We start from the raw sequence: 133,489 nt of genomic DNA on the forward strand, positions 1-133,489 counted from the left end.
TTACAAATTGTAACAACTACTTCACAGTTTACAGACAGCATGCAGGATTAATAAGCCACAATGCATTGCACTATGTTGTTCCTTTCCTTAATGAAATCATGTGTGCAGGGAATTGTGGGGTTTGGAGGATGCAGGCTGAGGACAGATGGCTGTTGATATAAAGTAACAGTAGTCAGCCAGCTCAGCAAAGTAGTCAGACAGATCAGCAGAAGAGAGGGGGCTAGGCTTAGGGAACTGTTCCAAACCATTAAAAATCATGAAAATTCTGCATAAAGTTGCTTGAAATTATATTTACTTTTTAAAAAGCTAAACTCTGGGATTCTGCTCAGCAAATGTATCAAATGTATTTCTAGTGGTCTATCTGAAATCAAGTGAGCTTAAAGTGGTTGTTCACCTTTAGGGTAAGGCCATAAGAGGAGATTCAGGGAGATTTTGTCGCCTGGCGACTAATCACCTCATCTTCTGAGCAACAATCTCCCCGAACTGCCTCAGCGTGTTTTCCCATAGGCTACAATGAAAAGTCGCCTGCGCTAAAGCAGAGATGCATTTTCAAAAGTTGCCTCTAAACTTTGGGCGACTGTTGAAAACGCATCGCCGCGTGGGATCAGACAAACATCATAACCCTTATGATGTAGAGAGTGATATTCTGAGACAATTTGCAATTGGTTTTCATTTTTTATTTGTGTTTTTTTGAGTTATTTAGCTTTTTATTGAGCAGCTCTCAAGTTTGCAATTTCAGCAATCTAGATGCTAGGGTCCCAATTACCCTAGCAACCATACACTTATTTGAATAAGAGACTGGAATATGAATAGAAGAGGGCCCGAATAGAAAGATGAGTAGTAAAAAGTAGCAATAACTATAAATGTGAAGCTTTACAGAGCATTTGTTTTAGATGGTGTCGGTGACCCCATATCTGAAAGCTGGAGAGAGTCAGACGAAGAAGGCAAATAATATAAAAACTATAAAAAATAAATAATGACAACCAATTGAAAAGTTGCTTAAAAGTCGCCCCTCAAAAGTGTTTGAAGGTGAACAGCCCCTTTCAGTTTGTTATAAAACAACTCTTTTTTTTTGCTTTTCCTGAGTAGGACTCGTATACAGGCAGGGAAAGTGGACATTGGTGACTTAACATGGGAGAAAAAGGAGAAGGTTCTCAGGTTGTTGTTTGCAAAGATGAATGGCTTCCTGAATAGGTGACTCTCTTTTTTTAACAAGCAAGAAAAAATGGGGAAACTAAAAGAAATTCAGCACATGTCATTTTACAATATCAGTGACTTACCAGGTGTCTTCAATTATAAAGACATTGGGGTACCCTGGAGCTACCATCAACCTTGGACTTGGTTTATCACAGCAGGTTGCATTAATAGGCGCACCAGACTTGTGTCTAGTGATGGGCGGATTTATTCACGAAACGGGTGCTAAAATTCACCAGTGTCAAAAAAAGATGGACGCCGGTGTCCGTTTTTGGATGCCGGTGTCCGTTTTTGGATGCCGGCGCATTTTCGGCAGCGAATGTGCGCCAGCATTCAAAAAAACGGACGCCGGCATCAAAAACAGATGCCAGCGTAAAAAATGAGACACAGGCGCTGTTTCAAGATTTATTTCGCCGTTTCGCAAATTTTTCGTCTTTTTCGGCGCAAATTCGCCCATCACTACTTGTGTCCAGTGAATCAGACGCTGCTTTGAATACATTCTTTGGAAATGACAAACCCCCCCTATCTGAAAATGCAAGATGCAATTTGAGTCTAAACAAAGGAGGAATTACAGCTACATTGTGGTTAAAAAAATATGGCAATTTTTTTTATGAATGACCCTAGTATGTTTCTGTTATTCAGGAAGAGCCCTGGGCTGAGGCCTTCATCTCCTGCAGCTGTCTCATCACTCGCAGAAAAAGAAAGTAATACCAGGTAAGGGTGGCATAGAACTGTTATGGCCATAATGAACTAAAAAAAATATATAAGGGTATCATATAATAAACTCTCTAATGCTTACATCACCTGACCGATTATAATTAGGAAGTAAGAAGGCAGATGTTAAACTGACTTTTTGGTAGATCACAGTAACTGAACTTTGGCAGCCAGGCTCTAAGCATTCCCTTTAATTGATTATTCCAGATCATGAGATGTTCTGGGGTGATTTATTTGACACATATTTTTATATTTTAAAGTGAGTTCATGAAAACACTTTCCTGACTGCTGATAAATGTGAATAAGTGGAGAGAAAAAATAAGCTTGTAAATCCACAGATTTGGAAGAGAATTTTCTCTTCCATCTCATTGTAAAAACTCACAGCAATGTCATATTGTTGGCCTTTAACTTAGCGCAAAGATGGAGAAAATGCTGCTTTAAATCACCAGGGTATTGTGACCCTTCAGTTTGTTTGTGTTTTCTTCTTTTCAGCACTGTAATACCCTCTCACTGCCTTTATTCTGTAATAAATTTCACTCCATTTCGTTGTGGAAATCATTTAATTCTTTTTTCCCCATACATTTAAAATTCTTATTTCTTCCATATCCTTTTACGCTATAGCTGACTTTTTAAACTGATAACTATCACGTGTTTATGATAGCCTAACTGAAAACAAGTGTGTTATTTTTATCCCAGTCAGCTTCCCAACTCTCCCCCCCCTCACTGTAATTCTTGCTCTCAGCTTCTATATTTGAGCAACACGTTACAAGAAGTTGTTTGGCCTGCTATGCTTCCCTTACTTTTGGATTAAGTTATACGGGTACCGGTGCCCTTGTGAGAAGTCATAGAGAGGACAGCAGGGACAGAGTGTGATCGAAGAGCCGACATCATGAGAAATTATAGGGTAGTACTATGCTTGAGAGCCTGATGCACATAATCCTAGCATTAATATATGCTACAAAGCTTTATTTTGTATTTCTTGCAGCTTGCAAACTGTTGTATGTGGAGAAGACTGAATGTAGCTTGTAGGTGCTGACTTCATATTATGAATATAATTTATACTACGGATGCACCGAATCCAGGATTTGGTTTTCAGCAGGATTCAGATGTGGCTGAATCCTTCTTCCTGTCCGAATCCCAATTTGCATATGCAAATTGGGGGTGGGGAGGGAAATTGTATGACTTTTTATAACAAAACAAGGAAGTAAAAAATTTCGTCCCCTGCCCATCTCTAATTTGCATATGCAAATTAGGATTCCGTTTCGGTTCGATATTTGGCCGAATCCTTCGCCAAGGATTCGGGGGTTCGGCCGAATCCAAAATAGTTAATTCGGTGCATCCCTAGTTTAAACTGCTAAGAACTTGTCCTGTGTTCCCTGTTATACTTTAACACTGTTACTGTGCCTAGAATGACCCTAGTCTCCATTAAACTGACCTAGACTAGCACTGCATGCAGCACAATGCTAAGGGATCAGCACTGTGCACCCACCTGTTCAGTAACAGCTGGATGTGGGCAAAGCTGTGTTGATAAATGAGTTCTGTAAGAACATATAGCTTGCAACGTGATCATTATTTTTTTAGCAGACTGAATTAAAGGGTGGTTTACCTTTGCAGTAACTTTTAATACATTATAAAATGGTAGATTCTTAACAACTTTTCAGTTGGTCTGCATTATTTATTTTGCATAATTTTTTTAATTCTTCCTCTTCTGACTCTACTTACAAACAGTGCCCAATGATGTAAACAATAATAATTGGTGCTTAGTGATGCAATTTCTGTCCCATAACTCATCAAAACTTGTTTATTATAATTAATCATGTGACCCATATTGTTAACAAAGAGGCTATTAGAAGTCACCTTGTGATCTGTATATATCAGTGACATCCTTATACAATAGGTTTACAATACGTTTACAATAGGGGGTACATTAGTCATTCTTCCTTGTACATATAATAGCACTACATCATATTGCAGGTTGGCAGCATTTTTCCTGGAGTGAAAGTGCACAACTAAGCTGTGATGTATTTTATGGCATAAGGACTGATGCGTCGATCTACTTTCTGACCTCTATTATCACTGCAGGTTCTGGGGCAACAATTGCTGAGAACCTTTTCCAGCTCCAGTCGGAATCAGATTCAGAATCGTGTGCTTGAAAAACAGAAGATATTTCAGGTTAGACAGTATCATTATTTACTTTGTGGAATGGAAAAAGGAAAATTTCCTATCATGCTTACAGTAAATCTATTTTCCTGGCCACTTATCATGTCAGCGATACTATGGGGTATGGGGGCGGGGCAAATTCTATTTCTTTAATATGCTATTGGTTTTGGGTTTACTGCAAGCAAAATATTATAACTTCCTAATGCAGGAGATTGAACAACCAGTGAATAAGTTCAGAATGGTGGTTGTCAAAACTGTGAAACTTCACGTTCACCTTTATAGGTCTGGATATTAGTTTGCATCATGCCAGATCTTGAAGCACAAAGTTAAGTAACCTGGCTGAGGATTGGATTGACTAAGGGCCAGTTTAGGCATTGTGACACCACTCCCATCTTTTTTTTATTTTTTTTTATAAAAGTTATAAAAGTTCTGTGTGTAAATAGTGTCTTAGGTGGGGCAGTTTGGGTAACAAGAACAGAGACTTAGGGGCATATTTATCAAGGGTCGAATTTTGAATCTGAAAAACTTCAAGACCAACCAAAATGAAGCTTTTTTTTTTTTTTTTTTTTTGGCCAAATAGGTCAGTTTTTAATCAAATAGGTCCGTATTCTGCCAAATTTGAATCGTACAAATCAAAGTCATGGTGCATTTGAATCAAAATTTTCAGAAAAAAAAAAAAAACCTTTGATAAATCTGCCTCTTAGACACTGGTTTAAATTGCATAAAAGTCATTCAATCCTAAACATTTTAATAGACTTATATTGGATGAAATTATTCTGTTGTGGTAACAACTTACTGCATGAATTTACCACTTCAAGCATTGTAAATGTTGGGGGTTCACAGTCTAATAAAGTGCCATTTTCTCCACCAGTGTTTTTGCAAAGCAAATGCCTTATACATGTTTGTTTCATGTACTTGTTTTCAGGGCCGATTTACATAGCCGGCACCCCTAGGCCTGCTGCTGTTTATCGCCCCCATACCCTCCCTTTTATTCACTCAATTTTTCATTGTCGGGACTGGAGCAATGGGGATTGGCTCACAGGAAATGTAAAAAAACTATTGCACATCCCCATTGTTTTTCAACCAATATGGGTGTGGCTGGGCAGCATGCCGCCTCCTAAAATCCTGCCGTCCTAGGCCTGGGCCTTGGTGACCTTTCCACAAATCCGGGCCTGCTTGGTTTCATTGAACGCACAGAGGGCCCCCAAAATTGTTCATGTGTGCACTCGAGTGCACACCTTGTAGAACATTGTGTCAAAAACTTGCCTAAATCTTCTCGGATAATTTATCTAATTATATATAGTGTTACATTTCTGCAGCAGTCACTACTGCATTAGCCAATAAATGGAAAAACTTTCCACATATTGCTTCGACCTTAAGAAAGGGAACAAAAAACTGGATTTGCTGCAATGTGCTGCCACAATACTGAGCATAATTATTAATTAATATTTAACAATGAGCATTTTTTCTGTCTTTTTTATTAAAAAAAAAAAAAAAAAATATATATATATCAAGGACCCACACTCCTATATTTAGTGCAAAAAAATCAGTATTTATTCATCAGTGGCAGAACTACCGGGGGAGCAGGGGGTGCGAGCGGGCCACCCCCTCAGGGCCCCCCCGGCAGTCCGTTCCCCCGCTGAAAATGCGGCCAAATGCGGCGGTACGGAGGGGGGCGGGGCCCGGCTGCACGTCACACACCACTCTACTGTTATTCATATTTGTGCATCCAACATTTTGGCCCATATTCAGGCCTTTATCAAGGATAGAATACAAGTGTTTCAGTACATACTTATACACAAAGCCCTTCACATTTCAAAAAATGGCGCCAAGCATTACGTCATACATGTTAAACCAAACCTCATTAAGTTAATTGATAAGCAACCATTCTTTAGACATTTAGTTATGCAATTTGCATTCTCACTACAAGGTGCCACTATCGAGTGGAATAAGTGAATGTTCATAAAAAAAGTCCATTTGATAAGGCTTTACTTCAAAGGGAGGCCTACTAGACCTGTGAGTTGGACTGTGTGGCACCAAATGGGTTAAATGGCTGCTTTTTGAACTGAGAAACAAGTAATCAAGAAGTGTGGCCAGAAATAGACAGAAAAGGAAATATTGAACCATAAGTTGAAACAAAATGAAACATGACACATTGATCATAACAATATTTAATTGCTTTATTGTTTATCTGTCGCTTCTGGTAACAAAATATATACTTTGTATCAATTTCCAGGGTATACATGGAAGGAATCTCTACAAATGGATATATATATATATATATATATATATATATATATATATATATATATATATATATATACACAACGGGATCCGTTATCCAGAAAGTTCTGATTTACAGAAAGGCCGTCTCCCATAGACTCCGTTTTATCCAAATAATCTAATTTTTGAAAATGATTCCCTTTATCTCTGTAATAATAAAACAGTACCTTGTACTTGATTCAAACTAAGATAAAATTAATCCTTATTGGAAGCAGAACCAGCCTATTTGGTTTATTTAATGTTTACATGATTTATTAGTAGACTTGAAGCATGAAGATGAAGAATTTATGGAAAGATCCGTTACCCGGAAAGCCCCAGGTCCCTAGCATTCTGGATAACAGGTCCCATACCTGTATTTAGTATCTGTAATACAAAAATAAATGTTAAAGCTCAATTTACAGCAATTGTTTTAACTTAAACCACAGGTTTATAACTGGATATGCTTTGTGCCAAATAATGAACATTTGAACCAAAAATTATTGTGCTGTTTAGTCGTTAATAGCAACTATTATTTATTGTTAGTGTTGCCTCTGTCTATTCAGTTGGTTTTATTGTTGCTTTTTTTTAATGTCACAACTGCAGTATGCAATGTGTTAAATATTAATTAATCATTCCTACCTTAGGCAAATAATGACCTACCTGTTCACCTAAAAGGAGGATCAGGAGATGCCATTTTGTACAGAATAACAATGGGAATCAGCATTGCAGGTACAGCCCTATGGAATATAGAGTATCATGCTTTCTACATATCACATGTGAAACACAACACAAGGGCAATAATTATACACCAATTCTTAGGTGCTAAAAAAATGAATGGCATTTAAAAATCTGCTGCACATAGAATACAAACCACTATCCACTATATTGGCCACTTGAAAGCTGGTGATCATTATACTGTAATAAACTAATACAATGGGCACAACTCTGTTTATGAAATGTTACATTTCCTGAATTTCTATGTTTTTAATCATCATCATCATCATCATCATTTATTTATATAGCGCTGTCAAGATACGCAGTGCTTAATTTAAATTCATTTAAATTCATTGTATGACATCACTGTGACTCTTCTCATTTAGAGTACTGGGGAGAAGATAATTATATTGGGGTTGGTTCAATCACTAACCTAGTTAAGAAATAAAGGTCATAAATCCTGTAAAAGAGCCTACCTAAGCCACCTCTCCCTGTCAGTGGGGTGTCATTTTTGAAGGGCACAAACCTTTTTTAGCTACGATAAGCCAATAAACATGACATATAAAATGTTATTTTTATGCACAGTCACTATTTGTTGTACAGTACAGTACACATCCTAATTTAAGATTGTTCAGTATAGATTTTTTTCTCTAGATCCATGTTATATCAATATAAACGGTAAGTATTTCGATTTCTTGTAATTTGTATGCATCATGCCTTTTTACAGGGACCTGCCTTTCAGTCTTCCAGCTGTTCAAAGCAGCTCAGCCAAAGAAGGTGAAATGACTGTATTTTCCTGGTTAATGAATTAAAGCAGGACTAAAGCTCAGAAGAAGACAATTTAGATTAAAATGGTCTTTTTCAGTGTCTGTGTGGTCTATCATTACCGACAGCAAATATTTTACCACTAAATGGGTATGCTCTAGTACAGTAGCTAAGTATACTAAGCCGCATTTTAGCACACATACTATGTCTTGCCATTACATGTATCATTGCCTAAGGAAGCTGTGCTCCTTGTGGCAGTAGGCAAAAGCACCACTCTTAGGGGGTTATTTATCAAAGTCCGAATTTATTTCAATATCTTCTGCTACAAACTCAGATCAAATCCACTTGGGTTTTTTACGCTTATTTATTAAAACGTTTTAACCCCAAAATTTGCTTTACGGGAAAAAACAATTAGATTTTCACGAGTCGGATTTTTTCATCCGATTTTCACAATTTTTTTGGAATTTTCACCCGAAAACTTAGGGGCACATTAAAAAATCATTGGGACTTCTCCCATTGACTTATATGCAACCTCAACAGATATGAGATGCCGGATTTTTCGATTCAGACTTTTCCATTCTTTAATAAATTCCAAAAAATTCGTAATTTTTTTAAAAGTCCGATTTTATAAAAATAAAAACAGGAATTTTTCGTGATTTTTTGATGATTAGTTCTCACTTACCTAACACTGGATTAAAAATCTGGCACTTGAAAAAGTCCAGAAGACTATCAAAGTTGGAGAATACTAGGGGGCACATTTACTAAGGGTCGAATATCGAGGGTTAATAAATCCTCGAATTCGACCCTCGAAGTAAAATCCTTCGAATTCGAATATCGAATTCAAAGGATTTTGCGCAAATACTACGATCGTAAAAATCTAACGATTCACAGGATTTTAATCGAATGATCAAAGGATTTTTCTTCGATCAAAAAACCTTAGAAAACTGATGGGGAAGTTCCCCATAGGCTAACATTGTATCTCGGTAGGTTTAAACTGCAGAATTATGTAGTCAAAGTTTTTTTTAAAGAGACAGTACTTCGACTATCCAATGGTCAAATAGTCGAACGATTTTTACTTCGAATCGTTCGAAACAAAGTCGAAGGCTGCAGTAGCCTATTCGATGGTCGAAGTTCCCAAAATAATACTTCGAAATTCGAAGTTTTTTTACTTCGAATCCTTCACTCGAGCTTTGTAAATGTGCCCCTAGGTGTAGTATTGACAGTTAGGGACTCTTTTTTACATAGAAAAAACAAAGAGCCTCTTTAGAACTGAGTGCAGAGTTTGAAGCAATGCAAATGCTTCTTCACTGTGAAGGCAGTGAGGTTGTGGAATGCCCTACTGGATGAACACTCAACACTACCTGAAAAATACTGAACAGTTCAGGACAACATGGGATTTATTAAAATGCTCTTAGGTAAGTGCAAGGGAAAGTATCAGTAATACCCTTGATACACATAAAAGAACAGACACTTGCTCCTCTGTGCTGGGCATTGCAATGATATTTCAAGTTATGTAAATTGACGAAGCTGTAGCTTATGTATACTCTATAAAGATAATATAAGGAAAGTGAAAGTGTGAGCTTGCTGCAGTTTAGTGCATATCTATACCTGCTGCTCTCAGCATGCTTACAACTGAGAGTGCTTATGAGTAGCATGTTTGATTGTAATTGGATTGTAAGCAAAATTGATTGTAAGCAAAAGAGATTGTAAGCAAATCCCATAGGATGGTAAGGATTGCGATCAATTTAAAACAGTGGGGTGGTAAATGCATGTGAATACTCTGTGGATAACTCATGGATAGATGATCTATAACAGCTTTCTTTTATGTTGTATGGATGCAAAAAATAAACAAGTGGAGGATTCCAAGTAAGAGATAATCAGAACAGCAGAAAATTAGAATGATGTACTGAGTCCATGAGAACTCACAGTGGAATAGGAGCTATTTTTGTTACAGGAGGATCCAATCAGAAAATAAAAGTAGAGCTGGGTACAGAGAGGTTCATGCATGAATGAGTTTAAATGACAAATGGCTACAGAAGCAGAAGTGTGACAGCAGAATGGCTATGGCAGCAGGGGCTGGAGTGTGAGAGAAGAATAGATAATTAAGCATGGTAGCACAATGGATAGCATGGGAACGCAGGGAAATTTGTTCCTGATAAATTTGGCAATAGTGTGTGAATGTACTAGGAACCTAAGGAATAATAAAACAGTGTGATAGAGCAGAAAAGTTTTGGAAATAGATGTGTCAGAGATGGTTGGCTATGGAAGCTTGAATGTCAGGGCAGAATGACTATGAGAATCAGAGTATCAGATCAGAAGGTTATAACTTTTGGAACATTCTGCAGTTAATGGATAATAGTGCACTCATTTTCTGTCATTTGTGCCTTTCCCTTCCTAGAGTTTGTTCATTTTCTAAAAGGAGCTTATTTATCTCACCTCCCTGCTCATCCAGCATCACTAAAGTCCTAATTCCAGCATCTTTGCTCTGTGATACAAAGAAAAACACATTTTATATTAATATTTTTTATGTAAAGTAACTCTAACAGAAAGCATGCAAAAAGGTTAAAGAGGCTGAAAAAGGATAGATCACCACTCTTTTTAAAGAAAAAAAAACTTTTTTTATTAAAGGATAAGTAAATCTTGAAAAAAATGTAATATAAAATTGCTTAGTTCTAAGCACTTTTGCAATTTACATTATTATTTTTTTTCAGTTTCAGAGCTATTTAAGCTTTATATAATGAATTTATGTAACAATAGCACCAGTTTGTGTAACTGTTCGTCTGTCTTTTGACTGCACAGTTACACGAACAAACCAGCAGGTGGTGTTGTTACAAAATTTATTTTGCCAGTTAAAAACTATAAAGGGGTTGTTCACGTTTAAACACTAATTTCAGTTCAGTTGGTTTCAGATTGTTCACCAGAAATAAAGACTTTTTCCAATTACTTTCTATTTTCTATATGTGACCCTTTTTCTAATATTGAAGTATAAAGATTCATTTTTCACCTTCTAAAGCAGCTCTGATTGGGGATCACCAACTTTTTAATTGTTCTAAATTGATACATTTAGTTGCTACATTTGTTATCTTTGTCCCTGCTGAGCAGAATCCCTGAATTTCATTAAAGGCAACTGTTAGAATTGATACAATAGTTGCTAATATTCCAAAGATATTGCTGAGAAATGTATCAACTAAGTGTATGGACTAAATTAATAGTTCAGATGCTCCTGGATCACTGAGCTCCCAGACTGAAACCCCAGAGACAGGGACATTAAACTTAAATTTTGGGAAAACGATAAAAAAAATAAAAGATGGGAAGCAATTGGAAAAAGTTGTTATTTTTGGTAAACAATCTGAAACCAACTCAACTTAAAAAAGTTTTGGAAGATGAACAATCCCTTTAATAGCTCTGAAACTGAAAAAAATAAACAATTATTATAAGTTTTGCTGATCACACTTCAATTAGCAGCTCTTCTAGCTGGGTTTATTAGACATGTCTAGTCACCTTCCTTAACATTGGCCTATAATGAGTAGATACCATAAAATATACTTTTAGTATAGCAAAAGAGAGGTACAACGTGCTGTACAGACAGGGGTGCTTCGCCTCTACGCCCCACTAGGTACCAGGGGCAGCAAAAATGCTGCTCCTGGTACTTTAAGAGCGAATTTCCGGGGGAGGGGGGGGCAGCAGCTACTGCTGCTGCCTCAGGCGGCGGAGGGGCCAGGATCGCCCCTGTGTACAGATAAGCACTGGGTTGCCCTACAATCTTTAGTTTGTTTGTCAAAATGATAGTTAAGCTATAGGTTGTTCCAGGGGACATATGGTGCCACCCACCATACAGAGCAAGGTGCTAGGGTTTGTTCACCATTCTAAAGTCTTTCCTTAAAGGGATCATGTTTTTTTCAAAACGCATCAGTTAATAGTGCTACTCCAGCAGAAATCTGCACTGAAATCCATTTCTCAAAAGAGCAAACAGTTTTTTTTTATATTCAATTTTGAAATCTGACATGGGGCTAGACATTTTGTCAATTTCCCAGCTGCCCCTGGTCATGTTTCCCATGTATCCCTTTAGATAAGGTGCAAAGTCAAAAACCTTGCCCCAACTCCATAAATGAGGCCCAGAAAGTTGTTTAAAGGTAACCTTTTTTAAAAAAAATATATAAGCTTCATATAGGGATGTTGTTCCATCTTTCTTATCATATTCTATTTTTGTCCCACACAATCTCAGGCTGAGAAAATTAAATCTCTACAAAAGACTTTTGCCTTCTGCCTTTAAAGTACATATTTGAATATAAATAGATTCAACCATTATTTTACTGAGGCTGGCAATTGATCACACAAATATGCAATATTCCAAATGTTATTGACTACCAAGACCATTGTTTCTTAATCTCTGAAACCTAATTTAACTCCTACAATGTTGGTTTGACCAGAAATGCAAGTTATACCTATCTTTAATGTGTCTTCTGTGTAGCTCTCACCTCTTCCACAAGTTGCACCATCCTCCTTGTGACATCCAGAGACTGGAAAACAAAGAGCTTTAGTTAATACCAGTGTTGTATATTTTTTTTTTTTTATAAAAAACACCTACTCTCTCTGCTCTCTCTATGGGACACATTTACTAAAGGGCCAATTGTGGTTTTTTTTGGTGAAAATTCAGCAAAATCACAATTTTCAGCAAATTCTGCAATTTACTAGGAGTTAAAGAAAACAATTCCCTAGCGAAAAAGCCCAGCACTAGAGAAGTTTCGCGCCATTTTGCCAGGTGAATTTTCATTCAGGTGAACGATCGTTAATCTGCAAAAGAACTTTCCAATACGTTACCCTTTTCATCAGTCTATTTTGCCAGTAACGGCAGAGAAAATTTGCAAAGAAACTTTTGCAATGACAAATATTCGCTAGCGAATGTACGCCAGCGTTCATTTGGCGAGACAAATCTTTGCATTTTGATGAATACACGTTCTCAATGATTTTTGTATATTTTATTTTGAAATCTGACATGGGGCTAGACATATTGCCAGTTTCCCAGCTGCCCCAATGATGTAACTTGTGTTCTGCTGTACTAAAAGTTGGAATGATATCACCCCCTCCCTTCCCCCCCCTCCCCCAGCAGCCTAACAACAGAACAATGGGAAGGTGTAAGACGCCCGTTTCACTTCCCCGCCGCCGATGCGGCTAGGCCTCAGGCGCCGGCTCCTATGGAGCGCGCGGCGCACATGCGCCGGAATTAAAGGGATAGTCACGCTGGCGCGATTGCGCAGGCGCTGGCGCTGATTCGCCAGCGTCCAATGGCACCAAATTCAAATCTTTAAATGGCCAGCAGTCCTTTTGTGCCTTGCCCAACGTAGGTTCTGTATACTGTTCCTGGGTGCGATTATTCTGTGATTCCTGTTGTGACCTTTGGCTATTCCTGATTCCTGTTTTGACTTCCGTCTGCCCTGACCCTTTGGCTTGTTCCTGACTACTCTTTGGATTCCGTTTTGTGCTTCGACCCTGTTTATTGCTGACCTGGCCTGTGACCTCGACTACTCTTTTGCATACCGATTTTGTACTGCATTCCCGATTGGTTTCTACTCGGCCCGTTCCTGGACTTTGTTAACCTTAACGTTAAGTTCCCTTGCTCGTCCAGAGTTCTTCCCTCAGTCTCCTCACTATTAAGTCCTGGCGGCATCCGAGTAGCGGAGGGCCCCACCCGACGTGAAAGGCGGCGGTTATAGGCCGAAGCGTGAGCCGAGCCCGGGACATTGGGGTTTACTCTGGGTTGTGGGATACTGAACGTTACATTACGTTGGGCCATAAACTAAGAAGATGGAGCCAGCTGAAGCTACTGCTTCCACCACTCCTTCGGAAGCGATTCTGGCGAATCTTCTGCAGAGGCTTGGTGAACAAGAGGACAAGCAAGACTATATTGTGCAATGTCTTCACGGTCTTTCTTCCAGACTTGACATGATGCAGCAACAGCCTGTTCCTGGTCCGAGCAATACTACTCCTCAGGCAAGCACCTCTCTACCTCCACCTATGGGTAGTACCTTCCATGAGCCCAAGGTTCCTTTCCCCGAAAAGTTTGCTGGGGATCAAAGTAAGTTTTTTACTTTTCAAGAGGCATGTAAACTACATTTCAGTTTTTTACCCTATTCTTTCCCTACCGAAGAATCTAGGGTGAATTTTGTAGTTACGCTCTTACAGGGTGATGCCCAGCTCTGGGCATTTAGTTTGTCTCGAAGGGATCCAGCAGGGCACTCTTTGGAGGCTTTCTTTAATGCTATGGCTATAATTTATGATGATCCTGATCGTGCCGCTTCTGCCGACGCAGCCATACGTGCTCTTAAACAAGGCAAGCGGCGGGCAGAGGATTATTGTACTGAATTCTGCCGTTGGGCGGTAGAGACGGGCTGGAATGATACGGCTCTGATGAGTCAATTCAGGGTTGGTCTGGCTCCGGCCATTAAAGATAGTCTTGTAAATTTTCCCACACAGTCTTCTCTGGATTCTCTCATGCATCTGGCCATCCAGATTGATCGAAGGCATAGAGAGAGACTCCAGGAGGAGCAGGTTATCTATGTTACACCTCCTTCTGTAAATGTCTTTAACACCCCACAAGTCTTTCCTAGATCTTTAGAAGAACCTACCTATGCAGATTGGTTCGACCCGTCTCTCTTCCGAGGAGAGGGTTCGTAGAAGGAATAATGGGTTATGTATGTACTGTGGGGATAGGGGCACTTTCGCAACACCTGTCACAAAAGGCCGGGAAACGACAGAACCTAAGCAGGTCTGGGGAGTCTTGCTTGGGTAATGTCGTTTCTACTCCCCAATCTTCTCAAATTTTAATTCCGGTTCTTTTGAGTTGGGACAGTGGTTGTGTGCAGAGCTCTGCTTTTTTGGATTCTGGGGCAGCGGGTAATTTTTTGGATTTTGGGTTTATTCAGAAACATGGTATTCCCTGGGAACCACAGGTTCCATCTTTCAGATTATCCGCCATTGATGGTAGATCTTTGGGTTCCGGACTAGTATCTACCCGATCTAAGGTTATTCACATGTCCATTTCCGATAATTTTGAATCCCTTTCATTTTTCATTACCGAGTGCCCACAGACTCCAGTCATTTTAGGCCTTCCCTGGTTACAAGGTCATAATCCCCAGGTTGATTGGCCCTCTGGTACAATTTTGAAATGGAGTCCTGAATGTATGTATTCTTGTGTTAAGTCTGTCCAGACCCTGGCCGCTACTTCTTTAAAGAGTCTTCCTCCTTGTTATGCCGCTTTTCCCGATGTTTTCTGTAAAAAAGCAGCTGAATCCTTACCCCCCCATAGACCCTATGACTGTGCCATTGAATTATTGTCTGGGTCTTCTCCTCCCAAGGGTAGGACATATCCTCTTTCTCTCCCTGAGTCTTTAGCCATGGAAGAATATATTAAAGAGAATTTGGAGCGGGGGTTCATTAGACCTTCTTCTTCCCCTGCGGGTACTGGGTTTTTTTTTGTCAAGAAGAAGGATGGGACTCTTAGACCCTGTATCGATTATAGAGGGTTAAATAAGATCACGGTCAAGAATCGTTACCCTCTCCCTTTAATCTCTGAACTCTTTGATAGAGTGAAGGGGGCTGTTATTTTTTCCAAATTGGATCTAAGGGGTGCCTATAATCTAATCAGGATAAGGGAGGGGGACGAGTGGAAGACCGCTTTTAATACCCGAGATGGGCATTATGAATACTTGGTAATGCCATTTGGTCTGTGTAATGCTCCCGCTGTTTTTCAAGAACTGGTTAACGATATCTTCCGTGACCTTTTGGGTCGGTTTGTCGTTGTGTATTTAGACGACATTCTAATTTTTTCTTCGAATTTGTTTTCCCATCGTGCCCATGTTCAGGAGGTTCTATCCAGGTTAAGGCAGAATCATTTGTATGCTAAGCTTGAGAAATGTCTCTTCGAAGTCTCTGCTGTACCTTTCCTTGGATATATTATTTCCCAAACTGGTCTTGAGATGGAGCCCACTAAAGTCCAAGCAATTCAGCAGTGGGCACAACCTCTTTCTTTGAAAGCGATCCAGAGATTTCTAGGGTTCGCTAATTATTATAGGCAATTCATTCTGAATTTTTCTAAATTGGTGGCCCCAATTACTGCCTTAACTAAGAAAGGGGTTGACCCTAGTATTTGGTCTGCTGAGGCTGTTGAGGCCTTTGGTCTCTTAAAAGAGGCCTTCATTTCTGCTCCAGTTCTCCGGCATCCAGACTCGTCTTTGCCTTTTATTGTTGAGGTTGATGCGTCTGAGATCGGTGCCAGAGCAGTATTATCTCAATGACATCCTGTCTCCGGTAAAATTCACCCATGTGCCTTTTTCTCAAAAAAATTTTCCTCTGCTGAGGTCAACTACGATATTGGCAATAGGGAATTATTGGCCATTAAATTAACATTTGAGGAATGGAGACATCTCCTTGAGGGTGCCAAGCATACGGTTTCTGTGTTCACAGATCATAAAAATCTGTTGTACATAGAATCCGCTAAACGGTTAAATCCTTGTCAAGCCAGGTGGTCATTGTTTTTCTCACGTTTTAATTTTCTCATCACCTACAGGCCTGCTGAAAGGAATCTGAAAGCAGATGCCCTTTCTAGAAGCTTTGTCTCCAAGCCTAGGGAGGATTTGGAACCTCTCCCTATTGTTCCTAAGGAGGTGATTGTGGCAGCCTTGAGTCCGGATCTCTCTACCTCCTTGTCGAATGCCCAGGTAGATTCCCCTCCTGATATTCCAGTGGGCAAGTTATTTGTTCCTAGTAATTTACGTGAAGCAGTCTTTCACGAGACTCATGATTCTAAAGTGGCTGGTCATCCGGGTTGTGCGAAGACTTGCGATTTGTTGTCTCGTACTCTCTGGTGGCCGACTTTAAGACAAGACGTTGCCAAATATATTGAGTCATGCCCAGTCTGCCAACGATCTAAGCCATCTATATCTTTACCTCAAGGGTTGCTGCAGTCACTTCCTATTCCTGAGAGACCTTGGACTCATATATCCATGGATTTCATTGTAGAATTACCTCCATCGAATGGGCATACTGTTATCTGGGCAGTGGTGGACCGTTTTAGTAAAATGTCTCATTTTATTCCTCTTTCTACCCTTCCCTCTGCCAAGACTCTAGCGGAACTTTTCATTGTCCATATATTTAAGTTTCACGGGGCTCCTCTCAATATTGTGTCTGATAGGGGGGTTCAATTTGTGTCCAAATTCTGGCGGGCATTTTGTTCATTAATGGGTACTGATTTGTCTTTCTCTTCTGCATATCATCCCCAGACCAATGGTCAGACTGAGAGGATAAATCAGACTCTGGAACAATATCTTAGATGTTATGTCTCCTGCAATCAGGCACTTTGGGTTAATTTTCTTCCGTGGGCTGAATTTGCCTATAACAATGCCATTCATTCCTCCACTGGAAAATCCCCTTTTTTCACTGTGTTTGGTCTTCATCCCAGAGTTTTTTCATTCTCAGGTTCATGTGATCTTCCTGCTGTTAATTCCTTTGTGGAAGATTTTTCTAAAACTTGGCAGGAGGTTCAGAAGTCCTTATCTTCTGCAGTAGCTGCTCAGAAGAAGGCTTCAGACAAACATCGGAGAGATTCTCCTGTGTATCAGGTTGGTGACAAGGTTTGGCTGTCCTCCAAAAATATTTCTCTGAAAGTCCCTTCAGCCAAACTGGGTCCCAAATTTATTGGTCCTTTTTCTATATCTGGTGTTATCAAACCATGTACTTTCAGGTTAAATCTTCCTCCCGAACTCAAGATTTTTAATTCTTTCCATGTATCTCTGTTGAGATCTGCTAGAGTGGTATGTCAGAATTCTCCTCCTCCTCCTATTTCTGTTGAGGGTCAATCTGAATTCTTGGTTCACAGGTTGATTGACTCTCGTATCTCTAGGGGTAAACTCCAATATCTGGTTCATTGGAAGGGTTATGGTCCTGAGGAGAGATCCTGGGTTTTCGCCTCTGATGTTAAGGCGGATAGGTTGGTGAGACAGTTTCATTCTAAATTTCCCAACAAACCTAAGGGTCCAGTGGCCCCCTCTGGAGGGGGGGGTAATGTAAGATGCTTACCTAGGGGACGGCAGGTTTCACTTCCCCGCCGCCGATGCGGCTAGGCCTCAGGCGCCGGCTCCTATGGAGCGCGCGGCGCGCATGCGCCGGAATTAAAGGGATAGTCATGCTGGCGCGATTGCGCAGGCGCTGGCGCTGATTCGCCAGCGTCCAATGGCGCCAAATTCAAATCTTTAAATGGCCAGCAGTCCTTTTGTGCCTTGCCCAACGTAGGTTCTGTATACTGTTCCTGGGTGCGATTATTCTGTGATTCCTGTGACCTTTGGCTATTCCTGATTCCTGTTTTGACTTCCGCCTGCCCTGACCCTTTGGCTTGTTCCTGACTACTCTTTGGATTCCGTTTTGTGCTTCGACCCTGTTTATTGCTGACCTGGCCTGTGACCTCGACTACTCTTTTGCTTACCGATTTTGTACTGCATTCCCGATTGGTTTCTACTCGGCCCGTTCCTGGACTTTGTTAACCTTTACGTTAAGTTCCCTTGCTCGCCCAGAGTTCTTCCCTCAGTCTCCTCACTATTAAGTCCTGGCGGCATCCGAGTAGCGGAGGGCCCCACCCGACGTGAAAGGCGCGGTTATAGGCCGAAGCGTGAGCCGAGCCCGGGACATTGGGGTTTACTCTGGGTTGTGGGATACTGAACGTTACAGAAGGTAACCAGATAGCAACTCCCTAACACAAGATAACAGCTGACTGGCAGATCTAAGAACAGCACTCAATAGTAAAATCCAGGTCCTACTGCAACACATTCAGTTACATTGAGTAGGAGAAACAACAGCCTGCCAGAAAGCAGTTCCATCCTAAAGTGCTGGCTCTTTCTGAAAGCACATGACCAGGCAAAATGACCTGAGATGGTGCCTACACACCAATATTACAACTAAAGTGTAAACAGTGTAATTTAGATATAACAACATCATAAAAATCATGACAGAATCACATTAAGCCCCTGATACAAGCCTTTCAAATGGTATGTCAAATGCCCCTTTATGGCAAGATGCCAGCCACCCAATTGTCATTTGAAGTAATCTTTTGGCTGCCTTTCTGACCTTTGTGCAGCAAATCTACACATCTTTTAAAGACAGCTAGCAACAGTCAACCCCAAATGCCAGGGGGCTGCTGTAAGATGCCATAGACAGTTACTATTTACTTGGCTGGTGGGTGGCTGTTTGTGCATTGAATTTTTGACTCTCAGTCCAGACCTGTCAACCCACATATTTTACATCTCCTGCCAGCTCTTACCTCATCAGTCACCTTGTCCAGGCGCTTCTTGAGTTGCTGTTCATACTCGGATTTTCTTGTATTCTCCATCGAGGCTAAAATGGTCACATAATGGTAGGGATATTAATAAATGTATTACTAAATGTATACAGGGGAAAACAACAAACCTTTTCTGTATTTTGGGTCTGACTCCTGAAACTATGTAGCAGGATCAGTTCTCCTCCACGTTAATGAGCTACTTCTGCTACATTGTGTCAGAATTGAGAGCCAGAGGTGCAGAAATTAAATAACTATACAGAATATACTGTCAATAGTAATAACCTTTACAAATCAAGCCACTGTAAATGGTTGATTACTGCATATTGGAAAGTTTTTATTTTCATTATCCAAGACAGCGTTTATGGGTGGAGAACCCCTTTAAATGACAGGTCGAGGGAGACATAATTGTAATAACACTAGGTCCTGGGTATTTGAGGCCTAACTGTAATGAGAGATTAGTAGTTTTAGATTGCAAAACATAGTATAAGGAACTGGATTGCTAGGGCCGTCTATTATAATAATGTAAATGAAGTAAATGAAATAAACGTCAGGGCTACTTCTGTAAGAGAATAAAGACCTAAAAGATTACCTACAACACTTTATTAACATTTAAGAAACTTAAAGGAGAACAAAAGCCTAAAAATGACTATGGCTAGAAATGCCATCTTTTATAAACTGAACTTACTGCCTCTACCTGAAGGTTCAGCATCTCTATAGTAATAATGATCTAGGCTTTCACAGGGGCTCTCCATTCTAGATATTGTTAGGAGTGTCAGTGACCCTGTGCATGCTCAGTGTGTTCTGGGCAGCCATTTGGAAACTAAGCTTAGGGGATGTCACAAATTATCAAGCAGAAAATGAGGCTGCCCTTTCATATACGCTGATGCTACAGGGATCATTAATAATTCTAATTGCTTTATTTACTATTCAGCCTTATTTCGTGACATTTTTAGTCTATAAAGTACATTATGAGTCAGTCCCTAAGCTCAGATATCTGACATTGGCACAGAGCATGAGCAGTGAATCATTATAAAATGGTAGCTCCTGGAGGCATATTGGAACGCTCAGATCTTTATTGCTAAATTGCCATGGGCTGATACAGAAGCCCCCAAAAAAATGTGCAACCTTTGTGCGTACTTCATTACAGGGACCCTGTCATGATTTTTATGTTGTAGTTTTTATTTCTGAATTGCACTGTTTATGTTACAAACGATTCACTCTACCATATAAAATTGTATTCCTGAACCAACAAGTGTATTTTGTTGTTGTAGTAATACTGGTGTGTAAGCAGTCATCTTGGGTCATTGTACCTGATCCTGTGCTTTCAGAAAGCACTGCTCTTTACAATGGAACCGGTTTCAGATAAGCTATTGTTTCTTTTCCTCAACTGGAGAGTCACAATGGGACTTGGATTTTTGCTATTGAAAGGATTCATTGGACATGATCCTTTGTTAAATGGAAATGTGTTCCCAGGTGTTCTGGTGTAGAGTCCAGTACTACTTTAATTTCTATGATTAGTCATCATTGTGCCTGAATATGGGTAGATCAGATTGTGGCTGGAAATATACATTAATGTAAAGCTGACCATAAATAGTTTAGGATCAATTGTTTGTATATGTATGCTAGTTCAATGATCCCAACTGGTATCTATGCACTACTGATATGTCGGCCAGTGCATAATGCATTAGCAGATAATGGAGCAAAGAGGAGCAACAGCTCCTCTTCACTTCCCGCTGTTTCAATCAATTGTGTTGTTGCCCTTAAAAATCAAAAAGATGGCCGTACAGTGAATGCCACCTTGTAAAATATCTGTTTGAGCCGTGGTCAAATACACTGTGGGATTAAAAAAAAAACTGCTCTTCAAAATACTCATGTACGTTATAAGCTCCCTATAGGTCATGTTGATGGTTTTTCACTAAGTTTGATTTGGTGAATAATTGTTACTTGAATTTCCTAAACTGACCTGTATTTCTAACACTAACAGACTACTGCAGCATAAATATGGCAGCACTCTCATGGGGGATTGGAGAGTTAATGTAAAAGCATCAAGCAAAATATCACGAGTGCAATGACAAATTAATGATAGTTGTATAAATTAATGATAGTTGTATAAAATGGTTACTGGGCTTTTTAAGAATCCAGAGTCTAATGTTTTATGAAGAAACACTGAGGGAACTAGTCATATATGTACAAGGAGAAAGAACAGTGAGTGACAAGTTAGACATAGATGTTAGTGGCTATTCAGGGGCGATTGAAGTGTTATTGGTTGGGATGGGAAATAGAGGCCAGTAGCCAGCGAGGGGGCTGGTGGAAAGAAGAGAGTGGTTCACCTGTGCATTAGGGCCAATTACTCGGTCTACAATAAAAAAACTGGTTTCATTATAACAATACAAAACAACCTGAAAATAAGAGCATTAGAAATAACCAGAATTGTAATCTATAACAATGCCTCAGAAAGTGATACACTTTAACTACACTCTTTTTTTACTGTTCTTCCTTTTTTTAGCTGGTATCTACTTCAATAATAATTTCTCTCATACTCTGCCTCATATTATGTCATTCAGCTTGTTCAGCTGTATAAAAGTAAGGACAGACAAGACAGGTACAACAGGTGCATTCTGCCATTATTTTACTGGTTGCACCATGCTGAAAATGCAAAGGTAAAAAAGTTTTTATACATGTATTTATTTAGAAAACAATTACTCGCTTCAGAGTGAAAGGGTGGATGGAGAGAGAAACTTTGGAATGACATGGATGTAGAGGTCAGAAACACAACTGGAAATGCAGGATGATGAGTTCCTAACACACAACATTAAAAATGAATTTGATTCTTTAGACAACATTCGTTCACATCATGATATATTCAATCACACTTTGACATTCAACAATATTGGGACGAAGACTTCCCACAGCCCAACACTCCCACCTGTGTCTTCTATCAGGATCGGCTGCCTGCACTGACTCAGGAACGTTTCCCGGGTGATTTGGGTTTTGCCTTTTCTCTTCTCCTATTGGCCAGAGCAAATACTATCAAAATATATATGTTTTTATTAGTTTATATGAGTGCAACTGGGAAACAAAACTAGCAGTTAACATGGCAACGTCAGAGATGACAAAACCGTGGAAACAGAATCATGTACTGGCTAGAATTGGAATGGGCGGGTAAGGGAGTTTTTATTGAAAAGATTGCAGAGTTACTAGGGTAATGTATTATCTGTTCTGAAATGTGCAGTGTCTGTGTGGGCAGCTGGGTTATTCATATGAGCAGAAGATACATGCAATTAAATCTGCAAAATATAGAATTAGAATAACAATGAGGGGCATTAAAACAGAACATTTATCAATTCATACTAATCTAGGCTTTATTAACTCAAGCAATGCATGCTGTTTTGCACTTATATTTTCATTTTACAAACCTGGTTATGTACTCATTTATATTGGTTAATATGGCAACTGTTGAACGGTTTGGTTTATTACTGTATTTGATATTACAGAATGTGTCAAAGGGAGAGAAGTCTTTACAACTGTATTTCTGTGAAGTCCATCTACTATTTATATCCCTTTTAATGCTGTGCCCCTGTTCCCCCAAACGAAAAGGGCCTCTGGATTCCACCTGAAGTTACAAGAAAAATTATAAATAAAAAACATATAAACCCCATTTGAAGCCTCTCCGATTTGCCTCAGATGGGGAAAAAATTTCCTTCTTGGCTCCAAAATGGCAATCGGACTAGTCTCTGGATCAACTTGTACTATGAGCTATCTCCCATAACCCTGTATTCCTTCACTTGCTAAAAAGCCATTCAATCCATTCTTAAAGCTATCTAATGTATCAGCAGTACAACTGGTTCAGAGAGAGAATTCCACATCTTCACAGCTCTCACTGTAAAAAAAACCCCTGAATATTTAGGGGGAACCTCTTTTCTTCTAATCGGAATGGGTGACCTCATGTCAGCTGGAAAGACCTACTGGTAAATTAAACATTAGAGAGATTATAATATGATCCCCTTATATATTTATACATAGTCATCATATCACCCTTTAGCCGCCTCTTCTCCAGCATGAACATCCCCAATTTGGCCAGTCTTTCCTCATAGCTAAGATTTTCCATACCTTTTACCAGCTTAGTTGCTCTTCTCTGCACCCTCTCTGATACAATAATGTCTTGTTTGAGTGATGGGGACCAAAACTGTACGGCATATTCTAGATGGGGCCTTACAAGTGCTCTATACAGTGGAAGAATGACCGCCTCCTCCCGTGACTCTATGCCCCTTTTAATACAGCTCAAGACCTTATTTGTTCTTGATACTGCTGACTAGTATTGCTTGCTACAGCCAAGTTTATCATCTACAAGGTCTCCAAGGTCCTTTTCTATAATGGATTTGCCTAGTGCAGTCCCATTAAGGGTATAAGTGGCTTGGATATTTTTACATCCCAGGTGCATGACTTTACATTTATCAACATTGAATCTCATTTGCCACTTAGCTGCCCAGATTGCCAGTTTGTCAAGATCGTGTTGCAAGGATGCCACATCCTGGATGGAATTTATTGGGCTGGATAGTTTTGTGTCATCTGCAAACACTGATACATTACTTATATATCAGTAAAAAGGCACACACCTGGCCAGGCCAGGCATATCAGATCTTTGCTTTCTTTCAGGATCAGTGCTGTAAAGGCCCAAAATGGAAATGCTGCATCAAAAGCACCCACTGCCAACCAAATGCAACAACTTTGCTGCAAACTTGGCTTCAAATAATAACCAGCTACATGCTCCCATGCAACCTGCCAAGCTGGTAACACCAAAGGTGATTGAACTGGATTACATATCTGCCGCAATTCTTTAACCACAGTGGAACAGAATGATGCCATTTGTCCCAAAGCACCTAGTGTGGTGTAAATTAGATGATGAGTATAAAAGAAGGTGCCTCACAGGGGCAGAGGCAACTCAGTAGAGAAAGCTGGTGAAAATGAATGGGAATATCTTCCAGTGTACTGGTGCCAACCATCTAAAACAAAAGAGCCATGGTGATAGAATAGAAGAGCTTCTTTTAATAAACCTTACTGATCACCCGTTACCAGTACAACAGCATTCATTGGCCAACTTTAATTCTTTGTGGTCTCCATAAATTGCCACAACAAATCCTTTGGGCGAGTTTGACAGAACTCGCATTACTTTGTGTAGTTCAGATTTAGAAACATCAGATTAGCTAACAGAAAGAACTACACTGTTGTCTCTTATTTAGATAATATTGTAAAATCAAACAGGAAAGGAAGGATCCAGTAAGCACCAAAATGAAGTATGTAAACAAACAGTTAAACCAGTAGGTGCTGAAGACATGTACACTTGCACCCTGTTCCCTAGAGGTGCGTATATTACTAACAAGATGTTAAAGTCAAGTACATATGTGGAAGTGTATGAGTGGACAAAGGAGGCAAAAGCCTATTTTTGTTTACAGCTTTTAATTGCATTCATTTTGCATTACAAAGAGCTGGGAGAAAGGAACTCCTTCAAATAAAGTTTCATAAAGAAAATAAATTTTTGTTTATTTATTGATGGAATAAATGTGTAGATGTATGCATACAGAGTATAAAAATATTTCGTCCATACATTTGCATACACATGCATACACGCAAGCCTCTGGTGCGTCAATTCAAAATTCTGTAACTTAATAGCAGTCTCTTCCCATTACAATACATAGGATAGGTATATATTTATCACTTATAAAACATGTCTTGTATACATAAACAGTAATTTAGTACAGGAAAAAAGTAACTTCAGAGCTCCACATGTTCAGACCACACAAGCGACTCCTCATGAATACATAGTCAGTTGCAGCCACTGAAAAAGATAAGAAGCAATAAGTCATTAATTACACAAATAAGCAAAGAATAATACACTCACAACAACTGCTAAATATAGGATAAAAATTCCCATATTTGCATTTTTCAAGGACAAGGAAAGTCCAATGTACAGGGGTGTGTAAATATGCACCCCACAGTGGTTATAAATGCTAGGTTTCTCTGGGCTTGTACACCTTTTAGGGAAAAAAATGCACTGCTGCACCATCTTGTCTTTACAGGTGGCTGTAATGTTAATTTAGCTCAATAGCATAAAATGTGAAAATTAGACCTGCACATGTGCAAAAAAAGTAAGAAGTCTGCCAAATTATGCCTGGGAAAGGCAATATAGAGGAGCACCAGCATGGGGTATAAAAAATATACACCGTTAACAAATTTCCACCTCCTCCTAAACTGGACTTTCCTTTAAATATTTTTATATACATTTCTTCTTACAATACAGTTTAAAAAAATTCCTTTTTCTCTGTCTTAATAAAACAGTACTTTGTACTTGATCCAAACGAAGATATAATAAATCCTTACTGGGGACAAAGCAAGCCTGTTGGGTTTATTTAGGGGCTGATTCATGAAGCTCGAGTGAAGGATTCGAATGAAAAAAATTCGAATTTCGAAGTATTTTTTTGGTACTTCGACCATCGAATTGGTTAAATTCGTTCGAATTCGAACGAAATCGAACGAATCGAACGAAAAATCGTTCGACTATTCGACCATTCGATAGTCGAAGTACTTCCCCTTTAAAAAAAACTTCGACCCTCTACTTCGGCAGGTAAAACCTACCGAAGTCAATGTTAGCCTATGGGGAAGGTCCCCATAGGCTTGCCTGTGATTTTTTGATCGAAGGATTTTCCTTCGATCGTTGGATTAAAATCCTTCGAATCGTTCGATTAGAAGGATTTAATCGTTCGATCGAACGAAAAATCCTTCGATCGATCGATCGCAGGATTAGCGCTAAATCCTTCGACTTCGATATTCGAAGTCGAAGGATTTCAATTCGAGGGTCGAATTTCGAAGTATTTTTAACTTCGAAATTCGACCCTTAATGAATCTGCCCCTTAATGTTTAAATGATTTTCTAGTAGACTTACGGTATGGAGATTAAAATTATGGTAAGATATGTTATCCAGAAAACACCAGGTTCCAAGCATTCTGAATAAGAGGTCCCATACCTGAAATTCCAAGACTATCTGGATGCTAGAGTTTAAAGGAGGTTGTTCACCGCTAGTTTGTAACACATGATCTTGCTCTTAGTAACATTTCAATAAGACTTACGTTTAATCATTTACTTTCTTCCTCTACATCTTCATAGTTTGCAATTTAAAATGCCTGGAGTCACTGACCGTGGCACCACAATTCTATTTATCCATCACAACTCTTTTTATTACTACTTATATTACAGTTAAGGCCCTCTCAATTTTCAATTCCATAATTTAAACCACTTCCTAGCTGCTAGGTTAAACTGAACCCTAGCAACCAGGTACCTGCTGAAAGCTGAGAGGTACAGTACCAAACAAGCAAAATGAAAGAAAACTTGTTTTTAACCCCATCTTTTCTGGACTGGTATTGTAGTTAACAATGACAATTAAACCAATATAAAAGAGATATAATTTGCGAGATACTGACCTCCTCAATTGTAACTTTAATCTGGCCATCTCCATCTTTATCCAAAGTTTTAAAAGCACCTAGAAGCAAAAGGAGAAAACAAAAGTTGTTGTTACACAGATATTTTGTGAACATATTACGTTATGCACTTATACAAATAAACAATTCACATACAAACAGTTACATGAAAACCAGAAGATAAAATTCCTAAATACAACTATAAAAGTAAAATATTTTCCACTAATTATGTGAAAAGCCAAATTAAATGCAGTGGTAAGATATGAAGTTTCATTCATGGAAGGAGATGATATTTTTTTTGTATAGAAGAGTGGACCAGGCTTCCATAAGAAGATTGCAACAGACTGCCACAAAACGTAACTATAACAGAGTTTGTAGAACCAGAAATATTATAACAGTAGAGGTAATAAAATGTTACAATTATACTTACGGAACATGGCATCAAGTCGCACCAAACAGCAGATATAGTTGTCAAAATCCATTTCTCCATTTTCATCAGAATAACGACGGACAATCATCTCATAGAGTTGGCCATTTAACTGAAACCCTGAGGGGGAAAAAAAATGAATAGAGCAACTGGTTAAATTAAGGTTGGCCTGGAAAATAGTATTTGGACCTGGATAGAGAACTGGTTAAAATATAGACTACAAAGAGTGGTGGTAAATGGAACATTTTCTAATTGGGCCATTGTTAGTGGAGTACCACAGGGCTCTGTATTTGGTCCTTTGCTTTTCAACTTGTTTATTTTTGCAGATGATACTAAATTGTGCAGAACTATAGTTCCATGCAGGATGCTACTACTTTGCAATGATTTGACTAAATTGGAAAACTGGGCAGCAAACTGGAAAATGAGGTTCAATGTTGATAAATGCAAGGTTATGCACTTGGAGGAAATATAACTGCAAATTATACACTAAGGGGCAGATTTATTCAGGGGCAGATGTATCAATGGTCGAATTTCGAGGGGTTAAATCCCTCGAAATTCGACTGGGGAATAGAATCGAATAGGCAATTCGGGCGAATTTACGCGCTGGCGAATAGTCGAATTGGCGAATATTAGCCAGGCGAAAAGGCGCCCGATCGAATATTCGCTCGAAGGATTTTCGTTCGATCGAATGCCTTTTTATTCGATCAAAAACTTGGAAAACAAGTCTATGGGACTTTCCCATAGGCTTTTAAAGCAATTCGGTAGGTTTTAGGTGCCGAAGTAGGCAGTCGAAGTATTTTTAAAAGAGACAGTACTTCGATTATCGAATGGGCGAATATTCGCCAGCATTTTTTGCGCTCGATCCAGTACTTCGACTATCGAATGGCGAATAGTCGCAGCGTTTTTGCGCTCGATCTATTCGAATCATTCTACTCAGGCGAATTTACGCCAATACGATAGTCGAGGAGCACAAAAAAACACTCGAAATTCAAAGTTTTTTAATTCGAATCCTTCACTCGAGCTTGATGAATCGGGCCCCTAAGTGTCAAAATGAAGATTCAAATTTTTCAATTTTTTTGGTCAAAACGCTCAAATTCGAATTGTGAATTATCCACACTCAATTCAAGTTTTAATTTGAATTTCAAGCTTTATCATACTCTGTCCCTTTAAGAACTCAAATTCTACTATGTGCCACCTAAAACTTACCAAATTGCTGTATAAGTCAATAGGAAAGGTCCAGGGATAAATTTAGTGATGTTTGCAGCCTTCCTGACCATGGAATCTAGTTTTTGAAATTTGAGTCGAGTTTTTCTAATTCAAATCAAAGTTGTTATTATTAAATTAATTAAAGCAATTATTAAAGCAAATAAAAGTATTGTCTTGCATAAACTCAAGGGATGAAAACATAATTATGCCTCTTTATAGGTCCCTGATAAGGTCTCACCTTGAGTATGCAGTGCAGTTTTGGACTCCAGTCCTTAAGAGGGATATAAATGAGCTGGAGAGAGTACAAAGACGTGCTAAGCTAAAGGTTAAAGGAATGGAAGATTTAAATTATGAGGGTAGACTGTCAAGGTTGGGGTTGTTTTCTCTGGAAAAAAGGCGCTTGCGAGGGGACATGATTACACTTTACAAGTACATTAGAGGACATTATAGACAAATAGCGGGGGACCTTTTTACCCATATAGTGGATCACCGTACCAGAGACCACCCCTTTAGACTAAAAGAAAAGAACTTTCATTTGAAGCAACGTAGGGGGTTCTTCACAGTGAGGACAGTGAGGTTGTGGAATGCACTGCCGGGTGATGTTGTGATGCTGATTCAGTTAATGCCTTTAAGAAGGGCTTGGATGATTTCTTGGACAGACATGATATCAATAGCTATTGTGATACCAAAATCTATAGTTAGTGTATGGAGGAGTCAGTGTGTTTGGATGCCGGGTTTTATTTGGAGGGGTTGAACTTGATGGACTTTGGTCTTTTTTCAATACGATGTAACTATGTAAAAAGAGAAGTGCTACCTTTAAGACAAAAGGTAAAGAAAACTCAATGACAAGAAAAGATTTTTTAATAAGAATCTTGCTCCAAAGCAGTACACTCATTTACCAGGGGCTTAATTAGGGTCTCTGTGCACCCTTGGTGGAAGTAGAGGTCAGTAGTTTTCTTTCACACTATTATAGGAAATGTCTTAAAGGGGTGGTTCGCCTTTTAAATTAACTCTTAGTATTTTATAGATTGGAAAAATTTGAAGCCACTTTTCAAATGGTCGTCATTATTTATTTTTTACCGTTTATTCATTATTTGTGTTTTTCTTCTTCTGATTCTTTCCAACTTCCAAATGAGGGTCACTGACCCCATCTAAAAAGCAAATGCTACACATGTATGGATATTACTACTTTTTTATGACTGATCTTTCTATTTGGTCCCTCTCCTATTCATATCACAGTCTCTCATTCAAATCAGTGAATGATTGCTAGGTTAATTTGGACCCTAGCAAACAGATGGCTGAAATTGCAAACTGGAAAGCTGCTGAATAAAAAGCTAAATAACTGAAAACCCACAAATAAAGAATGAAAACCAATTGCAAAGGGTCTCAGAATTAGGGATGCACTGAATCCTCTATTTTTGATTTAGCCGAACCCTTTGCGAAAGATTCGGCCGTATACCAAACCAAATCCTAATTTGCATATGCAAATTAGGGGTGGGAATGGGGAAACATTTTTTATTTCCTTGTTTTGTGACAAAAAGTCACACAATTTCCCTCCCTGACCCTAATTTGCATATGCAAATTAGGATTCAGGCTGTTTAATAAATTCATTGAAGTATACATGTATGGCATGCTGTTTGTGGAATTATTTTTCCAGTTTTGTTTTGCCCTGCACATCACTATTTTTGCACTTTTATTTCCATTAATAGTTTGTCCACATCTTGCCTAATTCTCTCCAGTACCTGCTGAGCTGAATGCTCCAGGAAGCTCATTTCTTCCAATAGTGCCAGAACGATCAGTGTCATATCTCTTATATACACCCTGAAAAGATATGAAGGACATAGTTAAGACTAAAGGCTTTCTATAAAAACTATTGGCACTCAGAGCATTATTCAACCATCTCTTGCCAAATGTAATAGTACCACTTAAATACAGAGGATTTTGAGTATAATTAATAAACCAGATATGCATGCTTTTTCATTTTATACAAAAAGCAATGGAAATGATTCAGAAGGTTTGCCTAAGGAAACAAATTATAATACCTATGCATAGATTTGTCACAAATTTTCATTGCATTTTTTTTATTGTACACAGAAATAATGCCAGTGTCTAGTAGAAAAAAGTCCAACTGGTAATTTATCCAAAATATAATTGTTTGGATTACAGCTCACTCCTAATAAGTCCACCTTGCAGGACCTTCACGGAAACGTGTAGAGGAATTCTCATTCTGAATTGGACCCGAAGTGTTTATTTGTACAATGTTTTTTTTATTTGTTAGGCTTGCGAGTATACCCAGTTGGGATTTTTTATTTTGCATTAAATCAAAGCTTTCAAAGGTTTTGAAGATTTTATGCATCGTGTCTGGCTCGTATACCTCATATTCACTTGTCTGGAAATTCTACACCAGGAACTTTTTTGCCCTTTCCCACAGAATTTATTTGATAAAGCCATCTCATAATGACACTGGGCCACCAAGGTCCACGAACCTTCAAAATTCTCTTGGAGGGATGTTATCACCCACGTTTAAATTTTTTTTAAACTTTTTGCTTTTGCTGGTACAACAGTCAGTCGAAGGCACCAATACAAAATCTAGAGTAATAACATTGTATTCATTGGAATTAGGGGCTGAGTGGACCTAAATTAAATACTTTAACACTTAAACAACTTCTTTAAAAAAAAAAAAAAAAGTGGGTTGCATTTTTAAGTAATTAAAAAGCAGCTTATGTATTGCAGCCTTTCATCACCCAACTTGTGATGTCTTTGCCTCATACCAACTTGTGATGTCTTAAGGTGGCCATACCTGATCAGATCCGCTCGTTTGGCGAGGTCTCCAAACAACAGAATCTTTCCCCGATATGCCCACCAACGGCAGGGTGATATCGGGTTAATCTGAACTTTCAGCCCTACGGCCAAATGATTGGATTATACTAAAGAAATGGGTGCCAATGGGTTAAACGACTAGCCAATGTAGTCCTCCATCGCAAGAAAAAATCAAACATACCTGTTCAATATCTGTCCAGTTTTTGGCCTGATATCAATCAGGAAGACCCGTCGGATGCCCAACCACACAGGCAATTAAGCTGCCGAATCTGTCTAAAGGACTCATAGCAGCTTTAATCTGCCCGTGTATGGCCACCTGTGATGTCTTAACTTTATACCTCTATACAAGTATAAGATCTGTTATGCAGAATGCTTGGAACCTTGGTTTTCTGGATAATTGATCTTTCAGTAATTTGGATCACCATACCTTAACTTTAAATGTGGATAAAGTGAATAGTATAACTATTCCTCTTCACACCATCTCTCATAAGGAGGTGGGCTCCACATCCTGAAAGCAATTTTAAAAGATTTTTGATGGTTTTGTATAATTAGTTACAACATAAAACAAAACATGTCTCAAATTATAAAGAACTTCAGAGGCTTACCTGCCATTTTTTTATGTTGTCCCATAAGTATTTGAATTCTTCAAACCCAAGCTTCCCTGTGCTGTCACTCTAAGTAATCATTGTTAAGGACAAAAAAAAACACGCAAAAAAAAAAAAACGAACAAACAAAACACCCATTGCTTTCTCACACTCTATAGAACTTTTTACATTTGAAACATGCACTCCTATAGATGCAGCTATTCAAATTCCTACATATTAAGGTAAACTTCAGGTATCAATCCACCCCCCACCTAACTATGTAACAAATGAAAGCCGCAGAGGCAGATACTCTACAGAATCCTGCCTATTCTGGTGAGAAATTGACTACATTTAACAGGTGATGGTAGGGTTCTATTTGCCATATTTATTCTCCCATAGTCCTGAGCAGGTCTCTCTTGGATTTGAACAAATACTTACTCAAATCGAGCTTGGCCCTGAAGTTCCCCCTATGCCTGACTTGAACCATTAAGATTCACTCAGGATATTAACCAGACAGCTTTATTTGGGGTATACATGAATACAGAATATCACAATACAGAGTATTAAACAATAGCTCATATGCCCTGAAAGCTTGTGAGTATGTGAGGGGGGAAAATTAGCAATACACTGGCATACATGTTATGTAATCACTTCTTCCATGGGGCTGATCCTGTGGCATCCAAACATTTTCCTTGTTTTAGCATAACTGCATCTCTCTGTCCATCTTAAAAAATATTTGACTTACTGTCTCAGCACAATAGCCCAGCACAGTGTCAATAATAGTATCTGTGCAGTTGGTGTTTCTGAGACTATTTGTGACTTCATTAGCCTTGCACTAGGTATACTTGTGAGAGGAGACAGATACATTCCTTATTCTGTCAAAACATTCTAAGATCCTAGCGAATATGATGTCCTGTAACCTTGATCTTCTTCTATAACACAGCAGTTCTGTACCAGTGTCCTGTTCTTTGTTCATGGATAACCAATATAAAAAAAAGGCATAAAACTTAAACCATAATATCTACAAACTTTTAATTTGTTCACTATCCCCCAAATTATAAACAGAAACCATAGCCATAATATCTATCTATCTATCTATATATATATCTATATACTTCCACTTATTTGGTTCCAGCTCCCATAGTTTGTGCTTTGTTTTACCATGCACAAGGATACATCCATCACAGCCACCATACTGCGACATGAGTCAACACTAAATCCATCTGTCTTCAGATCCTGATCTGATGTAAAAACAGAAAGTATAAGGCTTACAAATAATACAGCAAAAATATTTTTTCAATTAGAGTGACATAATACTAACAAAGCTTTAAAAAGAAAAAAAAAGTCCATAAATATACAAATATGAAAAAGGATAAGATACAGTACTAGTCCATTTATGTATATGAATGTTTAAATTTGGCCTTTAAACTTGAGTGAAGACACCCCCAGATACCTTGCCACATGCAGGGAGTACAGAGATGCAGGCAGAAACACCCTAACACAATGCTTTCATGTGGCTGGTACATATATTTAAACTGGTACTTACAATTTCCTCTAATTGACAAAAAAATGTCAGTATCACTAGTAAAGACGGATAGCAAAGTTTTTTTGATGATTTGGGTTCTTCTTGTGATAACAAAACTTTAAAACAATACTTTAAAACAATAATACAAAGGAGGCACAGATCTATCAATATTTAATCTCTTATGTCTTCTCATTTATGTCTACAAAATCACTTTATAAAAAAAGTTGCTGCTAAACTCCCACAGTCTTTATTAAATGGCCACAGGACAACTATGCAACTTTTTAGAAAACAGAAATCCTTTATCAAGTTTGTACTTGTCAGTCTTTACAATCACAAAACTAGAAAAGAACAAAGAAACCCCAACATGATAGATAAGTCATATGTGAAGGACACAGCCCTCCTGAGTGTACAGACCCTTAGCATAACACCTCCTTAGCATCCACACCTCACAATATCTATAGGATACATGGGTGTTGACCAAGGTTTCCTCAAAGAATCCTCTAAGGTGCACATCACCAAAGTAAAATGCCAGCCCTATATACACCAAATTGATCAATGTGTGTGTGCCAATGGGAATCCCAGCTTTAAAGGAACAGTTCAGTGTGAAAATAAAAACTGAATTAATAAGTAGGCTGTACAAAATAAAAAATGTTTCTAATATAGTTAGTTAGCCAAAAATGTAATGTATAAAGGCTGGAGTGAACAGATGTCTAATAAAACAGCCAGAATCCAACTTCCTGCTTTTCAGCTCTATAACTCTGAGTTAGTCAGCGACTTGAAGGGGGGCCACATGGTACAATTCTGTTCAGTGAGTTTGCAATTGATCCTCAGCATTCAGCTCAGATTCAAAAGCAACAGATATGACCCATGTGGCCCCTTCTCAAGTCTCTGATTGGTTACTGCCTGGTAACCAGGGTAACCAGTCAGTGTAAACCAAGAGAGCTGAAAAGCAGGAAGTAGTGTTCTGACTGATATGTTACACATCAGCTCCAGCCTTTATAGATTACATTTTTGGCTAACTAACTATATTAGAAACATTATTTATTTAGCACAGACTATCTATTTACCCAGTTTTTATTTTTACACTGAACAGTTCCTGTAAGCTATGACTGACATACGTTGGTAAAGGATTTGTTCACATACACATTTAAGTAAATTTTTGGTGAAAGTGTTACATTAAAGGGGTTGTTTACCTTCAAACACTATTTTCAATTCAGTTGGTTTCAGATAGCTCACCAGAAATGAAGACTTTCTTCCAATTACGCTCTATTTGTGACTGTTTTTTCTAATATTGAAGTTTAAAGTTGAATTTTTCACCTTCTAAAGCAGCTCTTGGAGGGGGGGGTCTAGACTCTTTAACTGTTCTAAATTGATACATTTGTTGTCTTTGTCCTTGCGGAGCAGAATCCACGAGTTTCATTAAAGGCAGTGGTTAGAATTAATGCAATAGTTGCTAATATTCCACAGCTACTGATGAAATGTATCAACTAAATGTAGCAATTAAATGTAGCAAATTGTAATAGTTCAGAATGCTCCTGGATCACTGAGTTGCCAGGCTAAAACCCCAGAGAGAGGGATTTAAACTTAAAAAAATACAGTTGAAAAAGTGTTTGTTTATGGTGAACAAACTGAAAAAAGGAGGGTGAACAACCCCTTTAAGATCTGTACAGTCAGGATGGCTGGTGCTTCATATATGACTAATATATCTTGTGGTTTTTTTGTAGTCAATATAGGAATTTTATTTTCCAAAATGTTGCATAACTGTCATATGGTCATTTAATGAAGACAGCTGCAATTTTTATTTTTTGTATTCTACAGATTTCATTAAATGTTAGCACCAGTGATGAACAATACAAACAGAGTTAGCAACTTGGGAACTTTTTAGGTCTATCGTAACCTTCCATAGCTATGGTCTGTCAAACACTCCAATTAACTGAACAGTATTGATTCCTTTCGTAAGATTTCAAACACAAACCAAAGGCAAAGACCACACACACACAATCTTCTCTGAAGAACTTACGTCTTGCTACAACTTTGTTAAGGATTCCCATGAGCTCTGCAGCACTGACTTCCATATCCTACAGAAAAGAAGGGAGATAAAAAGAAAAAAACATATTTCTGAACAATATACCCAATTAGCAATATTCTGGATTCCACAGCAATGATCACTAATTACAGACTTTTGAAACAAAGTCTGTGAGCCATTACAGCAAAGAATAAAAAGGGACAGACAAACACTACTTTCAATAAGAATACATATACAAAGAACGTAAAACCATAGAAAATGTGTAATGAATGTATATTGAAAGGTTGCTTAGAATTAAGTTTTCTTTTATTAGGCAAAAACATTTTTTTTTGTGGGTTGACATTCCCTTTAATTAAGGGAAATGCAAACGCCTGGCCTCTTTAAGGACCTTCAGATTAGTAGTCACAGGGGGTATCTACTTGCATTTCCCCAACACAGTAATAAGCAATAGGGATCACAGATTGCAAGACTCTACTTTACAGTAATAGGTAAAACATGCATAAGAGTAACTTACATCTCCTGCAAGTTGACTAAACAGACGTCGGAACTGTCTGACCTCTTCAGATTCATTTGATTGAATAACAGAGGGATGACTCCGTGGAGGCTGAAAACATGAAGGAACATAAACTCTTAAAAAAAGGCATGGAGAGAATTTAAAGATGGGAGACAGGTGTAGCAGTGTAGCGGGGGTTGGAAAGGAAGAAAACTGAAGATATGTTTAAAGACTGTAATTAACTATTTTCTTGGCAAAAATGTTAACAAAAAATGTGACTGCCTCCTGACAACAAAGAATTGAAGTTTACAGATTAAAGGTGGGAAAAAATTTCCAAATTCCCCAATGCCTTATTCTAATAGAGCTTGTAAACCCTCCTAAAACACTGGCAAGAAAAGTGGTAAAGCAGGGGCTGGGACTGAGGTAGGCATTCCCTGTAATATCCCTTATAATTTAGGATATTTCTTTGTTAATTGAGCACTCTTGTGATCTGGTGCTATGTGATATGATGAGCTAGGAAGCACAGACATATCACTGCTAGGAGAGGATCAAGTCAAAATGAGAGTTTAAATGTAGTTAGTATCCATAGATGCAGTAACAAGACTGAAAGCTGGCAAGGCTCTGCAAGAGTGTGTTAGAAATGCTGAGCAGTGGAGACGAGTTCATTCCCTTACCGGGGGCTGTGGATTGTAGTTTGAGGCAGCGTCACTGCAAAAAAAAGAGAAAAAAAAACACGTTAATAGTACCAGAAAGCTGTGTAAGAGAGATAATTAGAGGATGACCTGAATACTTTTGCAAAGCCCATATTTAAAGAAAAGCTAAATCATAAGGGGCAAGCGGTTAATGATAAATGGGAAGAAAAGGATTGTTCCTTTCTCAGAGATCTGACACTTTCCAACTCCTTTACTAGCTTGAGAATTTTGGGGATTGTGAATTAAAACATTACCCAAAAAAGGTTTGGAAACAAGCATATATGGTAGCAGTGTAAAAGAGACCTTTAAAGGAATTGTTGTGACTGGATGTCTAACATAATATCCAGAACACTACTTCCTTGTTTGCAGCTCTCTTGTTTTCCACTGACTGGTTACTAGGCAGTAACCAATCAGTGACTTGAGGGGGGGGGCACATAGGTCATAACTGTTGCTTTTGAATCTGAGCTGAATGCTGAGGATCAATTGCAACCTCACTGAACAGTTATGTCCTATGTGGCTAACTCAGGGAGAGCTGAAAAGCAGGAAGTAGTGTTCTGGCTATTATGTTACACATCCAGTCTTTATACATTACATTTTTGGCTAACTAGAAACATTTTTTTTATTTTGTACAAACTATTTACCCAGTTTTTATTTTTACACTGAACTGTTCATTTAACAACAGGACATTTTTAGAAACACTGATCCACTTTTTCTTAGTTCACTGTTGTAATGGATCTGCTCTTTCTCTATGAACACATTTTATTAATATGTATGGATTGCCATACTTACCCTCTAAAATATTTATTGCATAAATGACCTACCTGATGGAACTTAAAATTCCTCCTATAAGACCACCTCCAAAACCTCCGCCTCCAAATCCACCAAAACCTCCACCGCCTCTTCCACCACCACCCATGTATTGGTTTATGAGAAACATGGTTTTGTAAAACCTAAAACTAGAGCCAAAACAGACTTAATTAGAATAACATGGCATGATAATACATTTTGCAAGCAATATGTGAAAACCTATGGATATGCTTGATGACAATCACGTCAACTGTTAGTAAGGCAAATCTAATTTTAATCAGTAAACATTAATGATGATTCTTCTCCTAGTACAGGAGCCATCCAGAAATATATATATACTATACTATCACTGTACTGTGATGACTTGAAGATGATGTGTCAAGAAAAGTAGCTGCAATATAATATCCTTGTGATTTAAGCCTAGATGGCACAATATAAAACACATGGAGAATCAATATTCCTATGCGAAAAGGACTGTCTCACTACACCCTCAGTCAATATGGTAAAGAGCAAACGTGTTTTACATAAAGAAAAAAAAAAAAGAAATAATCTCCCTGATTTTCCAAGCAAATCTTTGAATTATATAAACAAATAATGTATTAGTATAACATTTTTCTACCAAATGATTTCCACATAGTGGGCCAATATTCATTACCATGAACAAGGAGATCTGTCCCTCCAGTTGGACAGCTCACAACAAATAAAAAAAAAAAAGGACCATTTGCAAATTGTCTCTGATTATCAGTCTAAATTACACTAAAAGTAAATGGCCGCTGTAAATAACAAATTCTACAAAACTCAGAGGACCACAAGAAAACAATATAGAGCTTGAAGAAACAGCTAGACCATGATGTAAGAGAGATTGTGGTGTAGTTAACCAGTTATAAAGTAAAACTGCAGTGAAAGCTGAACAGAGAAACAAAGGAACTAGCTTCAGATTCCACCTACCTGTGCACAGTTTAACTCCCTGCTATAATCACTGATTATTTTCCTTATGCTATTTAGAGACACTTTTACATATTTAATACATTTTTAGCCTATCCCATCTTATAAATAGAATATGGGGCAGGCTAAAATATATTTTTAAGAGATCCAACTCTCTGCTAAAAACACTTGACAATGCTGCAAATGCAAATGCTTCAAACAAGGCTAGCCCTCATATTCGTATTAATCACTCACATTTATATAAGCAACTATTCCTTAAAGGGAAACTATACCCCCAAAATGAATACTTAAGCAACAGATAGTTTATATCAAATTGAATGACATATTAAAGAATCTTACCAAACTGGAATATATATTTACATAAATATTGCCCTTTTACATCTCTTGCCTTGAACCACCATTTTGTGACTCTATCTGTGCTGCCTCAGAGATCACCTGACCAGAAATACTACAACACTAACTGTAACAGGAAGAAGTGAGGAAGCAAAAGGCAGAACTCTGTCTGTTAATTGGCTCATGTGACCTTACATGTGGTTTGTATGTGTGCACAGTGAATCTTACAATCTCAGGGGGAGGCCCTTATTTTTTAAAATGGCAATTTTCTATTTATGATTACCCAATGGCACATACTACTAAAAAAGTATATTATTATGATAATGGTACATGAAGCAGGGTTTTACACATGAGCTGTTTTACTCAGTATCTTTTAATAGAGACCTACATTGTTTGGGGGGTATAGTTTTCCTTTAAGGGTATGTCACACATGGTGTTTTTATGCAGCATTTTCACAAAATTTCAATGTGGTGTAAAAATGGCATATGTGCATTACTTTAGAAATGCTGTAGTATTGTCAATGTTAAACACACACATTTTACATGCTGATGTCTGCCATAAATCCACAAGATTATGCATTTTCATGCCTAGGAGCGGATATGCCAGGAAAAATAAAAATTTATTAAAACAAACAAATATGACTTGGATTGCAGACATGTGGCATATAAACATAGCATGTGTGAAAATGTTCTGCATAATTATATGCCGTCATTACCTAATATTACTAGACAGTGTTTTTAGGGAATATCTGCAATACCAATATTTAATGCCCTTTGTTACGGTCCCTCTTTTCATTGTAGGTGTTAAATTGTTACGGATATAAACATAAAGTGCTTAATTATACATTGCTGTACACAGTTTGTCATCCTCACACATTAAAGGAGACATATAGGATAAATTAAAAAAAACTTAATTTTGTAGGCAATTATGAGTAATATATGGTGTTGCTTTTACATGGTGCTAAAAATTTATATTATCTTTAAAAATTACTTTATTAGAGCTCCCTATAGATGTTCACTGGTGCCTGTTTCAAATGAGGGGTGGGCGTGTCCTAACGGTCCCTGCCAGAAGCACAGTCGGAGGGGGACAGCCAATCACAGCTCTGCAGTCACACAAGCGAATACAGGCTTCAGTTCCCTATCAGGTCCTGCAAGCTGATTGGTTCCTGTCCTACAGTGCAGTCAGCTGAGTGCCGCTGGCTCCTCTCCGCAGTCTGGGAATTCAGGGAGCAGGAATTGGAAGAGAAGGGAGGGATTATTAGGGTTTTTGCAGAAATGTTCAATAAACCAGCCTGAAACACTACTTTTTTTTCAGCACAATTCTTCTATATCTAAATGAGTATAACACACTGGTACGTGTTTTTTTTTTTTTTTTTTTTTTTTTTTTACACAAAATGTCTCCTTTAAAGGGGAAGGAAACCTAGTTGACGCAAAAACCCTCCCCCCCCTCCCGTGGGTTGCCCACCCTCCCCTGGCCTACCCGTCCCGCTGGGCAAATGCCCCTAACTTGTTACTTACCCTTCTGCGCAGGTCCAGTCCAGGGAGTTCACAGACAACATCTTCTTCCACGCGATCTTCTTCCTGCTTTGACCGGCGCATGCGCAGTAGGAGCATTTCGCCCGTACGATCTACTGCGCATGCGCCAAAAGTATTTTGTGACTTTTGGCGCATGCGCAGTAGATCGGTACCAGCGAAATGCTCCTACTGCGCAAGCGCCAAAACGCCGTTCAAAGCAGGAAGAAGATGTCGTCTGTGAACTCCCTGGACTGGACCTGCGCAGAAGGGTAAGTAACAAGTTAGGGGCATTTGCCCAGCGGGACAGGTAGGCCAGGGGGAGGAGGGAGGGTGGGCAACACACGGGAGGGGGGGGGAGGGTTTTTGCGCCAACTAGGTTTCCTTCCCCTTTAAGTTAAGTGAGGCAATGCACACGACAAAGCTCGGATTGACAATGTTGTGGTAGTTTGTGGGAAATGTGAATTAGTGCAAAGGCCAAGCAGATATTCTTCACAAGTATTTTTATGCCACATTAAAATTTCATAAGTACACAGTGTAAATATACCAATGTGACAAAGCCCTAAAGGGAAACTATTCATTGACCATTTCAGCCTATGGCACACATGGCATTTGCAGGGAACCTGTCCCTGCTCCCCACACAGGCAGCGACATGTAGACATGGTCACTATTAATTCTTGAAAGCTATAACCACAAACACTAACCCCCAAACGTAATAAAAGGCACTAAGTTTACCCAGGAGCAGTAACACATAGCAACCAATAAGATGGTTGCTTTTAAACAGGTGACCGGTAAATGCTACTTTCTTATTGGTTACTATTGGTTACTGCCCATGAGCAAACGTAGTGCCTTTTATTACATAACCCCTTTGGTGCTTTAAAAAAAAAAAAAACAACATAAAACCCTGTTAATGGGTTAAGCATTAAATCATGTTTGTGCGCAAGATTTTATTGCATGCGCATTTCATATGTGCAGTGCACAACAGTAATAATAGAGTTGTAATATAAGCACTGGCTTGATTGCCACATAACATACGGTCTCTGGTGATTATTCTTATTGAGTTATTGCCAGCAAAATAAAGAAATATGTATATATATATATATATATATATATATATATATATATACATACATACATACATACACACACACACACACACACACACACACACGAAACAGTGGAGCATACAGACTATGAAGATTTTCATTCATCCAGGTATAAGAAGTCTAGTTGTTTTAGAATTACTTATACTAGATATACCAATCATACTATGTAATATTGTATATTGTTGATGGGTTTTCAGGCATAGCTAGATGAAATCATTTACAGTAGCAAACATTTTCTGTGTATAAAGACAAACAAAGGCAAAATAAAGGTTATCAGCATACAGTTTCATACCTGTTCGGCAAGCTTGGGGAGGACAAGGATATAGTCAAAAATGCACACCCAGTAACAAAGTATTAACTCAAGTCCTAAAGGCATTACCACTCCCAACAACCGTATAAGACCCTTTAACCATAAATATATGCCTAACTGGTTAGTCAAGATTAGTGCAGCATGAAGAAGGAACCATTAACAACTAATAAGGATAGGAGATATTCACAGGATTCAAGTGGAAAAGCTCAAAGTTAGGGATGGGCTGGCTGCCTTTGACATGAAATAATTAAAGTAAGGTCATTTGGATAAGGAAAGGATTAAAGAGAGAAGAATGGCAAAAAAAACTAAGACTTTGGTTTTGTACATCTGAAAATTTTGTCCCTCGTATTGCCTACATTATATCCGGTCGTTGGGCCCTAGGGCCGACGATCGGATAATCATGTTATCGCCCACCTAAATCGGGGAGGAGGGGGGAGAGATCCGCTCGTTTGGCGACATTTAAGTGTTAAATGAGCACCAGTGATGTATCCTTCAGTCACAGGCCTTTTGATCAGTCAGCTGTCAATTGATTTGTGGCTGGGCTCCTGAAAGACTAGAGCATTTATGCAGAAATCTGCTATAAGCCCTGGCCTGCTTATCTACATCTCTCTAAATAAATGTGCAAGGCTGAATGCAGGCTGGGTGTCTCAAATTTCTGGACTAGGACATAGAGGGATCTTTTTTGTTCCCCGAATAAAGGCAGTGAAGCGAGTTGTGCCCTGACAGAGGAAAGTGAAAGAGAGAACAGGGTGCGGACTAACCTCTGAAAATTCACCAGCGATGGTTTCGCTCACAGCGCAACACTTCGCCAGGCGTAGATTTGCCAGGACAATGCTTATTCACTAAATCCGAAGTTGCGTCCACAGCGCCAGCGAAGTTGCGCTAGCGTTACTGCAAAAGCGAAGCAAAGTTGCGCTAGCGTTGGCTAATTTGCATATGGTGGGAAGTTAAAGTTCAATGGATGTATATGTTGCAGCAAATACATTAAACTACATAAGCCTGGGAAACATTAATAAAATAAAGTTATTATATTGCATGAGCCCAGTGTTTAGTTATGTGCCATATGTAAGGAAATGTATGGGGGAAGCCGGTTACCCCAAAAAAAGTACTATCTTTTGCAGCCTATCACCCTGAAAAAAGAAAAAGACGCTAGCGTTTTTTTTCAACTATTTTTTGAGGAAGTCCTATCTACTCTATTGCATTTCACCTGGTCTGAGGTGGCGAAGGCAAGTCTTTCGCAAGAGGTAACGTTCAGTAAAATCTGCATCTTAGTGAATTTGCGTAGGTACGTCCCTTCGTCAGAGCGCAAATTCGCCAGGCGCTAGAGTCTATCTCCTTCGCTACCGGAGTTACTCCAGCGACCGTTAGTAAATCGAATAAAGCAAATTTTCACCCACGTTAGTCACTTCGCCCTTTAGTAAATTTGCCCCTGAGAATGAAGGAGTAAAAGAAGCAGTGAAAACAGTGTGAGGAGAGAAAGCAGCGCCCAGCCCAGATGACTCAGCAGTCCAGCAACCTGGGATTGTACAGGAGCACAGAATTCATTTACACAGCACTTGTCTTTCTTCCTTTATTGTCATATACGCTTAAATGCAACAGAACATCTCAAAACATAAATCAGTAGTAATTATTGGAACAAAGTGCAGCGCAACCATAATAATATAAACTCATGAGCGAAGTCATTTGTTCTGCTTACTTTCTGTTGTTGGGATGTAGACACGGGCTCTTCTCTGCTCCCTGACAGCTGCCTGCTTCGTCGACTTCCCAACTTCAGGCTACTTCCGGGTTTGTATAACTCAAGCAGCAGCATATCCGTACAGGGCGGCGGCCGCAGGAAGAAAGGCTCAGAGTAATGGGCGGAGCTCGAATCCTAACCATCACGCCCATTGCAGTAACTCGGGAAACCCCTTATTTTATCGTTTGATGGCTCCTGTCACAATAATCCCGCCCCTGAAGCTGACGTTTCACTGTGAAGAAGCACAATCCATAGCAATTATTCTGGTTTCAGTGGTCTATTGTTTAGTATTGCGTTTTATTTTCTTCCACAACAGCAGAACGTTTGAAAATCATAGTCAAATAGATAGAATTCTGCCACACAGGGATTGGCTATGATCGGAGGAAGGAATTTGAAACTTCCCCCAGCCTAGCCAATCCCCTAGTGGCAGGACCGGGATTTACACTCGAAGGGGAAAAGCTGAAGTAGTTTTGCAGTTCTCATGTTGTTTGTGGCAGAACCAGGTTATCACGAAGGTACATTATTTTCTTTACTCCTGTATTTTTGATTTTCCCACAAGAACCCAGAAATAATGGCGGTGTCTGTGCTGTAGCTGTTTATCTGCAGTGAATATGTTTTCCTTGAAGCAAAACAGGTGCCACATAATGTGCCAGAGATACAACAAATGCACATTTCAGGTTTATACCACTGCCTAATACAACATTCTCCCCTTTATTATTTTCATAACTAGCGATTCTGTTTTTCCCCAAGTGTTAAATCCACCTCCCCTGTACGTTAAAGGGGCGAATCGTCGTTAAATTAACTTTTATTAGAATTCTAAGCAACTTTTCAATTGGTTTTCATTATTTTTTATAGTTATTTGCCCTTTTCTTCTGACTCTTTGCAGCTTTCAAATGGGCGTCGCTGACTCCCTTGTTAAAAACAAATGCTCTGTAAGGCTACAAATATATTTGTTATGGTTACTTTTTATTACTGATCCTTCTATTCAGGCCTCTCCTATTCATATTCCAGTCTCTTATTCAACTCAATGCATGGTTGCTAGGGTTTTTTGGACCCTAGTTACCTGGTTAAGATGCAAACTGAAGAGCTGCTAAATAACTCAAAAAACCTTAAATAATAAAAAATGAAAAATTGCAAATTGTCTCAGAATATCAATCTCTACATCATGCTAAAAGTTATCTCAAATGTGAACAACCCCTTTAAACACTATCATTTATTGTGTATAATGTCCCTGGAGTGTCTGTAGCCATGGCCTTTCTCTGGTTATTGGGTGCCTGTGGTGCCGCCAGCGTCGGAGTGGGACACTGGGAAAAAAACCCCCTGGGCCCCACCAGCCCAGACCCATGCCACTCAGTGTGACCCCCTCCACACGGTTGCCGGCCCAAACCGCTAAACATCAGCCCCACCCGAGCTTCCCACTTGTCCCGGCCGAACCGCCCACTTGCCCTGCCCACTCCACCCACTGGCCATGCCCACTCCACCCACTGGCCATGCCCACAACTGAACGTGAATTAGGTAAGCTCTGTGAAGGTGGGGTTGCAGAGGAGGGGGGCCCTTGAGGAGGTGTGGGGGGCCTTGATGTAGCAGCCCCGGTGGGCCCTGACCACCCCCCCATTCCGACCCTGGGTGCCGCACACAATGTCTGTCAGTATATGATGCGTTTGGCCAGTTACTGCCCACTCTGTGCTTGTGGTGCCTCTATCCAGTGCTTTTTGTTATATAATGTACTATATGCTCATTGATGCCTTTACCCATTACCCTCAGTGGGGGTCATTTTTATCAACACTGGGCAAATTTGCCCATGGGCAGTAACCCATGGCAACCAATCAGATTGCTGCATTCATTGTTCTACTTGCACCTGGCTTTAAAAAGCTAATGACTGATTGGTTGCTATAGCTTACTGCCCATGGGCAAATTTGCCCAGTGTTGATTAATGAGCCCCAGTGTGCGCTGGATCCCTTCCACAGCTATTTCCAGGATTCATTCTGCAGCCCCAGGCTAGTGTTTAACTACACCTCTCAAAATCCTTGGAAAGGATACTTGGAAAGGCAAAAGTCATATAGTGGGTTTTATTTATAAAAAATGTAAGTTAAAAGGGAAAATTTAAGCTACTCCATGTCCAGGAGGACATGAGAAACTGGGACATAAGTAGAGAAATACGATCTGGTTAGTAAGGTGTTTAGTAGCCTCACCAAACACAAAAATCACCCTCCGCCCATGACTATAAAATGAAAACCTGCTGTATGGTAATCACCCCACTGAAAACCTCTCTCATACAGTATATGATAGGCCATTTTTTGCCAAGAAATTGTTTAAATTGTAGGCTCTTGATTAACGTATACAAACCTGAAATTGGCTCACTTTTTGAAGTCACTGGTCCTTGAAACTCGGTAGGCTCTTGTTTAATTTGTAGGCTCTTGTCAAGTTTAAGTGTAGGCTCTTGATTAACATATACAAACATGAAATTGACTCACTTTTTGATGTCACTGGTCCTTGGAACTCGATAAGGGACTACGGTATGTGGTTATAGCAAGGGGAGGGCAGGAAGGGCAAAAGACTAGGAGAGGGACACACAGGTTGCAGAGAGCTTTTTTTTGCGTTTTTGTTTGTTTTTAAAGGAAAGGTTAACAACAATATGTATATATATGCGTTGAATACAATTGCTTCAATCTTCCAATGTCAAGAAAATGAACTCTGTATGAACTTTGCTTCATTTTTTTTAGTGTCTCCTGCTATGCAATTCTGTGTACACGCATGTACTGTATATTATCAATCACTGCTTGAGAAGAGGTGACAAAATGCGACCTAATGATGGTAACTGCAATCTACACAGAAATATAGAGCTTCAATCAGCACGAAGCATGTAGGGTCTAAAAACAAGCAATAAAATGCATAGCACAAAAAAAACAACTCTGAACACTCATGAGTACAAAATGGCAGAATGTTACTGGATCAGTTAGCTGATGTGATTAGGTGTGCTCAAACCTGAGCGTCAAATGCATAAAGAAAGTCTGTGTGTAAGAGCACTTTGAGCAAATCATGCACTGGCAAGGTAGACTTTTAACTTCACCTTTTACTTCTAATATGCACAATATGTAAATCAGATATATTATGCATCATCTGCATTGTTCTCTTTATATTCATTGTGCCTTCTTTATCTCTGCAGGGGTGATTTATGTATTTTTTATACAGGTTCGAGTGCAAATAAATGCACGCGCTAATTGATTCCATTATATTCTGCCTGGTTGTACTCATGAGTTGCGGTTTACTCCATTTGAGTTTCAGTGTATTTGCTTTGACGCAGCATGTTGCATTTACTTGCACTTGATGCGTATTCAGCTGTCAATAGAACAGAGGCTTGGGGAAAAACGCATTAAGCTGGGTAAATAAAAAAAGGTGCTTATAAGCAATTAAGCGTTTTCTCATTCTCAGCATGCATTTAAAAACGCCTGTGTGTGTAAGAGCACTTAGAGCCGATCGGGAGGGGGGCACATTGCTAGTGCAGAGAGCACCTGTTTGGGTTATCTCTTTGCTCTCCACCTACTGACAATTAGTAATATCAACTGGTGTTGTATACAGAGGAATAATATGTTAATTAGGAGAAAGTTAAATCTGTTACACATAGGGTGATTTGAGAAAGAAGATTAGTGAGAGGGCACTAGAAAGGGGGAGCAAACGGTTATAAGTTGGAATTTTTTTGCCAAAATGTAATGTTCGCCGTAACATGTGAAACTTGTTTAAAAAAGAAAAAAACAGGTTTTGGCAAATCAGCTTTGCCTTGGCAAACATTAACATCTTTGCCTGGTGAAATTTCACAGAGAGGAAGTTTTGCCAGGTTGGTACTGCAGTCCTTCCTCACCATGCCCACAAATCTTCAACTCATTTGCAGTGGGTGGCAAAAATTAACCAGCAGAAAGGGCTGAGAAAAATGACAATTATACAGCAGACTCTGTTGTGTGGGGTCCCCTTATAGGTTCTGTTGTACCTGACTGGTACAAATGCTGGAGTCACAGAGTGCTAAATAAGATAAATAGCACATCTGAGATAGAGGCGATACATTAAGCACTTACACATTACCCAAAGGAAGTTGCAAGTTACCTGGGCACAGAGCAGGTAATCAGATCCATCAAGTATCATGGTGCTTACAGTATGTGGAACTCCAGCAATAACTGGTCATTAGGACTATGTATCAGCCAGTTTATGGGAAATACTCAAAGCAATGCTTTAGGTTTCGATCTATACACTTGTTCAAAGTTGGACTGGAAAGGTGGGACACCGGGAATACACCCACTGGGCCCAGCCAACCTAGACATGAACCCCCCTGCTTGTGACATTGCTCTCCCACAGCCCTCACTCCCCAAATTGTAGCAATAAAATTGAATGGCTAGGTGCATGGGGGGGGGGTTGGTCGTGGGGGGGATTGGGCACACAGGGTGGGGTCCCCTGGGGTAGTAGACCTGGGGTGCCTGACACACCTCAGTCTGACCTGAAATGTTAGGCAAAAATGCCAAATGATAACACCATAAAGTCCCATTCATAGTTCTGAACAAACAAGAAAATGGCCATCGTAAATTGGCTTTTCTTGCATTACTGGTCATACAAGTTTTTTGTGTACACCCACCCCCAATGGTAGCTTCACAAATAATTAGATCTTTTTAACCAAGTTAAAAGTTATACTCAATTTTTCACTTACATTGAATACTCTTGGGATTGAGCCTCAGCTACTGGGTTTTAAAACACAGACAGGACATAATGCTGATTGGATTCTCAACTGAAGACCAGTTTCACATTAATTGGGACCCATCCATACAAGGTAGGATTTTGCAATTAGCATATGACAAGCCAGGGGCGTAGAACCACTAGAAATAATTTTTAGTAGTTGCACTCCCCTGTCTCTACATTTGCTTATTGGAAAATCCTGCCTTGCTATGATAACAGTGAAACTGCTTTGCAGTTGGTAATTCAATCAGCATACTACACTGGCTGTGCTTTAAAACCTAGTGGCTGAGGCTCAGTCTCAAGGGTTTTCCATGTAAATGGAAGCTTTAGGAGCAGTCCTGGAATTCCTTAACTGAATTCTTTCTTGGTTGCAGTTGAAAGAGAAATGTCTCTTCTCAACAAAAATCAAACAAAAACACAAAATTTGCATTTATTCATTAAAAGTGCGCACACAAGTTTAAAATGTGCACACCAAAGAGAGAACATTGATCCCAGCAAACCAAAAGTGTGTTCATGCATATCTGTGTTTATTTAGTTTCACTGTTACAAATAAACTATTTTCTTTTTATATCCTGTTATGGGCTGTAGCAACCCACAATATCTAACACATCAGCCGCTAGGTCACCATTATGTTTGCGTAGCTCCGCTAGTTCCCACAATACCGATCCCGCTGTCCTCCAGACTCCAGAGCAGATTATCGTTGCCTGTGTCCACTGCGTATACTTTTGCGTTGCTAGGCCCTGTAGTGTACTGTCATATGACTAAATTTTTGCACCTTATCTTCTGTGTAGCGCGAGTGTCATGTGGTTAGTTTTGGATTATGTCCCTTTTACAGGTTCTTTCAGTAAGCTGGGAGTGTCTCCTGTTTATTTTTCAGGTGTGAACAATACTGAGATCATCCTAGTGCACTTTACACGTCAAATATGAGTATATTATGTGATGAACCTAACTGCATAAGTTCAGGCTACGTGAGAGTCTAGCTAGTTCTTAAAGCCAAAGTGATAGTAACAAAACACTGGTCATACAAATTAAGTAATTGCCAGGGGTTGCTGCCTGGCAAGTACTTTACAGGCCTGGCATATATAAATGAGTTAATGATCCTTTTATCAATTGCAAATATAAGTAGTAGGGGATCTTTTTCAGAGAAACAATCTTATACCTGTATTGGAATCCGAGAAAAGGAATCTACTGGGAAAATTAAAATTTAAAGGGCACTTATCTGCAAATAATTATCCTAATGGAAGTGTGGGTTAATAGAGCCCAGTAGTGAGCGCTTTGATATCCGCATCAGAGGGAGAGCCTAGTGTGGGCAACCATGTTTGGTGACATCAGCATTTCTCCTGGCTCACTCATTAGGTTCATCTGCCATCCTACATCACATTTATTTGCATAATGACCGGCTGGGGCACTCGCTCATTATACATGTGCCACAATATGAGGGAGCTCACACAAAAATGTATCTGACCTAACTGTAAATCAGAATCTCCTGCATGAAAAGACAGATTAAAGGAATTGTTCAGTGTAAAAACAAAAACTGGGTAAATAGGCTGTGCAAAATAAAACATGTTTCTAATATAGTTAGTTAGCAAAAATGTAATGTATAAAGGCTGGAGTGATTTGATGTATAACATGTCAGTCAGAACACTACTTCCTGCTTTTCAGCTCTCTTGGCTTCCACTGGCTGGTTACCCTGGTAACCAGGCAGTAACCAATCAGTGACTTGAGGGGGGGCCACATGGGTCATATCTGTTGCTTTTGAATCTGAGCTGAATGCTGAGGATCAATTGCAAACTCACTGAACAGAAATGTACCATGTGGCCCCCCCTTCAAATCGCTGACTAACTCAGAGTTATAGAGCTGAAAAGCAGGAAGTTGGATTCTGGCTGTTTTATTAGACATCTGTTCACTCCAGCCTTTATATATTACATTTTTGGCTAACTAACTATATTAGAAACATTTTTTATTTTGCACAGCCTATCTATTTACCCAGTTTTTATTTTCACACTGAACTATTCCTTTAAGACTAAAACTTAATTATATCATAAATGGTACAGAACTTTTAATTGGTTGCATTGAGAATGGAACGAAGCTCATTATATATATATATAATGTTCAAGAGGGACCAGTATATGCTATATTAAACACTTGGGGGCAGATTCATTAAGGGTCGAATTTCGAAGTTAAAAATACTTCGAAATTCGACCCTCGAATTGAAATCCTTCGACTTCGAATATCGAAGTCGAAGGATTTAGCGCTAATCCTGCGATCGATCGATCGAAGGATTTTTCGTTCGATCGAACGATTAAATCCTTCGAATCGAACGATTCGAAGGATTTTAATCCAACGATCGAAGGAAAATCCTTCGATCAAAAAATCACAGGCAAGCCTATGGGGACCTTCCCCATAGGCTAACATTGACTTCGGTAGGTTTTACCTGCCGAAGTAGAGGGTCGAAGTTTTTTTTAAAGGGGAAGTACTTCGACTATCGAATGGTCGAATAGTCGAACGATTTTTCGTTCGATTCGTTCGATTTCGTTCGAATTCGAACGAATTTAACCAATTCGATGGTCGAAGTACCAAAAAAATACTTCGAAATTCGAATTTTTTTCATTCGAATCCTTCACTCGAGCTTCATGAATCGGCCCCTTGGTGATTTAAAAATATGGCGTGCTGGTCCCTCTATGAACAATTTTATATATATATATATATATATATATATATATATATATATATATATATATATATATATATATATATATATATATATATATACTGAACCAGGACGGCTAGAGTTTTGTAGCCGAAACATGATATTTGGGTTCAGTATATCATAATTGTTTACCAGCACCCAGGCATTTACGATTTGGGAAGGTGTGCACCATTTTGGACTTTGACATCCAGCCTTTATGAAAACTTAGGCACTTCAGCTAGGGTAGCCACCTTTTAACACTCCAGCCAGGGTGGGGTGCAGGTCCATGAGGGGGTTGGCAGTGATTATAAATGGGTGGGGCAGTGATGTCACAGGGCAGATTTTAATGTCAAGGGAGAGGAGACAGTCCATCAATTGTTGAATCAGGACAGGACAATGATTTGGTAAGTGTGGTCAATAGAAAGGGTTGGATCGGATGCAGGTTAGGGGCAGATTAATTAGTTATTACACGTTCATTGCCAGTAAATTTGCAATAGTGGCCTTGGCCTTGGCTGGTATTTTACTGGCTTAGAGTGAAGTGTCCTGTCTGTCATTGTCCTTAAAGTAAATATGAAATTTATCCCCATCATCCACTTGCTAAAGGAGTTTGTTTCCCCACGACAGTATCCCTTTAAAGGGGTCGTTCAACTTTGAATTAAATTTCAGTATGATGTAGAGAGCAATATTCTGAGACAATTTGCAATTAGTTTTCTTTTTTTATTATTTTTGGTTTTCCATTTATTTAGATTTTTATTCAAAATCTCTCCAATTTGCAATTTTTGCAATCTGGTTGCTAGGGTCCAAATTACCCTAGCAACCATGCATTGAGTTGAATAAGAGACAGTAATAAGAATAGGAGAGGCCTGAATAGCAAGACGAGTAATAAAAAGTAACAATAACAATACATTCTTTAGCCTTACAGAATGTTTGTTTTTTTAGATGGGGTCAGGGACCCCCATTTAAGAGCTGTAAAGAGTCAGAAGAAGAAATAATTCAAAAACTATAAAAAAAAAAAATGAAGACCATTTGAAAAGTTGCTTAGAATTAGCCATACTAAAAGATAACTTAAAAGTGAACCATATTTATATCATATTGATAATATTTATCTTAAAGGAAAACTATATCCAAACAATCTAGCACATATGTAAAACCCTGCTTCATTGAAATAAACAATTTTCATAATAATTTACTTTTTAGTAGTATGTGCCATTGGTTAATCCTTTATAGAAAACTGCTATTTTAAGAAATAAGGGCCGTCCCCTGGGAACCTATAATTCACGGTGCACATAAACAAACCAAAATACTGTGTAAAATACATGTTAGGTCACATTAAAGTCTTTGGCCTCCACACGTCTTCTTGTTACAGTTAGAGCTGCAGTATTTCTGGTTAGGTAATCTCTGCGGCAGCACAGCGAATATCATAATATGGGGGCTCAAGGGAATAAGATGTAAAAGGGCAATATTAAATATATATATATATATATATATATTCAATTTTTGTGAGAGTCTTTAATAATGCAGTTAACATAATGTAAACTATCTGTTGCGTAAGTATTCATTTTTGGGGTATAGTATTTCTTTAATTCTTATATAGCACTTATAACTGCTCTACGCTGTGCTGTTCACTCAAGGCTAATCAGCCCTTTCTACAATCCTATGGCTGGTTTTTTAATGCCTTAGGCTTCTAGCTTGTGTGGGGTTTCTGGTGTTTGGTGCAATATAAGCAGAGTGACATTTTTTATAAATGGATCCTCCAAACAGACATTTGTTGTGATATGAAATCAAAGATAGAATGCAAAAAGAAGCAAGCACAAAGTACTGTCTTAATTAATAAAAATTTGTAGTAAAGCCCATCGAGCCACAAAGCATTTAAAGAGCTGCCTGGGGAAGTATGTTGCAGAACATCCACCACTGTTACACTCTTCAGGATTCCCCCTTTCGGATATATATAGATTTCTTGGAGTTTTGATGGATATAGTAGTGTCAATCCTTTGCCTTATAGTTTTCCTCCAGCCATCCAGCAAGTAATGAAATGAAAATATAAAGCAAAATAAAGTATAGGTATGGGACCTGTTATCCAGAATGCTCAGGTCCTGGGTTTTGCCAGATAACGGATATTTCCGTAATTTAAATCTTCATACCTTAAGTCTACTAGAAAATAGTTTTAATGTAAATAAACCCAAAAGGATTGTTTCGCTTCTCATAAGGATTAATTATACCTTCGTCTGGATCAAGTACAAGGTACTGTTTTGTTATTACATATAAAAAGGAAATATTTTTTAAATATTTTGATTCTTTGGATAAAATTAGTCTATTGGAGATAGCCCAGATTAGGGGGTTTCCGAATATTGGATACCATACCTGGATGATAGCCAGATCGTAAAGCACATAGTACCCAATGTAAAGAAAAAGTCAGTACTTCTTTGGGACCAGGAAGGTTTCTCCAGTTGAGTCTGTAATTGGCAAATAAATCAAACTACTAAGGGTTGGTGTGGTGATCGCACAGGTTCTTGTCTTTTTGTTATTTCTTGTGATATGCCTACCCTTTTATTGATCAAAATGCTTTGCCATTTCAGAGTTCGACAAGGAACCAATAAAAAAACGCAGACAGCTACAGCAGGCAGCTATTCTCCCACTCCAGAGCCAACAAGAATTAGTTATTCCAGCGTTCGAAGAAATGATTGAGGAAGAGACTATAACACCAAGTGAAGACGGTCCAGGTAAAAATGCAAAAATTTTGTAAGACAACCCTTACCATTTGTAACAAATAACACTAATAACAGAGGAACATAATCTTCATTTTTTATGATGGATAATTAAAAGAATGCTAATGAAAGTGTGATAATTATTATGTGGCAGTTAACTCTGCAGTGGCAGACAGAAGCTGTTGCATGCTAATATGCAAATACAAAGTCCTGCTACTGATCTTTTTTATCTCTTAAATAGTGATGAGCAAAATTTGTCGCCACATTTCTGTGCGAAAAAGACACAAATGGACTCCAATGGGAAAAAAAACTGTTGCACGTCAAAAACATTTGTTGCCCATACATGTCAATGCACTTGGCAATTTTTTTGCAGTTTTGCACGTCAAAAAAGAAATTTTCACCCATAGACTTCAATGCATTTGAAGAATTTTTAGCTGTTTCGTAAATATTGGCTGAAACGAGTCACATTCGCCCATCACTTCTCTTAAAGGGAAATTCAACCCTTAACTAAAAAAAGCCCTACCTAATGTAGACCCCCCCCCAGCCTAGCTGCTAAGCCGGGGAAATGCCCCTTACTTTTTACTTACCCCTCGGTGCAGATTCAGGGATCTCATTTCACAGCAGCCATCTTCCGGGTCTTCGTGTCTTCCTCCGGCGCTTTCGTAAATTTTTCCTCCGGTGTTTTCGTAAATTTTCCCGTCGTGGACCGGAAAATTACTCCAACTGCGCATGCGCCGGTCGCAGTCTCAGATTACCGAAAACCTGGAAGATGGATGCCGTGAACTACGATCCCTGAATCTGCACCGAGTGGTAAGTAAAAAAGTTAGGGGCATTTCCCCGGGTCAGCAACTAGGCTGGGGGGAGGAGGGAGGGGGGGTCTAAGTAGGGTAGGGGGTTGAGGTTTTTTAGTTAAGGGTTGAATTCTCCTTTAAACATGCAATTTGAAAACAAAGTTCACAGCAGATCAAAGGTCAACCTGTTCCATATTATACTATGCACAAGGGCATAGTATATCCATGTCCTAGACTTTCTACTTGCTTTCTTTCCTGAATTGAAAATATTTTTTCTGATTAAAGACTAGATTAAAATGCTGGGTTTTTGAAGCTTGTTTAGTTCCTGCTGTGTCTATAGACTGCACCATAACTTGTTATTAACAACCTCATATATGTTTTTGCTGCTATTAAAGGGCATTTCTGTCCTAATTTTTTTTAAATAATAATAAAAGTAATATTTTAAGCATATTTCTCATATACACTAATTAAAGATCTTTATTGGGTTTAAACGTATTTGTTATATATCTGTCCTTTAGTTATGATTCCTGAAGCTACATATGTAGAATAAGTCAGTTCTTCTCCAGATCTGATAATCAGCTGGTTCCTGTTAGTGTTTCAAGAGTGAGAATCAGTAGACCGATACTTCCAATAGCAATTACATTTACATGTACTGTAACTGAAACCACTGAAAATCTTTCATTAATGTGTATTAAACTTTGTAGATATAATCAAATAAATATTCTGCATAGTTTCTGGAGTAATCAAGTTTATCTTCACTTTCCCTCTCACAGCAACTGTTTCTCTTCATTCTCTCTTCATGCAGCAGTTGGGTGTCAAGATTTTCATTGTCGTTTAGATCCAATATATCTTATGGGGGGGGGGGGCTTCCTTTCCTAACAGATGAATTCGAGCTCACTCAAATAACTGATTCCAGTACAAACAAAAGCTAACAAAATAACTGCCTTTTTTCACAAATCCTGCATGTAGAAAGACATGTCTGTTGTTTTTAAAGGAAAACTATACCCCCCAAACAATGTAGGTCTCTATTAAAAGATACTGAGTAAAACAGCTCATGTGTAAAACCCTGCTTCATGTAAATGAACCATTATCATAATAATATACTTTTTTAGTAGTATGTGCCATTGGGTAATCATAAATAGAAAATTGCCATTTTAAAAAATAAGGGCCGCCCCCTGAGATCGTAGGATTCACTGTGCACACATATAAACCACATGTAAGGTCACATGAGCCAATTAACAGACAGAGTTCTGCCTTTTGCTTCATCACTTCTTCCTGTTACAGTTAGAGTTGTAGTATTTCTGGTCAGGTGATCTCTGAGGCAGCACAGATAGAGTCACGAAATGGTGGTTCAAGGCAAGAGATGTAAAAGGGCAATATTTATGTAAATATATATTCCAGTTTGGTAAGATTCTTTAATATGTTATTCAATTTGATATAAACTATCTGTTGCTTAAGTATTCATTTTGGGGGTATAGTTTTCCTTTAATAGAGGGAGTGCTAATACATATTCTAGGCAAAGAGAGGAATAGTGAAGATGAACTTGGTTATTTCGAAACAGTGCATTATATTTAATTGATTGTATTTAGAAAGTTTCTTATTTCAGTATGCTGAATCATATATTACATTTTCATTTTTGCGATAGTTCCCTTTTAGGTTCCTTTGAACTCAGTTTGCTCTTAAAACATAATCCGTGTACAGGCATTTATATCGATCTGTGTGAGGTCAGCTGTGCGGGATAACATGGTAAATGTTGCCAGTCTGTGACAAACTGCATATTCTTCTTATAAATGTCTGTCCCTTTTTATCACATGCACAAATGTATTTGTGCAGTATTTGCAAAGATGTCTCTGTGAGATACCTTTATTTTTATACTGCAGACACGCTTCCGCATTGGCAGAGATGTGCAGTCCTAGTAAGTGATATCCTTCACAGATATCTGAGAGACACTGAATACTACAGTCAAGGGAGTTTTGTGGCTGCATTTATATTGGAGAAAGGTGAGCACAATGTCAAGCATATACACAAGTATTGTGATCTGTATGAAGAATCCCATAAAACAACATTTCCCCTTGTTGTCTCTGCAGAAGTTAGGGTTGACAAAGTAAAAGCTGATATGTGTGAGGTTGTGGCTTTTGGAACTGGAGACTCATGCTACCAAGGATGGCAGGATTACAGTGGACGTTTAGTTCATGACAGTCATGCATTAGTGGTAGCAAGAAGGGCATTATTAAGGTAAGCTAAAGTAGACTCTAGTGTCTTTATAAACAGCTGAATCTTTATATTATCCCTTATCTCATGAAATGGCTTGCGCCCACACAATGGGCATAGCTGCCAACTTACTAGACACCAGTGCAGTCTGAAGCTGATAAAGCTTTGGACAGAACTATGATTAAATACATCTGTAACACTTACATATGCAACACTTTAGAGCCGTGACAGACAGACACTTTGTCACCCACAGGAGATCTCCTCTCCCGCAGGCCACAAATAGGGTTGCCATCTGGCCGGTAAAAATGATGGTTGATCCCAATGTTATTAATAGGAAAAAAGATAAATATATAGAAAAGCCAGTATACATGCAGCGATCCCAGGTTATCATGCAAAAAATGTGGAATAAGGCATTTTTATACAATTACATGAAAATGTCACATGTACAGTGTTTTACATGCAGTGAATCCAGAGGGGCCAGTATTTCAATAGAATTTCTTGGTCTGTCAGGGCCCCTAAGGAGAGTGTGTGTTTGTTATCTACAACTATTGCAGAAGTGTGTGGGAGTTAAATTGATTGCACCATAGTAAGAACCAAATGCAGTCTACTGATTCGTGTGCAGTAGTTATATTGTCAATATTAGGCACTACATATACATTAAAATACATTTGTCCAAGCCTGAGCTTATTGTATTTGTAAGCTAAACATGCAATAATGCACCTCATGTGTACTGCACATAAACAACTATGTTTAGATCATAATGAGCTTGTCTGTCCTTTGGTATTTTTTTTCACTTTTTAATATTTACCTGGTAACATATTGTCCTGGTGCTGCTTGGCATCAAGAGATATGAGAGCTTTGGTTGTACTGATACTTTCATGTAGCCCCTAAAGCTGGCCATAGACGCAAAGATCTGATCGTAAGAATCGAGGATTCATGCGATTTTCTGACCATGTGTGGAGAGTCCCGTCATTTTGGTCCGGCGGAGATCGGTCGTTTGGTCGATCGGACAGGTTAAATATTTCTGTCGGCTGCGGGTAATATCTCTGCATGTATTGCCGATCAAAACGATTTTCAGAGGGAGACTGTCACTAGCTTTGGTCGGACATAACTTTGGTTGCTTTGGTACGATTGCTATTAGGGGCAGAACATCGGCTGATCTGTTCTTTTGTACTTAATTTGATCAGAATGGTTAGTGGCAGGTCGGGAGATGGGGAAGAACAATCGTACGTTGATTCGTACGATCGGATCTTTGCGTCTGTGGCCAGCTTAACACTTAGGGATGAATGTCCAATGTCCATGGGATAGTAGCAAAGAGGAAACCACTGCTATCCAAGAGTAATTTCTATGGTCTTCTCACATTTATTAAAACTTGAATCTTTGCATATCTGCAAGTTTAAAACAGAGCAGAGCTTCCCTTGTATCTAGCTTAAAGCAGATACAGCATTCTATAATAAGAACATCATACAAACATTAAAATGTTGTTGTGTTGGGGATACTTTAATGCTTTAGGAGCTGAATAACTTGATGTTATTGAAGGAATCATGAATTCTGCTCATCTGTCTGTAAGGTGAAATGTAATGTGGTTATGCAATAAGACAATGCTGCATATATGTTTCCTGTCTTGAAAAATACTTTCTTAAAGGGGTGGTTCACCTTAAAGTTAACTTTTAGTATGTTATGGAATAGCCAATTTTATTTTGTTTTTCGTTTTTGAATTATTTGCCTTCTTCTTCAGACTCTTTCCAGCTTTCAAATAGGGGTCTAAAAACAAATGCTCGCAAAGGTTACAAATCGATTGTTATTGCTAGGTTTTATTACTCATCGTTCTAATCAGGCCCTCTCCTATTCATATTCCAGTCTCTTATTCAAATCAATGCATGGTTGCTAGGTTAATTTGGACCCTAACTGCTGAAGAGCTGTTGAATAAAAAGCCAACTAACTCAAAAACCACAAATAATTACAAATGAAAACCAATTGAAAATTGTCCCAGAATATCATTCTCTACATCATACTCGAAGTTAACTCAAAAGTGAATAACCCCTTTATTGATCTGATTGAATTCATGCCACTTATAAGCATTTGGTTCCAGAGTTGCCACGGTTCATAACAGTGAGCTCTTTTTTTTTACAGGTACCTGTACAAGCAGTTGCTCATGTATCAGAGCGATCTGACGCTTGCCAAAGACAAATGCATTTTCTGCCCTTCTCAGCAAAGTCAGATGCTGGTCCTGAAACCTGATATCTTCCTGCATCTCTATATAAACTTTACCCCTGAAGGTTTTGTCCAGGCCAGCCAGTAAGTAATTTGGGAAAGTTGCAGGTGAGTGCTGTAGGAGAAATAATAAAAGCAGTAGGGAGCAAACTTGGAAGAAAAGGGAAGAAGAACAATGGTGGTTGTCAAGAAAGAAGGAGATCATATGCCACATGTGACTGTACCCCTAAGAAGTACCAGAAATTAGCATGAATCTTTACTGATGGCATTTAACCAGCTGCAGTCAGGGTCATGGTAACTCCTACAGATGTATGATGAGTACCTTATTTAGCAATGGCCTTCGGTATTAGCACTGCACGAGTATATTGAACCATCTACACAGCCAGAGTTGTTTGTGAACCATGGAGCAAAATGCTGACTGTGCTTCGGATTTGTGTCTTCAGGAGAATCTTTAACAGAATGAAGCAGGGTGGCAGAGTTTCATTTTAAAATGAAAAATAGATACAATTTCATTTTATTTTATTATGAAAGCTGGTCCTTTTATGAAAGAGAAATTGATGTTTTAATCCTCAGTAGTGAATGATAGAAGATGGCTATCCATGACTGTGATATTTTATTTAATGTTAGTAGAATATAGATGAAATGTGACACTTGACATATTCTGTCTTTTTGTCCTATAGTCCATGGGTAGATATATCTCCATGTGTTTCACTTCATGTTCATGCAAAAGGCGAGCTGCTTCCAGTGTCAGAGTGTCCCCTGAGTGTTCTGGCTTCACGCGTGTGCTGCATGTCAGCTTTCGACAAGCTGATGAAATGGAATGTTCTGGGAATTCAGGGAGCTTTGCTGAGCCAGTATATTGATCCATTATATATTACCAGCATAGTAACAGGTATGTCCATTGTGCAAATTTGCATCATAAGGAAGAAGTATTTATTGTCGTACAATGCACAAGGCCTTACCTTGAGTATTCTGTATAATTACCCTTAAGAAGGATATTTGTAATGGTTTTTGTGGCCTCACCAATATATATGATGTATAATGCATATCCTTGATTTTACATCTCCCTAAATATTACACAATGTTTTTCTGGCCTCCTGAAAACGTAAAATGGGGGTTGCATCGAATCCAGGATTTGGTTCGGGATTCGGCCTTTTTCAGCAGGATACAGATTTGGCCGAATCCTTCTGCCCGGCATATGCAAATTAGGGGTTGGGAGGGAAATTACGTGACTTTTTGTCACAAAACAAGGAAGTAAAAAATGTTTTCCCCTTCCCACCCCTAATTTACATAAGCAAATTAGGGTTCAGATTTGGTTCGGTATTCAGCTGAATCTGTCCTGAAGGATTCGGGGGTTTGGCCGAATCCAAAATAGTGGATTTGGTGCATCCCTAGTTCTACTGTACATTAGAGGGCAGATAGCAGGGGATCCTAAAGCCATCCCTTTAAACTTGAGGAACTAAACTTTCATTTGAAGCAGTGGATCGCTTTTCGTGGTGAGAGCAACGAGATTGGGAAGTACCCTCCCAGCTGATGATGTGATGAATATTTCATAAAGGCTTCTATTACAGGAAAATTATTTTCCCCACTGTAGGTGGGTTAATAGTTCTCTAGGGAGAGCAATGGCACCCACGCCAGGAGGTAGCTCCCAGTTCAGGCAGCCATTGTGGTCACATCAGCTCACTCACATGCGCATAAAAAGAGAGCTGGGACTGTTCTCATCATTCTTGGGGTCCCATAATGGCATAGCACTTGCTAGGGACATTATAGTTTCAGTTTCAGATTTTGCTGTGTTTAGTGCAAAAAAAGGAAAACTACAACATATGCAAAAAAAAGAGCTCAGGACAAAGCCCTATATTTTAGAGTAATTTTAAAAAAAAGAGGGTATACTGTCCTTTAACTATAGCTTTGTTGTTCCTTTAATTACGCTTAATTTTAGGTACTTCCACTGAGCTGGAGCAGGATTTTCTATGCAACGCTGTTAATGACCGCATGAAACTTTCCTTGGACCTGAGCCTGTTTCCTTCATATTCTGTACACACTCCCTATATCTTCTCTGGTCCTTACATATCCAGCAGCAAACCCTCGACACTCTACAGCAAGCACAGCTTAAACTGGTCCAAAGGAGATGAAATTGAACTTGTGGATGGAGAAACAGGGAGACCAGTAGAATGGTAAGTGGTATGTAAATCATAGAGAACTGTAATTGCTTTGTTGTTTAAGACCAAACACACTAGAATATAATTTTCTAATGGACTTTTAATAGAGGTTAAAAATGTAGGTAGTTGCAATTGCTATTTAAAACAGTCTCCAGCTTGGGATGCAGTATTCAATGGCGATCAATGAACATCTTAGGTCCCTAGGGAGTCTACCACCTCAAAGAAGCTACTTCAGTCTGAGATTATAGCAAATATTGATCTTGTGCAACGTGCTTGTAAATTTCAGTGTTTTCATCAAAGATTTTTTTTGCATCTTTCTATTCTTTCATCTAATTGAGTAACTTAGTCTCCAAACAAATGATTAGGATTCTTATCCTTTGATTATCATTGTTTTTATAAAATGCCAACATATTCCATAGCACTGTATATGGATGTATATACTAAACATCAAGATTGCATGCAAATATTGACTGATACAGGAGGTAAAAAGGGCCCCTGTTTAATAGAGCTTACAACCTAGAATACTGGTTGTGAAAAAGAGGCACTGCATGTGGATGAAAATGAGCAGATTTGGGCACAGTGTGTAGTTTCTAGGGCAAATTGGGAGAATTATTAAGCATTTGATTTAGATGTACATGCTGCCAGCACAGAACCAGTTATTATATTGTGATACTAGAGCAGGGGTCCTCAGGGCCAGTTCACGGTCCCTCAGACTATTGGGGAGCTGGACTATTGTTTGAAAAAAATGAATTCCCACGATCCTGAGGCAGCAGCCCAGATGCCGCCCCCTTCTCTTCCGTTCCACGCTTAAAAATCAGTTGGAGCAGGTCAAAGGGGGGCAGCTCTCTGCACTAGTGGAGCTGAATTTCCGGGTTAAAACCCGGAAGTTCGTCCCTTGTAACTGCCCGTTTGCTGCTGCCTGAGGCAAGGCTCTCACCTTGTCTTATGGCAGGAGCGGCCCTGCTGCTCATATCTTATTTGTAGTGCAAAAAAACACGAAAGAACCTGTGTTTCTGGGAACTGAATGACAGGTGATGCTGCTGGCCTGTGTTTGTGGGTTCTGGATTGCAGGTGATGCTGCTGGCCTGTGTTTCTGAATACTGGGTGGCAGGTGGTGCTGCTGGCTTTCTTGGTACTGGGTGGCAGGTGATGCTGCTGGCCAGTGTTTCTGGGTACTGGGTGGTAGGAGTTGCTGCTGGCTGTCTGGGTTCTGGGTGGCAGGCGTTGCTGCCTTTCTGGGTACTGGTTGGCAGGTGATACTGCTGGGTTCTGGGTGGCAGGAGTTGCTGCTGGGTACTGGGTGGCAGGAGTTGCTGCTGGCTTTGTGGGTACTAGGCGGCAGGTGGTAATGAATCCACACACTTTGTGAAGCTGTATGCATCTGCGCGTCCCCATAGCAGCAGGCTATGGCTGCTAATAATTCACGCCGGTAAGGGCGCCAGACGCACTGTAGCCCGCGTCTGCAGTGGGGGCCTTAATTAATTAATTAACTTGTAGGGCACTAGCTGCGGCATCACCCACGGCTGCAGTGTGGGCCGGGTTAATTGACTTGGAGGGCCGTAGTTTGAGAACCCCTGTTCTAAAGTTTTCATGTATTTAGCATCCTGCGGTTGTGGTAAACAATATGTGGATAGAACTTAAAGTTCCCTTAAAGGGGTTGTTTACCTTCCAACACTTTCAGTTGTTTTCAGAGATTTTTTTAAAATTACTTTCTATTTTTATTTGTTTTATACAGTTTTTCTAATGTTGAAGATTAAAGTTTTTTTTTCCACTTTTCACCGACTCTGAGGTTGTTCACCTTTGAGTTAACTTTTCATGTGATGTTCTGAGACAATTTGCTATTGGTTTTCATTTTTTATTATTTGTGGTTTTTGAGTTATTTAACTTTTTATTCAGCAGCTCTCCATCTTGCAAGTTCAGCTATCTGGTTGCTAGGAGCCAAATAACCCTAGCATCCATGCATTGATTTGAATAAGAGACTGGAATATGAATAGGAGAGGGCCTGAATAGAAAGTGGAGTAATAGTAATAAAAAGTAGCAATAACAATACATTTGTAGCCCTACAGAGCATTTGTTTTTTAAATGGGGTCAGAAGAAATATATGAAGACCAATTTAAAAGTTGTTTGGAATTAGCCATTCGATAACATACTAAAAGTTAGCTTAAAAGTAAGCCACCCCTTTAAAGGCAGTTGTTATAACTGATACAATAGTTGCTAAAATTCCACAGATGCTGCTGGGAAATGTCTCAACTAATGTAGCAAATTGTAACAGTTCAGAATCTGCACCAGGAGCATTAGATTTAAAACTTTGATTTTGGAAAAATGGTAAAAAATAAAACATTGAAAGCAATTTTTTTTGTTCTTTTAAGTAAACAATATCAGCTGTGCTCAGATATATTATGCAAGATCACGGGGGTGACTTTAACCAAGTTAAATTTCAGGGTATTGAAACTGTGAAATTGGGATTCAGAGGAGAAGACACTGTCAGGCTCATAGACCAGAGGGAGGTTTATTGACTATACACTTTAAGAACACGTTCACCACATGGGCTTAATAGTGATTGGGAGGCATCATTTATGTTTCTGAGAAGTCCATATATGCTTTTTAATAATGCTCAATATTATATACAGAGCCTTTAATATTATTACTTTTCTGTATATGAAGATTACCTATAGAGAACCATGATATAAGTTCAATAGAAAACAATGCAGTGAATTTGCATGCTGTTTTTTAATGCTGGGCTATATAAGGTAGAAGAAAAGTAGCCAATTTCTGACAAGGTGAGACAAAATAGTAATAAACTATATTATTATTATTATTAACATGTATTTATATAGCGCCAACATATTGCGTAGCACTGTAAAGTAAATGTGATTATACAACTACATCACATGAATTACATACATAGAATATATGGAGTAACAAACATCACAATCAATACAGGTACAAAAAGGTGAGGAAGGCCCTATGCATAGGCATACAGTCTAAAGGGAAGGGAGTAATACACAAGGTGTGGGAGTGGGCAAGATCGAATTAAGTGGGTGAGAAATGTGGTATTGTATGTGGTGTTGCGTTTGGTAGTTAAGCAGAGTGAGGGTAGGCTTCTCGAAAGAAGTGCGTTTTCAGAGATTTCTTGAAAGCAGAAAGGTTGGGAGAAAGTCAGACTGTGGGAGAACGTTCCAGAGGAGGGGTGCAGCCCTTGCAAAGTCTTGAATGCGAGCATGTGAGGAGGTAATGAGAGAAGAGTTGAGTAGTAGGTCAGTAGAGGAGCGTAGTAAGCGAGTGGGTGAGTATATAGAGATGAGTTCAGAGATGTAGGGTGGAGCATAGTTATGAAGTGCTTTGAAAGTCAGTGTCATTAATTTGAATTTGATTCTGAAAGGTAACGGAAGCCAGTGCAGGGATTGACAGAATGGCGAGGCAGAGGAGGAGCGGTTGCTGAGGTGTATGAGCCTCGCAGCAGTGTTCATTATGGACTGGAGAGGTGACAGTCTCTGGAGGGGGAGGCCAATTAAAAGAGAGTTACAGTAGTCTAGACGCGATATGATGAGAGAGTGAATAAGAATTTTGGCAGCATCTTGGGTGATAAATGATCGTATTTTGGATATGTTCCTTAGGTGAAAGTGACATGATTTAATAAGTGACTGGATATGAGGAGTGAATGACAGGGCAGAATCTAGGATAACCCCAAGGCACCGGGCCTGGGGAGAGGGGGTGATAGTGGAATTGTTAACTATGATGGATACTTCGGGGATGCTAGTGGTGTTAGTTGGAGGAAAGAGAACCATTTCAGTTTTAGAGAGGTTTAATTTAAGGTAGCGTTGCGACATCCAGGTAGAGATAGCGGACAGACAGGAGGAGACGCGAGTTAGGAGTTCTGGGTTGAGATCAGGAGATGAGAGATAGATCTGTGTATCGTCAGCATAGAGGTGGTAGTGGAAACCATACGAATTTATTAATTTGCCAAGGGAGGAAGTATAGAGGGAGAATAGTAATGGTCCCAGGACAGAGCCTTGAGGAACTCCAACAGAAAGAGGTAGGGGAGAAGATGATACTCCATTGTAGGAGACACTGAAGGAACGATTGGTGATGTAAGAAGAGAACCAGGACAGGGCTGTGTCACGAAGGCCAAGTGACTGGAGGGACTGGAGGAGGAGAGGGTGATCTACAGTGTCAAATGCGGCTGAGAGATCAAGCAGTATTAGTAGTGAGAAATGATTGTTGGCTTTAGCGGTTAAAAGGTCATTAGTTAGTCGAGTCAGGGCAGTTTCCGTGGAGTGTTGTGGCTTAAAACCAGATTGTAGGGGGTCCAGCAGGTTATTGTCAGAGAGGAATGAGGTTAGTCGGTTGTAGACTAAGCGCTCAAGTAGTTTAGAGATGAAAGGTAGCAGAGAGATAGGTTGTCAAGATTGGAGGGATCAAGAGAGGGTTTTTTTCAGAATGGGGGTGACGAGCATGTTTTAGTTGAGAAGGAAACAGTCCAGTTGAGAGCGAAAGATTAAATAGGTGAGTTAAGGCTTTGATTAGACAAGGATTGGTATTGCGGAGAAGTTTTGAGGGAATTGGATCAAGCGGGCAGGTGGTAAGGTGAGAAGAGGCCAGAAGCTTTGAGACTTCCTCATCAGTGACAGGGGTGAAGGAGCACAGGAGAGACTGGGGAGTGTGGAGGGAGGGTGGTGGAAGTCTAGGGGGGTTGAGTAGTGTAATGTCCCTTCTGATAGTGTCAATTTTGTTTTTGAAGTGCTCAGCAATATTTTGAGCAGAGACAGATGTGCATGGAGGGTGTGGAGAAGGGGAAAGGAAAGTGTTAAAGGTGGAGAAAAGTTGTGCTGGTTTTTTAGAAAGGGAGTTAATGAGTGAAGTAAAGTATGTTTGTTTGGCTTGGAAGAGACTGGTGTTAAAGGAGCGCAGGGCAGATTTGTAGCTCCAAAAGTCTGATTCTGAACGGGATTTGCGCCAGCGACGCTCAAGTGCACGTGAATGTCTTTGGAGCGCTTTTGTATGAGCAGTATGCCAAGGTTGAAGTAGTTTGGGTCTAGAACGTTTAATTTTTATAGGAGCAAGCTCATTTAGGGCAGTGGTGAGAGTACTATAGTAGACAGAGGTAGCCACATTAGGACATGAGATAAACAATCCCAAATCAATGTTTTTAAAGGGATCCTGTCATGATTTTTATGATGTCGTTTTTATTTATAAATTAGACTGTTTAAACTGAAAATAATTCACTCTAATTTAATTCCTGAACCAGCAAGTGTATTTTTTTTAGTTGTAATATTGGTGTGTAGGCAGCCATCTCAGGTCATTTTGCCTGGTCATGTGCTTTCAGAAAGAGACAGCACTTAAAGATGGAACTGCTTTCTGGCAGGCTGTTGTTTCTCCTACTCAATGTAACTGAATGTGTCATAGTGGGACCTGGATTTTACTATTCAGTGCTTATATCTACCAGGCAGCTGTTATCTGCTATCTGGTTATCTTCCCATTGTTTTTTGTTAAGCTGCTGGGGTGGGGGGGGGAGGGGGGGGTGATATCACTCCAACTTGTAGTAAAAAGTGACTGAAGTTTATCAGAGCACAAGTCACATGACTCTAGCAGCTGGGTAACTGACAATATGTCTAGCCCCATGTCAGATTTCAAAATTAAATATTGAAAAAATCAGTTTGCTCTTTTGAGAAATGGATTTCAGTGCAGAATTCTGCTGGAGCAGCACTATTAACTGATGCGTTTTGAAAAGCATGGATTGAAGAGGGATTGTTCACATTTTGGACACCCTCGGTGAACTCCCAGACAGATTCAAGCATTTTGGAGCCCAATTCTGAACTCTCAGTGTTAGAATGTTTGGATGTCTTCTAGCAGGACAGTGACCTTAAACAAACTTCAGAAAGCACCAAAAAATGATTAAAGACAAAATGCCAGACTATACTAAAAATGGCAACAATTAGTCAAATCACTCCACTTGAGCAGAGAACTGAAAGCTACAGTAAGTGAAAGCGTCCTTTAAATCTGGGAAAACTACCATATATTTCTAGCAACTAGACAAACTGTAGCAAAATGTTGGAAGTCCCCAGGGCATAAACTACATTATGTTTAAAAACAAAATCGACTGGATCTATATTAATGAGAGGTTAACGGGGTTAGCTACAGACAGGATCCAAACAGTCAAAAAAAATATGGCAGTCATGGGTTGATTATAGATTTAATGGTACTCACCCTACATAACTCTTACCAATAGATTTTAGGCGACATCAGTTTACTCCTGACCCAATAATGCTTGAATGACGACAAATAAAGAGCATTAATCTCCAAGTGATTTTTTATAGAAAATTTTTTTTTATTTTTTGTTGTTTCTCAAGTTTTTTTTAAATTGTTAAGGTATCAATGATATTAAACAGGAAACTTATTGTACATTTCAATTTATAACATGCAAATAACATTCACAGTTCTACATATCTTGGAACCTCAATAGGATATATGTATAAAGTCTGAACTTAAGATGTGTTATCTGATCTAAGGATATAACGTTACGTTTATGTGACCAGGTACTGGGATTATTTCCCATTAGATTTAAGTCTAATATACACATGGACAGTTTTTAATTATCTGTAATTTGTAAAATGTACTGCTGTAAATCATCTTGGATACTTGTACAAATAAAATAATTTAAAAAAATCTGATAAAATTAGAGCGGTTTGCAGAAGTGGTCCAAATTGTCATAGAGAGATGTAGAAAGCACATTCATGGCTATAGGAAGTGCTTGATTGTAATTATTTGATTGTAACCAGAGTTAAAGTATAAGGTGTCTATTTTTCTCCGTCATTTTTTTAACTGTAATTACCTAAATAATTTAAAATACTATAAATATTGGATGCAAGTGAAATACAGTAGAATCCCCATTTTATGTTTTTCAGGGGCCAGAAAAAAATTGGTGTAAAATTCAGGAAAATGTAAAATCAGGGAAATGTTTTATATGTTCTATATTTGTGGGACCAAAAAAAAACAATTTAAAATGCTGGAACTTTTTTCCACCAGATCAAAGTTAAGGGTCTGCTGTTTCAGGTAATGCTTTTTTCAGTTTGTCACACCTGTCTGACCGGAGGTAGTGGTAGCTTCATGGTTCCTCTGTGTTAATAGGCGCAGCGGTGTTCCATTTGGAACAGAAGGCAGGAGGGACGGACCGCAACTATAGGGATGTGTGAGAAGTCTATTTATTGGATCCAGAACACTTTTTAAGATAAAGCACTTGCCCTGTATGAATGTTAAATTACATTTTGTTTTTTACAGCTCCTCAACTCTCAGCCATTTTGCCGTTAGTCGTCTGTGCAAAGCAGCCATGCTGAAATATTATTGGAAACTGCAAAATGAGTATGGAAGATCACAAGAACACATTTCTTACATCCAGTCCAAGGTACAAGAATATTCAATATGCATTCCACTTGCATGGAACCCCCCCGCCTCAAAAAAATTAATAACTATATTTTTTCTCTTAGGAGAAAATCCAGCTGCACACTGCAATATGTCAAAAAGTGTTTTGTATTTTGTTTAGCCCACGTACAAACAAAAAAGGGCAACGTTTTGGGCACCCCCTGGGCCCTTTATGCCCAGGGGGGGTCCAGAAACGTTGCCATTTTTTTAATGTACATGGGCTGAATAAAATACAAAACACTTTTTTTTACAAATTGCAGTGTGCAACTGGATTTTTTCTTATGTATACGTTAAAGCAGGTGAATGTCTTCCAGTATTAGCACCTGATACCAGTATTAGCACCTGCCACCTTCACAAGTGAAAATCAAAGGGGTTTGAGCTCTTCCCATTGCAAGCATTATGATTTTTCTCTTATGTCAGAACTACGTTTTTTCATGTATAAAAAATATCTTACTTATTGTTTCAACTTGCATTTATGCTTTAAGGTGAGGGAGTAAACATTTGATAACCTTACTTTTCCCAGGACTAGCATTTGGTTACGCAACCTGGGCACCTCTAAGTACAGGCGTGAGCTTAGGGTATTATATAGCCTCAAAATTAAAAAGGTACTTTTAAAGAGACTTTGAAATGCATATTGGTGTAACTCATTTATAATGGGGAACTACACTACAATGAATACACATATTCAGTACAAATCAAAAATGTCTTTCTGGTATGCCTTTGTTTTTTGTGTAAAGCATTTCTTTGCAGTGCATGTGCTTTTTTACAACTTTGTATTGCTAACCTAGTGCTGATTACATGATAACAAAAAATCTGACATTTACTCTTTGTCTTCACAAAGCCGACCAAGTGCCTTAGGCAACCCGGCCGACCGCCATGCTCCCCACGCTCCTAAACCCCCTCCATGTGTACGCACACGCAACCACAAATCTGTATATGCATGCACTGAAGAGAGGAGGGAGGAAAGAGAGGGGCAGAGGGGAGGGGGAAGTGGCAGAGGGCGCATAGCATGGACCATGGGTGGGCAGAAAACCCTTTAATAGGTACCTGCCCAGTGCCCCCCCCATCACCTAGGTAGTGTATCTTCTGACTACCCATAGTTCCGGCCCTGCTTTACAATCATGAATGTAGGAAAGCTAGCACTGGAACCATACCCCAGTGTGACATGCTCCATATAGCATTTCTAGCATTTTTTATCCAGCAACAAACCCTTCTCAATTTTGAATGAGTTCAGTTTACTCCCAGAAAAGTCATAGGGGCAAATTCACTAAGCGCCGAACGCTAGCGTTAATTCGCTAGCATTTGGCATTTTCGTTACTGCGCAAATTCCCTAACGAACGCTGGCGTAGTTTCGCTAGTGTTACTTCGCACCCTTACGCCAGGCGAATTTTCGCTAGCGATGTAACTACGCAAATTCACTAACTTGCGCAGTGTACTGAACGCTACCTTTTACGCTAGACTTCCTTCGCCACCTCAGACCTGGCGAAGCGCAATAGAGTAGATAGGGATTGTTTCAAAAAAAGTCAAAATTTTTTCTAAGTCCCAAAAAACGCTGGCGTGTTTTCTACATTATGGGTGATAGGCTGAAAAAGATTGAAAAAATTTTTGGGGCTCCCCTCCTTCCCCCCTACATTTCCTGACTCATGGCAACTTACCTAGACAGTGGGCACATGTGTAGGGCAAAAGAAAATTTTTATTTGATGATTTGAAGGTTTTCTTGGCATTTGTAGTGCTGATACGTATTCCTCCATTGAAATTTGAATTTGGCGCCATATGCAAATTAGCCTTCGCTAGCGTAACTTCGCTTTACATAGCGAATCAACGCTAGCGCAACTTCGCAACCTTACGCTACCCCTGAGCGCAACTTCGGATTTTAGTGAATTTGCAGAGCGCTGGCGAAACTACGCCTGGCGAAGTGCGGCGAAGTTGCGCCTGGCGCAACTTCGCATCTTAGTGAATTTGCCAAATAATCTCTTGTCCCACACAGCAGGCACGTTTTGCATTAGGTAATTAAAACTGATGGTCATTTGTTTCTATTGAAAGTGACCAAACTGGACTCTCCATATGTGGCCATCTTTAAAGGAGCAGTAACACCAAAAATGAAAGTGTTTTAAATGGCAATATAATGCATTGTTTGCTTCACTGGTAAAACTGGTGTGTTTGCTACAGAAATACAGCTATAGTTTATATAAACAAGCCAAAGGGAAGCCATTCAAGCACAGAATTCACAGTAGATAACAGATAATGTGTGGAGAATGACATTGTATACTACAGAGCTTATCTATAATCTGCTTTGTATCCTGTGACTTTTCAGCTTTGAATGGCTGCCCCTTGGCTACACAGCAGCTTGTTTATATACAGTATACACTATAGTAGAGTTTCTGAAGTAAACCAGTTGTACCAGTGCAGCACAACAATACATTATATTTTCATTCTTTAAAACACTTAAATTTTTTGGTGTTATTGTTCATTTAAAGACCAATGTGCACATGCATTACTACCTGTACAGTAATGATGACATCACTTGGAAATACTTACCTTCAAGTTTCTTCTCTATCTAGATTTTCTCTAATCAGTATCAGCGGGTGAAGTCACTGTTCCACTCTCATTTCTGTGCACGTACTCAAGGATCATGGCCTCGCAAACTGTGTGTGGATAGGTTTGAGATAATACACCAAGATTTTCAAGATGGAGAAACAGGTTGGCTATACCAAAGTGATCTTCAATGATAAAACCTTAACACAGAAAGCCTTGACCGACTTTTACTTGGTATTTTGAAGTTTCAAACGGCTACATTTTATTTAAATTTGAATTCTGAATAATGTTGAAAGGCTTAAAACATGTATGAAGAAAGCATACAGTATATGCAAAAAGCATACAGTATAACTGGACTGTTTCTGTTTGAGTTTTCCTTGTTTTTTTCTTGAAAACTATAATTTTTGTTATTTAAGGTACAAAGTTCAAAGAACACTAAGTAAACAATTGTAGTTGTGTAGCAATAATTATGAATCATGTTTTCTTTACACACTAGTGTAATGGTTCCCAAAACAGGTGAGTCCTGCAGCGGGTCGGGTACCTGCAGGTTACCCCCAAAACACAAGCTACTCACAGCCATGGATCAACCGCAGTTAAAGTTAAAATATTCCATCTTTATTTTCATCCATTAAAAAGAGCTGACAAAGCTGCTGACGCTTTTCGTAACCTCAAAGGGTCACTTCCTCAGAGCATTACGAAACGCGTCAGCAGCTTGTTCATCTAAGCACTCACTGCCATACCGTAATGGTCTTTTAATGAGGGTAGGATGGGATGAGGGTAGGATTTTCAAGTGCAGGTCTGTGGATTGTACGTCTTGTTGCGGGTCTTATATATATCTTATCTAATGTTATATTGTCTATATATCTCCTACTACTTCTGATGATATCACTTCCAGTTTGCAGCAACAGCACTTCCTGTTTAATGGTGGTCGGCAGGTTGCGCGGTAGCAGATCCAAGCGGGTAATTATTCGGGTCGCGGTTCGGGTCTCAAAAATTGGTTTCGCTCGGGACTCAAGCATTGGGGAGATGGGGAATCAGCCTAATTGAAGGTCAGGTAGTGTGAAATTTAAATAGTTATATAATATTTATTTACTATTATTTACCTAGGTTCTCAATGGCTGATACATCATTGTTATTATGAAGTTATTTATAAAGTGTCAGTATATATCACAGTGCTGTACAATAAATAGATATATACATGGAACATACAAATTTACAGCACATACAAAAGCAACCGATAACTGATACAAGAGGTGAATAGGGTGCTGACCAAATAAGCTTACAATAAAAAAGGAGAAAGGGTATAACACATAAGGTTTGGGATTTTTCCTATATTTGTAACTTTGTTATGAGCTAAAGGGGCTCTAACCAGTAGTTGAAAAAGTCCATCATCTACTGTACTAGAAAAAAAGAGGGTAGAAGAGAATAGGTAAGAAAGGGAACTATAAAGGGAAACATTTCTGGAAGACAAGTAAGAACAGTTAGGGAGTTGTATTATCTGCTGCTATAGTCACAGGACTGTCAAGGAACCAACAAACAGAACTTGGTTGTTTCACAACAAATCAGGGAGCGCTCTACCTCAAATTAAGGCCAAAAAGTCAGTGACAAACACATGCTCACAAATCATCAAGAAGGAAATTATGTTGATGCTACAGGGTTGCATATTAAAGGGGTTGTTCAACTTCTAAGACACTCTTTTCAGTTCAGTTGTTTTCACAATGTTCTGCAGATATAAAGGCTTTTTTTTTTCAAATTTATTCCATATTTTATTTTTTTAGTGTTTTTCCAGAATTGAAGGTTAAAGTTTAACGTTTCTGGTGATTCAGTCTGGCAGCTCAGTAACACAAATATAATTTACATTAGTTGCTACATTTCTCAGTGGCATCTGTGGAAGATTAGCAACTAGTGATAAGTAAATCTGTTCTGTTTTGCTTCCCTGAAAAATTTGTGAAACTGCAAGAAAATTTGTGAAATGGCGGAAATTTCACAAAGCGCATCATTTTTGTAGCAAACTACATAAGAGTCTATGGGTGTTTTTTTTTATTGGCACCTTGATTATTGCTTGAGGCTACCAAAAATTTGGAGGGCAAAATCACGTGCATTTTTCACTTCTACACACCCCTACATTGTTAGAGAATCTCATATCCACTAGGCTCCCGTGTAGCCAATTTATTAAAAACATGTCTGTGATTATGTCTGGTTTACTGGTATCTACTACTAGACTATGTTGCTGTTTAAGCAAAAAGTACCATCTATAGATTATATATTTCTACTAGCTTACTAACACAGGCACAGCTAATAATAAATCTGACCACCAACAGATAATACCCAGGTGCTTTGTATCCCACATTAAAATGAATAAACCATATAGTTATGTGTATGTCCTTATATAGACAGTGGGATAGCTCAGGTACCTTTGGTTGATGTGAAAGGAGAGGGGAAGGATAAAATGACATGCTTTTGGCGTGCATCAATTTTTTGTAACGCAAATCGAAACAAGACGAGTGGCAAATTTTTAACGCAGTTTTGCTGTTTATGCATATTCTGAAATAGTGATGTGCATGTTGACCCGTGGTGACCAGCAGGTTAATCTTCGGTTGGGCAGGTTTGGGTTGAAATTTGGCCAACCATTGCAGATTAGGGTTGGGTGGGGGCTCAGACTGGGGAAGTACACTCCTTTGCTCCTTCTCACTCCCTGTCTTTTAACCAGATGCACTCACAGAAGTAGTGCAGAGAGCAAGAAGATGGGGGTATGGGTTGGGCGCGGGTCTTACAATAGCAAAATTTTGCAGGTTTGGGTTTTTCCTGACTCACACATCATTTTTCTGAAAGGATGGGTGAATTAACTTACTATCTAAATTAACATTATATTACAAAAATGGTCATTAACACTTGTAATCTATAAATCAATGGATACACTTAAATGGATACAAAATGCAAAAAGATACAGTAAAAGCTATCCATAACACTAGTGTTGTGGCCTCCCCCCAGACCCCTGTGCAGGAAAGGTAAGCAGACGGGAGAAGCGGCATCGCCCCTGAATATTATTTTATAAAGAAAGTAAGTAGACTGAGGTTTACAACCAGCATTAGAATCACTTATGTGAAAGTATTAAGTAGTAGTAGAGATTTGCTGGGGAATGATACAGGAGCCAATGCAATAAAGGAGAACTAAACCCTAAAAATGAATATGGCTAAAAATGCCATATTTTATATACTGTATTTATTGCACCAGCCTAATGTTTCAGCTTCTCAATAGCAGCAATGTTCCAGGACTTCAAACTTGTCACAGGGGGTCACCATCTTGGGAAGTGTCTGTGACACTCACATGCTCAGTGGGCTCTGAGCAGCTGTTGAGAAGCTAAGCTTAGGGGTCGTCACAAATTATCCATCAGAAAATGAGGTTGGCCTGTAATATAAGCTGATGCTACAGGGCTGATTATTAAATTCTGATGCTAATTGCACTGGTTTCTGTGCTGCCATGTAGTAATTATCTGGATTAATTACTAATCATCCTTATATTGGGACATTTCTATTCTATGTGTACTGTATATTCTGAGTGGGTCCCTAAACTCAGTAAGTGACAGCAGCACAGAGCATGTGCAGTGAATCAGCAAAAAAGAAGATGGGGAGCTACTGGGGCATCTTTGGAGAAATGGATCTTTACTGCTAAAGGGCTGTGGTTGTCTTGGGCTGGTACAGAAGCACAAAACATAATGTACAACATTTCTAGCCTACTTCTTTAGTTAGGCTTTAGATCTCCTTTAAGGCAAACCTGATCCAATTTTGCAGTTGGGCCGATATTCCTGTGCACAATGGCTAAATCATATCTGCGACAGATGATGGACATATTAACATGTTACTGCAGACTTATGCATGTTGTGTTCCACTCAGTTCGATCGATTACATTACATATGCCCACACATTTTTATTTTAGTTTCAACACACACACACACATCTAAATAAACATCAGTTTATTAAAATATATATTTTATAAAACTCTTTAAACAATAACATATACATATTTATAAATACAATATAAATATTCTATGTACAGAGTGTATGTATGTGTATATATATATATATATATATATATATATATATATATATATATATATATATATATATATATATATATATATATAATATATAAGTGGAGTGTTTTATGTAGAAATAGTGACTTAAAAGGCTTACAGATCACAAAGGCAGAATTCTAAGGGTTATATCAAAGATTGAAGAGAGAAATCACCAAAAGAACACTCCAAAATCATACTCTATGTATAGGCCTTTGGAGTTCTTAGAATTAACTCTCAACAGTGGTAAATCTCTTAAGTGTTCTCCCTCCATTGGGTACAATTCACAGAAGAGACTATGAACAAAGTCCTATAATTGTATGGGCAGGTGCCAGCTTTAGGATAAATGCCTGTAATTTTAAATGCCACTTAGTCATATCTCAACCATTTAACATTCTTACTTGGAACTCTACTCCTTTGTACAGAAGAATGAAAAACAAAGCAGTAAGAATATTTAGATGTGATATGCTAATACACCATGAAGGGAAATTCACACATAGTAACGAATGAATTTTTATCTGTCCGTATAGTAGCCATAAATAGCAGCAGCAATATATATAGATTTTTTAAAAAAGTGTTAAATATAAGATAAATATGTCAATAAATAAGAGGGAGGGTGATTTTAAATAATAAAAGGGGAAAATGTCTGCTTTACAGTTTTTAGGACTGCAGTGATGCGAGTCTGAAGTCTTCTTGGGATGATTAGACCTGAGGAAGAAGAGAAGAAGTAAGTATAGGTGTTGTTAGTACAGCTTGGACCTGCAATTGTTTCATATTGCTACACACATACTCAGGACCGCCATCAGAAATCACAGGGCCCCATACGACAAAATTTCCTGGGCCCCCGGGCTGCACCCACTGCAAGCCCCACCTACAGGTCCGCCCCCCACCACACAGTAAAAAAACAAAAAAAATATTGGTGGCTAGGGTTCCCACATGTTAATAAAAAATAAAAAGATATTGGTGGTCAGGGCCCCCCATAAAAAAACATTTGTGGCCAGGGCCCCCAATGAGAAAAAAAATATTGGTGCCCAAAATTGGTGGCCAGGACCCCTTATACGTCCATGCCTTCCCAAAGTCAGCAGCTCTCAGAAAGATGGGGGGCCCGGCTAATCAAGTAAGTGTGGCGTGGCAGGGCCCCCCTTACCCTCGGGCCCCCTACAACTCTCCCCCCTGTCCCCCCCTGATGGCTGCCCTGCACATACTTATACAGGTTAATTGCTCCAGAAGTGTTTCATTAAGTAAAGGTAGCCATACCCACATAGAGGCTGTAAGCAGAGGCTAATTTAGCAGATATCTTACTGTACAACTATCGGTGCATGTATGTGTGCCTTGGCAGACTGTTTTTAGTAGCTCTGGCTGAAATCTCATCTACCCATGCCATTCTATGTGCTAGTATAAGGGACTGTCAGATTCAAAGTGGGAAGCAACAGTTCCCTCTCACTTCCATTCCATCTAGTCTTATTGTGTGACTGCTCAGTGCATTGTAGCTAAATGGTATTAAAGGGATACTGTCATGGGAAACTTTTTTTTTTCAAAATTAATCAGTTAATAGTGCTGCTCCAGCAGAATTCTGCACTGAAATCCATTTCTCAAAAGAGCAAACAGATTTTTTTTATATTCAATTTTGAAATCTGAAATGGGGCTAGACATATTGTCAATTTCCCAGCTGGCCCAAGTCATGTGACTTGTGCTCTGATAAACTTCAGTAACTCTTTACTGCTGTACTGCAAGTTGGACTGATATCACCCCCCCCCCAGCAGCCACACAAAAGAACAATGGGAAGGTAACCAGATAGAAGCTCCCTAACACTCCCTGGTAGATCTAAGAACAACACTCAATAGTAAAAACCCATGTCCCACTGAGACACATTCAGTTACATTGAAATGGAAAAACAGCAGCCTGCCAGAAAGCATTTCTCTCCTAAAGTGCAGGCACAAGTCACATGACCAGGAGCAGCTGGGAAATTGACAAAATATCTAGCCCCATGTCAGATTTCAAAATTGAATGTAAAAAAATCTGTTTGCTCTTTTGAGAAATGGATTTCAGTGCAGAATTCTACTGGAGTAGCACTATTAACTGATGCGTTTTGAAAAAAACATGTTTTCCCATGACAGGATCCCTTTAATACAGTACTGGTGCAGCATGACAACCAGATACAGCAATGTTATGCTTTTTTCTTTCCCCTCTGTGTGATGTAGGTATTCCATTCACCATTTTACTAATATATTTATTTAGAGCTGCGTTCTAATCGCCGATGCTTAAATGATTATGAAGAAGCTGTGTCTTCCGTTGCTCTAATTATTTTTAAGGATCATTTTATTTCTGCTAATTGGGACTTTCTGATTGGACACTTACCTCAGTAGCAAATATACACTGTTCAGGTACCGGGAGAATATATATTGGGTGATAAGCGCCATCCTCTGGATACCTTGATGTGGGGTTACTATTTCTGATATCTGGCTTTCTGTTGTAAAAAAAAATCCATCATTTTAGTTTTGGATGGTAAAAGCAAGTTTTCAAATGTATAAGAAATAAAATAAATGCAATGAATAAAATGTGCAACTTCTGCACGCAATGTCAGGAATAGGACATGTGTGCAAAATCAGTTTTACCAGTGCAGGGCAATGGTACATGATATTTTTATTACTTTGACACTAATTTTTTGTTGTTACTGTTCCTTTAAAGGAATTGTTCAGTATAAAAATAAAAACTGGGTAAATAGGCTGTGCAAAATAAAAAAAAATTCTAATATAGTTAGGCAAAATTGTAATGTATAAAGGCTTTTCAGCTCTCTTGGTTTCCAATGACTGGTTACCCTGGTGACCAAGCAGTAACCAATCAGTGACTTCAGGGGGCACATTGGCCATAACTGTGGCTTTGCATCTGAGCTCAATGCTGAGGATCAATTGCAGACTCACTGAACAGTTATGTCCCATGTGGTCCCCCTTCAAGTCGCTGACTAACTCGGAGTTAGAGAGCTGAAAAGCAGGAAGTAGTTTTCTAGCTATTATGTTACACATTCAGTCACTCCAGCTTTTATACATTACATTTTGGCTTAACTAACTATATTAAAACAATTTTTTATTTTGCACAGCCTATCTATTTATGAAGTTTTTATTTTTACACTGAACTGTTCCTTTAAATTTAAGGACAGCTAATGTCACCAGATTATTACAGCTGTTGCCTTTGAGCTTCATTTTTCAGGCTTCATTTTACATACCAAAATGTTGGTCCTATCACAGTTAAGACAATATTTTAGCATACTGTATATGGCCAACCTTAGTGCTGGTGTGGGGGGGAGACAGAGCTATTTAGTGGCCAGGTAATTAAAGCCTCACACAGGGAGTGCTGCGCAACTCTCTCACTCTGTGCTCCAGGCATAAAATGTAAATTGTTTAAAATGCCACTGTCGGTATCTGCTCATGATTCTACAGAGTAGAAAATTCTGTGCCTGTAAATTTCTCTGTACATAGACAAACCATTGGGTTGTTATTTACACTTGTATATAGTATTGTTCACTGAGCCGTTCTTATGCTGATTATACGATTATTGACACAAATACACTTAGCATATTAGATCCAAGGGGAATTATATACACACCGGTCACTTCTGCGTCCACTTCGCTCCTCCTCACTTTCAGATCCTTGTAGAAGCTTCTGTTTGCTACTTGATTTTTCTCTTAGATAATCTGGATTAGGCATTTTGAAATGTGGTTCCTTTTCTAAGAGGTTATTCTTTGGTTCCAGGTTATTATTGACTCGTCCCTTTTCATTGAAATGTCCCCTCCTCTTACCTCTCATAACCAAGAACACTCCACAGCCCAGCAAAAAGAATGTTAGCAGTCCAAGACAAACCACCATAGTAAGAGTATTTGAGGATTCAGCACGTTGGGAAGCTGGGGTGGGATTTTGTACTCTAAATTCACAACTGGATCCCATGAAGCCTGTGGGGCACTGGCATACACGGCCACTAAAGTGGGTGAAGCAGGTTCCACCATTATTGCAGGGTTGGGAACTGCAGGCATCTACCCGCAGGGTACAGTCTTTGCCTCCATACCCAAGAGTGCAGGAGCATGTATAGCTGTTCACTGCATCCACACAAGTACCTCCATTTGCACATGGGTTAATAGCACAGTCGTCAATGTTTATCTGACATCTAGGACCAGAAAATCCAGGGCGGCACTTGCACAATACATTTCGACCCATATCTAGACACTGACCTCCTGCATGGAATGAGAGAAGACAGTCTTTAGGAGGGGCAAATGGGCTTGGAAAGGAAAAAAGGACACAATTGTTACACATTATGCTATATATACAAAATTAATTCTTAGCCTTAGTTAGGGGCCCAAAAATGGGTCCCCATTTTTTCCTAGCAGAAAATAGTTAATTCAAATGAGGTGTATATCTGCTTCTAAACCAATTCTTGTGTCACAAAGCTAACTCCTAGATGTTAGCCAATAGTCCCCCGAGAAAAAAAAGCACAACCAGTTCACTGAAAGCTAATTTATTAATCCATAAATCTGGTCATTTCATTAATGTGTTACAGTGCACTGGCAGAAAATATGAATGATTCCAAAATGGCTGTTTTGTCATTGGCACTATGGTTATTACTTGATCGTTACATACACTCTGCAATTTCAAAACAGGCTTGGGATTTTGGAGGATTTACCGTTCAGACAGGGACTGTTGGTACAGCGATCAATCTTCTTTTCACAGTTAGAGCCATGGTAATTGAGGGGGCAGCGGCAGACATACCCTACTCCACTGCTCTTCTCGATACAGGTGCCCCCATTAAAACAGGGGCCATCTTCACATGTCATAGCGCTGATATCACAGTTCTTGCCATAGAAACCCCGTGGGCAAACACATTCATAGTCATTTTCCAGGTCCTAAGAGGGATAGGGTGGGCAGGCAGAGAGAAAATGTACAAAAGGGTGAAAAAAAATAGTAAAAGGAAAGAAAGAAAATGATAGGAGTATAGGGTGACCCAGAATGTGCAAAGAAAATTGATGAAGAATGGAGAATTAAGTTGAGTTGATATTTAGAAGGACAATGGATATCGAGGGAGAGAATTTGGTGACAGAAATATGGTTTTAATGTGGTGGAAGTGAAAAGAAGCACATATGATGGAATAAAGGGAAGGGAGGAAAGTGTAATAAACAGAGAGAAAGGAGAATGGGTATATAAAGGCATGGAGAGAAATGCAGATATTGCAAATATTATTATCTGTAAAAAAGAATGTCTATACACATAAATACTGGACATTTGTTGTTTATAGGCAGAGAAATATATGGTTAAAGTATGCTTTCCATTATATTGGAAAGAGTGATGAATTAGTTGCACATATTATTAAATCAATGATAGTATAACTCCCTGTTGCTTCTCTGAATTATTGGAAACCTTTGTGATTACCAGATGTAGAAAAGCTTTGTGGGTGGCAACGATGGAGGTTTAACCATCAGATACTTCCCATCTTTTTCAATACTAAACCCATAGATTAACAGGGTTAGGGATAAAATCTCATCTTTAAACAGAATACGTGCAATTTTTGCCACATTATACACACTATAGCACAAAATGCTATAATGGCTAACTAAAGGTCTGATCACTTTCTTTCTGAATTTAAAGTCTGCCACATCTGGGTGACCTTAAATACTGCTCCCTTTCAGCTTGCCAGAAGTATATATGTATTTTTTCTGTTTTTAGGCACATTTCAGCTGTGAATGATAGAACCTGCTATCGTCAACATAATTTCAATAGGTAGTTGTACTTTGGATTTGAAATACACAAATTGGGCCATACTGAAAATACTGACTGATAAAATAACCAGCAATAGAGAAAACGGATTTGGGTAACATATGAGTTGTTCACTTACATTACAACTGCCTCCATTCTTGCATGGATTACTCGCACATTCGTTGATGTCTATTTCACAATTGGTTCCTGTGAAGCCAGCATGACAGTTGCAAGAGTAGCTCCCTTGACCAGTATTGATGCAGCTTGCTCCATTAAGGCATGGCCGGTGGTTGGTACAGTAGTTCAAGTCCTGGTTACAAAACAGCCCTCCCCAGCCTTCTTGACAAATGCATTCCCATGGTTGGGAGCAGGATCCATGCTGGCACCCAGGGTAACGTAAACATTCGTCACACAGTTGCCCTTGCCATCCCATGCGACATTTACATTCTCCGGGTATCTCACAAAACCCATGAGCCTCACTGCAACCAGGTAGACAAATAGCTGAAACAGAAGAAAAACCAGCCATGCTAAGATACAGAACTCTTCCACTGGAAGTAAATGTAAACATGATTGTACTCCTCCATCTTACCACAACTATACTAATTGAAATTACTGTAAGAACAGGCTTAGCCATTAGCTAGTTTTTCCAAACTTTCATTGTAATATGAAAACTTTTAAGAACACAGTTGTATATTATGGGGCGTTGGTTAATAGTAGGATTTTTGCTTGGAAAGCTGTATAATTTTAGGGGAAGAAACATAGGGAAATGCTAATAGATTACAAATATTCTGTAACCAACAGACGGCATTTTTACAGAGACAAAGGAACTGAAATTGTATTTATACTAACCATTCATGGGATTTAACCAGTAGTAGGCAATAACGAGCCAATGTAAAAAGCTACAGCTCTTCCTCTCTCTGTAACTAATCCGCGTTGTCCCATTGTCAGTGCGCACCTTGATATGAACCCATGGGCGTGTGTTTTAAATATGTATTTTTGTGTGTAACTTCTTGAAATGCATTTGTTCTGCTTGAATGTTACTCTTACTCCTACTCTTGATTTCTTCAAAAGTGTGGAAAGAATAAATTGAGTGATACAATTTCAGTTACTTAAGGTACACATGACAACTAAATCTCTTAGCTTGGCTCTGTGTAGCAGGCTCCAGAGAAGAGAGCAACAAATTTTTATGCACAACAATTTTTTTTCACCCCTTTGAGTCTATTGGCGTCATTTTCTCTCCAAAACTTGGCTCATCGCTATATATATATTTATATATATTTTTTTAATTAAAGGTTAATTTTTATTGAATTTTAACAACATAAAATCAGAAAGAAGAAAAGCAAGTAAGAAGAAAAGAAAAGAAGGGGAAAGTGGGGAGAAGAGGTATGGCTGAAAAAGCAACTATCAATGGTTGGTCAAGGTTGCTGGCGAGTCGAGCCAAGGGTTCCAAATATTCTCAAACTTCTTTGGGCATCCTCGTGCCAAGTACGTAAGCTTGTACAGTTCCAGTTGCGAATTAACCAGTCCAATCCATCTACTCAGAGATGGTGGCGATGGGCCCATCCAGTGCAGGGCAACGACTTTCTTTGCGTAAAAGAAAAGCAACCGCATCAGGCATCTAGTGTTTACTCTGGGTATCACGGAGTCAAGGAGACCCAGAAGACATGTAGCAGGGTTAAGTATCTGGGGAAGGTCCAGTTCGGTAGCCATGAAGCTCAAAATTGCCTTCCAATATCGGAGTATAACTGGGCAATCCCACATTAGATGTATGAAATTAGCTACAGGAGCACCACATCTCGGACAGCTGGGTGAAGCTACTTTTCCCATAGTAAATAGTTTCTGAGGGGTGAGGTAAGTTTGATGAACTATCTTAAACTGTATAAGCCTGTCTCTTACACTTACTAAAGGGATATATAGATTGATATTTATATATATTTAAAATACGGTTATACTTTGCTCAGTGTAGTTGGACTTAATATTATTCTTTATCATCTCTGATCTTTCCATGCTTCACTGCTCTGTCACCAGCTGAGATTACTGACTTTCATTATTGTTTGCCTGAGATTCTCTCCTTTCACTGATCCATACCCAAGATTCTCCTCCTTTATTGTTCTGTGCTGTAGCGTTGTCTTTCCTTTCTAGCACTGACATTCTATACATGAAGTGATTACACATACAGCACCTGCTGGACAGCATAGTGGATGGGGGTGGGCACGGTAAGTTATTCAGACAGCTTGTCCCTTTTGTGTTGGGAACAATAAGAAAGAGGGATTTGTGAGAAGGGTGTTTGCCCTTAACCATTACATTTATTAATCTGTCCCGGCTCCAAACAATCAAATCTGGTTAATGCCATATGCATGCCCTTCCTCCCCTATTCATCCTCGCAGACCTTCTGCCAGGAGTAGTGGGACACTGAGAATCTGTTGCCTAATAATCAAGCACCATATGCTTCCTGTAGACTCTGTGAGCAGACTCTGTAACCCCCTCTTTATTAAGAGAGAGTTGTGTATTTATCAGGGTTTGACAATAACAATGTGAGCATAGGCCTTGTTTACTTTCTTTGGAAATTTTGTATAATGGATATATTATTTCACTCATAGGTAAAGAGAAAATAAGTGTTTGTGCCTCATTACAATACAAGCAGTGGATATTACAGCAAAATTCAATATAATGGGCTATTGGAAGTGTGTGGTACTATTAAAATATAATATATTTTGTATGCTAACCTGGGGTGAGGCATGTGATTTTTAGTTATATGAAATTAAAGTGTATGATGTTCATTCTTAGGAAAGTATAAATATCAATCAATAGGGTGAGAACCTCACAAGAGTAAAATGGTAAGAACTGGACAGTAGTGAGGATAATGCAATGTGCTACGGTCATGCAATGGACAAAAAAACTAATTTTGAAGGGAGGAGCACAGCAGGCTTTGGGGTGGCTTTAATAATGGGTCCCTGAAATGTAACTCCCCAGTGCAAATGTAATTCCTGATGGCAGAGAAGACAGAGCATGAAACAAAAAAACTGGGAATGGAAGTTGGCCAATATCATGGCTGACCAATACATGACGTTGTGGGACTGTGCTGGACAGACTGAATCACTAAAGGACAATGGCTTAAGATCAATCGCAAAACAAAGATAGTGACAATAGTAACAGAAGGCAATTGGTTAGTACAACAGGACAGGCAGGGTCAGTGGAAAAAAACCAGACACCAAAAAAAAAAGGGAATGCAACACAGATCAGGTTATTACAATATGTGCAAATATACTCACGTTCAGCACAATATTCTCCTTTCCAGCCAGACAGGCATAAGCGGTTCCCTTGCTCATCACAGGTGTAATGTCCAAAGTTGTCATCCCTCGGTCTGCAGTAATCGGAGCAGCTGTCCCCATAATAATGCTCATCACAAGAGACATGGTAGGAGTAACGCAGCTCACTCTGCTGTCCAAGGTGTATGTCTTGGGACCAGTCCTCCCCAATAGACAAACGCCTACGTGTAGCCAATCGACTAAGAAGGTTCTCAGTGTTCTCTGTACGAAGCGGACATTACAGTTATTACCAAGGTAGGGGCATGAAAAGGCACAGGAGTGCACAGGGTAGTAGTAACAGAGCAGAAGAGTGGGAAGATGGCCTAAGGAGCATTAGGAATATTAGCCCCCAGAATATAGCAGAGATACAGGAATTGAAGTGCACAAAAAGATAAAGGCAGATAACTGGGGCTCATTTATAAACACTGGGCACATTTGCACCTGGGCATTAACCCATAGCAATCATTCAGTGATTTTCTTTATTCAGCTAGTTGAGCATAGAACAATGAAAGTAAAACCTGATTGGTTGTCATGGGTTACTGCCCAGGTGCCATTTTGCCCAGTGTTTATAAATAACACTCAGGGGCAGATGTATGAAGGGTCGAATATCGAGGGTTAATTAACCCTCGATATTCGACTAGGAACTAAAATCCATCGACTTCGAATATCGAAGTTGAAGGATTTAGCGCAAATGCTGCGATCGAACGATCGAAGGATTATTCCTTCGATCGAATGATTAATTCCTTCGAATCGAACGATTCGAAGGATTTTAATACAACGATCGAAGGAATATCCTTCGATCAAAAAAACTTAGGCAAGCCTATGGGGACCTTCCCCATAGGCTAACATTGACTTCGGTAGCTTTTAGCTGCCGAAGTAGGGGGTCGGAGTTTTTTTTAAAGAGACAGTACTTCGACTATCGAATGGTCGAATAGTCGAACGATTTTTAGTTCGAATCGTTCGATTCGTAGTCGAAGTAGCCCATTCGATGGTCGAAGTAGCCCAAAAAACACTTCGAAATTCGAAGTTTTTTTACTTCGAATCCTTCACTCGAGTTTCATGAATCGGCCCCTCAGTGTGAACACAGGGAAGAGTTGAATAAAGATATATTATTGCACAGGAAAGAATAGGTAATAGTGTGACCACGCATGCTGTGGTACAAAAGAGAAAGGGCAGAGACACACGCTGCGATTTGGGGAGATTAGTCGCCCGGCAACAAATCTCTTCTTCGGGGTGACTAATCTCCTGCCGGCTACAATGAAAATCACCAGCGGGAAGGCACTAGGAGCGATTTGTTTTCCGAAGTTGCCTGAAGTTGCGACTTCAGAAAACAAAGTGCCCCAAGTGCCATCCCACCAGCGATTTACATTCTAGCTGGCGGGAAGGCAGTTCGGGGAGAAGAAGAGATTTGTCACTGCGCGACTAACCTGCCCGAATCACAGTGTGTGTCTCTGCCTTAAATGTGTATCTGTCATTCTAAATCGAGGTTGTTTTGATTCTGTCAGACTTGGATTAAAATCTCAGCTAAAATCCTCTGTTTTTCACAAAAGTAATACATAAAAAATAAGACAGGTCAAACTACAATCTGTTACAAAGCTATGGTTGCCATAAACAAATATTTTTAGTGAGCAATAACAATGCTTGTTACTCATACATATGTTGTTAGAGGTACCAAATCTATCATTCCAGCACAGAAATAAACTATTCTGGGCTGTCAATGTCCCCATTAATTTGAACAGTGTTACAATACTTGTAAACACTTTTCTATGAGCAAAACGTTTATTTTAGTGTCAGAAACAATTAATGAGATCTAGAGCTTGGCCAGCCTAAATGTGCAATGCAGAAGCATAATTTTATTAAACATGTTTATGGAATGAGATAGATAGCAGGGCAGAACTAGGACATTTCTTTTACCCTTATAAAGAGCATTGTACAGACACAAGTCCAACATAGATGGCTGCCATCTATTCCAATAAGTTGTAGAAACCATGAGTATTACCTGTAGATTGTTCAGCTGAGTTTGTGGTCCAGGATTCAATAATGAGGGAAAAAATACCCTGTAATAAATAACAGATACATATCAGCAATGAATACATAAGAACGAGAGCTTTTTTTTTTAAAAGAGGAGAAATGAACACAGCCACTGTTTTTGTTTCCATTGCATAAATAAGAGTTATACATGGAATATGGCAGTATATGTAAGTCAAGGTCTTTGATATTAGAAGCTTTTTACCCCCCAAAAAGTGGTAATACCAAGCATTCAATGAAAATGAGCAAAGAAGTATATTGAATTACTAATAATACATGGAAATCCATATACTATCAGACTAGTAAAGGGGATGTATTCCCATCTCTCATCAATATGTTACTGAACTGTTCAGCTAGCCAAAAAGAAGGGCCTCTAATTCCTTCTAAAATGTTTTGGCAGATAAAATTGAATGAAACATAGGTTTAAAAAATATACGTTGTAGGGCCATTTTTCTCCAGGTTTAGCCACCACAGACTTTCATTGAGCTGCAATGGATTACTGATTTGTGCAGCAGGTAAGTCGTAGCAGGTCTGTCTACAGTAGACACAGGTAGGGGCACAAAGCATTCAAGGATTTCTGAGAGGGTCCTGTCTGTCACCACCAGCATCTACTACAGTCAAAGTGTTTCCTATGCTTTTCTATGTGAAGACAGCGACAGGCGATTTGACCCTCAGCGTGTGTGGGGTCAAAATACAATGTGTGTGTGACTTGTGCCATTGGCCGTATGCTGTATTGTATTTCTAGTCACTATAGAACATCTATTATGAGGTTTTTCAAGTCAGTGATATATGCTCCTAGATAAATGAGATCATCAGAAAAGCCCAGATGGCAATGACTGATGATTTCTGTCTCCATCAAAAGGGAGGAGCAGATGGTGTGTATGTGGCAGGATGGGCAATTAACAAAGGGTTGAGGGTCCTCTTTCTACATAAAACAAAAAGAAAGTCAAACAGGCCAATAGATCTATTCGGTTAGGGCCTCAGGTGGATAGATTTTCCTGTCTAATGGAAATTGCATGGTGGACCTAAAAGCTCCTGTACAGTATATGAATCTGCCTTTTTTTAAAAATTGCCAGTGTGTGAAATGTTATTTTATAATGTGCACATGTTCTATGAGGCAATTTATCAAGGGCTTGTGAATGAGCCCACAACACTGTGCAACTGTTAAACCATTTCATTAAGGGAATATTTTAGAATTGTAGTGATGGAAGGCTAGTATTTTGCATATAAACTTGATTCACACCGGCTGACACTGATATGCACACACCACATTCACAGAATGTATAAACATAGACTAGATATTGCCAAACAAGGACATTTACTTACCGGCCACTTGAAATGAAAGGGGACTCGAATTGGACTGCTGTCTGAGATGGCTTTAGAATCGTAGGGAAGGTTGTCACTCACAGCCGAGCCAAACGTACAAGGCGGGTCTGGGGACACTACAGGCTGAGCGTGCTTGAGGCACACACGGAAGAAAATGCTGCAGGGTCGCCCAGTGACACACGCAGGACGGGGAGTGCTGTATGAGTGGATTTTTAGCTCAAAAACTCCTGCTGGCTGTACCTAGAAACATAATGACGTGATTAAATGCTGGAAACAACTGTATCACTTGCTCAGGGTTACCAGGTTGGCGGTTTTCCAGCCAAAGTGGGCTACTAATTTATAGCTCAGGCGGTTTTTAAAAGTACAAACTAGCCAAGGTACGGATTTTGGGCTACTTTTGGGGCCTTTGGCTGGTTTGTACTTTGGAAACCAGCCAAAGATTTTTCTTACCCTAATGGGCCAAATCTGCGTCTCCCAATGCATGTTGGGTAATGTAGTTTTTGTTTAACAATTTGCCAACTGTCAAGCTTAATGTAAGACTACAATACCCAGCATGCAATGGGACTGACTTGTGTAGAAGTCGGGATTTACCAGATTTTGGAATCTGTACCCTAGTCTCCATTCACCCTTTTCACCCATTTTCTGGTGACTTTCCTCAATTTCAGACAATTTTGGGGCAAAAATCTAAAAAAAAAATGTCTAGAGGTTGACCTGTTTTACCAATATTTATTGATATTGTATGTGTATTAGGGCTTTATGGGCCCCTATACCTCCTGGGCCCCCTCTGTAGTTTGACTTTGGCTGGTTTTGAAAATAAAACTTGGCAACCCTGATACCCATTCACATATAGGGCTAATTAAACTGCAGCAGCAGCACACACACACACACACACACACAGAGACCACACAGATACACGTACCCCCTGGCCAAGGTTTGCTCCATTGCTACTGATATCACTACTGATATTGCTACAGAATTCTAGTGAATACCGGTAAATGCTATAGGATCATGTGTCACACAGCTCACTACACACACAACCGAGCAGCATCAGCAGCCGCTAGGCACACACTGTATGAAATAAAATGCCCGGGAGGAGGGCACGAGTTTGTACTCACCAGTGGGAGGCAAAGAGTCGCAGCTACGTAGACAAGCAACAGAGTTGAAGCCATTGCACCCTCCTGCACCTGGCGAAAATCCAGCAAAATAAGAGACTTGTAGCAGGAGAGAGTGATGGAGTGGGGTGATTATGAGGCACAGGCCACTTGCATGTCTGAAGTATTGATGCACAGAGCTCAGTAAGAATGGCACCAAACTGGGCAGAGCTGGCTATGGAAACTGGAATAGATCAGATAGTCCTTGGTATGGCTAAAGTAGGTAGAGGTGGTTAAGGATGAGAATTTTGGTTGAAAAGTTGGATCTTTGGTTGAAAAGTTGAATTTGGATACAAAGAGTTTAAGGCAGATAGAGAAGTGAATTTTTGGTTCCAGGAGCTGGGTCTTTGGTTGCAGAGCTTGCTTTCCTTTGTGTCAGAGTCAAGCTGTCTCACTGTGGAAATGAAAGGATTGATTCACTGGTAGATTTTATACTCGGGATCCTGTTCTCACCACCCTGGGACCTCCTCTGTCATTCCCACCTCCCAGCCTTTGATCTATAACGGCACAACTCCTATATTAGCATCAGCCATTCTCGGGCAACATGCTGCTTTAACCCTTTGTTTCCTGAAGGGGGTTATATCAAGATGGGCAGTGAGCAGTGGTGGATTAATGAGATATGAGGCCCCTAGGCTACACTTTACACAGCCCCCCCTACTAGACTGCTCACACTCCAAAAAGTTTAGTAATATACAACAATTAATCAGGATCACGGGTGCACCTAGAGACACAAGGGGCTCATGATCTATCTTTTTCCAGTTATATGTATTTTGTTTTCTTTTATATATATTTTTATCTGCACTGCTAAGCCTGCATCTTAGAAAGATTGCCTTGTATGACTGCCTATTCTTCTTCCAGCAGGTACCGTGCACCCGTTCCAGGCCAAGCAGCGCAGATTAAAATAATTTTGTAAATAAAATTAATATAAATAATATAAAAAATAATTGAAAAGGCTATATGGGCCCCTAACCACTTAGGGCCCCCAGGCTATAGCCTAAGATAGCCTATTGCAGTGAGCAAACAAAAGATTTGTGTTTCATTTTTAAAAAAACATGATTCTCTAAAAAGTAACATTACCACTTACCTACCAGAATTTGCTATCTTGTTTGCACACGCAAAGTGCAACGCAAGCCAGAAACCAAACTCTGTAGGATTCTATCTTTTATTGGCTGGAAAATGGCAAGATCTTATTCTAAAGAGTGATCAGAGTGTTTGTTCTGTTCTATCACTAGTGTATATTGCACACTGCTGTTATAGGGCAAGTGGGAAAGTCTGTGGCAGAGGAATATTTACAACTCGATAACCAGCTGAGTCCTCTGGATCCAGTGATTTGATTATAATGAATTTGTCCGAGAATAAAAAGTGATACCTAATGCAATGTCCCAAGCAGTGGGCAGCAGTCTTTGTTAGGGCTGGGGGAAGAGACACATTCAGCTGTATGCTAATGATTGGCACCTGCCTCCCTCGCCCCAGCACACTCCCTTCTCACCTCACTTTACCAGTTATTATGTTGCCTTCCTCTTAGCCCAACATTGTATTATATTATACCCCTCCTCCCTAGAACTGAAAAACACACTCATTTAGAATAGATGGAATTTTCCTCTCACCCCCACCTACCCATCTGGACTTGGTTTGCCTGTCATGTGAAGTCAAACTGAAAGAAGGATTCTTTGTGTAAGGAAAAAGAGTAACTGCCATCTGCCTGCATCGGCTGCTGTCCCAAAACCAGCACGCCCTGACCCCTACATCTGTACTCCCAATACCTGTAATATGTGTCCTCCAGCCTTCCCTACCTACAGTGTGTTCCATCTGGGTGTTATTTTACCCCTATTCTGTACCACCAAAATGCTCACCATTCACCCATTTTACAGCCCACACCTCCCTGCATTCCATTTTCTATACCTAAAACCTACCTATCTCCCATGTTCTGTTCCCCTCATCTGTTTTCTACCTTCCTTATTGTGTACCCATACCTGCTCCCCACTTTCTATAAACCACACTTTCACAACCACTTTCCAAACTGAGCTGTTTAACCTGCTCCATAACTTTCCTATTCTTTACCCCAAACCTGCTCACCCTATTCCCAACCTTCCCTTATTCCGTGCCTTACTGCTGCTCCTTGGCTCACCTTTTCTATCCTTTATACATGATCATTCATGCCCTGCTACCTATTCTGTACATTACGTTTGCTTGTGCCCTTTAATTCCGCATCCCATATATGCTACTGTTCTCCCCTATTTTGTACCCCATATATGCTTCCGTCTGCTATTCTGGTCCCAAACCTATTTCCTATACTCCTTATTCCAAATGCCATACCTTAAACCTGCCCTCTACCACCCACTATTCTATGCTCCAAACCTGCTAACCCAATCCAACTCCCAGTTCATGTAACCCAAATCTACTACCATGCATGGCTTATCATGTATCCCAAACATGCTCCCTTCCTGCTCCACCTATTCTGTACCCCAAACCAGCTGATCCACCTCCCCTAGTTTTTGCTCCAAACCTTCTGCCTATTCTCTACCCCAAACTTACTCACTTATCTCTTCTATGCCTCAATGCTGCTTACCTACACCCCATGATCTAAGCAGGTAGTAATGTGAATGATGTAAAGCACCGCAGAATATGTTGGCACTGTGAAAACATAGAGTAATAATTGTACTTATAGTCGTTCAGTTAAATCCATTTTTCTCTCAGTGGAATGCAATGAAGTTATACTTTCCATGGCATTGAAACTTGAACTTGAAGAGGTAGAACTGAAGGTACTAAAGCTGGCTATACACTTTGATATCTTCTTTTTTGGTGAGATTGCCAAATGATCTTTAAAAAACTTTCTGATATGATCTGGACAACTTTCTAACACATATCAGTTGGGAAGGCAATAGGGAGTCCTTTTTCATGGACCAATAAGCTGCTTATATATCAGGACATGTGTAAAAAAAAGTGTTTAACCAACCATTGGTACAGCTTGAGTATCCCAAAATCTATTTTTCCACTGAGTACTAAAAATAGACAATATCACTGAGAGTGGCAAGTTGTTGGAAAGTGATATATTTGTGTCAATGCTTTCTGGGGATTTTTCGTGGATCACCCCCACAATAACAAAGATGCAACATCCCTACCCCCCCTCACCGAGTTTAGAAGAAAGCTTTAATTTGCCCCTCCACCTCCCTCAGAGCTTTGAGTGAGGAGTGCATTGAGGGGGATGGGGGAGTTTAAGTCTTTTGTGTGCAGGGGTTGGCGGGCTATTGATTTCTTACGAGCCACATGTCTGCTGTTTAGGGTCTGACACATGGTGGGTGGGGGCACATTTCCAAACTGTTGCTTTCTCTTGTTCCCATTGTGATTGTAATAAGGAGACGCGTGTCTCAGCTGGGCACACTCCATCCGGCCCAGAGCACAACAAAGGGCGGCAGCTCGGCATCAGCACGTGTGTAATCCCCTCACATTCATAGCGCGTGTCCGTCTTCTGTCCGACCACACAATATCGCCTGGGGCAACGGGGGAGTGGGACAAACTGCTGAAACATAAATGTACAGATATATTAAGATATGATATCTGTGGGGAGGCTGTCGCACATATAATGGCGGCAATGGGATTAGGGTTGCCACCTTTTCTGGAAAAAAATACCGGCCTTTCTATATATTTATCTTTTTTCCCTATAAATAACATTGAGATCAGCCATCATTTTTACTGGCCAGGCCAGTAAAATACCAGCCAGGTGGCAACCCTAAATGGGATAGATCTGAGGAGGGGACATTGCCAGTGGAAATTGATTGGCAGTACAGTGGGGCAGCACAACTAGAGTTGCCACCCGGTCGGTATTTTACCGGCCTAGCCGTATGCAGTTGCCGGTAATTTGTAATACCCTTTAAAAAAAGCACCTGGCCTACCCCCAATTCGCACAGAACTTACCGTTTTTCCAGAGCTGTGGACATCTCTGCGATTTTGCCCCGCCCCTTTTGCGGCAAACCACATAGCTCCACCCCTTTTGCATCATGGACCGCCCCCTTTTGGTGCCTGTCCCCCACTGGCCAGTAATATTTTTCAGTAAAGGTGGCAACACTAAGCACAAGAAGGAGATATCATACACAGAGCAAAGTAATCTGACTGGTTTTATTTGCTGTGAGAAGTATCTGCTTCCTTCCCTTGCTTGTGTATCCCTAGATTCCCTACCACAGCATGGGGGAAGGTTCAACCATGCAATGAGAACCGAGTGGTGGCAAGACGGGAACAGGGGTCGGTACCTGGCCAGGGAAAGGACACAGTGAATGGAAGGAATGTAGGGGTCTCACTGCCCCATTTGGCAGCCGTATGTTAAGGTGGGAGCCCCTCTGGGAAGGTGTGACAAATGTCACTGTGCATTATGGAGGCTGCAGAGTGTTACACCTCTTGTCACACTGACACACACTTCACACTTGAACACACTGTGTATTTGGTAGTTAATTGCAGGAGGAGCTTTGTGTGAGCTGGGAATAAAGCTGGCCATAGACGCAAAAATGGTAAAAACTTTATAAAAAGCCATTGATGGTCAGGGCCCCCCTAAAAGTAAAAAAAAAAAAACTGTGGCTACAGGACTCTCCATAAAAGGTTTTAAAAAAAAAAAAAAAAAAAAAAATTGGTGGTCGAGGCCTCCCTACAAGTTAATACAAAATAATTGGTGAACAGGGCCCCCTATAAGTTTATAAAAAAACATTGGCGCCAGGACCTCCCATAAAAGTTTTTTTTTTTTTTAAAATCATTGGTGATCAGGGTCCCCCATAAGTTAAAAAAAAATGTTGGTGCCAGGGCTCCCCTTACAAGTTAAAAAAACATTTGGTCCCCAGTGAATATTTTTTTAAAAAAGCATTGGTGGCAGGGGCCTATAGAATATTAAAACAATACATTGGTGGCTAGGGTTTTTTCGCGGCTTCGAGATTTCAAGTTCGGCTCTTTTTGTGACTTCAGGTCTTTTCGCTGCTTCAGGTCTTCGGCTTTTCGGCTCTTCGGGACTTTGGCGGTTCAGGACTTTGGAAGAGGCGGCACAGCTTCGGTGTTGTCAAGGGGGACTCGTCTGTGCTGCACTTTTCAAAATATCCGGGCCCCCTTTGACAGCCCGGGCCTAGTACAGGAGTACTGTGCTCCCTTGATGGTGGAACTAGGGTTGCCACCCGGCCGGTATTTTACCGGCCTAGCCGGTAAAACACCGGCCAAGGCCGGGGCCGGTATTACAAATTTGCCGGCAATGTAGCTGCCGGTAAATTTGTAATACCCTTAACAAGAGCCCTTGGCCCGCCCCCAATTCCCATGAAACTTAACTTTTGTCCTCCTTCTGGCGAACTCCATGATGTGGCCCTGCCCCTTTTATGCCACTGCCCACCCCCTTTTACATCACGGTCCTTCCCCTTTTGTTCCCACCCCCACCAGCCGGCAAAAATTTTAGGAAAAGGTGGCAACCCTAGGCGGAACAGATATCCAAATGCTGCTTTTCATTGAGAGCTTTGTATAATAATTATACAACTATCTGGCTGATTGCACAAGAGACATTGTGATTCCTTCTACATATGATTCTCTAAGTGCCATCTTCCACTCACAAAACTGCTTTTAATGTTTCAAGTGGGAACAAACAAAACGCATCTCCAAAACCCTTGACAATTTCAGGTGTGTCACAAAGGCCTGCAAATGAATCTATACATTATTGGTACCAGTCTGTATTACTGTAAGTACTCAGGGATCATTACTTACAGCCACGCCCACCCTCCCCCAGGGAAGACACATCTGCAAGGGCTCCCAGGGCACTGTTAAAATCTGCACCCATCCGTGCTTTACAAGTCCCCTTCTGCCAACATCTCCCACGCCAGCAGCCTAAAAGGGACATCCGCTGCCTAATGGAGGAAAAACTGGCTTTCTAGCACACACAGAGCGGGAGAACAAAATGGGGCCTACCTCCTCGACAGAACTCGAGTAGTAGAGGTACCTGGGACCAAGCTGGGGCCTGAACTGCAGGGCAGACTGCTGGCCTGGTGACATGGGGCACCTCGAGGGAGACTGCGGGCCTAGTGGCGGACAAGATGGCGGCGCGACAGTAGATTGCAGCGGCCGCTCCGGATCACAAGGTGCTTTATTTTTTTTTGTGTTTTTTTTACTTTGTTTTTGTGAAGCTATGGACGTCGGAACAACTAAGGTCCAGGTCTATAATCGCCAGACACTCCTTCGGTACAACAATCATGCATATCTTACGATAAAGTATGGCTTATTACACATACTACGAGATCTCGGCCTACTTCGAGAGCCGGATCTTCTGACCGCAGACTCGTCTGGGGCCAATGGTGGGAGGAGAAGCACTTGGAAACTGTGTATGAGGACGCGGAAGCGCGGAAAGCGAGCAGGAGTCCGTGCTAGGACCAACCGCAACCAACCCGCTCTCCCGTCCATACTACTATCTAACGTCTGCTCCATAGAAAATAAAATGGACTACATTAGACTCTAGCAAACTACCCAGCGTGAATTCAGAGACTGCTGCATGTTCGTATTCACGAAGACATGACTCAGCGAAAGAGTCCCAGATGCCGCCATTCAGCTGGATGGGCTAGTTCGAGCTGACAGAGTCGCTGCTCTGAGCGGTAAGAATCGCGTTTGTGGTCTGTGTATTTACATCAACACGAAATGGTGCAGGAACTCTGTGCTTGTGTCCAGCCACTGCTCACCGCTGGTGGAGTTTGTTGTTGTGAAGTGCAGACCCTTTTATTTACCCCGTGAGATTGGCTCCATTCATATTATTGGAGTTTACATCCCTCCCAGCACAAACACCAAAGATGCGCTCTGGGAGCTGTACAGCGATATCACGGACATACAAAACCCAGATGGACTGATTATCATCACTGGAGATTTTAACCATGTGAATCTCAGGTCAGTGCTCCCTAAATTCCATCAGCATGTGGAATTTGCTATGAGAGGGCCAAACATGCTGGATCAGGTTTACACAAACATTTCCAGTGCGTACAGAGCAGAGCCCCGCCCACACTTCGGAGCATACAGACCACTCGTCGGGCACTCTAAACCGATTCTGAAGCAGGTGAAAACATGGCCAGCAGGAGCCATTACTGCTCTTCAGGAATATTTTAAATGCACTGACTGGAACATGTTTAGGGAGGCTGCAACCTACAGCGACTACATCAACTTGGATGAGTATACGTCATCTGTAATCAGCTACATCACAAAGTGCATTGGTGATGTCACTGTCTCCAAGTGCATCACTACACGCCTCAACCAGAAGCCGTGGTTCACTGGAGAGGTACGTGTGTTACTTAGGCCCCTGCTTTCAGGGAAGGTGACGAAGTCGCCCTGAGAACAACGAGAGCCAAACTTTCCCGTGCCATCAGAGTAGCTAAGCGTGAATACACTCAGAGAATACACAGCTTCTTCCAGGAGAATGGCGACACATGACATATGTGGCAGGGCATCCAGGCTATCACAAACTACAGGTCAACACCATCTGCCTGTGACAGTGACACCTCCATTGCAGATGCACTGAACGACTTCTATGCACGGTTTGAAGCACAGAACAACACAGGAATGAGGAAGACCATCACTCTGCCTAGTGACCAGGCACCGCGTCTGACAGTGGCTGACATGAGGATGACTCTGGAAAGAGTAAACCCAAGGAAGGCTGCCAGGACCGGGAACCAATATCCCTGGCAGCAGTGCTAGAGGAATGTGAAGATCAAGCTGGCAGATGGTTTTTCACTGACATCTTTAAACAATCCCTGAACACCTCCATGTCCGCGGAAAGTGCTTTAAAACCACCACCCATTGGTCCCCGTGATCCGGAATCGAGAAGATTCCATCCTAGTTCGTCCTGCCCTCAAAGACTACCGTCCTGTGGCACTCAACCCCATCATCATGAAGTGTTTTGAGAAGCTTGACAAGGAAGAAAGGCAGTCCTTTAGGTTTAAATGTTACCTTGTGGAGGATAGGAGGCGTGAATTACTGTTGCCAATTATTCAAAGAAAAGAAAAGATCAGTAAGAGGCCCCCGTACTCTCAAGTATGAATTAAACTAACTTATCTTAAATTATATAGTGAACCAATGAGTTGATAATTATAAAAGTCTTGTGCTAAATAAAAAAGATTTGCTTGATTGATTAAAGCCTTTTGATAGGCTATATAAATAACAAACAACAACAAGTTAGAGAGAAGCATAAAAGTTGTTTTCTTCTGATCGATATTGAAAAATCAGCCAGTGCCAGACCTTGTTTGATTTATACATTAATCTATAAGCTGAATAGGGATTCAGAGTACCAATAATTATAAACGTGGGCAAGTGCTCAACCGTTACTTCAGTTTGGCTGACTGGGTGCTGGTTCAAATAATTAATTTATGCAAGTGCTAGTGCATTATAAAATCACAAGGTAATTCATTAATAATATAGTTAACAAAAAGGAACCAGGACCAACATTCAAGGAAATTTGAGTAGGAAAAGGAAAATAGTGTAGAGGTGGAGAAGTCCCAAAGAAACTGCTGCCTATTATTTCTAAGCCCTGGGACCCCACACGGGGAGAAAGTAGTACACTGAGGACTGTGGTCTCGTATATTACATGCCCTATCTCTTAAAGAGCTAAAATCTAAAAAACCATAAATCCGCCAGTGCCATATGAACAACAGAGAATGAAGAAAATTGAATGTGGTTTCCTGGACCAGACTATGAGTACCCAAATTCAGTTAAAAAAGATTATTTTTAAAAAAAAAATTTCAAGGTGATCGAAATGGTAGTTAGAATCTAAGCAACCATTAAATAAAATAAAATATTATTATGAAGAGAGGCTCTGCCAACGCGTTTCGCTAAAAAGCTTTGTCAAGGCAAAGCCTTTGCCTGACAAAGCTTTTTAGCGAACACGTTGACAGAGCCTCTCTTCATAATAATATTTTTATTTTATTTAATTAAGCCTTTGCCTTGACAAGCTTTTTAGCGAAACACGTTGACAGAGCCTCTCTTCATAATAATATTTTTATTTTATTTAATGGTATATATATCTGTACAAAAATAGAGTGGAGCACTTAACCCGTCCATGACTTAGTCCACTTACATGGAAAAATTATATATATAACAAAAAAATCCAGACCAATTCAAGGTGAAGAAAAAATGAATTTTTACCAGTATACAGGTAATCATGCAAACATGCAACGTTTCGGAGCTCCCGCCCCTTTGTCAAGCATTGATTCTCACAGTGACATCATATCCTATTTAACATGTCCCAAAACATAGACACACCTACTTCTTACACAGTATCAGTTATTTTACATACACAAATATCAATATTAGTTCCATAGTTTCACTCCTATCGTATTATATCCATACTAAATAGGTATCACATAATATTAGTCATTACGTATAATGTGTCTAATTCTCATAGATTGATTCTGTCTTACTCCTAAACCACGTATATCAATTTTTTTTCCTGAGTGTGGGTGTGTGAAAACATTAGTGCGTATCACGCTCAAACACTGATTACATCTCCCACACGGATACATACCATCTTTAAGTGGAGCTAACACTCTCTGTGGGGTAATGCGTGAAGTGCCTAAATCGGCTTTCACTAATCTGTCCCTCAAGTTTTGTCAGGCAGTGTTAGAGGTTTCTGAATATGATGAGTTACAGAGAAGGTTTTTCATGGAACTGTTAGCGCTGATATTACATAAGAACTATTTTCTGTTTCAGGACACCTTCTTCCTCCAATTACAGGGTACAGTGATGGGATCGAACGTCGCACTAATGTTTTCACACACCCACACTCAGGAAAAAAATTTGATATACGTGGTCACTACACATGTGATTCAGGATACGTGGTATATATGATCAAATGCCCGTGTGGGCTAGCGTATATAGGAGAAACAATACAGCCGATCAGAGACAGAATAAGTCAACATAAGTCAACAATCAGAAAGGAAGTGGTTAAATTACCAGTTCCAGCTCATTTCAAATTGGCAAGACATACCGCTGCATCCCTCAGATTTCTTGTGTTGGAGTCTGTTGCCCCCCCCCCACGACGGGGGGGCAACAGACTCCTTCAACTCCAAAAGAGGGAGAAATTTTGGATACATACTCTACAGACGCTGCATCCAAAAGGACTCAACAGAGAATATGATCTTTATGCGTTTATTTAAATGGTTTAGGAGTAAGACAGAATCAATCTATGAGAATTAGACACATTATACGTAATGACTAATATTATGTGATACCTATATAGTATGGATATAATACGATAGGAGTGAAACTATGGAACTAATATTGATATTTGTGTATGTTAAATAACTGATACTGTGTAAGAAGTAGGTGTGTCTATGTTTTGGGACATTTTAAATAGGATATGATGTCACTGTGAGAATCAATGCTTGACAAAGGGGCGGGAGCTCCGAAACTTGCATGTTTGCATGATTACCTGTATACTGGTAAAAATTCATTTTTTCTTCACCTTGAATGACGGATACTGACACTTGTGCACTATTAAATATGAATCCCTTAAAGGGGATCTATGGTCAAAAATATTAATGCCCCTTTGCCTTTGGGGAATGAATATAAGCATTTTTCAAATTGGAAAGCATTTTTTTTTTGAGCCAGTTTTGTGTTGCTCGCATCACAAACAATTCCCCCACATATCCACTCATTTCAGCAGCACTCAAAACCTTCACGGCCCCTGGCCGTCTCTTCTGGCCCACCTGCCTCTTCTGATAGTCCCGCTCACCTACCAATGAAAAAACAATCCCCTTTAATACACTTTCAGTCTATACTTTTTGAACTTATTGAGAAATTTTGTAATCTCAGTGTAATAAGCACTCAAGTTAGGGATTTTCTGAAAATCTAGAACCCTTTGGTAGCCACCTTCCACCACTTTCCAAAAGTACATACACAAACCTGACAAGCCCCCAAAAGGGAAACCTATAGTGGCAGGAATAGAATCACTCAGTGAACCTCTCTCCGAACATATTGACTTTTACCTTCAACCGCTTGTTCTTCACTTACCGGGCTATATTAAAGATAGTGGACAGGTTCTATGTACTATGAATAATATGAGTTGGCATCAGGATTTTAAATGGGCTACGATAGATGTCTGTTCAGTATACGCTTGCATTCCACATACTCTGGGACTGAAATATCATTCCACCTTGACGGTATAGCAATTATGAATGCCCCTTAAAAGACTTCATACTTGAAGCAATACAGTTTCTCTTGACACACAATTTTTTTCTCTTCAATAATAAATATTTGTTTTACAAAAATAGTGTACAGAAATGGGGCAGAATTTTATGCAAACCTGTATATGACTTAATGGGAATACATATATATCTATGGAGACTACAACCCTTTTAAAAAATCTATTCACTATTATGGACGCTACATAGATGACCTCCTTCTCATCTGGAAAGGAGACTAAACATCATATAACAAATTTGTAGAACTCCTTAATACCAACTACCTTAATTTACATTTCACCTCCGAATTCCATGACACTAAAATCAGCTTTTTAGACATCTGCCTGCCAGGTATAGAAATAATGTGATCACATTATTGTTTTGTAACAGAAGCATGTTATCTGAGAGATAGACTATTACACAGGGGATATAACATTCATTTGCTAAAATAAGCTTTTAAAAAGGCCCTTATCACTCCAAGGGAATCCCTTCTTCAGAAATACATCTCTAATCCCTGTGGTCGTACTAAATTGTCACTAACTGTTGATAAACCACTGTGTATTGTAAATTATTGTCCACAATTTCCATGGATTAAACCTATAATAGAGAAAAATATCCCTATTTTGCAGACTGATGACAAACTAAAAGAGATCTTGGGTTCAGGCAGTAAATTTGTCACAAGAAAGGGGGATTACTCTGGGTAATATGTTGTTACCCAGCTTGATTTGAACTAAAAAAAGAGAGTAACTCCACCTGGTTATTGACCAAAGGAAACTTTAGATGCGGTGACAAGCGGTGTCATTTGCCCCCACATGACTAAAAGTGACACTTTTGTGGCCTCAACAGATGGTTTGACTCCCTCCAGTTGGTGTTCCCTCACAAACTTTGAAAAATCCAGTTAAAACCAAGGGGTGTTCCAGTTGTAAGGGTAGGAGCTGTCCCATTTGTCCCACCCTACCATACGCATCCTACAGGAAAAAGCGGGACATGGAACTTTCAGAAGAGTCCTTATCTTTGCATGAAATTGTCTGGCGGATGTAGTTGCAGATAAAGAAGCTCCTCAGCAGGGTGGGGATATTCAGAACACCCTTCCCACCTTTGCGGGGCTCCTTGTACATAACTGGCTGCTTTACTCTGTCCATCTTGGAGCCCCAGATGAAGTGATATCACAAAAGAATTCTCAGCGTTGCTTATTGGGATTCAAAAAATATTTTCTCTCCCTGCAAGTCCTGCGGTATACTTTTTATTTATAGTACATTAATTTATTTATTTGATTTTTAAAATACGCTTAATGCCGGTTTAGGCTCACCCTTAAGGTTTGTTGGTCCGGGTGCACAAAGCCTATTTATACATATGGGAGGAGGTGCCATACCAGTTCTGCAGTACATGGCCACCTGCAGGGCCATCACACGGACAGTGTTTTACTTCATCTGGACACACCAAATTCCTGGACAGCGCACTCTTTGGATCACTCAAGGAATCGCCTGGTCATCAATTCATTGGTAAAAAACTTGATTTTTATTAAATATTAAACATATTAACAAGCTGTATAATAACCCTGCGCCATGAGGTCTGACGCGTTTCGTGTCACTGCACTTCATCAGAGGTCCAGATGAAGTGAAACACTGTCCGTGTGATGGCCCTGCAGGTGGCCATGTACTGCAGAACTGGTATGGCACCTCCTCCCATATGTATAAATACAAATTTACATAGCAGGAATGTTCTGAACACACACATGATATTAATTCGTTGCTTTTGGTTACCACGTGAGACTAGGAGGACCTTATGATGGGGTCTGAGAGCAGGAATGAGTGATGAGGGGTGTGAGGCTGAAGGAAACATTTGCTGATCAATTGGAGCAGTTATAATATCATCCCTGTACCACTCACTATGCTGGATGTGGGAGGGCAGATGTGTGTTGGGGGGTGGGACCTTAATAAGCAGAGGAAGGGGCTTCAGGTTGCAGTGATACAGATGGGGGAGCTGGGAGGCAATAATGAGATGTGCCGGGCAGTAGCACTTAGCAGGGGCTGCAGGACATGATAAGCTAATGTGAGTCGGTGTGTGTATGTGCAAGGTAAAGGTGCAATGGAGGCTCCAGAACACCCTGCACTCTATGACACTGAGTTTGTGCTCAATGGTCGAGGAATCACCATACTCTGGGGGTGCTACACTATGTTCCAATGAATCCTGGAGTTTGTGCTGCTGTTGTAGCCTACGTGGATCGTGGTTGGTGAGGGTAGGGGTACTTTTGGCTTGTATGAAGTGTGTGAAGAGTTAGAGTGGAGGCCAGAGTGCCATAAACCCACAGGACCCCTCCAGGCTCTGCCACCTTTTGAGACAGCAGCTGGATTTATGGTTGTGGCATTATTGCTGGTCCTGTTGAGCTTTGGCTGCATTGGACTTCGGTGGTTCTGCCATTCAGGCAGAATCTTGAGGATCCAACTCACTGCTGGTAACAGGGGGTAATGGGTATGGAGGGTCTGATAAAAAATGGATGGGTTACCATCTTAGCATCTTTCTCATCTCAGCCTTCTGTCAGACTATGGCATGTTATGGGGCTTTATTTTGACTATTCTCGCAACTCTAAATGCAGTTGTGTTATCCGTATTGGGCTTCATCTTGGGGAAACAACAGGATGCTTTGCATCCCAATGAAACTAAAACTATCAAGAAAGGTGGGTGGGTGCCTTATGAGTATCCACCATCAATATTCAGGGAAGCAGATTTAGCACCTTGGGCACCACTAGTAGATTCAGCACCTTGGGCACCTCTAGTAGATTCAGCACCTTGGGCACCACTAGTAGATTCAGCACCTTGGACACCACTGGTATATTCAGCACCTTGGACACCACTGGTATATTTAGCACATTGGGCAACACTTGTAGATTCAGCACCTTGGACACCACTGGTATATTAAGCACCTTGGGCAACACTGGTAGATGCAGCATCTTGGGCACCACTGGTAGATTAAGCACCTTGGGCTCTACTGGTAGATTCAGCACATTGGGCACCACTGGTAGATTAAGCACCTTGTACAACACTTGTGGATTCAACACCTTGGGCATGAATAGCGCATCCCAAAATTTATTCAACAAAATAGTGGAAACAACAATTGACAATCCACATGTTAGTATCTCTGGATGGTTACTAGGGAGTTGAAGCTGTTGGATCCACTCACGGTTATGCAGCAAATAGATTCCCTTTGTGTTTATTCATCTGCTGCTGGTAGTATGGTGCATATGAGGTGTAATCTCTCCAGTTCTCCGGTCCTTGCGGCTCCTGACTTTACTAAATGATTTCTAGTTCAAAACGACTGATGCTTCCACATATGGAATTGAAGTAGTTCTCTCACAAGTCAATGATAAATGGGAAGAGCACCCATTTATATTTCTCAGCAGAAAGCAATTGCCCCCTGGGAAGTAGCCTATGCTACAGTGGAAAAAAGAATGCCTGGCCATTGTGTGGGCTTTGAAAAAATTGCAGCCATACTTGGCCAGGACTTCACTGTTATTAGTGGTCATAATCCCCTGAGTTGCTCCAACAAGTTTGGGGGGGACAGTGGCAAACTGCTAAGGTGGAGCTTAAAGGAGGAGTACCCCCACCCAAGGTAGACCTCCCTCCCTCCTCCCCCCAGGCTAACTGCCCCCCCAGGGAAATGCCCCATATTTTATACTTACCCCTCGGCGCAGATTCTGCCAGCGGAGTTCCACGCATCCATCTTCTGTGTCCTCGGTAAACTGACTGGGAGATTGGCAATTTCCGTGTAATTCCGTGCATGCGCAGTTGTCACCGGCAAACTGCTCCAACCAGGCCCGGACTGGCCATCTGCGAATTCGGGCAAATGCCCGTAGGGCCGCTGCCTGTGCAGTGTAATGGGCCGCATGGGCAGTGTGCGCCGCGCCATTGTAAATCAAGGAGCTTACTTCCTCCCACACTGAACGATCCGATCCCGTGTGCGCGCAGTAACAGTGATCCAAACAGATCACTATCTTCAGTCTGAAGCCACGCAAGGGCCGTGTATGTTTTCTTTTTTTTCTGTCCCGACAGTGTTTAGCTTTAGCAGACTGAGGGGGGTGGGGTTTCAACAAGTATGCGGCGGAGAGGTGGGACTGGAAGAAAGAGCGTACCTTACATCCCCTATGTGTGCTCTCAGCTATAGGACAGATGGCAGCCAATCGCAGGCAGGGGAAAAGGCGCCAGTGTACGTCTGTGTTGTCCAGTATTCAGCTGACAGGCAGGATGGATGGCAGACGCTGGTGCTGCAGATTCATCCTCTTCCCCCCCACCCCCCCACCCCCCCAGACGCAGAAAGAATGCTGGGCAAGTAAGGATACAAATCATTTTTATTACACTGCCTTGTGATTTTTAACCCTTTCCTTGTTAGCAAAAATTGCATTTGTGCCATTTCTGGGGGGTATTTATTCACAGAATTATCACTGTGTTCATCCTGCTTTTAATTCTAAGGTATTATACATGGAATTGCAATCGTGTCTTTTGGGTTTTATAAATTACATTTCTTCAGTGTCTTTTTTTAAAAAAAAAAGTTTAGTTATCTATATTCAAGATTTCTTCCATACTGGGCATGGTCAGATAGTCACAGCACAATTCAGCAGGAACAGTCCCTAAGTTTGCTCATAGTCGTCTGTACAGAGAGATCCCATAAAACTATGGCAGCATAGGTATTCCCCTGTACTAAGCACAATTCAGCAGGAACAGCCCCCTAAGTTTGCTCATAGTCTGTACAGAGAGATCCCATAAAACTATGGCAGCATAGGTATTCCCCTGTACTAAGCACAATTCAGCAGGAACATACCCCTGAGCTAATAGTCTCTACAGAGAGATATAAGAAGACCATGCCAACATAGGTATTCCCCATGTACTATTTAACATACAACAGGAAGGTTTGAGGGTAGTTCACATATTTTGTGAAAATTTAATTCCTGTGTTATGTATGCAGTTGAACTCTATAGAAATAAATAAGTGAAATATAGTGAGTAATTATCATGGGACAAAAGGAAAGGCAGTCACTTTTCGTCACCCCAGCCCTGGAACCCTGTGCCAGATGAAAAAACTCAATTTAGGGGGCCCCGCCAAAATGGTTCAAATTGGGCCCGCAGTTGGTAAGACCAGCCCTGAACACGAGCCTCTCTGCACAGCCTGCTGTCCCAATATTTATTTTTACTTTTTATCGTAGGTCCTGACCACCTTTTTTTCCCCTAATTTTATTGGGGGGTCCTGACCACCAATGTTTTATTTTTAGCTTGTGTGGGTGGGGGAGCTTGGTTGTCAATGTCGCACATGTATACAGGTATGGGATCTGTTATCCAGAATGCTCGAGACCTGGGGTTTTCCGGCTAATTGATCTTGGATATTCGTATTTTAAGTCTACTAGAAAATCATGTAAACATTAAATAAACAATAATTTGATTTTGCTCCCAAAAAAGACTAATTATATCTTCGTTTGGATCAAGTACAAGCTACTGTTTTATTATTACAGAGAAAATGAAATCAATTTTAAACATTTGGATTGTTTGATTATAATGGAGTCTATGGGAGATGGCATTTCCGTAATTTGAAGCTTTCTGGATAACCAATCTCATACCTGAAGTGGGCTGCTTTGATTTTTTTTCTCCCAGTCCGGCCCTGGCTCCAACTGCACATGCACCGAAAATACCGATCTCCCAGTCATCTTTTCGAGAACGTGAAAAATGGATAAGGGGTAAGTATAAAGTATGTGGCATTTCCCTGGGGGGGGCAGTAAGTCTGGGGGGAGGAGGGAGGGAGGTGTACCTGGGTGGGGGTACTCGTTTTTTTTTTTAAAAATGGGTTGAATTCTCCTTTAACTCTACAGCAATATTCATTCACAATACAACACCGCAGCAGCAAAGAGCACAGCAACACTGATGGTCTGTCTCGTCAGGAAGGTATGGAGTGACCCATAGCATTGCCCAATGCCCCTCAACTCCACCCAACAGTGGGGCAGCTGGTGGCATTCAACTGGAGGGGGGAGGCATGTGATATTTATTTGGACAGAGTCATATCACCTGATCCCTGGACAAAGTTTAGTTTGTATCAATTGCCTGGCAGGAACTGTCATCCTTGGCCAGGAATTACATCTCACTGAGAGAGGAAGTGGGCGGAGTTGTTGGCACAGAGGGACTGAGGGAGATTCAGGGTCACGGGTGGCTTCGGTCCCGCGCTGCACAGAGATGTGCTTGGCACATCTTGAGAAGAGACTGCCATACCCTGTGGAGCTATACTGTGCAGCCTGTACATGTGCTGCTGGATTACAGGTCAGAGTGAAAATGCTTATAATAAACACACAGGAAATATAATTGCAGCATCACTGTGAGTGGATCCAACAGCTTCAACTCCCTAGTAACCATCCAGAGATATGAACGTGTGGATCGTCAATTGTTGTTTCCGCTATTTTGTTGTATATATATATGTTGGTATGCACACTATTCATGCTACTGTTCTCAAGTCACAAATAGTTATATTCAGTTCACATATTTCTACTATTCTTTTCAATAAAGCATTTGAGAGTTATCTGCTGACGAGTCTCCTAAAGGTAACTTCACACTGGTAGATTCAGCACCTTGGGCGACACTGGTAAATTCAGAACGTTGAAACAATGCAGATAGATAAAGTTCCACACCTCTGCTGGGTCAGTGTCAGTAAAGCCAAATTCTGGGGTAGCTTAGACAGATTTAGCTGTTGGGTGGTGGGAGTGAAATGGGTACATGGGCAGGCCTACTTATCTTGTTCTTCTGCCTTAACCTTCAGATTTCTCACTGGTCCTTGCCTGACTGCTGGACACTTGACCCTCACACTGGATTCTTTGCTCTTTCCTGTAACTGCAAAATAGACTCTTGTACCCCAACACTGCAGTCTCTTCTCTCATTTAGTCTCACTGTGTCCAAAACATGGCACCTACACAGAGTGAGGAGACACAGCCTGTAGGGTCTTTCTGCATACCTTGCCAAAACAGGAACTAATTATCATTCAAGGTCTCTCAATTAATATCAATTGAATTATGGGGGGAACTGCTGGAGCTGGTCATGGCTGTACTGTTGGCTTTACTGTTCAACATCTAAAGACCTTCTGGAAAACCTCACAGTCAATCTGAGGCCTTTACACTTTTAGTAATGTATATGTGCAGGTGCGAGTGAGGGCTACAGATGCCTTGGTTTAGATTGCTGTAATGAGACAGTGGGTGTCAGTGTTCTGGGGCAGTGGAGCTACTCTTGCTGAACTACAGATACTGGATGGACACTGGATTATACTATAGACTGACCACAGTCTGAGTTGGGAGGAAGAAGCTCCAGGATGAGACTGTTCTTTAGATCCCTTATATCACCAAGCCCACCCACTGTACACACAATGGAAGCCCCTTATGGGTGAGAGAAATGTCTTTATGTAGAGATGTATATCTTGCAGAGCTTTATACACAGCAATATACAGCTTGAGGCAGAATATGTATATTAGTACAGAATACAACCTACATATCTAAGCCTGGAGTGGGGGAACAGGTACCTACTGCAGGGCACAACATCAGCTATAGGAAAGACACACTCACTATACATGTATATTTGCACATACCAACACAGGTCTCTATACAGAGGCAGAGCTTGTCTATATGGAGGATATGTGTGGTGGAGCAATGTGCAGCTAAACAAACAGTATCTCTTATATACAGGTTCATCTCATACAAATGAGCACGTTGCACATTCAGAAGAATAGTAACCCACAGTTCTCAGTATTGGTGACAGGGATCTGTGCAGGGAGTGTTGTGGGTGAGGGATCTGGTATAGTGGAGAGACTGTAGGGATCCAGTAGAGTGCAGGGAGTGTTGTGGGTGTGGGATCCGGTATAGCGGAGGGACTGTAGGGATCCAGCAGAGTGTGGGTGAGGGATCTGGTATAGTGTAGGGACTATAGGGATCCAGTAGAGTGCAGGGAGTGTTGTGGGTGAGGGATCTGGTATAGTGGAAGGACAGTAGGGATCCAGTTGAGTGCAGGGAGTGTTGTGGGTGAGGGATCTGGTATAGTGGATGGACTGTAGGGATCCAGCAGTGTGCAGGGAGTGTTGTGGGTGTGGGATCTGGTATAGCGGAGGGACTGTAGGGATCCAGTAGAGTGTGGGTGAGGGATCTGGTATAGTGTAGTGACTGTAGGGATCCAGTAGAGTGCAGGGAGTGTTGAGGGCAAGGGATCTGGTATAGTGAAAGGACAGTAGGGATCCAGTTGAGTGCAGGGAGTGTTGTGGGTGAAGGATCTGGTATAGTGGATGGACTGTAGGGATCCAGCAGTGTGCAGGGAGTGTTGTGGGTGTGGGATCTGGTATAGCGGAGGGACTGTAGGGATCCAGCAGAGTGTGGGTGAGGGATCTGGTATAGTGTAGGGACTGTAGGGATCCAGTAGAGTGCAGGGAGTGTTATGGGTGAGGGATTTGGTATAGCGGAGGGACTGTAGGGATCCAGTAGTTTGCAGGGAGTATTGTGGGTGAGGCATCTGGTATAGTGGAGGGAAAGTAGGGATCCAGTTGTGTGCAGGGAGTGTTGTGGGTGAGGGATAATGTATAGTGGATGGACTGTAGGGATCCAGCAGAGTGTGGGTGAGGGATCTGGTATAATGGAGGGACTGTAGGGATCCAGCAGCGTATGGGTGAGGGATCTGGTATAGTGGAGGGAGTGTAGGGATCCAGTAGAGTGCAGGGAGTGTTATGGGCGAGAGATCTGGTATAGTGGAGGGACAGGTGGATTCAGCAGAGTGCAGGGAGTGTTGTGGGTGAAAGATCTGGTATAGTGGAGGGACTGTAGGGATCCAGTAGAGGGCAGGGACTGTTGTGGGCGAGGGATCTAGTATAGTGGAGGGACTGTAGGGATCGAGCAGAGTGCAGGGAATGTTATGGGTGAGGGATTTGGTATAGCGGAGGGACTGTAGGGATCCAGTAGAGTGCAGGAGGTGTTGTGGGTGAGGCATCTGGTATAGTGGAGGGACAGTAGCGATTCAGCAGAATGAAGGTAGTGTTGTGGGTGAGGGATCTGGTGTAGCGGAGGGACTGTGGGGATCCAGTAGAGTGCAGGGAGTGTTGTGGGTGAGGCATCTGGTATAGTGGAGGGACAGTAGGGATCCAGTTGCGTACAGGGAGTGTTGTGGGTGAGGGATAAGGTATAGTGGATGGACTGTAGGGATCCAGCAGGTGTAGGGGAGGGATCTGGTATAGTGGATGGACTGTAGGGATCCAGCAGTGTGTGGGTGAGGGATCTGGTATAGTGGGGGGACTGTAGGGATCCAGTAGAGTGCAGGGAGTGTTGTGTGTGAGAGATCTGGTATAGTGAAGGGACAGTAGGGATCAAGCAGAGTGCAGGGAGTGTTGTGGCTGAGAGATCTGGTATAGCGGAGGGACTGTAGGGATCCAGTAGAGTGCAGGGAGTGTTGTGGGTGAGGCATCTGGTATAGTGGAGGGACAGTAGGGATCCAGAAGAATGCAGGGAGTGTTATGGGTGAGGGATCTGGTATAGTGGAGGGACTGCAGGGATTCAGTAGAGTGCAGGGAGTGATGTGGATGAATGATCTAGTATGGTGGATGGACTGTAGGGATCCAGTAGAGTGCAGGGAGTGTTGTGGGTGAGGCATCTGGTATAGTGGAGGGACAGTAGGGATCTGGTATAGCGGAGGGATTGTAGGGATCCAGTAGCGTGCAGGGAACGTTGTGGGTGAGGCATCTGGTATAGTGGAGGGACAGTAGGGATCCAGCAGAATGCAGGGAGTGTTGTGGGCGAGGGATCTAGTATAGTAGATGGACTGTAGGGATCCAGCAGAGTGTGGGTGACGGATCTGGTATAGTGGATAGACAATAAGGATCCAGCAGAGTGTGGGTAAGGAATCTGGTATGATAGAGGGACTGTAGGGATCCAGCAGAGTGCAGGGAGTGTTGTGAGTGAGGGATCTGGTATAGTGGAGGGACTGTATGGATCTTGCAGTGTGCGTGAGGGATCTGGTAAAGTAGAGGGACTGCAGGGATCCAGCAGAGTTCAGGGATTGTTGTGGGTGAGGGATCTGGTATGGTGGAGGGACTGTAGGGATCCAGCAGAATGCAGGGAGTATTATGGGTGAGGGATCTGGTATAGTGGAGGGCTGTAGGGATCCAGCAGAATGCAGCGAGTGTTATGGGTGAGGGATCTAGTATTGTGAAGGGACAGTAGGGATCCAGCAGAATGCAGGGAGTGTTGTGGGTGAGGGATCTGGTATAGCAGTGGGACTGTAGGGATCCAGTCGAATGCAGAAAGTGTTGTGGGCAAGGGATCTGGTATAGTGGAGGGACAGTAGGGATCCAGCAGAATGCAGGGAGTGTTATGGGTGAGGGATCTGGTATAGTGGAGGGACTGCAGGGATCCAGCAGAGTTCAGGGAGTGTTGTGGGTGAAGTATCTGGTATAGAGGTTCCGCCTAAATATTCGGAAGGGGTTTTTTACAGTGAGAGCTGTGAAGATGTGGAATTCTCTCCCTGAATCAGTTGTACAGGCTGATACATTAGATAGCTTTAAGAAGGGGTTGGATGGCTTTTTAGCAAGTAAGGGAATACAGGGTTATGGGAAATAGCTCATAGTCCAAGTTGATCCAGGGACTAGTCCGATTGCCATTTTGGAGTTAGGAAGGAATTTTTCCCCCTCTAAGGCAAATTGGAGAGGCTTCAGATGGGTTTTTTGCCTTCCTCTGGATCAACTGGCAGATAGGTAGTTAATAAACAAAAAAAAAAAAAAAAAGGTTGAACTCGATGGACATGTGTCTTTTTTCAACCTTACTTACTATGTTACTATGTTACTATGTAGTGGAGGGACTGTAGGGATCCAGTAGAGTGCAGGGAGTGTTGTGGGTGAGGGATCTGGTATAATCGAGACATTGTATGGATCCTGCAGTGTGGTTGAGGTATCTGGTATAGTGGAGGGACTGTATGGATCCAGCAGAGTGTGGGTGGGGGATCTGGTATAGTGGAGGGACTGTATGGATCCAGCAGAGTGTGGGTGAGGGATCTGGTATAGTGGAGGGACTGTGGGGATCCAGTAGAGTCAGATCTGAGTGGTTTATTTGAGCAGATGTCGAGATACAGAGTCACATGACATGGGTGGTGTGGGGGCTCTTAGTGTGGGAGGTACTTCAGCAGCTGTTCAGTGACTCTCTGCTCAACGTAGGGACCAGGCCGGACCTCCAGATCTCCATCGATTTGCTTCCTGCGCAGCAGCCCATTGGTCACATAGTCAGGGTCAGGGAGGCTCTCAATACGCTTGATGCGCAGGAGATCTGAGGGGGCGTCTCCTGGAGGATTCTCAGACAGAGATCGGCGCAGGCGGCGAGGAGGAGTGGATGAGAGGCGCTGTGGCATCTCCGCTTCACTCATTGCTGAGAGAACCTGCGTCACCAAGAACCTGTAGGGAACAATGAAGTGAGCCACGAATGGCAGTCATCATGTTTGCATTCAACTCAACACCAAATCCTCAGCACAAGATTTACACAAACATTGAACCAAAATCCCAAGCCATAACTTCATAAATTCAATAAATTCATATCCTGGGTCCAAATCCTGTGCTGGAAGTGGGCTTTAGAGGAGTGTAACCATTGGGCTGAATGAATGGAAGCTCTGATACGTTGGCATGGTTCAGCTGCCCGATCCTAGATAGGTGAATAAGGGAAGAAGGAAAAATCCTTACCTTAACATCTCCTCGTCCATGAGTATCCCATCGTTGTTGACCTCCTCTTGCTGCATATGGGGACCCGTTGCTTGATACCCACCATCCTGCCAATAACGACTCTGCGCGGCTTCAGACATTTGGTTCCTGGGGACTTTTGGTCTGATTGAGCGGGGGGCCAAACTGGTGTCATCATAATCTTGGTAGGAGCGTGTGAATTGCCCATTTCTCTGTATGGACCCTCTGAGGGCTGCCAGTTGTTCTGGGTAGCCCCTGCCCTGACTTATCTGGTTCCATAGGTGCATGAGGTTTGCCAGGTATTTGGCCTCTTTATCTCTCCACTGCCCTTCCTGTGCCAGCTGTTGCAGAGCTCTGCTGTCCTGAAGAGGGTCTGTTCTGTGATTAGACCCAAACTTTTCCAAGGCTGCCAGTAATTCATCCTGAGGGTATGCTGCTAATCTGGAGAGTAGTGCTGGATTAATATCAGGATATAATGGCTCCTCTTGCAGGGATTCTGCCGGTAAGTATGACATCATATCTGTATCAAAAGGAATACCCGCTGGCAGGCTCCTACGGAACCGATGTGACATGCCATCATTATCATGGGCGACACTTCCTAGGGGCTACAAGGAAAACAGCATCAGTTTGACTGAGGCCCTTGCCTACCCCTTCTGCTGAGAAGCACAATAATATCATTATCCCCCAACTCCAACATCAGCCTGGGCCCATCCTCGTGTTCTGAACATTGCTTCCTGCTGGAACATATTCCCTGAATAAATGGAACAGATGTAATTTCCTTCCTCTACTTCCTTGTTCAGCTTAAGCCTCTGTAAACCATGTCCTATTTCACCAGACCATGTCCTACCTCACCAGACCATGCCCTGTCTTACCAGACCATGTCCTATCTCACCAGACCATGTCCTATCTCACCAGACCATGTCCTACCTCACAAGACCATATGCTATCTCACCAGACCATGTCCTATCTCACCAGATCATTTACTATCTCCCCAGACCATGTCCTATCTCCCCAGACCATGTCCTATCTACCCAGACCATGTCCTATCTACCCAGACCATTTCCTATCTCACCAGACCATGTCCTATTTCACCAGACAATTTCCTATCTCATGAGACCATTTCCTATCTCAAAAGACCATATCCTATCTCACAGACCGTGCCCTATCTCACCAGACCATGTCCTATCTCCCCAGACCATGTCCCATCTCATGAGACCATTTCCGAACTCAACAGACCATGCTCTATATTACCAGATCATTTCCTATCTCACCAGACAATGTCCTATCTCACCCGACAATGTCCCATCTCATGAGACCATTTCCTATCACAACAAACCATGCCCTATATTACCAGATCATTTTCTATCTCATCAGACCATGCCCTATATTACCAGACCATTTGCTATCTCACCAGACTATGTCCTATCTCACCAGACCATGTCCTATCTCACCAGACCATGTCCTGTCTCACCAGGCCATGTCCTATCTCACCAGACTATGCCCTTTATTAACATTTCTGATCTACCCAGACAATTTCCTATCTCACCAGACCATTTTCTATCTCACCAGACCATTTCATTTCTCACCGGATCATATCCTATCTCACCAGACCATGTCCTATCTCACTTGGCCTTTTTCTATTTCACCAGTCAATTTCCTATCTCACCAGACCATGTCATATCTCACTAGACCTTTTTTTCTATCTTAGCCGATCTTGTCCTATCTCACCAGACCATGCCCTTTATTAACAGACAATTTCTTATCTCACAGACCATTTCCTATCTCACTAGACATTTTTCTATCTCACCAGACCATGTCCTATCTCACCAGACCATTTCATTTCTCACCAGTCCATGTCCTATCTCATCAGACCATGTCCTATCTCACCAGATTGTGTCCTATCTTACCAGATCATGTCCTATCTCACCAGACCATGTCCTATCTCACCAGACCCTGCGCTTTATGACCAGACCATGTCCAATGACACCAGACCATGTCCTATGTCACCAGAACATTTCCTATGCCTTATAGTACCAGACCATTTCTTATCTCACAGTCCATGTCCTATCTTACCAGATCATGTCCTATCTCACCAGACAATTTCCTTTCTCGCCAGATCATGTCCTATCTCACCAGACCATTTTCTATCTCACCAGCCTATGTCCTATCTCACCAGACCATGTCCTATCTCACCAGACCATGTCCTATCTCACCAGACCATGTCCTATCTCACCAGGCCGTGTCCTATCTCACCAGACCATGCCCTTTATTAACATTTCTAATCTCACCAGACAATTTCCTATCTCACCGGACCATTTCATTTCTCACTGGACCACGTCCTATCTCACTAGGCATGTCCTATCTCACTTGGCCTTTTTCTATTTCACCAGTCAATTTCCTATCTCACCAGACCATTTCATATCTCACTAGACCTTTTTTTTTTTTCTCACTAGACCTTTTTTTCTATCTTACCAGACCATTTCCTATCTCAGCAGATCTTGTCCTATCTCACCAGACCATGCCCTTTATTAACAGACAATTTCTTATCTCACAGACCATTTCCTATCTCACTAGACATTTTTCTATCTCATCAGATCATGTCCTATCTCACCAGATCATGTCCTATCTTACCAGATCATGTCCTATCTCACGAGACCATGTCCTATCTCACCAGACCCTGCCCTTTATGACCAGACCATGTCCTATGACACCAGACCGTCCTATGTCAACAGAACATTTCCTATGCCCTATAGTACCAGACCGTTTCTTATCTCACAGTCCATGTCCTAGCTCACCAGATCATGTCCTATCTTACCAGATCATGTCCTATCTCACCAGACAATTTCCTTTCTTGCCAGATCATGTCCTATCTCACCAGACCATGTCCTTTATGACCAGACCATGTCCTATGTCACAAGACCATTTAATATCTCACAGACCATGTCCTATCTCACCAGACCATTTCCTATTACACTAGACCATGCCCTATAGAATACATATTATGCCCATTTAATAAGAGCAGTATTACCAGTTTCAGTCTCATTATTCACTCTAGTTATTGGCCAATCTGCCCCTTTGCTCTGCCTGCTAGGGCACATGATATTAGGCGCAAGAGTGGAGCACAGGCTGTGCAGTGATACAGGGAGGGGTCACCCAGTGAGGGATGTGTATGGAGGATCCATGGCTGCCCATACAATTAATGAGGAGCAATCAGACAGACAGGGGAGCCATGCCAGGGCTAGTTACAAGCAGAAGGTGCCCCTCTGGAGCAGAGCCACACTGTACAAGGTGCAGAAGGAGAGGGGTATTTGCTTTTCACACTGTCGGTATCCATGGAGGAGCAGGAGAGGAAGGCAGGTGCATAAAGAGCATGACGCAGGCACATGAACACAATCACAAGAAATCACACATGGGCAGGAATCACCACTCACCTTGGCAAATGTGCCCAGGGCACACACACAGACAGTGACAGCCACCAGCAGGACACAGGGGCCCATCATCCAACGGAATGAGGCTGCCCGGGCTACAAAAGCTGCTACCGCTGCAAACACACAGCAACGACAAGCTGAGAGACTGAGAGGTGGGATGAGAGCACCTCCCCCATACTGCAATGTGACAGCATACCCCCCAGGGGGGGCGAGATAAGCAGCTGCTGGGCACAGTATGTATGGGCTCATATAAATGAGCACCTACTATCCCTTACGCCGTACAGTATGAGGGTACAGCTTATTATGTGCCCAGAACATTCCTTCTCTGTATATTTGTATTTATACATATGGGAGGAGGGAGGTGCCATATTAATTCCCTTAGACAGTACAGTATGAGGGTATAGCTTATTGTGTGCCCAGAACATTCCTTCTCTGTATATTTGTATTTATACATATGGGAGGAGGGAGGTGCCATATTGATTCCCTTAGACAGTACAGTATGAGGGTACAGCTTATTATGTGCCCAGAACATTCCTTCTTTGTATATTTGTATTTATAAAAATGGGAGGAGGGATGTGCCATATTGATTCCCTTAGACAGTACAGTATGAGGGTATAGCTTATTGTGTGCCCATTCTGTAAAATAATTACCTGGCAGGCGGTGGGGACGCCCACAGTCTTGCCTGCGGGGACACCCGCCGCCACCTGCTTCGTTCAGTGTTTGCGGCTAATGAAAGGCTCTTCAGGGTTGTGCAGCGATTCGGGTAGTTCTGCATATACACGAGCGCCGCATAACGTCATCGCACAGTGGCGCGAATTTCAGATACTTTGTCTGTAATATATTGCCCAATGTAAAGGTTCTTTCCGAGTTCCTGGGTGCTTCCTAATCATTGTTCCCTGTGTATTGACCCTTGCCTGTCCCTGATACTGCTTCTTGCTGCCTGAACTGACCCTTGCCTGACTGACTCTCTTGTATTGCGTATGGTACTGCGCTGTTCTGTCTGTGTATGACCTTGGCTTGTGACCCTAACCATGCTCCAGATATCCGCATTGAGACCTTGTTACCCGTGTGGTTGACCCGGCATGTTCCTTGACTGCATTAATGCTCCTCCGTCACATCCATACAAGTTTGGTTCCAACCCCTTCTTATATGTCAGCCAGAACAACTGATTCAGGGAGAGAATTCCAGATCTTCACAGCTCTCACTGTAAAAAAACCCTTTCCAATATTTTGAAGAAACCTCTTTTCTTCTAATCCAAATTTTTGTGGGGAACGGGGGGAGTCTACAATTATTAACAATAAAGAAGGTTGATGCGGACTGCATCAGAGCTCACCCGGTTGCTGTGTCCATCCAGACGGGGGAGTCAGTGTGCCTCTGAATGTTTGTGGGGTATGGGGTATGGCTTCTTAGATGAACCCCAAACACATAGACTCATTTCATTTAAAGGAGAAGTAAAGCTACCGAAGCCATTTATTGCCAATAGATTAGCCACAATAGTGCAAGATATAACACTATATTTATTCTGTAGAATGCTTTACCATACCTGAGTAACCAGCTCTTGAAGCTCTCGCTGTTTGTTTAGAATAGCGGCTGCCATATTAGCTTGGTGTGACATCACTTCCTGCCTGCGTCTCTCATCGCTCTGAGCTCAGATTACAGCAGCTCAGATTTCAGATCCCAGAAATAAAAAATGAGTTTACAGCCAATCATGTTTTATGTTTATATCCTGATAGTGATTGGCTGCAAGTTCAGCACATTTACATTCTGCTTAGATAAGTGGGTTCAGCTCATGAATCTTTGATAAGGAATATTAATTCTAATGGCCAATGTAAGAATTCTCAATGAGTGAGCCCTATTGAAACTTCCCATGAGTCTCTATGGATATAAAGCTTACATAGAAGATAAGAACCTGCCCTGGGATGTTGCACAAGCTGCAGAGGGAGCCACATTCTGCCATCTTTACAGCCCCACAGTAGCCATTATGCTGCTCTGTCATAGATCTCCCTTTCTGATTGAAGGTCTCCAGTGATGTCCCACCTCTACCAAAGGTTCCCATCCTTCTTGTAACTCTGTCCTACCGAGAGGTAAAGTCCTCACACCATTGGAGAGCACGTCTGACTGAGTCACTGGGAAATTGGGGTTACAACAAAGGTAAAATGTATAAAGTTCATCTTTAATTCTTATCACACAGACCAACTGCAGGAAGTTTATACTTCGCTTTGCTGCAAGTTGTGCAGATTCAGATATGAGCAAGACCTTTATAGAACTGAATAAATAAAATAGTTATTTACACCTCCTTGTCCTTTCCATTGGAGTCAATAATCTCTCCCAGTGGGCTCCTAATATATTGGATTAGTGGATTTCAATTTTACAAGAGGGGATAATTCCCTATCCTGGGATATTGGTGTCACTGAAAATTCCCAACACATTCAAGTACACTTTTAAGGACTGTGGCAGCAAGCTGTAATGGGCATTTAATGCAGACTGAGGCAGCCAAGACCCCATTGCAAAATCTCCCCAGTACTCAAATCAATACTGTATGTGGGTTATGTTGCCTTAACCAGGGCAGGCTTAACAGCACAGGAGTGGAAATCAGTGTATTCAGAACATGTGCCTCCCACACACACACCTCAGGTTTAGGGGTTACTGATGTAACTAAGCCATTGCCAAGGGGATTTTCATCTATTGACAGGAGAGGAATGGAAGGGACAGAAATTTTAGCAGCAAAAGTTGGGTCAACAACATTCCCAGCAGCCCCAGAATCAATAAAAGCCTTAACAGAAACAGGTGTGTTATTCCAGGACAGAGTGACAGGAACACAAACCCTAGAACTAGTGTTACAGGGAGCAGAAATACAGCCCAAATGAATCTCCCAACCTCATACAGGCTCAGGAGTTTTCCCAATTTTACTGGGCAGGTACAGACAAAATGGCCTTTAGTACCACAGTACATGCAGATGCCCTGGGAACGTCTGCAAAACCGTTAGGCAAGTGAAACCTTCTCTTGATGCCTTTTCATTAATCCGGGATACACCTGTATAGCTAGGTGCATTTAAGGGAAACTAAAGTCTAAAATAGTATAATGCTAAAAAATGCTGTATTTTGTATACTAAACATAAACATGAACCTACATAATTAAACAAATGATTTATGTTTTCAAGGGTGGCAGCAAGGGTCACCATCTTGTAACTTTGTTATACATCTTTGCAAGACATGTCGATCGGGCAAGTTCATAAATCCCATCGGATCGCGGCCCCATCTGTTCGTAGCTACGGTCCTGCGATCCGACTGCCCATTTTGGCAGCACTATAATCCGATCATTGGGCCCTAGGGCCCACGATCGGATCAGAGCAATATCGCCCACCTCAAAGTGAGCTTGTCGGGAAGAGATCGCCAAACGAGCATGTGTATGGCCATCTTAGACAGGATAGGAATTAGCTGGTTCTTATATAAACTGACTAGTTTCTATCTCTGTACTGGACCTGTCAGGTATTTGCCAAATGCAGATGGTCCCTGTACAGGTAGAGAAGGTCTTCAGATAGGATAGGAATTAGCTTGTGCATATATGAACTGACTAGTTTCTATCCGTGTACTGGACCCGTCAAGTATTTGCCTAATATAGATGGTCCCTGTACTGTTAGAGAAGGTCCTTAGATAGTATAGGAATTAGCTTGTTCATATATGAACGGACTAGTTTCTATCCCTGTACTGGACCTGTCAGGTATTTGCCAAATACAGATGGTCAATGTACTGTTAGGGAAGGTCCTTAGATAGGAATTAGCTTGGTCATATATGAACTGACTAGTTTTTATCCCTGTACTGGACCTCATATGAAGTAGAGGTAAAACAACTGAACACAGAATGATGGATTTCACACATTTTATATATGAATAACTAAGTACTATCTCTAAAAATGTATATCTCTAAATGAAATATGTCCTTTAATGAGTTTCAAATTAGTTTCTATCTATTTAACATACCAAAAGGTTAATATATTGTGGGGGCCTTTACAAGGATGGGAAATAGCCAGCTCTGTTAAAAAAGACTAGATTCTATCCTTATTTGGGACCTTACTGTGAAGGTCCTTGTACTGGATGGCATTTAGCTCTGTCAGTATAGACTGGACTAATTCCTAGCATTTCCTGGTACCACACCACTAGAGGCATTAGGTCCTTTCTAAGGATAGAAACTAGCTCACTGCCATGTGAATCGTCTATATCCTATCCACTAGACCAGTGATCCCCAACCAGTAGCTCGTGAGAAACATGTTGCTCTCGCTGACCTCAAAGCAGGTGCTTACTTTTGAATTCCAGGCTTGGAGGCAAGTTTTGGTTGTATAAAAACAGTTGTACTGCCAGACAGAGCCCCCTGTAGGCTGCCAGTCCATATAGAGGCTATCAATAGCCAATCACAACCCTTATTTGGCACCACCCAGAACTTGTTTCATGCTTATGTTGCTCCCCAACTTATTTTCCATCTGAATGAAAAAGGTTGGCGACCCCTGCACTAGAGGGACGGTGCATTCCAGGGATAGGAACTAGTCGCTACCCACATTCCCCAGTGACACACGCACTTACACTATGATGTATACTATGCACCCCCTCAACCAATTTCGTGCCCCAACCAACCACAATGCCAGCTGCACCCAGCTCTGGCCGCCATCCCCACTGTCTCCCCCATAATCAGGTGCTCCTTCTAGCTCAGTGACTTCCGCCTCCAGCGGACAGTGTCACGGGGTGCGCGCGTCACGCAGTGCGACCCGGAAACGGAAGTGTACATTGTTGCTACGGGAGGAGAGATGGTGAGAGACAATATTAATCGATGTGCTGTGTGTACTAGGGATTGAATGAAAGTAGCGCGAACTGTGACAGGCACTCTTGTACCTCTGTGTGGGGGGATCCCGGGGAGGGACTTGGGGGGTGTCCCGGCAGTACAGGGATATCGGTGGTTCAAGTGTCTGAGGCCAACAAGAGATACTCAGGGGGAGGGAAAGAGAAAAGTAGCATAAATAGTATAAAGCCCAGTATGTCTGTGTGTAAGACCTAACACTAAGAAATGCCCTGAGGGGTGTGAGTGCCACTCTCTGACCTGCCACTGCCCTTGCAGCAATGAGCTGGCCTACTGGCTAATAATGTGTGGGCTCGGGGCAGAGAACCAATGGGAAGGGGATGGTAAACATACGCTCACAATCAGCGAGGAGTCCGCACATTCCCTTTCTCTTCCTCCCCATAATGTAGCCCAGTAGATGGGGCTCAAGCACCCACATGGCTCAAGTGGGAGAGGTTGGTATCAGTTACACATGGAGCCTGTATAGATCAGTGAATGGGCACTACAATTCCCAGCAGCCCCTGCGTGTGTGTGTCACTGACTAGTAGTGGCGCAACAGCTGGAATGCCTAAGGGGTCACTGAGTGGGAGTAATTTGTTCTTGTTGCCCCAGGAGAGTGAGTTTTCAGACGCTGACCTGACCACAGCCAGAGACACTGAGGATGGAGAGAACGCCCCAGTGTACTGTATCTGCCGCAAGCCGGATATCAACTGCTTCATGATGTGAGAAATACATGTGTGGGATGGGATGGGGGGGTAATTCCTATCATGGTACAGAACATTTTGTAGCCCCAGCCTATAGTGCACCCCTCTCCTATTGGGTTTATTCACTTTCACACCATGGGAGGGCACTCACGCTGCTAACATCCACATAATGCCCCTGGCTGACCCACTGACCACCACCTGCTCAGTCTCCTGCTTTGCCTCTTTGCAGCGGCTGTGATCACTGTAACGAATGGTTCCATGGGCACTGCATTAACATCACAGAGAAGATGGCAAAGGCCATACGAGAGTGGTACTGCATGCAGTGCCGAGGTAAGTAGTGACAGACTGCTATGGGGTGGGCACTTCTGTAAAGACGAGCTCTGCTTTTGGCTACAAATGCATGGCAACAGGCCATTGTGCAGAACCAGCTATGGGAGTCATGGAGGGGATTTTAGTAGCAGAGGAGCCTGTCAGGGCAGTCCCGAGGCCGGACATGTGGCTTTTGCAAGCAGTTCTGATAGAATGGGAGGCTGTGGAAAACAACTCGTCTATGAGGCCAGTCTGCAGTAGGGGGGGTCATATGAGATGACACTTTACAAGGCTACTGTGGTATGGGTGGAGTATGTGGGAGACAATTCTGGTAAGGGTGGAGTATGTGGGAGAAAATTCTGGTAAGGGTGGAGGTTGTGGTAGACAATTCTGGTAAGGGTGAAGGATGTGGGAGACAATTCTAAAAAGGTTGGAGGATGTGGGACGCAGTTGAAAATATATAAAGTTGTTTGTGCCTTTTGCCCATGTGCCAGAGAAATACCCGCACCTTGAGATCAAATACAGACACAAGAAGTCCAAGGAGCGAGAGAGAGAAACCGAGAAGGATGAAAATGAAGAAACTACAAAAAATGAAAAAAAGAAAAGCAGCACTAGTAGTAACAAAGTACCACGGGTAGGTACATGAAGTGTATTTACTGAGATGCCATACTAATTTGTGTGTGTATCTTTCTTGCTCTGTATAGGCTATAAAAATTGTGCTTAGTACAGGGGAATACTTATGCTGCCATAGTTTTATGGTGTCTCTCTGTACAGGCTATGAGCAAACTCATTTTTTATTATTATTATATTTATTTAATGGACTTTTCATTTCAAAGACACATTTTCCAGAAAATAAAGCTTAGTAGTGTTAACAGCATAATCTCAACAATTGTAGCATGTTTAAACAGTGGTATTAAAACAATAAACCTTTGCTCCACCACAGTGTGCGCAAACGTATGGGGCTGTTCCTGCTGAATTGTGCTTTAGCACAGGGTAATACCTATACTGCCATAGTTTTATGGTATCTCTATGTACAGACTATGAGTAAACTTAGGGGGGTGTTCCTGCTGAATTGTGTTTAGTACAGGGGAATACCTATGCTGCCATAGTTGTATGGGATATCTCTGTACAGGCGTTGAGCAAACTTTAGGGCACTGTTCCTGCTGAATTGTGCTTGGTGCAGGGGAATACATATACTGCCATATTTTTATGGGATCTCTGTACAGATGATGATTAAACTTAGGGGGCTTTTCCTGCTGAATTGTATGTAGTACAGGAGAATACCTATGCTGCCATCGTTTTAAGGCATCTATACAGTCTGTAGGCAAATTTGGGGGCTGTTCCTGCTGTGCTTTGTATAGTGCCATGTTGCCCATGTGCTGGTGCTGTGTGAAAGGATTGTAAGAGTGCAGATGAGCAATGTCAGGTGATAATGGCCAAAACTAGGAAATTATGATATATTCTTCTTTTAAAGGGCATGTAACACCTACTGCCCATTTAATTAACATACCCCGGTATAAATGTTGTATAGTGATTTCCATTGTTTGGGGGGGGGGCTATGCATCTTCCCCATGTTCCTCTCTCCCTTCCATCATTTAGTGGCTGGAAGTTACATTATTTTATCACCTCAAAGGTGGACGCTATATGGCAGCATGTCCCATGATATTGGGGTACAGAGTTGGTAAGTGATTTGAGGCAAGTTCATTTTGTCATACTGACTTGTTCTTTCCATCAAAGCAACAGGTTAAGCGGTCGGCACGCATGTGCGGGGAGTGTGAGTCGTGTAGCCGTACAGAAGACTGCGGCCAGTGTGACTTCTGCAGAGACATGAAGAAGTTTGGGGGGCCTAATAAGATTCGTCAGAAGTGTCGGCTGCGCCAGTGCCAAGTGAGGGCAAGGGTAAGTGCATGTCAGGGAATCTGCCCCTGTCTCTCACTGGTGGTATGGCAAGTAGGTACAATTGTTGTCCTTTGCACTCTCTGAGCTGTAATGCTGTGCTCCTGCCATCCTGGTGCCTGCATATTCAGTTCTTCCTCCTCCTCCTCCAGAAAATGCTGCGGGTGAAAGATGATGACTTGTCCATGTACAGGGACACTCCAGAACCGAGCAGCCTGGCTGGGTCTCTGTCTGATGATGATTTGCCGCTGGACCCAGAACTCTATCAAGAGCTATGTGCTGGCGGAGCTTTTGATGACCACAACCTGGTGAGCTTCCCTACACAAGTATTCTCAGCATTTCTGTACACGGTTGTTTCCAAAAAGTTCTGATCTGTATACTGTCTCCACAGCCATGGCTCAGTGACACAGAGGACACACCATTTCTGGACTCTGTTATGAGGAAGAGAGCCGTGAAAGTGAAACATGTGAAGAGGAGAGAGAAGAAGGCAGATAAAAAAGTATGTAGACAGAGTAAGCACATCCCATGCAAGTCCTGCCCCTGCCCTCTGTGTTTGGGGTAGACATGGTGGGGAACAAATTGCACTAGGGTGCAAAGATCTGGTTAACCAGTTTTTTTGGGGGCATTTAGACATCGGTGTCAGTGATGGCCCTTAAGGCTGCATCTGTTTAAAGGTTGCATGGTTGTTACCCTAGGGTGCATGGACACTGCATTTATGGTAAGACAGCATGGCACAGTGACCGTGTTTCCTGTTATTCAGAAGGACGATAAGTACAAGAGACATAAGCAAAAGCAGAGGCACAAAGATAAAACAAAACACTCTGAGCGAATGGAAACCAGAGACTTCTCATCCCTGCGCCAGTGCCTAGGACCCAGTTGTGTGCAGCCAGCCAGGGCCAACTCTAAGTACTGCTCCGATGACTGTGGCATGAAATTGGCAGCTAAGTGAGTGCTTGTTCCTCCAGTTCCTTGCTCATAGAACCCTGATGGATATGTCTGTATAAATATATATGTATATTTTACTTACAGTCGCATCTACGAAATCCTCCCGCAGCGCATTCAGCAATGGCAACAGAGCCCATGTGTGGCAGAAGAACAGGGGAAGAAGCTACTGGAACGGATCAGAAGGGAGCAGCAACAGGCAAGAACCAAACTTCAGAACATGGAGAGCCGGTTCCATGAACTAGAGGCGCTAATCAGCAAAGCCAAACAGCAGCAGATCCGCGAGGATGAAGAGGTAAGTAGGAACCTTGGTGCTTTGTGAATGTTCCCTTCCTGCAGGGTGTGAGGAAGAAGGGCAGAACATGAGATGCAGGTGTCTGGGGGGGGGTAGGGAAGGGGTCAGAATGACTGGGAATATGGGAACTGCTAATCTGTCATGTCTATCATCAGACTAATGAAGGGGACAGTGATGATACAGACCTACAGATCTTCTGTGTCTCTTGTGGTCATCCTATCAACCCAAAAGTTGCCCTGCGGCACATGGAACGATGTTATGCTAAGGTGAGTGGGGTCTGTAGCTCTGGCACTGTGTGGCTGTGGCATTTAGTCACAGTTATGCCAGTCTAATAGGGGGACAGTATACTCATTCTCTTGTGTTCTCTGTCCTCCAGTATGAGAGTCAGACCTCCTTCGGCTCCATGTACCCCACAAGGATTGAAGGGTAAGTGATGTCACAGCATTGTGTCTGTAATGTGCCCCCAGTGTGCTTCTCCATAGATTCCTTACTGTATTCAGTCTCCTCACATCTCCGTTACCATCCTACCCATTTCCTATTGCCATAATGCCCAATGACATATCGCCTGTTTTTTGCCAGAGCAACGCGACTCTTTTGTGACGTATACAACCCGCAGAGTAAGACCTACTGCAAGCGCCTCCAGGTGCTGTGCCCAGAGCATTCCCGTGACCCCAAGGTAATGTTGTAGTTGCTGGGGCACCAGCCTCCCTAAACAGAGGCTGATGTTTGCCTCCTGCTCCTTCTGACCCATGTGTTGCCTTCAGGTGCCTGCAGATGAGGTGTGCGGCTGCCCCATGGTGAAGGATGTCTTTGAGCTGACTGGGGATTTCTGCAGAGTTCCCAAAAGAAAGTGCAACCGCCATTATTGCTGGGAGAAACTGCGCCGTGCAGAGGTGGATCTGGAACGAGTTCGCTTGGTAATTACCTTCTATTACATTTACACATAGGCTTGTGTCTGGCTGCGAAACTGTATGAGGCAAGAAAGACATGTGGCACATACGCCCAGTTATATGTGATGGTATGACACCTACCATGTACTACTCACCAACTCTATAAAGGAAACCATCTCCTCAGCACAGGACCAATTTGTAGCCAATAATATATGTGTACATTGGTATTAGAATACTGGGTCCTCACCATATTGTTCTTCTCTGTGTCTGGTATGTAGAACACGGGGGGTGGGAGTGAGGTCTGGATTCCATGTTGTAAATGCATTTGTTTAATCTTCTGCCCGCTATGGTTCTCTGTCCCTTTGCAGTGGTACAAGCTGGACGAACTGTTTGAGCAGGAACGGAATATGCGAATGGCAATGACTAACCGAGCCGGACTCCTGGCTCTCATGTTGCACCAGACCATCCAACACGACCCAGTCACCACAGACCTGCGCACACACACAGAGCGCTGAGAAGAATTTTGTATTTGTGCAGCAGAATTTCTGCCATTTTTAAGTAGATTACGTGAGGTTCTTATATATGGGGTTAGTTTCTCTTATCCAGAGTCGTTGGACACTTTAATATACGGGAAGCTGAGATTTATTATGGGGCAAGCTACTGGCAGCATTGCCAGATACATGCCATTGGGACACAGACATGAATGTGGAAGACATCGCACTCACTGGTCTTACGATGAAATATTAGACTTGTGAGTGCGATCTTAACCAACGATTTTCATTTAAACCACAACAAGGACTGCACCCAGGCGCCATTGGACATTTTTTCATGAGCCATGAGGATCAGATCTGTGAGTCCTACTGGCAATAGGAGGCTTGTGTAGCAGAACAGTGCACATTTATGTAACCTGTTAGCACTAAGCCCCAAAGGGACCCATGCTCTTATATACAGTGCTTCCTCACACAATATCCAGCACCTCTTCCATTTGTGCTTATTCTAAGGATGGCTGTGCCAGTGGCAGAGACCATACCCCATCCTTTATACCATGGAGATTGACCCTCTTTTTTTTATATGCAGTTACACTGAGCAGAGGAATTTGGGCTCTGTGCTGTAGTTATTACATTCGACACCTGAGAATTCGGATTGTGTGTGTGGCTTCAGAGGATCTGGGACCGAGCAGGGCATGATGGCAGCTCCCAGGAATCTTTGTTCACTAAGTCAGTGCAGATATTAGCCAATCACAGGAATGTCTAGCTCCCAGCACCTATAAGATCCCATTTGGTTATATGTAGATTTGACATGACTTGGCCTCTCCCCTGGTTTCCCACCATCTACTGAAGTGCGTTTAATGCACAGAATTTGCTCCTACCACTTTCTCATGGTTCTGAGCAGATTTTGCTCATTATGCAAGACTGAAGCAGAAAGGCAGGGGGCTCTCAGGCAGTTATATGTGGTGCCACACTGGGTGGGGTATAGAAGGAATACCAGCAAAGCATCAACCCATAGTGCAGAGCAACACCCATGCAGGACGTAGGTGCCATTTGGGTTGATGGAGTTGGTATGACAGAGCCAGACCGGGACTGGGTTGGGAGGAAAGTACCACAGAATGTCAGCTATTTATTATTCTATATATGTTACTATTATTTTGCCAATAAATCCTCTCTTGTTTTTAAATGCCTTGGGAATGTATGCACTGACGTAATACTGAGCCTTACATCCTGCAGGTTCTTCAGTGAGAGGCATAACCTGGCAAGCACCCATCACACCCCATTCCTACTAATGGTGAGAGCCTAAAAAGTACGTCACTGATCCAAACCAAATCCCGGATTTAGTAAGAAAAAAGTTTGTATGAAAGAGCTAATGATGGTTTATGATCCATCCGGACAACTAAAAATGGCTGCTGTTTTCCTTTCCTTTTCCAAGTGCCATCGCCAGTCGTCTCATGATGCTGAATAACAAAGTTCCATACTGACATTCTTTCTTTGTGGGATGTTTTTGTGCCAATGATGAGTTTTCACGTTCAGCCCTACTCTGCCTCCAAATATGAGAACTTTACCCCAATCTTTTACAGTTATTTAGAAGCTTCTCCACTTCTTGTGCTGACTTTTTTGTTGTCCTGCTCAGAGGTTGACAGATAGAGGTACTCTCCGTATATACACTGCTCTCTCTAGAATACATTTCCAGGTTGAGCCCAGTGCTTTTCAATCCTACTGTCCCCCCTGGTGAGACAATTTTATTATGCATGGTTCTCCCCTTGAGCCCTCACTCCTGCCTAACTGTGTCTGGGTCTCCCATGTGCTCTGCATATGTTTGGGGCTTTTTATATGGCATGAGCCCCTCCGGGTGACGGTCTTCATTACCAGCAAGAATCAAGCCGATTCAGTAACTACAAAACAGTTGGGACACACTCTTGCTGCCAATTCTGATGCAGCTTCCTAATATGTCCACGGTTTAACTTGCTTGCTTCCTTTTTGGACTGCTGTCTAACATGGCTACCTCACTAAATCTTAAAGATTTAAGTCATGGTTGTCTACTGGCCAATCTGCTCCTGCTCACAATAACAAGATGCAAGGTCTAGCATAAGAATGGCAAAGTGTTCAATTTCTCCTCCCAGACGGTCCAAGCATGCTAGGCGCTAGGATACAATTGGTTTCAGATACTCACCAAGTGAGCACAGGTTCAAATTCTGCTTCTCCTGTCATTTATATCTGTGGTCTGTTAATTTGACAGGAGGATTATCTTAACCACACACTCTGGACTCGGTTGAACTGAAGCTCAATTCCTAAGTGTTCAAAATACTGAACATCAAATCGGGCACTATACAGTATGTATGGATGTCATGGCAACTTGACTCCATACTCAGGTACCAAGATTCAAAGGCACACAATGTCATTACCCACATTCCCATGCTTCCAAAATTTCTGGCAAAGTCTGCAGAATTCTGACTAATCTGGTGGCACCTGCATGGTCCACAAAAGCTTTCTTTGCAAACATCTTAAAGGTGAAGGAATAGCATTGTACAATTGGGGTGCCAAAAGTTAGGCACCCCCAAGTGTAAAATGCTATTCCTTCTCCTTTAAGCATAGCAATGGGTCAGCCCATATAATCCACACATGGATAGCCTAACACATTTCATGCTTACCAAGCACTTAATCATCGCCCCTTATCCCACCTATGGAGATGAGGAGACCTCTCAGTTTGTAGCTTAGAGGTGCACGCTCCTAGGAGACCATTGACTGCCATGGCTTGTGAAAAGGAATGTTGCAGGTTCCTAGTCCACAGCAGTTGCACAAATTTCAATTTCATCCAGAGAAGATTTGAAATATGACTTAAGCATAACATCTTTAAAAGTCAAGATCTCAGCCATGACAGCACTCTTACACCAACAGAAATCTTCCGTCTTTATGGATTTCCTTCATCTATTGTGTCTGACGAGGAGTTCAATTTGTTTCACAGTTTTGGCGGGTCTTTTGCAAGTTGCTGGGAATCGTTCTAATTTTCTCATCAGCATATCATCCTCAAAGTAAAGGCCAAGCTATGGAGCAGTTTCTTCTGTGTTTTATCATGCAGAATTATGACAACTGGCCTGAACTTCTCTGAGCTGAATTTGCCCATAACAACCTCACACACGAAGCCTTTGGTTTCTGTAATTATGGTCGAAATCCTTTGGCTCTCCCTTCTTCTAGAATAAGTGTAGAAATTCCTGCTGCTGAAGCTGCAGTGCTCAAATTTAAGTCCCTCTGGTCTGCTGCTCACCAGGCCCTTGTGGAGGCCTCTACCCATCAGAAGAAGGCAGCTGACAGACGTCGTAGACCTGCTTCTTCCTTTGTTGTTGGTGATTCTGTGTTTTTGTCCATGAGGAATATCAAGTTCCGTAGTCCTTCTCCTAAACTGGGTCCTTGTTTTATCGGTCCTTTTAAGATCAAGGAAAGGAGCTTGTCAATCCCGTTTGTGTTAAGCTCGAACTTCCTCCCAGTATGAAGAGTTCAGACTCCTTCCATGTTTCTCTTATCAAATCTGTGGTCAGTCTTCTGTCTGCCCTTCCCCATCTTCTGTTCTTGTTGATGGGTATCAGGAATTTAAGGTCCAAGAGGTTCTTGACTACCACAGATGTAGAGCTAATATTCAATATCTTGTTCATTGGAGGGGTTTTGGTCCTGAGGAGAGGTGTTGGGTTGCTGCCCCTCGTCTATTGAGGGTTTTTCATAAAAAAAGTCCTGGAAAACCAGGTGGGTGCTCCTGAGAGGTGGGTACTGTAAGGCACTCCGGGAGACCAGCATGTGCCCTTACCTCTAGGCGCGCCGGCACCTGGAGTCTCCTCAGCACTTGTGTCCGGATGCGCGCATACGCAAAGAAAATAGTGCATGCGCAGTGTGTTGTTATGTCAGAACTTTGAATGAAGACACACTGAGACTTTTATCTGCTCAATCTTGGAGGAACTGCAGAATTTGAGGCGACTTCCATTCCAGCTTTTGACTTGTGCACCATTGAAAGAAAATAGACCAAACTCTGTGGTAGGCCTCAATGGTAGTAGCTCTACGGGCCGCCATGTCTGTATGACTGAGCCAGGTTTGGGATTAAATAGCCAGGCAGTGAGATGTTTTTGAAGTAGCTCTTGGATGATGTTGTGGAAGGCTGCTGCTCTTTTTGGATCTGTTGAGACAAAAGAAGGCACAAAGCGATTATTGTGGAAATTTTCAAATTTTGTAGTGGTGAGAGTATAAGTAGCAGGATTTACAATTGCAATTGTCAGGCTTTCAAAGAACACAACCTTGCCAACAGAAGATGCTGGGGTTTTCAACGATCCCATGGAAAAAAAGATTGACTCAACCCTAAAAAAGAGGTTTTCTCCATTCTACAGCAATTTTTAGGCCCGCTTCAGCTGCACTTTCAGTGGCTAAAACATCTAAACTGTGGTGCCAGTATATGAAGAAAAGATTTCCCCATATACAGGAATTAGACAAACTCAGAGCAGCTTTCACTTTTCTCGGTGAAGCATCTCTAGAGACGGCGAAGTTAGCAGCGAAAGCATCATCCGCTGCAGTCACGGGCGGACAGGCACTCTGGCTCAGACAATGGGCAGGTGATGCAGACTCTAAACAGAAGCTCACTTCCCTCAAATTTGAAGGAAACTACCTTTTCAGTTCTGAACTCAAGAAGATAATAGCAGACATTACTGGAGGAAAGGGAGCCTTCCTTCCTCAAGGAAGAAAACCCAAGAGAGAGTTCCACAAGCGAAACTATCATCACGGATCTTGGAACTCATCTCAGAGATCATCATACAGAAATCGACCTTCTACTTCTCAATCCTCCAACAGGAGATTTAAATTGTGGCAATCCCAACCAAAGAACACTAAACGGGCAGGGCCTGCGAAGCTGCAGGATAGCTGACTCAGAGTTACTTCACTCCAAGAACATTCCTGTAGGATGCCCCCTACTTCTCTTTCTAGAGAAATGGGAACAGGTTACCACCGATCAATGGGTCCTCTGTTTACTCATAACAGGATACAAAATACCTTTTCTCAGACTTCCACCTCCAAGGTTTGTTCCATCTTCAATACTGGTACAACCTTTGAAAAAGACAGCACTAGAAATAATTTCTGCGAGCTACTCCAAAAACGATTGCAATCTCTTTTTAGTGTCAAAAAAAGATGGGGGTTCCGTCCAGTGCTCAACCTGCACCCACTGAACAAATATGTGCAATATCAAAGATTCAAAATGGAATCCATCTGTTCAATTACTGCATCTATTCCCAAAGGACCATTCCTCACAAAGGTAGACTTACAAGATGCTTACCTTCACATACCCATCCAGATAGAACATCAAAAAAACCTGAGATTCATGGTCAACAACATTTTCAGTTCAGGGTGATGCCCTTCAGCCTAACTTCGGCACCCCGAGTATTCTCAAAAGTTCTATGGGCTCTAGTAGCCACAATCAGATCAACAGGATGCCACATATTTCCCTACCTCAACGACATTCTTATATATGGTAATTCAGAACAATTAGCTCTCAAGAGAACCCAGGACTGCATTCAGACTCAGTCCAACCACGGCTGGATTATCAACTACAACAAAAGTGTTTTCCAACCCTCTCAGGAACTAACATTCCTGGGCATGGAACTAAACTCAGCATTACAGACAGTTTCATTACCTCAAGACAAATTTTCCAACCTATACTCCTCCATTTCCAAACTCTTATCCACACGCACTCCATCGGCGGATGACATCTTGAGAACCCTTGGCCTTATGGCCTCTACAATATATGCAGTCCCTTACGCAAAGTGAAGAAAATTGGGTAGATTATGATACCTCTAACACAAAGTTTCAAATTCGCCCTCTACAGAATCACTTCCTCAGGCAGTGGAACAAAGATCATCAGAATCTATCACAGCAGGTCGCAGCAACCATAAAATGTAACAGCTTGGAAGCCATGGCTTTCCCCAGATCCTCTAGTGATTTTGACAGATGCCAGCCTGGCAACATTAATGCCAGGGCACTTGGTCAGCAGCCGAATAAAGACTGCACATCAACATCCTAGAGATTCGGGCAATTTTCAATGCACTGAAAACATGAAAACACCTGTTAACAAGCTCTCTTGAGAATACTGTGTCAGACAATGGCACAGCAGTGGCTTATATCAACAGACAGGCGGCACAAGGAGCAAGAAATCCATGACCGTTTTGAAAACACTATCTTGGGCAGAAATCAATCTAATACACCTATCAGCAGTGTATATTCCAGGTGTCCACAATCATCAGGCGGACTACCTAAGTCGGAATATGTTGGATACCGGAGAGTGGAAACTCAACACATCCTTGTTTCAGATGTTGGTCAACAGATGGGGACGACCTGAAATAGATGTCATGGCATCCAGTTCACAATGCACCACTCCACGATTTTTCTCCAGGGTCCAGGATCCAATAGCGAAGGCTGTAGACACCTTAACTACTCCTTGGGCTTGCAGTCTGGCTTACTCCTTTCAACTGATACCCATGTTGTCCAAACTTCTCAAAGATCTGCAAGGAGCAGGTCCCCACTATTCTAGTAGCACTTGCTTGGCCCAGACGCACTTGGTTTGCGGTCATAGTGACCATGGCAGTAGACGGCCCAGAACTTCTAACACAAGGTCCCATTTGTTCCCGGATGGTCACAAGTTACACCTGACTGTGTGGCTATTGAAACCCGAGCCTGGCACATAAAAGGGTTCTCACAATCAGTCATAAAGACTCTCTTAGCAGCCCGCAGACGACCACTGTCAGAATATATAATTAAACCTCGACAGTATTTTTTCGATGGTGCAGAGATCACAATATACAGTGGGAAAAGTGTTCATCACCACATATTCTCCAATTCCTACTGGGGGTTGCCGCCGCGTGCTGCCTATCTCCTCCAGCACCGGTTCCCCTATGGTACGCGCGGCCCGCGCTTCCGGGTTTATGCGCCGGCTTGACGACGTCATCGTGCATTGCCCCGAAATTCAAAGGTATTTAAAGGGGCTTTTGAATTTAACACATTGCCTGTTAGGTTCTATTCGTTAGTATCCTGTGTGTGTATTCCTTGTGAATCCTGCTTGATCTATTGATATTGACTATTCTCACTATTCTGAACTCTCTAATCTGACCCTTGCATTGCCTGACTATTCTGAACTCTGTATCCTGATCCTTGCCTGTCTGACTATTCTACGCTCTCCAATCCTGATTCCGGCCTGTCTGACTATTCTACGCTCTCCAATCCTGATTCCGGCCTGTCTGACCATTCTATGCTCTCCAATCCTGATTTCCGGCCTGTCTGAATATTCTACTGTAATTGTGCTAGCCCGGCCTGCCTGTTCCATGCTGTATTGTCTGGCCTGCCTTCTAAGTTGTGTTGTCTTCCATCCAGTATTTTTGGTGAGACGATCGTGCCCCTTTGCTCATCCAGAACCTGTAGCTTTGCTCCTCTCTTAGTAAGACTTGGCTGCATCCAATTAGCCGAGTGCTCCTCCCGAGGTGAAAGGCGGCTGTTAAAGGCAGAAGCAAGAGCCGAGACCAGGGAGCCTAGCACTGGTTCTGGATTTAGGGTGCCGAACATGACACAAGCAACTCAGCGTTTCCTCATTCAAGGTACAAATATCAGCTCTGACTGCACTTTTCCAGAAACAATGGGCACTTTTGCCCAAGATAAAGTTATATTTCCAGGCAATGGCGAGGCTCCGCCCATCAATACAAGATCCCACTCCACCATTTAACCTAGTGTTGCACTACCTTCAACACCAGCCTTTCGACACATTGGATCTAGATATGCTTACAATGAAGACAGTATTTTTATTTGCCATTTCTTCAGCAAAGAGTGTCTCAGATATTGCAGCACTTTCATGCCTAAGGTGGTATCACCGTTCCACATTAATCAAGAAATTGTTATACCTGCATTTCAGCAGGAATCAATATTGACGGGGAAAACTGACTTAACAACATTAGATTCAGTCAGATCACTACGACAATACGTAAATAAGACAAAGAATGTCAGGAAATCAAAAGCTCCCTTCGTTTAACATGGCGGTCAAAAAAAAGGAGAGAGAGCTTCCAAGCGTTGTATCGCTAGGTGGATTGTAACCACAATTCAGATGGCCTACACTAAATCAGGAAAATGCCCTCCAGCTCAACCTAAGGCACACTCTACAAGAAAAGTTAGCACTACATGGCATTCTACCACAATGTTTCACCTGCGAACATTTGCAAGGCAACCTCTTGGTCATCTTTGCATACTTTTACCAGATTCTATAGAATTAACCTTCTACTAGGGTAGCCACCTGGCTGGTAAAAATAATGTCTGATTCCAATGTTATTAATAAGGAAAAAAGATAAATATATAGGAAGGCGGTATTTTTTTCCAGAAAAGGTGGCAAACCTACCTTCTACACAGGAATAAGTCTGAATGTGGCAGCACCTTAGTTAGACAACAGTTATTTTTCATCAACAAATGTATAAAGTTTCAGTTCCCACCTTGAATTTGGACAGCTTTGGGACTTCCCCAGACGTCTTGCACTGACAGGTAGGGCCGCTCACATAAAGGAGATTTTTCTTACTGGTAAATACCTTTTGCATAGGCCTGTATTGTCAGTGCAGCATCCCACCCTTTTTTGCGGAT

General features: G+C 41.2%; 6 protein-coding genes across 8 annotated transcripts; 3 read left to right on the plus strand and 3 right to left on the minus strand.

Moving 5' to 3' along the window:
• Positions 1-2,706: 2,706 nt before the first annotated feature.
• LOC108700492 (cytochrome c oxidase subunit 7A1, mitochondrial) lies at positions 2,707-7,913 on the plus strand. Its single transcript, XM_041575070.1, has 4 exons — positions 2,707-2,812; positions 3,991-4,080; positions 6,975-7,059; positions 7,772-7,913. The coding sequence occupies exons 1-4, from the start codon at positions 2,798-2,800 to the stop codon at positions 7,828-7,830; spliced, it is 249 nt and encodes an 82-aa protein (XP_041431004.1). The 5' UTR covers positions 2,707-2,797; the 3' UTR covers positions 7,831-7,913.
• Positions 7,914-24,575: 16,662 nt separating this feature from the next.
• Positions 24,576-43,241, minus strand: capns2.S (calpain, small subunit 2 S homeolog). The gene is made up of 11 exons (XM_018232465.1): positions 43,089-43,241; positions 37,202-37,336; positions 36,363-36,396; positions 35,710-35,799; positions 35,190-35,247; positions 32,821-32,885; positions 31,666-31,734; positions 29,983-30,061; positions 27,038-27,154; positions 26,611-26,669; positions 24,576-24,971 (listed from the first exon to the last, which is right to left on the minus strand). The coding sequence occupies exons 2-11, from the start codon at positions 37,315-37,317 to the stop codon at positions 24,945-24,947; spliced, it is 714 nt and encodes a 237-aa protein (XP_018087954.1). The 5' UTR covers positions 37,318-37,336; positions 43,089-43,241; the 3' UTR covers positions 24,576-24,944.
• A 344-nt stretch (positions 43,242-43,585) lies between these two features.
• Positions 43,586-71,033, plus strand: adad2.S (adenosine deaminase domain containing 2 S homeolog). Of its 3 annotated transcripts, none has more exons than NM_001112866.1 (9): positions 43,586-43,642; positions 53,112-53,255; positions 55,912-56,031; positions 56,119-56,266; positions 58,376-58,540; positions 59,137-59,348; positions 60,396-60,630; positions 67,894-68,017; positions 70,596-71,033. In NM_001112866.1, exons 1-9 carry the CDS (start codon positions 43,609-43,611, stop codon positions 70,761-70,763), a joined length of 1,350 nt encoding a protein of 449 aa, NP_001106337.1. In that variant the 5' UTR covers positions 43,586-43,608; the 3' UTR covers positions 70,764-71,033. The 3 variants fall into 3 exon arrangements, with proteins under 3 accessions (NP_001106337.1, XP_018087278.1, XP_018087277.1); XM_018231789.2 differs by lacking the exon at positions 43,586-43,642 and adding an exon at positions 45,406-45,517; XM_018231788.2 differs by lacking the exon at positions 43,586-43,642 and adding an exon at positions 46,067-46,179.
• A 3,652-nt stretch (positions 71,034-74,685) lies between these two features.
• LOC108699846 (delta-like protein B) lies at positions 74,686-89,287 on the minus strand. The gene is made up of 9 exons (XM_018232466.2): positions 88,157-89,287; positions 87,042-87,281; positions 85,687-85,744; positions 83,652-83,909; positions 80,519-80,880; positions 79,313-79,532; positions 78,245-78,866; positions 77,000-77,108; positions 74,686-75,349 (listed from the first exon to the last, which is right to left on the minus strand). Exons 1-9 carry the CDS (start codon positions 88,208-88,210, stop codon positions 75,344-75,346), a joined length of 1,929 nt encoding a protein of 642 aa, XP_018087955.1. The 5' UTR covers positions 88,211-89,287; the 3' UTR covers positions 74,686-75,343.
• Positions 89,288-110,123: 20,836 nt separating this feature from the next.
• LOC108699847 lies at positions 110,124-114,695 on the minus strand. The gene is made up of 3 exons (XM_018232468.2): positions 114,503-114,695; positions 111,075-111,676; positions 110,124-110,792 (listed from the first exon to the last, which is right to left on the minus strand). The coding sequence occupies exons 1-3, from the start codon at positions 114,569-114,571 to the stop codon at positions 110,507-110,509; spliced, it is 957 nt and encodes a 318-aa protein (XP_018087957.2). The 5' UTR covers positions 114,572-114,695; the 3' UTR covers positions 110,124-110,506.
• A 5,242-nt stretch (positions 114,696-119,937) lies between these two features.
• cxxc1.S (CXXC finger protein 1 S homeolog) lies at positions 119,938-126,035 on the plus strand (the record flags this gene model as incomplete). The annotated part of the gene is given in 13 exon segments (NM_001091939.1): positions 119,938-120,047; positions 120,259-120,359; positions 120,833-120,972; positions 122,076-122,237; positions 122,387-122,542; positions 122,626-122,733; positions 122,995-123,179; positions 123,264-123,471; positions 123,627-123,737; positions 123,848-123,897; positions 124,051-124,147; positions 124,236-124,388; positions 124,730-126,035. Coding segments are annotated over 13 exon segments (1,728 nt in total), but the record flags the coding sequence as incomplete, so codon positions are not given.
• Between the last annotated feature and the right edge of the window lie 7,454 nt (positions 126,036-133,489).

Source organism: Xenopus laevis, chromosome 8S (genome assembly GCF_017654675.1).
Source record: "Xenopus laevis strain J_2021 chromosome 8S, Xenopus_laevis_v10.1, whole genome shotgun sequence".
Classification (NCBI taxonomy): domain Eukaryota; kingdom Metazoa; phylum Chordata; class Amphibia; order Anura; family Pipidae; genus Xenopus; species Xenopus laevis.

What these genes read in the sequence shown, in the direction of transcription:
- capns2.S (XM_018232465.1), bottom strand. Translation starts at nt 37,317, where the DNA reads ATGTTTCTCATAAACCAATACATGGGTGGTGGTGGAAGAGGCGGTGGA. An exon ending in TTAGTCAACTTGCAGGAGAT is followed by an intron (nt 35,248 to 35,709) that starts GTAAGTTACTCT and finishes TCTTTTCTGTAG; the next exon opens with GATATGGAAGTCAGTGCTGC. An exon ending in TAACAAAGTTGTAGCAAGAC is followed by an intron (nt 32,886 to 35,189) that starts GTAAGTTCTTCA and finishes TTTTTACATCAG; the next exon opens with ATCAGGATCTGAAGACAGAT.
- LOC108699846 (XM_018232466.2), bottom strand. Translation starts at nt 88,210, where the DNA reads ATGGCTTCAACTCTGTTGCTTGTCTACGTAGCTGCGACTCTTTGCCTC. An exon ending in CGACTCTTTGCCTCCCACTG is followed by an intron (nt 87,282 to 88,156) that starts GTGAGTACAAAC and finishes TTATGTTTCTAG; the next exon opens with GTACAGCCAGCAGGAGTTTT. An exon ending in CCTTTCATTTCAAGTGGCCG is followed by an intron (nt 85,745 to 87,041) that starts GTAAGTAAATGT and finishes TATTTATTACAG; the next exon opens with GGTATTTTTTCCCTCATTAT.
- adad2.S (NM_001112866.1), top strand. Translation starts at nt 43,609, where the DNA reads ATGTTGTTTGTGGCAGAACCAGGTTATCACGAAG. An exon ending in ACCAAGTGAAGACGGTCCAG is followed by an intron (nt 53,256 to 55,911) that starts GTAAAAATGCAA and finishes TTTATACTGCAG; the next exon opens with ACACGCTTCCGCATTGGCAG. An exon ending in GCAAGAAGGGCATTATTAAG is followed by an intron (nt 56,267 to 58,375) that starts GTAAGCTAAAGT and finishes TTTTTTTTACAG; the next exon opens with GTACCTGTACAAGCAGTTGC.
- LOC108700492 (XM_041575070.1), top strand. An exon ending in AAAAACAGAAGATATTTCAG is followed by an intron (nt 4,081 to 6,974) that starts GTTAGACAGTAT and finishes TTCCTACCTTAG; the next exon opens with GCAAATAATGACCTACCTGT. An exon ending in AATGGGAATCAGCATTGCAG is followed by an intron (nt 7,060 to 7,771) that starts GTACAGCCCTAT and finishes GCCTTTTTACAG; the next exon opens with GGACCTGCCTTTCAGTCTTC.
- LOC108699847 (XM_018232468.2), bottom strand. Translation starts at nt 114,571, where the DNA reads ATGATGGGCCCCTGTGTCCTGCTGGTGGCTGTCACTGTCTGTGTGTGT. An exon ending in CCCTGGGCACATTTGCCAAG is followed by an intron (nt 111,677 to 114,502) that starts GTGAGTGGTGAT and finishes TTTTCCTTGTAG; the next exon opens with CCCCTAGGAAGTGTCGCCCA. An exon ending in ATGGACGAGGAGATGTTAAG is followed by an intron (nt 110,793 to 111,074) that starts GTAAGGATTTTT and finishes TGTTCCCTACAG; the next exon opens with GTTCTTGGTGACGCAGGTTC.